Raw genomic sequence first — 127,798 nt, 5'->3', positions numbered from 1 at the left:
GTTTTTGTTAACGAACGAAAACTAAACGAGAATGTGAGGCAGGGACGTTTACCCAACTTCCGGTTTTCACGGAGCTCCGCCTGTGTGGCGTCTAGCGTGGCGTCCGACGTGAGGAGTGGACTACTACAAGAGATTTAACTCGAGACCAGTCACCTGACCTCACCAGAGCACTGCAGCACAACAGCCAGACGTGCCAGTCCCGACTCATCACACAGCACTGGAACCCGGCCACCACCACATCCAGAGCAGAGCACCCACTGTGAGTTAACATCCAGGCCAGCTATTACTGCCTCCCTGAGTCCCTTCAGACCACTCACCAGTCACCACTGGCATCCGATTCCGCCATCCATCCAGGACTGTGTGCATGCATATAGGTCGCTGAGGCCCGCCCGGCCCATCCTGTTCAACAACTTCAGTTCAGAGTCAGACCAGAGTACCACCTTTAAACCGGAGACCCCCATCCAGCAATCTGAGCAGCACTGTGTGCACTCACTGCACTGACTGCAGGCAGCAGCATTACAGGCCTCCTCTCTGACCTGACCATGACCATTTACATGACTAAAATGAGTTTTAAGCCCCGTACACACGTACCCATTGTCGGCCGTAAATATTCGGCCAACGACCGATCGGCCGATTGTAGGCTTGTTAGTATGATGCTTCCGACAGCGCATTTTCGGCCGAACAGAATCTGTCGTGCAGACATTAAAATTTTTGTTGGCCAACACCAGAACGGCCGATTGTTCGCCAGTCAGTACAGATTTTGGCCGACAGACAGCAGATTTGCAAGACTAGGCATGCTCAGAAAAGAAAAAAGACAAGGAAAGTTAACCATCACATGACATCACTTCTGCAGTCGGCTGTTGTTGGCCGACAAAATTCGTGTGCAGCCTTTTGCAGTTTTCAACAGACACGACAGCCATGGACAAAAGACGGCCAATCGTTCGGCCGACGATCGGTACGTGTGTATGGGGCTTTAGTCGACTAAAATGTAGGACGTTTTAGTCGACTAAAATGTAGGACGTTTTAGTCGACTAAAATGTAAGATGTTTTAGTTTGCTAAAATGTACTGGAGTTTTAGTCGACTAAATACGACTAAAACTAAAACACTTGCAGAAGACTAAAATGGGACTAAAACTAAAATGCCATTTTAGTCCTAAGACTTACGCCCCGTACACACGTACCGATTGTCGGCCGTAAATATTCGGCCGACGACCGATCGGCCAATTGTAGGCTTGTTAGTATGATGCTTCCGACAGCGCATTTTCGGCCGAACAGAATCTGTCGTGCAGGCATTAAAATTTTTGTTGGCCAACACCAGAACGGCCGATTGTTCGCCAGTCAGTACAGATTTTGGCCGACAGACAGCAGATTTGCAAGACTAGGCATGCTCAGAAAAGAAAAAAGACAAGGAAAGTTAACCATCACATGACATCACTTCTGCAGTCGGCTGTTGTTGGCCGACAAAATTCGTGTGCAGCCTTTTGCAGTTTTCAACAGACACGACAGCCATGGACAAAAGACGGCCAATCGTTCGGCCGACGATCGGTACGTGTGTATGGGGCTTTAGTCGACTAAAATGTAGGACGTTTTAGTCGACTAAAATGTAGGACGTTTTAGTCGACTAAAATGTAAGATGTTTTAGTTTGCTAAAATGTACTGGAGTTTTAGTCGACTAAATACGACTAAAACTAAAACACTTGCAGAAGACTAAAATGGGACTAAAACTAAAATGCCATTTTAGTCCTAAGACTTACGCCCCGTACACACGTACCGATTGTCGGCCGTAAATATTCGGCCGACGACCGATCGGCCAATTGTAGGCTTGTTAGTATGATGCTTCCGACAGCGCACTTTCGGCCGAAAAGAATCAGTCGTGTAGGCATTAAAATTTTTGTTGGCCAACACCAGAACGGCCGATTGTTTGCCAGTCAGTACAGAATTCGGCCGACAATCAGCAGATTTGCAAGACTGGGCATGCTCAGAAAATAAAAAACACAAGGAAAGTTAACCATCACATGACATCACTTCTGCAGTCGGCTGTTGTTGGCCGACAAAATTCGTGTGCAGTCTTTTGCAGTTTTCAACAGACAGAACAGCCCTGGACAAAAGACGGCCGATCGTTCGGCCGACGATCGGTACGTGTGTACGGGCTTAAGACTAATACTAAATTGAAATTTGCTGCCAAAATTAACACTGCTAGCAAGTCTGTTGTAGGAATGTTTAACCCCATGATTCAGCTATCAGTGAATATTCCCCTCTATGCAAATTTCTCTACTGTGAGCCTTGAAAGAAGTAATTGTTTTTATGTAAATGTATTTCCTATTGAGTTCTTATTTGAGTTACCTCTTTTGTGTCTCAAAGACTCATCTGGAAAGGTTTCCAGATGAGGACAAGTGTGTTTTCCTTTTAGGCATACTCTTTTGTCTCGGACTTCCCTTTTGACGAAGTTACACTGGGTATTCTAGGCATAAAGAGATCTTTTGTTTCCAATAGTTTTTATTGGTAAATTTCAAGTAATGCATATCAAACAAACACAAATGTTTAATAGAGAGAATGATTATCCATCTAGGATCAGGGTTTCTCAACCAGGGTTCCATGAAACTCTAAGTTACCTCCAGAGGTTGCTAGGGATTCCTCAAACAATGAACAATTTCTGCCTCTCAGATAAGTTCCCACTGACACCTTTGATCTTTTTAGATATCTCTAAGGGGTTAATACATCACAATGACCACAAGTGTTACGCTGGCCATACATTATACAATTTTCTGTACAATTTTCTTGAAATTTACCTTCAACTATGTAGTACAAAGGCCTGCCTAATTGCATACAAGTGAATGTGTTGTTTAGCTTTGACCAGTGCTGTATCTTGGCCTAGGCCAACAAGGCCCAGGCCTAGGGCAGCACTTTGCAGGGGGGCAGCAAAAAAGCTGATGGGGCTGCACTGATATGCTGCCCTGATGGGCACTGATATGTTGCACTGATGGGCACTAATAGACTGCACTGTTGGCCACTGATGAGGCAGGACTGATAAGCTGCACTGATATTGCTGCACTGATAAGGCAGCACTGATGGGCACTGATGAAGCTGAACTTATGGGAACTCATGAGGCTGCACTGATGGGCACTGATAGGCTGTGGTTGTGGTCTGTGGTTTGCAGATGACAGGGCGGGTCATAAACAGGAAAGGGTGTGGCCTTTACAGGAAGGAGTGGGTCATAATTAAATTAGGGGTGCCCAAGTTTAGTCAGGCCTAGGGCAGCACAAAACCTAAATACACCACTGGCTTTGACCTCATATTATGTGGTTTGTGGTAAATCTAACAGAAAATTGTATAAGAAAATTGAACATGAATGGCCGGAACATTCTTTCTACTGACCATCACACTTATGTATCATGAGTTGTAGATATAGTAATTTTTAGCCGGGGTTCCCTGAGACTAGAACTTTATTTCAAAAGGTTCCTCTGTGTTAAAAAGGTTGAGAAACACTGATCTAGATCAACCAATGATAAAATACAAAGCATGTAGTGATCTTTAAAGAGATACGTTTATCATTACTAATTGCATCTAGGGTCTATCACTTGCATGTGATCGCTGCATCAAAGATTACTTGCGAGTGCCCATAATTAGCTGCGGGAGCCGGCAGGCGCTCCTTGGTTTAAAAGGGGCTTCTTTCCGCAGTTAATCATGGGAGCCCTATGCTGGAGTTCTTGCATCTAATCAAAGTGCGGGGTGTGAATGCACCAATAATGTTGCCTTCGTGTAGGTTAAATGTAGATCTGAAACCTTTTTAGGGTTTTTGCATACTGCAGCTTAAAAAAGCTTGGTACAACATTTACAGGGTGCCTGTACACAGGCCAGTAAACAGGTGCTGCATAATTTTGAGGTAAAAAATCTGCTTTCCTGGACAATATTTTGCACTGAAATGTGCATACGAGCATAAATATTTATGGATTATGTCTAGGAATGTTTTGTACGAGCAAATGTGCATACACGCAAATGCGTGCATAAATATGCCCAACATAAACACCTTACATAGTTTGTGAGGTTGAAAAAAGACATCAGTCCATCCAGTTCAACCTATGATGTGTGTGTGTTTGATGTTAACCGTACATTGTATACCCCTGTATGTTGTGGTCTTTAAGGTGCCCATCTAATAGTTTTTTTAAACTATCGATGCTCTCTGCTGATACGACTGCTTGTGGAAGAGAATTCCACATCCTTACTGCTCTGACAGTAAAGAACCCCTTACGTATTTTAAGGTTAAACCATTTTTCCTCTAGTTTTAGTGAGTGGCCACGTGTGTTATTGTATTCCCTTTCTCTGAAAAGTTTGTTCCTTATGCTAGGGTCGCCAGTACAGTATTTGTACATTGATATCATATCCCCCTCAATCGTTTCTTCTCCAGAGAGAATAAGTTCAGTGCTTGTAGTCTTTCCTCATAGGCGATGCCCTCCATTCCCCTAATTATTTTTCTCTGGACTCTCTCCAGTTCCAGCACATCCTTCCTGAGGACCGGTGCCCAGAACTGGGCAGCATACTCCAGATGTGGCCGGACCAGAGTCTTGTAGAGTGGGAGAATAACCTCATTATTTCTGGAGTGAATCCCCTTTTTTATACAGTGGAGATCGAAAGTTTTTGGCACCCCAGGTAAAAATTTGTATTAATGTGCATAAAGAAGCCAAGGAAAGATGGAAAAATCTCCAAAAGGCATCACATTACAGATTAGACATTCTTATAATGTCAACAAAAGTTAGATTTTATTTCCATCATTGACACTTTCAAAATTACAGAAAACAAAAAAATGGCGTCTGCAAATGTTTGGGCACCCTGCAGAATTTATAGCATGCACTGCCCCCTTTGCAAGGCTGAGACCTGCCAGTGTTATGGATTGTTCTCAATCATCATCTGGAAAGACCAGGTGATGTCAATCAGAGGTTTTAAATGCCCAGACTCATCTGACCTTGCCCCAACAATCAGCACCATGGGATCTTCTAAGCAGTTGTCTAGAAAACTGAAACTGAAAATAGTTGACGCTCACAAAGCTGGAGAAGGCTAAAAGAAGATAGCAAAGCGTTTTCAGATGTCAATATCCTTTGTTCGGAATGGAATTAAGAAATGGCAGTCATCAGGAACAGTGGAAGTTAAAGCAAGATCTGGAAGACCAAGAAAAATATCAGACAGAACAGCTCGCAGGATTGTGAAAAAAACAATTCAAAACCCACATTTGACTGCACGATCCCTCCAGAAAGATCTGGCAGACACAGGAGTTGTGGTACACTATTCCACTATAAAGAGATACTTGTACAAATATGGATACTTGCACAAATATGGTATCATCAGAAGAAAACCTCTTCTACGTCCTCACCACAAAAAATCAGCGTTTGAACTCTGCAAATGAACATATAGACAAGCCTGATGCATTTTGGAAACAAGTTCTGTGGACCGATGAGGTTAAAATTGAACTTTTTGGCCAGAATGAGCAAAGGTACGTTTGGAGAAGGGGCACAGAATTTAATGAAAAGAACCTCTGTCCAACTGTTAAGCATGGGGGTGGATCAATCATGCTTTGGGGTTGTATTGCAGCCATTGGCACAGGGAACATCTCACGAGTAGAAGGAAAAATGTATTCAATAAAATGTCAGCAAATTTTGGATGGTAACTTGATGCCATCTGTGAAAAAGCTGAAGTTAAAGAGAGAATGGCTTCTACAAATGGATAATGATCATAAACACACCTCGAAATCCACGGGGGATTACATCAAGAGGCGTAAACTGAAGGTTTTGCCATGGCCTTAACAATCTCCTGACCTCAACATAATTGAAAATCTATGGATAGACCTTAAAAGAGCAGTGCGTGACAGACAGCCTAGAAATCTCAAAGAACTGGAAGACTTTTGTAAGGAAGAATGGGCAAAGATACCTCAAACAAGAATTGAAAGACTCTTGGCAGGCTACAAAAAGCGTTTACAAGCTGTGATACTTACCAAAGGGGACAGTACAAGAGATTAACTCTGCAGGGTGCCCAAACTTTTGCAGACGCCATTTTTTTGTTTTCGGTTATTTTGAAAGTGTAAATGATGGAAATAAAATCTAACTTTTGTTGACATATTATAAGAATGTCTAATCTGTAATTTGATGCCTTTTGGAGATTTTTAAATCTTTCCTTGGCTTCTTTATGCACATTAATACAAATTTTTACCTGGGGTGCCCAAACTTTCGATCCCCACTGTACATGCCAGTATTCTGTTGGCTTTGTTTGCAGTGGCTTGGCATTGCATGCCACTGCCAAGCCTGATGTCTACCAGTACCCCCAGGTCCTTTTCCATCCTAGACTCACCCAGAGGTTTCCCCCCCATTGAGTACCTTGCCTTCGTGTTTCTGACACCCAAGTGCATTACATTTTCAACATTAAACCTCATCTGCCATGTAGTTGCCCACCCCATTATTTTGTTCAGATCCGCTTGTAAGGTTTCTGCATCCTGCATAGAAGATATTGGCATGCTTAGTTTAGTATCATCCGCAAATACTGAGATTGTACTCAATATCCCCTCCTCTAGATCATTTATGAATAAATTAAACAGGATTGGCCCCAGGACAGAACCTTGGGGAACCCCACTCTCCACACCCGCCCAATCCGAGTACTCCCCATTAATCACCACCCTCTGGACTCTCCCCTGGAGCAAGTTCTCTATCCAGGTACTCACCCTATGGTCCATACCTACCTTCCTTAGTTTGTACAGAAAGCGTTTGTGGGGAACTGTGTCAAAGGCCTTTGCAAAGTCCAGATACACCACATCCACAGGCTTACCTTTATCTAGGTGGCAGCTCACTTCATCGTAGAAGGTTAATAGATTGGTTTGGCAAGAACGATTTTTCATGAATCCTTGCTGATTACTAATACCATTTTCATTACTAAAGTCTTGTATGTGGTCCCTTAACATCCCCTCCAAAATCTTGCAGACTACTGATGTTAGGCTGACCGGCCTATAGTTACCCGGGATATATCCCTTTTTTAAATATTGGTACCACGTTGGCTTTTTTCCAATCAGCTGGCACCATACCTGTCTGTAGACTATCCCTAAAGATCAAGAATAATGGTCTGGCAATCACCTGGCTGAGCTCTTTAAGAACCCTCTGGTGCAAGCCATCCGGTCCCGGTGATTTATTAATGTTAAGTTTCTCTAGTTTAGTTCTAAGTCTATCTTCTGTTAGCCATGGGGGTACTTCCTGAGTTTTATTATTTAGATTAGCCTTACAAGCTGGGTTAGTATAGCCCCCCCCCCCCATTCTTTTGTGAAGACTGAAGAGAAGAAATTATTTAACACTTCCGCCTTTTCTCTGTCCTCTGTGGCCATATTTCCTTTGTCGTCTTTTATGGGGCCAATGTGCTCTGGCCTCGCTTTCTTACTGTTTATATACTTAAAGAATTTCTTGGGGTTCTTTTTACTCTCTTCCGCTATATGTCTCTCGTGTTCTATTTTAGCCGCCTTGATTTCGTCTTTACATTTCTTATTACACTCTTTGTAATGCTTGAATGCTGCCAATGACCTCTCAGTCTTGTATTTTTTGAAGGCCTTTTTTTAGTATTAATATGCATTTTTATGTTGGAGTTTAGCCACTCAGGGTTTAGTTTTGCTCTTTTAAATTTATTTCCCTTTGGAATGCACTGGCCAATCCCTTTGTTTAGTATGCTCTTGAAGCACTCCCATTTTTCCTCCGTGTTCTTTGTTCCCAGGGTTCTATCCCATTTGATATTTTCTAGCAGAGAGCGCAGTTTTGGGAAATTGGCTCTTCTGAAATTCAGTGTTCTTTTATTACCCTTGTGTTTCCCATTACTATGATTTAATACTGAAACTAATTGACCTATGGTCACTGTTTCCTAAGTTGCCCCATATGTCTATATCCGTGAGAAGGTCTGTATTGTTGGTAATCAGTAGGTCAAGTACCGCATTGTTTGTCGGTGCGTTCACCATCTGACTCATTGTCCTGCAAAACATTTAGGAACTGCCGAGCCTTGGCTGAATGCGCGGTTCCTTCTGCCCAGTCTATATCTGGATAATTTAAGTCCCCCATTATAATGACATTTCCCATCCTTGCTGCCAATCCTATCTGTAAAAGGAGGTCCGCCTCCCCCTCCTCCCTCTGGTTGGGGGGGCCTATAGCATACGCCCAATATTACCTTCCCTATAGTGCCTTCCCTTTTAAAGTTCTACCCATAGGGATTCTGCCCCGTCCATAGCTCCATTATTAATATCATCCCTCATATTTACCTGTACACTGTTCTTAATATACAGACATACTCCTCCCCCTTTTTTACCTTCTCTATCCCTGCAATAAAGGGAATACCCCTGAATGGTCGCCATCCAATCATGAGAGCTGTCAAACCAAGTCTCTGTTATCCCCACAAAATCTAAGTCCTGCTCAAACATCAGCAGCTCCAGCTCTCCCATCTTGTTGGCCAGGCTTCTGACATTGGAATACAAACCTCGTAATTTTGACCGGTTGCATATATCCTCGTTTGATGATGTTTTTAGACTGCTCATGTCATTTTTTTCCCCAATACCCACCTTGGGTTTAGGAGCTCTGAACACCCTACCGCTAATGTCCCCATTTGTGCCCTCTGAATCTTGCTCCCCACTGGTTAATTCTACATCTGTACCCTCCCCCCCCATCACCTAGTTTAAAAGCCCCTCTAACTGTTTGGCCATCCTCTCACCCAGTACGGCTGCACCCTCCCCATTTTAGGTGCAATCAGTCCCTACCAAAGAGCTGGTGGCCGACTGAGAAGTTGGCCCAGTTCTCCAGGAACCCGAAACCCTCCTTACTACACCAGCTCCTCAGCCACTTGTTAACTTCCCTAATCTCCCACTGCCTCTCTGGTGTGGCTCGAGGTACAGGTAGTATTTCTGAAAATACTACCTTGGACGTCCTACTCCTCAACTTAGTGCCTAAGTCCCTAAAATCCTTTAGGACTCTCCATCTTCCTTTGCCTATGTCATTGGTACCCACGTGTACCATGACAGCTGGGTCTTCCCCAGCCCCACCCAATAATCTGTCCACCCGATCCGTGATGTGCCGAACCCGAACGCCCGGTAAACAGACTGTTCGGCGCTCACGGTCTTTGTGACAGATTGCACTGTCTGTCCTAATGATTGAGTCCCCTACCACCAGCATCTGTCTTTCCTTTCCCTTTCTCCCAACCTCACTGGAGGAGTTCTTCCCCTGGCAGCTAGGGGCTTCGCTCTGCTCCAGCAATGCTGGTCCCTGACTGGTTTCCCCAACATCACGCAACAGGGCGTATTGGTTGGGGTGCTCCAGCCCAGGATCGGCCTCCTTGCCTTTTTCCCCTTCTACCCTTCCTGTCACCCATCTACTCTGCTCCGATGCCTGCACCTCCGTTTCTCCGCCCACCTCTGTGCAGGTCCCTGCCTGCACCTGACGGGTACGATCCTAACTCTCCTTCGGTATGGACATTCATCTCAGTGTTGCCAGCTGCTTCCCTAGATTCAAGACCTGAGCTTCCAGGGAAGCAACGTGCTTACATTTTGTGCATTTGTATTTGCCCTCGATCTCATGATCGAGGAACGTATACATACCACAAGATGTACACCGAATACTAATCTAACGGGGATTCAGTAATTTAAGTTTATCCTGTGTGGCTGTTTTCTAGCTTCCTAACTCTGCTTTCTCACCCTCTGGTACTCCGCTACTCTCACAGGTACTCCCAGTCAGTCGCAGAGCACAGTCAGTCGCCTACAGTCCCTAGCCATTTCCCCTCCACCAGCTGCCGAACAGCTGATCGGTCACCTCCACATGTCCCTGCTGCTGTTCCAGGTCACCAGCTCGTTTCCAGTTCTTCAGCCCTCCTGACCGTCCACCGCCGCTACCGCCATTCGGTAACTTTACACTGGTGGTCACAGGCTTCCCCCGGAGGTCTCCCGCACCCGGCTTCCCCCGCAGCTCCTTCTCCTTACTCACAGCACACGCTGCACGCACACACACAGCTTCCGGTTTCTCGGCTTCTCACAGCGCCTCCGCCTCCTCCTCTCACAGCTCCTCCTTAAGTGCCGGTTCAAATTTCTGCGATGTGGGAACACTGCGAATATACAGCGCGTTCCCACATCGCATCCGCACCCCTGGCAGTTCACACTGCCATATGCATACAAACTGTATGGCTGAATTTGCACTGCACAGACATCGCATCCCATTTTAGGAGCGGTGCGCTCCGAATTACATGCGATCTTTGTGATCCCACAAATGTGAACCGGCACTAAAATTACATCCAGAAATGCTGATGCTAAAACATCAGTACCATGTGCAAGAGGTCTTATAATAAGGAATAAATAAAATCAACAATTTTAAAGGGGTCAGTAAGATTTTATTGGCAGTAAAAAAAAATAAATGAAAAGAACAAAAAAAATATATCATCACACATACATAGATTCACAGAAAATTTTCCTGAGCTCAGCATCAGCTGGATATTTGTGCACAGCTTGATGTATATACACCTGGGTACATACACAGCCTGACATCCCTGAGGTAGATTTCTTACATTTTGTATAGTCCTAGAAATATCCCCACCCATCCAATCCAGACTAACACTGTTACCTGAGACAATCTGGAGTAATATATTTATATTTATTTGTATAAATACATGTGCATGGGATATATATAAGATAACTTTCTGCTCCATAGTACTACATGCTGATAGTTGATGCTCATATGCTTTAAAGGCCAAAAAAAACAAAGCAGGGGCCTAAGAACTGTCTGATAGGATGCCATGGGCCATACAAACCCTTACAGTCCCTGCTTTTATTGTATAGTTTTTAAACTTTGGCCTATTATGCTGTTGTTTATAACCTTTAATATACCAACAGAGAGCATCAGTTCAAGCAAGACAAGCACAGACAGCAGGCAGTTTTCACAAAGATCGCAATTCATTCTGATTATGTTCTTTGTTTCACCATGAGACATGGGAAGATATGTACAATTTACCCCTGTATCTTCATTCCGAATATCAGTGCCCTCCATCACTGATACTAAAAAAAATATATATATATAAATATGTATTGTATTATGTACTTATAAAATACCCATATAGTTCTGACTAAAACTATATATTTGTACAACGTAATATACATATATAAAACAAATAAATATGTTTTCTGATATAAGGATCATATACCCAGCAAGTTCTAACCATGCTGTAGTAATGGTTGTGAATACCAGGTATGGAGGGCAACGTAGGTTAAAACAGGCTGATAAATAGATTTAAAAAACAAAAAGTTATGTACAGATTTATTGTGTATATAATACACTGTGTATTTACATATATTTATATAATGCTTTACATTTCTGATTATTTGCACTATATAAATATATATATCTGCTTGTGATAGGAGCTGGAGACTCAGGATGCAAAGCACGAACATGCACTGTACCCCTTCCTCCTCTTTGAGCATCTGAATAAAGCGGACCATACACCAGTAGAATTTCATTTGAATGTTCAAATGGAAATTTTGAAAACCTTTTTGGTCAGGGCATTCCATATTGCCATTACTGAGCCAACCAACCAATTTTGTTGGAGAGCCTTTAAAATTTTGTCTAGAACGACTTCTTGATTGTAATCTCAGACGTATTAAAAAAAAAAAAAAAAAAAAAGAAGGTTTATTTTGTTCCAACACACAATATATTACAATGTGCATGTGTTGGCGCAAAATAACTGCCCCCCCCCCAAACAAAAACCACACAAATGAATCAAATTGAAGAAAATTCTACTGATGTATGGCTAGCTTTAGATTGTTCTTATTGGTTGAACTGTAGCCTACCAAGAACAGCCCCTTTGCTGCCATACTGACACAGTGTCACCTCAAAGTGAGAGAGGCTTAAAGGGGGAAGTGCAACATTGTAGACATCAGACACATATTACCCAGGCAGCAACCCATGGTTGGTTGATCTGTGCCACAATTTGAAATTGCATAACAAATGGCTACCTAAAAAAAGAAGAGATTCTTATCCTTGGTTCACATCTGTGCAGTGCATTTTAGATGCCTTTTACATGCATTGAAGGTGTATTATCAATGGACTTTAAAGGGGTTGATTTAATAAAGGTAAAAATAGTCTGTGCACTGCAAATGCACCCGCAAGTACAGTTGCTCTAGATCTGAGGGGAAACATGCAAGGAAAATAAAAAATACTGCATTTTTGCTTGCAGATTGGATGCTAGAAATCAGTAGAGCTTCCCCTCAGATCTAGAGAAACTGTACTTGTAAGGCACAGACCATTTAACTTTAGCATGAAAAATGCAGCAGGCAGGACTTTAACGTACTGCACTTAAAATGCACAGGTGTGAACAGGGCCTAATACAGTGTCTTATGCTCTATAGCAGGGATATGCAAACTTTGGCCCTCCAGCTGTTGCAGAACTACAAGTCCCATGAGGCATAGCAAGACTGACAGCTACAAGCATGACACCCAGAGAGGCAGAGGCATGATGGGACTTGTAGTTTTGCAACAGCTCTAGGGCCACAGTTTGCATATCCCTCCTCAATAGCAATCTGTAATTAATGTGCAAGCAATACTTGGGGTCATTTCTAACCCACAATAAACAGTGGGGTCATTAGAAAAAATGTTTTTAAGCCTTATATACCAAGTCATACTGGGCCATTTCCAAAAATCAAATAAAAACACTAAGCGATGTTAACTTCCATTCAAAATATTTTTTGCAAGGCCCCTTTCATAAGAGAGATCTGATCGGGTCCGGTTTACCCGAAGATCCGATCAGACCCCCCCCATTCTCCTCTATGGAGTGCCGGATGTAATCAAATTGTGTGGGTTTACACCCGGCTACACCAGAGTCTGGTAAAAAAAATCCAGACCTGAGGGCAGTCATGTGTATCTGAGGGCAGTCAAGTGTAAACAGACAGCCGGTCCATTTACATTCGATTGCCTATAGAGCAGAGTGGGCTGTGTGTGTGTCTGTTCTGCATAATCCGTGGACGAATCCCCTTCTAAGGAAAACCTGATCTGGCCTTTGTGAAAGGGCCATAGGTAGAGATTTCAGTGGGAGTAGGGGTATAATTGTATTTGGTAATGTTGTGCCCAACCTAGTACATCATCTGTTGGCAACACACTGTTAACGCACCCATATATAACGGCTTATTGGTTTATTAAGAATGGCCAAACCTTAAAACTTGCCTACACCAGGGCAGTTCCTGTTGGCACAGGATTATGAGCTTCCATACTTGTCTTAATAGCAAGTATGTGGATTGCTCTCCAGCACTGTATGAGATTAGGGATCCTCAGCTTCCTTATGGACCTATGGAAAGACTGAATTAAATCACCAGGCCAGCCAGAGTCTAAGGTAAAGTAATTTTATGTTTTCTCTCATAATTTGTTTTCCATATAGGATTCATTCAAATATTTTGTTTGGTTGAGGGGGAATGCTCTACCTTGATGAGAAATGTCATAATACCTATAATTTGCCTACTAATATTTAAATGAACAATCTACTTTTAGCTGATTGAACTTTTGGATTTTGTTCTGCAGTTTTATATTTATATTAACAAATAAAAAATGTAACCTGGTTAAGAAAAAAAAAAAAAAAAAAAACACACAACACTCAACCTAAATTAAAATGCAAGCAATATTAGAAATCTCATGGCCAGTAAGGTACTCCTAAGGCTTTCAATAATGAAATGTTCATATTGCCATTTTACACATTAATTAAAGAATAATAAGACTAAACATTCAAAGCAGCCATAAAGTGAAAAAGAGAAAAAAATAAAATTCATTTGGAATAAAATATAAAACATAGAAGGGATCAAAAGACAAAAAATACTGGGTACAAATAAGGTCAGACTTTAGAGGGATCAAAGAATAAAATGTATAAAAAGAGATAGCGAGAAAAGGGCAAACCCATTACATAAAGACCAATCATAGTTGGTAACTGAGATGATTGCTGTTAGCTGCACATGTAAAAATGCCCATTACGAGGGTCACTTAAAGAAATCAACATCATTCCTATTGAATTGCCACAGGACTTAAAAAAAAAGTATTAGTAAAATATAAAGCTTCATTGGTTTTTGCTGTGTTCCTTCAAGCACATCAGTTTATGTTTGGTGTGGAATTGTGCTGACCATACACAATTGGATTTTTCTCCTGAAAACATTTGGAAGTTTGTTGCTTGACATTATAAAAGAATGATTGTATAATAGCAAATCCAGTAACAACACACAGCAGTACTGAAAAGTCCAAAGCAAATCAGATTTTTCCTTACCATTGTGGTCAGTGCATGTTCAATCTTGTAGTTGGTATGAAGGATTACGTGTGGACTTTTCCTGTATGTGTATAGTCCTAAACTAAAAGGCAAGCCGTTTTTTCCCCCCCATTTTGGAAAGAGTAAGGAGGATTATAAGGTAATAAGATATTATCCCCCAGGACAATATCCCCCCGGAAAACATCCCCCTGGACATAGGGTTAGGGTTAGAGGGGGGATATAGTCCTAGAATCGGATTATAATCCCTGTCAGTTTACTTTTTGTCATCTGTGTCCCATTGGGAAGATTTCCCTTCACTTTCTTGTCCCATTGTCAAAAAAGGCAGGACAGGAAATCCCTTGTTGTCACTAGGACCAGTGTCCCCAATGGAAGATTTTCCCTCTTACCGTTTTGAGGACTATGCAAAATTTAGGATTTTCTTTCACTTTCAGTGATAATGGTAAGCATGGCAAAAAAATAAAATAAAAGCCTGACCGCTGTTCAAGCCCTCTCCACTCTATTCGAAACTAAAGAAAAAAAGTCTTGCCCTTAGTTATACTGTAAAAAGAAGGATCTGTGTAAATCTGCCTATTCGTGGTCAGCATAAGTCAGTCTAACATTACATTCATTGTTTTCAGGCTTGAACTGCATTGTAACATTTGCCTTGGGGCCAGCTCTGTATTCACACTGAGATTCAACTGGTCAATTTTGGTAGCCTATCACCATGAATAAAATAAGTCACAAGAGAGGATTTACTAAAACTGCAGAGTGCAAAATCTGTTGCAGGGCTGCTTAGAAACCAATTCGCTTCCAAGTTGTTTTTTTGTCAAAGCTTAATTGAATAAGCTGAAGTTAGCAGCCGATTGGCTACTATGCAGAGCTCCACCAGATTTTTCACTCTCCAGGTTTAGCAAATTATCCCCACACAATTTGCTGATCCAAACCAGAATCGGATCGCTTGGTTGTTCACACCTATGCGATCAGATTCATATCTGAACTGACAGTTCGCACTGCGATATGTGAACTCATCTGGGGGTGTCGTTAACTTTGTATTGACACCCCCAGCGATTCGCATATGGCACTGTAAACTGCCTGCGAATTGAATGCGATGCGGGAACCCGCAGTGGATTCACAGGGTTCCTGCATCGCATATATGTGAACCGGCACTTAACCTTTAACAAACCAGGGGGAAAAAAAAATAAAATCACACAGTGTGAATCTAGCGCCAGGCGTCAGCTACTCTGCAGCTGTAGGGCTCAACTCCTCAGTGGCGGGTTTTCCTGGTGAGATGACCAACTGTGCAGTCTTCTCTGGGCACTGTGCCACCATGTGGCTAGTACTTTGGCAGAAATGGCATTTCTTGGGCTGTGGTGGCAAGTTACATTCCTTGGCATGGTGATCAAGTCCTCCACAGTTATAACATCTGCAAGAACAAAATGAAACCATGTTTGTACACTTTTTCAAACTGAATTTAACTAAATTGCAGTGGATGCAGAAGCGTATACACCAAGAGAATGATATCACTTTCAATAGGAACCCAAACATTACAAGACACAAACAAGAGATGCCCACTACCCTGTTAAAAAAAAGGGATCAAAAAACACTTTGTATATATAAAAATGTGTCCCATTAACATTGGCTCACATTAAATTGAAATAGAATCATAAATCACCAGATGTAGGTTGGGGGTTGGGAGCACTCAAGTGAAATGTAGCAGTTAGTGAGGGTCTGGGGTAGTAGCATGCCAATGTTCTGCAATGTAGTGAGGCGTAATATCTTGGTTGGTCTAAAAGGACCCTTGCAGATAAATTAAACTACCGGTAGTTACTTACTATCTGTTTACCTTTTTCCCCCCACACCCTCCAGTCTATAGGTGTAATAAAACTGAATAAAAATTAGTGAGCATAAAAAAAAAATAAAAAAAAAGATACTTACCTGGAACATCAGCTTCCAACCAATTTCCTTTAGGTACAGGTGACAACACTCAACCTCCTCACGCTTCTTGGGAAAGCCAAAGATCCTAAATCTCATTCGAATTTGCTGCTGCACAGTGCAGAAACAATTCTCATAAGATTTAGCATCCGCAGGTTATATTTGGGATTGTGTGTGGAGATTTGTACCTTCACCCCTCCTATTGCCTCTCCCCTTTTTGGCGGCTATTGTCGTATCAGTTGCCCCACCCCCACTCCTGATGCCACTTGATTATTCTCCGAGTACTGCCTGTATGAGTGGACATGCAATTCCTTCACCATGGTCTGGGGCTGACATGAAGAAGCAGGGTTCACTCCCCTACCAAGATGACTGCCATTACACCAAGACACAGTGTGCCATTCTTGGCCATGGCTTCCAAAGTCTAGGTCTGCTTTAAAATAATGATCACCATGGAAAATATCAGTTGTCATTAGTAAACTAAACCTATGTCCGCCACAGAAAAGTTAATCTTGTTGGTTATAGATCAATGCACAGATATTTACATTAAGGACATTCATACATTGGCAGATATTTTCAAGCAATATCTTAAAAAAATAGAAAAAAAGGAAGGAAGGAAGGAAGGAAGGAAGGAAGGAAGGAAGGAAGGAAGGAAGGAAGGAAGGAAGGAAGGAAGGAAGGAAGGAAGGAAGGAAGGAAGGAAGAAGATCATAGCCGAGGGTTAGGTATCAAACTTTGTGTACCAATAAGCCAAATAATTGAAATCCAGCTCTCACTTTAGGACCATCTGCTTCTATAACAGACATTTATTTCTTTAGATAGTATGCTACAGAGAATTTCCATTATGTTGAAAATCGCTGTGACTGAGGGGTAAATTTAGTTCTCTACACAAAAGGAAGCAAACCTCAGCACATATATAATGCAGCATCATCTCCGCCAAGTTGGGTAGAAAATTTTGAGGCGTGGGTACTGTTGGTATGACAATCTTAATTTGACATCAATCTCCATAGATGGCAAACATAAGCCTCTTGTCCCAGCTAAGGAAAGATGGAGATTGACCACTATAATAAATCTAAATTAACTTGTATGCCAAGATGTATATTTCAGGTCCAATTTGGATTTGGTTTATTGTTGTCTGCATCCTTACCTATCTCCTTTAGGCTTCCTTTTCTGTTGCCCCTTTACTTTAGGCCGTCTTTCACTTCCAATGCATGGGGCACCCCCTGGCCCCGTTACTCGGGTGGACTCCAAGCCCTTTGAGGATTTCTTGAAAGTGAATTCCACAGACTCCCCCTCCTTAAGGCTGCGAAAACCTTCCATGTACAGTTTGCTCTGTGAATAGGAAAAATGGGATAATTATTAAAATGGTGGTAAGGGGAAAGAATTTGGCCACTTTATGAAAGCATCAATCAGTACCCAATTCTTTTTTTTTTACAATAATTACTGGTAAAACCAGGCCACTACTGCCAACAGTGTAAATTCATAGCCCCAAATTAATCTAATAGTATATGACCAATCTAATGTGTAATATATAGTCATGTCCTGTGATTATGAGAATGAGGTGTCTGTATGACAGTTGTGGCAAACTCATTTCTGGGATCCATGGTTGGACTCCCATCAGGATGATCATGCAGTGTGCAGACTAAGGACTGATGTCAGTAATGGGAAGTCAATATGCTATCTCTGTGCACATAGATAACTAAAATAGTGTGTGCAACAAAGAAAAAAAAAAAAAAGTTATTTTGAAAACATCCACCGAGTCTGACATTTTAAAACACGTGGCAAAAACAAAAATATGCATTTATGCACCACAAGCATATCCTCTTAAAGTGCAAATGCTCCTTTAAAAAAAAAAAAATAAATAAAAAAAGACTACGAGATGTGTAACAGCTCTGTCAACAATCTATATAGCGTACAAAAAAAAAAAAAAAAAAATCATCATCATGTGTGACCAAATTGAGATATATATATATATATAATCCATATCAAACCAAATCACAAAAATTATTCAAATATAATAATCAAAAATGTCCAGTGTTACATGAACATATAGTCTTTCCCAACACTCAAGGATAAACCACATATTTGCAGTTTTGTCACAGAGCAGCCTTGATCCTCCTCTTCTGGGGTCACCCTGGCTCCTCCCCCTGCTGAGTGCCCCCATAAAATGAATTAAATGTTAAAAAAAATATAGAATAATAAAAATTATTAAGGCTTTAGAACCACTTTAGGCAATGCCATATCCAGCCACACACTCCGATTGTGAGCAAGCACCGCTGTGCGGGATGACGTCACGTCTAATAGACCCCATGTAGGGTGCTCACTGACAGCCAGTGTGCAACAGGAGTCAGCACAGCTTAAATTTATATGTGGTTAATCCTTTAGTGCCGGGAAAGGCGTTTTTGTTAATGTGAGTGCGTTGCATTGTTTTTAAATTCCCAAGAAAACTGTTTTACACTATGGAGGTTTTTTTATTCTTTGTTTTTCACTGTCCTCTGATATTTAATTGAAATTGGGGGTATGCTTCTTGGAATAAGAGCTGGAGTGTTGTATTTGAGTGAGATAATACTTTGTATTTTTCATTACAGCAAATTATTTTATGAATGAAGATTTCTTGCACTTATGATTAGAATTCACTGAGCACTTTGGATATATTGCAACACTGGCCTTTTTATATTATATATTTGTAGATTAAATTTTTTTTTTTTTTTTTTTCTATGCGATTGGTTCTACACCAATTTGATCACACATGAATTTCGTGCACATGATATAGTTTGGGGATAGTGCGGTTACACACCTACTAATATTTTAAAAGGACATGCACAACAAATCAAGGTTGATTGCACAATACCCAAAAAGCAATTCATGATCAAAAGAAGCTTTAAATGGTCAACTAATTTGTAAATGGCTGAGCAAGCTGCTCACATATAGCCAAGTCTCTTATACTGGGGTATAATTACCTCATTGTAGGACAGAGTGCTTCCCCCCCCCCCCCCTTTATTCATGGGGATTCCCTGTAATGCCTACATGTTCATAAATGTGCAAAAGCCATCTCCCGCTCTCAAGGTGGGGGCTGCAGGGTTTCCCAGCTTATGACAGAGCGGATATTCTGCCTAACTGAATGGAAGAACAAAGGGATCTCAGACATGCTATACATTCCATGCATTCCTAATAGAACGGGGGAGGGGAGGAGGTATAGGCAGAGGGGGGAAGGGGCTTGTTATGCAGGTAGCCATGTGCTCTATGCATTGTTCAGCTGCTGTGATTAAAGCCACTTCCATGTATTGGGTAAATGTCTTACAGACCCATATTAACTTTAGGTGACAAATATCTATGCTCTTGTACCATTTGGCTATTCAAATCTCTTAGGCCCCCCACAGGGCGGATCCGCTCGGTGGACTCAGCTAGCTCAGTGTGGATCGGTCCGTTGATCCCCGTTGAGCAGGCGGATGACAGGGCCGTCTCTGCTCACTGGGCAGAGATGAATCTGTCAGAGTCCCGCTCTCCTCTATGGGTATGAAAATGGATATGCTGTTTTCATCCATTCGATCCAACCCACTGGACGGATGGCGAACATATCGCCATCTGTCCTTTTTAAGCAGAACTTGTCGGATGACAAACGCCTCTCCGTAGAGAAGAAAGGGTGGCCCGATCAGGTCTGCAGTAGTACATTTATTTATTCAACCAGCAGGTTGAACAAGAGGACCTAACTCCCCCATTCACACATTCGAGGTGGTCATTAATTTCAAAAAACAAAATTGATGCAATTCATGATGATATCCAGCGCACAGCTTTCTCCCCAAACCAACACACCAGGTCCAACATCGTACTCAATACTTTCCTCCTTCAATTTTTAAAAAGGTGAAAGATGTTGCGCTCAACATGTGATAAAGTGCTTGTGCAAATAAATTAACATAGGTTAAAATTCATGACATAAAAAGTGGAGATTTTCAATCAAAACTCAATAAAAAACAGTGTAAAGTCCATATGCAGCAACAGAACCCCAAAGTCCATGTAGCATTGGTAACACTATGTAAAAGAGAAAGACTTGATAGTGGTGTAAAAAAGCCTTCACCTCCACAATTCCACCCAGTGCTCAAGCAAGGTACTCCTTACCGGAGATATATGACCCCTTGATTATAGGGGGGTCACATAGACAATATTATCCGCTCAGTACACAATCCTCAACTCCTCAGCTCCAAGGTGTATATTCCTAAGGTAAGCTCTCAGCATCAACCCGGATCTCGTAACGGACATAGATAGAGCAAAGGAAACTCTCATGGTGCAGTAAGTTTAAACATGACAATTTATTCTTACAGAGTTGCTCTTACTAGAATTTCCATGAATCAATCGCTCGACACAGATGATAACAAACAGCGGTGCGATGAGCACTGCCGAACGCCAGCACTCCTCCAACCCGGAAGTCGCTGCGGTCTCACGTTCCCGACGTACGTTTCGTCAGTACGAGCTGACGTCATCAGGGGATCATGAATAAATTGTCATGTTTAAACTTACTGCACCCCCTTCCTGACTGATACCACAAAACAACCTTTTCACTGGTTAGTTATTTTCTGCCTGGACTACTGCAACGCTCTCCTCACTGGCCTTCCTATACACAGGCTATTCCCCCTTCAGTTCTTTATGAATGCTACTGCTAGACTAATACATTTTGCCAACTGATCTGTGACTGCTGCTCCTCTCTACCAATCCCTTAACTAGCTTCCCCTACCCCACTGTTGAAAAAATTCAAAATACTAACCACAACATACAAGGCTATCTTCACTGTAGCTTCCTTGTTACGCCCTCTCATGCTTGCCTCCAGGACTTCTCCAGAGCCTCTCCCATCTTCTGGAACTCCATTCGCCAGTATGTCCGGTCAGTCCCTACCCTGTACGCCTTTAGGTGATCCCTGAAAAACTCACTTATTCAGGGAAGTCTACCCTACCTCCTAAGAACTGTACCTGAGTCACTTCCATCAGATTATCCCCCACAGCTATTACCTTTTGTACCATCTCTTTTCCCTTTAGATTGGAAGCTCCATGAGCAGGAGCTTCCTCCTATATTGTAATTGTACTGTCCCCCCCCCCTCTACATTGTAAAGTGCTGCATAAACTGTTGTACCTATATAAAACCTGTATTATATTAATAATACGGTTGATTTACTAAAGGGAGATAGACTGTGCAAAGTACAGTTTCTGCAGAGCTTAGAAAAGGAGGTAAAGCTTTATTTGCAAAGATAACCCAATCACGTGCAAGGAAAACAAAAAGCAGTGCACAGTCCATTTGCCTTTAGTAATTTAACCCCCCCGTGCCCATTCACATCTACACGTGTGTTATGTGCACACTGCATGCATATGAGCATTGTAAATCTTGTTTAGTGTACCAGTGGTCACAACCAAAAAAAAACTGAATTTTCAGCCTAACAAAGTACAGGAAACAAATGGATATGGCATTATACCCAAAAGTCTATGACTGGTTTAAAGCCTGGTGGTTTCCAGTTTGATTGAACTTTGATTTTTGTACATTTGCTAAAATAAGAGTTATAGTAGCAAAATAAGGTTTATTTACAAAAAGCAAATATGCATTCACTTTGCCTAATGCTCATCATCCAGATATGTGCAAGCAAAATTGATTTGGATACTCTTTGCAAATCCACCACATTGACTAAGCAAAGTAAAAAATAGCCTTGCAAAGTGAACAGGCCTTCCTGCATTGTGCAGGTTTGAATAGACAAAATACATTGAGCTAACCATTAGACATGTGATTAAACTGTACCCAGGGCATAAAACAGTGAAAGGGAGTGCATACATTTACATGTACATTATCACCCAAGTGTGAATGTTTGTATAATGCACAGCCATCCCAGTGCTGACCTAATGTCAGGGAGTTAAAGACTTCGCTGTGGACATGTGAAGACATCCATAGAAAATTTGAATACATTTCCCTTTTCTACTGGTTCAGACCACAAAGAATACCTTACTTTTGAACCCGTGTAGCAGAGGAATATCAATTGCAGCTAATACAGCATAGTTATTGTAATAGATTACCTTCATTGTCATTTACAATACATCCCTTTAGCTTTTATAAATAGGCAAAAAAAAAGGGTTGAGAAAAATAAATACTAATCCCTGCACTAATAAATGCCATATATCCCAAGTCAATTGTACTCCCCCACCCCCATGGAAGTTCATGCCAGCAGAGCTTGATGTGAATATAAAAGTTATGTGAAATAAAGATGTAAGAATGGTATAGGGCAGTGATGGCGAACCTTGGCACCCCAGATGTTTTGGAACTACATTTCACATGATGCTCCACTACACTGCAGAGTGCGTGAGGATCATGGGAAATCCAAGACATCTGGGGTGCCAAGGTTTGCTGTCACTGGTATAGGGTAATGAATAGGGGTTGTAAACATTTTGCATTCAGCTTTATGAGTACTTGACTTTGCATTTGCCATGCATTACAGCAACTTACTGTTAAAGGCACCACCTCCCCCTATATCTAGCACTATAGTGAGGTCTTTAGAAATACTTCTCCACTACTGCATCTTCTACTTTTGGAGGATGTGTTTACTTTAGTGAAACCTCTGAAGCCCTAGTCACACCTTCTAAGTACAAGCAGGAGAATGGTGATTTATATCACAGACCACAAGTGTCATTTTCAGTGGTCCCTAGGTGCCATGTCAAAGGGAATACTGCTCAGATTTGATTCCGTCTCTCTTGAATGGGGGGGGGTATGGCAGCCATCTGTGTGATCACAGCAAACAAGGACATGTGCAGTTGAGATTTAAGACGATAAGAAGGAACTATGGTACTAATATATAGTTCTCAATGTGTGTATTCTGCAAAAATCCAGTGTAAATTGTGAACAGTGCAAGGATCCCAAGTGGTACATGTATGATGTAAAGGCCATGTTGGTGGTAAAAGATTGGCAAACATAAACAAAAAAAAAAATCTGAAATCAAAACTGTTCTTGTTCGCTGCAGTAACCCAATTACTCGATTTTATTCTCCGATTGCAGCATGTGGGATTAAAGAAACAATGACGCAGCAAGTATAGAAATAAGGTCTCTATACAGTTCTTAATGTCATTCATGATCATAATTGAAGTGTTGCTGGTTTAAAATTTGTTATTTATATTCCCATTTCCGTGACAATACCTGTTCTAGGTGCTATGGAAACATTTGGGGAGATTTACTAAGACAGGAGAATGCCAAATCTGGTACAGCTCTGCATACCAATCGGCTTCCAGGTATTAGCCCTCGTTCACATTGGAGGTGGGTTTGAAATCGTGGATTCAGGTACAGATCTATTGACTATCAAATATGAAGACAATCCATAAATTAAAATGGGGATTTGGTCCCACCATATGGCCATATCATGCTCAAGCCCACCACTACGTCAACGTACCCCATTGTCAGTGTGTCGGACCCACTGACAATGGGGTACTTTGACGTAGTGGTGGGCTTGAGCACGATATGGCCATATGGTGGGACCAAATCCCCATTTTTATTTATGGATTGTCTTCATATTTGATAGTCATTTCTTTTGCATGTGTGCGCTATTCTTTTTTAATATGCATGTCGCTTGGTTAATAGCTGCACCAGCTTTAGAAATACATGTTCAGGGTTTGCTCCCCCAACTTTTTGCTTGTTTAACAGATATCTATTGAAATCGCCCCTTAAGTCACCAAAAAGTAGTGCAGAACTACTTTTAGAAAAATCTGTGCGCAAGTGCAAAGTCAGCGTCGCACCGTTTCAGACGGTGATGTTGCTGGCAATAGGCTGTAATTTGACATGTCAAATCGCCCTGATATGAACAGGGGGCTTATGGTCACAGCTTAATTGAACGAGCTAAAGTTAGAATCTGATTGGCTATAATGCACAGCTGTACCAGATTCGGAGCGCTCTAGTTTTAGTAAAAACTTCCCCCATTTGGGTACATGTACTCAATAGTTTAGATAAGGCTATGTTTGTAGGCTAAAACATTCATCACAGTCCACATTGTATCCTATTTGAGGATCTGTTGAAGACAATGTAATTTGCCCTTATCTTCCTGTTTCTGCAGGATGTGTTATCTCACTTTGTGTCCTGTGTACACAGGAGATATTGGGATAGGAAATATGCTGCCCTATGGAGGGAGGTGATGGTGGCTCTGGTCTGTAGAAGACTAAGACCTTTTGATGCTGAGAATGTTGGAGGCTGCAATAAGGAAATTAGACATTTGAGACAATAAAGTGAGATAGTACTCTTATCCCACCCACACACTTCCAAAATCTCCTGAGAATGCACAGGTCAAGCAAAGGTTACTGGGAATCCATTGCATGTGATTCATCCCTGAATATTCATTCCAGTGCTTGCAGGTGGTCTCATCTCAAGAGAGATATATAAATACACAGAATTGATAAATGTAGATAAGAAAGACAGTTGTTTTAAATCAGTTTTGTTTTATACTAATTGCATGGATAAACATTTGGAATGCCATTGGGTATATCAGAAATACACAGGAACCTTTTCCCAGTGTGGATTCATTTCGGTGTGGAATTTTATACACTTGCAGCCTTACTAAAAAGGAGTGTTCATTCTTTAGGTGCAATCAATTAGAAGTCACTCTGCTGAAAGCAGTGCAATATATAGTGGATTCTAAATGGTTGTTATAGGTTATTGCTCCCAAGAAGTTGCACTCTAATAAATTAAGGCCAGTGTTTTGGGGGCACACTTAAGTCTACAGTCAGTTAAATACAGATAAGATCTGTTTTCTGGAATGCTTGGAATTTATCTTTTCAGTAAAAGGAGTTTAGATCTTGAATCGATCCCCTGTCAAACACTTCCCTTTGGCGTCGTCTCTATGTTTGTGTATAGCAATACTCTTTTCCATTTACAAAAGGGTAATGAATATGAAGAATGATAAAAAATGATTAAAATAAAATTCAAGAAAAAAACAAAAAAAACACACAGACATACACACACTTTTCACCCTTTTGATCTGATAATATTAATAAAGTTTATGTACTTTCTAAAGCCCTAGTGCTCAGCTTATGGCCCTTCGTCCACCAGACAGTACCTTGCCTAGGTACTTGCTAAGGCCAGTGATGTAAAGATATTCTTTATTCTGGGTTCCAGTTCCTTAATGGCTTACTTTAGGTCTTTCCTTCCTTTTTTTTAGACTACTCAGCCCTTTTCACTTATGTTTTATTTCTGATATTTTAGGGCTCATTCACATGGGCTCAAAAAGGTCCACAGCATGCAAGAACCTTTTTTTTGTGCCCGGAGCACCATAGAATTGCATGCAGGCAGCACTGTGGCTGTACCGACTCACCCACAAAAGTGAGTTTGACACACGTGCAGGGGCTCAGAACTGAACTCAGATAGTGTGTGTCCAGGGCTGTGCACCCACCTCTACCTGCCTGTCAACTTAGATCTATAGGCGAGCCTGGACAGCTACTTAAACTTCCTGCAAGCAGCTCCGCACCGTTCCAGATGCATACCAAAAAAAAAGAAATGGATGAGCGAGTTTGGGGTGGAGAAACTTGACTGGCCTGCACAGATCCCAGACCTCAACCCAATAGAACACCTTTGGGATGAATTAGTGTGGAGACTGCGAGCCAGGCCTTCAACATCAGTGCCTGACCTCACAAATTTGCTTCTGAAAGAATGGTCAAACATTCCCATAGACACTCCTAAACCTTGTGGACAGTCTTCTCAGAGGAGTTGAAGCGGTTATAGCTGCAAAGGGTGGATCAACTCAATACTGAATCCTGTGAACTAAGGCTGGGAAGCCATTAAAAAGTTAAAATGTTAAGGGAGGGGTCCCAGTATTTTTTGAAATTTAGTGTATTCAAGTTGATTTTTTTGTACCAATAGCCAAAAGGCTATTAAATTTGCAAGGAAAGTTGCACTTTGTAAGATATTTGCCACTGAGCTTAGTGAATGAGGTAAAGCACTGTTGACTTCCATCATCCAAATTAGCTTTTTTTTTTTTTTTTTTTTTTGCATTATGTTCTTTGCTTGTGATTGGATATTCTTTGCAAAGTAGATCTTCACCACATTCACTAAGCACAGGAGCAAACTCCCTCGTAAAGTGAAAAGCCTATTTGCCTTCTTTCAATGAACCCCACTGTGTCTCCAGTCTATGACTCCAAAAACTCCTATACAGCCGGTCCCCGGGTTACAAACATCTAACTTACAAACGACTCCTACTTACAAACCGAGGGGGACAACAGGAAGTGAGAAGAAATCTACCCCTAGGAATGGATGAGTTCTCATGGGAAAAAGGTGTCTCTACTGAAGCTTTATCGCCAATCCGTGTTTCCTTAACAATCCCAAATTTTCCAAATCCAATTGTCATAGGGACAGAAAGCGAGGTTAAATCTTCTGAACAGGGACACAGACAGCAACACAAACATTACAAACATTAACCCCTTCCCTATGCTATCCAAAAAAACGTAAAAATTATTTTTTTGGCTGGAGCTACACTTAACAAATCTACCTGTGCTGACTTACAAACAAATTCAACTTCAGAACAAACCTTATCTTGTTTGTAACCTGGGGACCGCCTGTAGCATATTTAGCGTTTTTGACCTTCACTTGCAGCATGCCATCTCTTATTGCATATCTGCGATACATGCTTTCTGTTGCATTACATTTGCTTCTTATGTGTAAAGGGATATGTCAGGGGCCACACTTGAGGCCCTCTGTCAAGATTGACCACCACTGCTCTGTAGCATCAAAATAATATACACTGTAAAAAAAAAACCCTCTAGTATAGATCCAGAGCTTCATTGAAAAAAAAAAAAACAAAAAAAAAAAAAAAAAAAAAAAAAAACACTTTTTTAGGAATCAGATCGTTTTCTTACCTGATGCACAAAGACATCCACAGGTGTCTCCAGCTCAGCTCCTTCTTTCTTGGTCATTGTGAGGAAGCCAAAGCCCATTCTAACATTGAACCATTTGCAGATCCCAGATCCTTGAAAGGTTTCTAACTCCCCACTTTTAGAAGACTCTGAGGAGTCTTCTACAGGCTTCAAGAATCCTCCTGTAAACAAATAATAAAAAACAGTTAATTTTGGAAAGAATTTAACTAAAATGTGAATGGAGCATAAAAAAAAAAAAAAAAAAATCCCCCACACACAAAACACACCCGACTACTTTTCACAAGACCAAATTATACCAACAGTTTTGTAATAGTAAAAATTTAAAAAGGCAAAATACAAATTAGAAGAAGAATAAATCACTTTAGGATAACCATTGGATTACATGAGCAAATCCATCAAGGAAGCAAATTCAATTCAGTGTAAATGTTATGAGAAAACCTGACAAGAACCAGCTCCTTTATAGGTAGGTTCATGGGAAAAAAGTGTAATGTTATTAGATCAACAACTTATATTATAGGGGCCATTTCTTTTTTTTTTTTAATAAAAAGGGAATTTGAAAGTTTCTATTTCCGTGAAACGTTGGCAAAAATTGAAAACATTTTAGAGAAATGTTCACCATTTAGGTAAAATGCATGAGAGGGAATCTAAAAAGGTGTTTTGTATAGCTAAAATGGACTTAAAAGCACACACACACACACACACACACACACACAACAGAAAAAATGCAAAGACCACAAACAATATTACTAAACTACTCCTAAATATACACTGCCTATCCTGATTTGCTAGTACAATGGCAATGTTCTAAGTTCAGTAAACCATAGCACCAATCAAATTTGAAGTTGAAATTAAAGCCCTTAAAAGGTTATTGCTAGTTGGTCATTAAGCTTTATAAAATTTGCAAATAGCGGCAATAAATCCAAAACCTAAAATGTAATTTATTGCAGCTTACCAGTTCTTAGATGTGGTGGCGAAATTATATTTTTTTCCCTCTGTTTTCACCTGGTGATCTGGCAAGTAACACACCCCCTGTATTAGAGTTCCCTCGACTGTGAATAAGGCCGGGTTCACAATAGCCACGGCTTGTAGCAGGGGTCCGATGCGTCCCTGCCCTATGAATTTTATGCCTGAATTTGGACCTGAAACTGAGCCAAAGACGCACAGGACCCTTTTCCAGCGCGAACCATGGCCGCCCTGGGGCTGTGTGAACCAGATCCATTGAGAGCTGGTCACAGTCTTCTGTCATGCAAATTGGATGCGGGGGGGAAATGCATCCAATTCGCATAAGTGTGATCCTAGTGTAAATGAGCACATTTGGACAGCATCATTGTCATTCTAGGGGGGGGAGGGAATGTTAGATGTACTATCAGATTTAAATACATTAACACATTTAAGCCAAATTCCAGCTCACACTGCAGTTACAGAAACAGTTTTTTCCCCTTTTTAGGAGGAGAGCTTGTTCTATTGAAAAATTAGAACACTAATGTTCCCAAAACCTTACATCAATTATTCCCCCTGATCTCCTTGTTAATGTTGGAGATGCTCCACATTTTGTCCTGTGAGAGTGTTAAAGATTTCTGGTCACAAATTTAAACACTGGATTCGGAGGTTTACTGATATCCAGATGATGCAGCTGCTTTCCTGTTGCATTTGACCCCCTTGTCCTTGAAATGTTACAAGTGCTCCTTCTTACCTAATTTACTGAACACTGCAGGAGGAATGTAACCCACTATTCTGGAAACAAAACCACACCCTCTTCCATTAATGGGCCATACACACTATACAAATTGTCTTTAGATTTTTTCCTTTAGATTTACCAAAATCCTATAATATAGGGTCAAATCTAAACACTTTCAATTTGTATGCAATCAGGCAGGCACTTGCACTACATAGAAAAGGTAAATCTAAAAGGAAATCTACCAACAAAAGTTGTATAGTGTGTATGCAGCTTAAGGCTTAAGCTAGATACACACTATCCAACTTTTGTGGTTAGATTTCCTTCAGATTTACCTTTTCTATGTAGTGCAAGGGCCTGCCTGATTGCATACAAATTGAAAGTGTTTAGGTTTGACCTCATATTATATGGTTTTGGTAAGTGTAAAGGAAAAAGTCTTCAGAAAATCTTATAGTGTGTATGGCCCATTAGTTTGCCAAAATCCCCTAATGAAAGATCTCATGGCTGCAGCACACCATAGAAAGGAACGAGTTCATAAAACATGGTTTTACTGGTCAGAATTTACTTTTACATCTGAATATTTAGATATTCTGGGCTCTCAACTGTGACACCCTTGATAGTTCCTTTAGTGGTGATGCCTTTGACCCCAACAGACTTCCTTGAGCCAGCTCTACTTGGGAAGCACACTCAACTTTCTTTTCTTTAACCCCCCCCCCACCCCACCCCGAGCCTCTTTTTCTCTTCTCTGGTTCATTCCTCCCTTTCCCTTTTTTAGTATTTTTTTTTTCATTTGTGTAAAAAAAGTTATACAGGATATAAACTTGTCATCAGGGGTCCTTGGGCGAAAGGAGCCACATGGCTATTGTTTTGATAGACTTTATATCTGCTGGTGATTCTACTGTTGGCTTTATTTCTGTATGAGTACCATGCTCCTTGTTTGTGGGAGCCTGTATGCTCCGATAATCCCTGTATGATGTAAAAACTGATAAAGAATCAAAAATAAAATAATGCCCAATCACATCTAAGAATTTTTAAACTGTACTATAATAAATGCTTTTGGTTTTTATACCACTTTAACTGAAACTTTAAACTACTTCAGCTTTCTAGACATAGTAGGGTTGATTTACTAATGGCTGGAATACACAATAAGAAAATCGGCCAAAAATTTCCGTTCAGTGAACAATCGGCCGATATTCTACCCGTTAATGCCCAGCTATCAATGACCGATATCGATATTGTGAACGAAAAATACAGTTTGAAAGAAAATTCTGTCATCTCATTTGCAAATGAACGATATTCTATACATTGGTGTTAAGGTCGTTCATTTGAAATCTGTAGATCATCATCACGCTGAACACTGTCTCGATGGTCGGTGGACAACGGTCGGCGATATTTGGCCCGTGTACGTTGGCAACGTTTTCTACCAACAAACACTTTTTCATTAGTCGGTGGTCGAATGATCGGGCGATATTCTAATCGCGTATTCCCGCCATAACACTGGAGAGTGCAAAATCTGGTGCAGCTTTGCATATAAAATAATCAGCTTCCAAGTTTTTTTGTCAAAGCTTAAATTGAACAACAACACTCTCCAGCTTTAGTAAATTAATTCCAGTGTGTCACACTCTCCTAAAACAGTCACTGGAACTAGTCGCACTCTCCTAGTCATTCCAGATCGGAATTGGAACTAAAAGTGACCCAAAGTGTGGATGGATTATTGGTTCTTACAGTGGGAACAAAACACATTGAAGTTTGCCATTCAATCTTGTAGTAAATTCTAAATCACAGTACAACATAGGAGATCTTAGATTAACAATGGCGACTTTGGTACCACAAATGAAATTGTAGTGTATAAGTATAAACTAAATGTGCGTAGAAGTTATTTTCAATGATTAGAGCACATTTATTCTGTCACAGATGAGGAGAATTCTGCTTACAAAAAAAAAAAAAAAAAATCTACATTTGGTTCAGGCCTCACGCGCACAAGACATAAAAAAAAAAAAAAAAAAAAAATTAAATAAAAAATAAAATATTGGGAGGTACCTACACGTGTGTTAGCACTTTAATGTTCAACCCAATGGCCAGAATAAAATATTCTTGTGGCCAATGGAATGAATGAGAACTGAATCGCTTGACACGCCTAAACGTATGTGCAAAATGTGGCTTTTGCTGTGTTTTTTTAACTGCTTTTTCCTGCCAAGAGCAAAGGCATTCAGAATAGCTGAGCAAACACCAAGTGTGCATGAGGCCTCAAAATTAAGTATCCTGTTACTTTCCCAAGCATGGGTGAAAGGGCATTTGGTATACGATACAGGAATTCTTATACCATGGCCCATCATCTTCAAGGCTCTGGAAGCTCCAAGCCTGGTGAGTTTTGATATGCTAATCTCAAATTTTTGCAGAGACTCACATGGGCTGGCCTGCCATCTCTTGCCTCATGCAATTTAATATTGGATATTGAAGCAATGTCTAATGGGCTAGAACACCAGAATATAAATATTCCAATGGAGACATTTGTTCTGATGAAAACTGTAAGAGAAGCTCCCTGACTTTTTTGTACAAGATAAGACATTCCCAATAAAACAAAAGGAGAAAAATAAAAAAAACCTGACAGGAGTTTTAACCATTTCAACTTTTTAGGGGTGCAACAGGCCCCCGTCCCTAGTCCTCACAAATCCGCTCCCTGCCTCTGCCCCCTGCACTTTACATTGCCCAGCCAGCAGCCATCCTGTTACCCAGTGCCTGCACATAAACCCTATCACACCACCACCTGCTGTGGCTTGCATGTGCAGTTATTACATGCAGTCTGCAGATTTCCCCTTTCAGTGCCACAGAGAGCTCTTCTTCCCACACCGGAAGACAAAAAGACTTTCCCCATGGCAGTGCTCCTGATGTGGCGTGGGTGAAAGTGGCTGGAGCCTGTTGCTATGGCACCCTGATGCTAAGCATTGGCTGCCTGGTTTTATGTCAGAATGGGGACCAGGGGGTGAAAGACCTTTCTATGGGAGGCAATTGCCGCCTGTACCTACAGGAACCCCATGACTGTGGTTGGGCATCAAGACTCTCCCCCATCTGCATACAGTGACTCAGAAGCCTCCTAATTGCACTCCGTTCACCACTTTTCCCACCCTTCTGTGGATTGCCTTGTGTGCCTGATGTTGCGGTCAAATCACTCTGTACTTCAATCTTTTCCCACAAGGATTTGCTGTTTTTGAAGCCTGCATTTTTTTCCACCAAGAAAACCCTATCAGCTTCTTGAATTGGACAGACATTTGCTGAGTCCTTGCATTATAATCCTTAGCTGTGCCATATTGCTTCTTGTGACCCTAAACTTACCCTTGGCTGTGTTATATTGCTGCCTGTGACCCTGCTGTTTATTCTTTCTGATTTATTGCTGCCCCTGTTAGTCCGGACTAACCTAGCTGTACCTGGATTACTGCTCTACGACTCAGGACTTATCCTTGCGGTTCCATAGTGCCGCTTTGAGTCCCAGGGCTCACTATTTGCTTTACTGTGATGCCGCTCTAGACTTATCTTCTGCTGTGCCATATTCCTATCCTGCCAGTCTCTCCTTGTGCCTTTCAATGTTACTTCTGGAATCACTCCTTGTTGCTGCACTCTATTTAGCTCCTTCTCACCTACGTATGATTTTGTTCCATTTCCCTAACTATACCACACTTATCTCGCACCCTGTTCTGTGCACTGAAATTCCCCAGTGGGCACTGTATAAAAACCTGTGCCCAACTGTGATGCACTAGGATAGCAGAGAGGGAGAACACACAAACATTAACGTTTTCACTGGGGTTGATTTATTAAAACTGGAGAGTGCAAAATCTGGTGTAGCTGTGCACCAGAATAAGCTGAAGTTAGAAGCTGATAGGCTACCACGCACACCTGCACCAGATTTTGCACTCTCCAGTTTTAGTAAATGAATCCCACTGTGTTTTAACAAAATTAGCAGTATTTGGAGATGATCATTTCTTTGGCCACCCAGAGACCTGCAAAAAATGCTCTGACGTCCATACATGATCACACTACCCTCAGGCATGGGGGGGGGGGGGGGAAAATCAGCTGGCAGGTCCATGAATAGGAACATTCTCCTGAATGGAGAGGAGAGCGGAGGGGGATGAGCAGCATTAGTAGACACCACTAGCACGGCTTAGATCAAGTTAGAGCAATAGCGGTGGATATCCTAACCTCTTTGATTCCCACGACAGCAGCTGGCCAATGTGGTTAGGGTCTGTCTACAGACATGAGATAATCACCTGATCCATTCGCCATCTCATGTCTATGGGCACTTTATGGGAACATATTGAAATAAAATTAAATTTTCTTGATGTGCTGCCAATGATTACAAGCAAGGAGGAAGCAGTTTACTAAAAGGCTTAAAGTCTGTTCCTTTGATGTGGGAGCCCATTGGCTGGCCATACATTATATAATTGTCTTATTCAATTTCCTTTAGATTTACCTTGAACTATGAAGTGCAAGGGCCTACCTAAATTGCATGCAAATTGAAAGTAGTTAAGGTTTGATCTTATATTGTATGGTTTTGGTAAATCTAAAGAAAAAAAATTGTACAATGTATGGCCAGCTGCAGTCTGAATCCAGTCTAAAGGGCCAATTTCAGTTAATATTTGTTATTAGCAAACACTGGAAACTGAGGGCCCCTCCTGCTATCTGTGGCTTTAACAGTTGCTCTTTAAAATATGGGAGGAGGGAGGGTCAGGGTACACACTAAAGGTAGTCCTAGTGCTGGCTTTTCTAATTTATTAATTGCTTTTTCAAAACAAGACTGTCAGTAGGCAGATTTGATAGAGTCTCAAAAAACTGGTTGAAAATGGCCACGTCGGGAGACTATCATCCTGAAGCTGGCCATGAACTATGCAGGTGGCTCCATTAGCATCCTTTGACTGGAAAATTAAAAAAAACAAAAAACAAATCTAAGAGTGTATGGACAGCTTAGGTCTACTTAACTCCTATGACCTGTCTGACCATAGCTAGAAATAACAGGCAAGAAGTTAAAACACAAATTGCTTAAATAAGATGTAGAATCGCTGCAACATTGGGTACATAAATTCTCAGCATGCTGGGAAATTTCTAAGACCAATAAAAAAAAAAAAAAAAGGAGGATTCTTAATGTTAAACTGCACTTACAGTGATCTTTAAATTTAGACCGCTCTAAATCAGTATCATTTCTTGATGTTGGGTGGCATCAGCCTGTTTAATAGAAACCGGCCAACATTTGGTCCGTGTGTATGTGGGCCAATAGCGCTGACCAGGTGGGGTGTGGGGGGCATCCCTCTTGTCAGGACACAATAGAAAAGCAGAGGAGATTGCTGTATTAACTATACAATGTTAATACAGCAGCTCCGACCTGAGCGATCAGGTTTTTTTTGTTCAGCCCGCTGGGTTAAACTAAAAATGAATAAATAGTGTGTGCCAGGCTTTAAAAGCTTGTGTACATTGAGGTCTCTCAGGGTCTCTGAAATGTTCATGATGGATATATTCAAAAAAGAAAAGGTTAGATTATCAATGCATTTGCCCCTCTGTAGAATTTTTGTATCATTAATAGGGACAATGAAATCCAAAGCACAACAAGCAGATAAAAAATAGTTATGTACATAGTCATGATATTCTTTGCAATCCACATTTGAGCACATGCTGTTTCTACAGATCAATAGTCTGCACCATTTACACAAACTGATGACCTGTACTGACATGTATATGAAAGCTGAACTCCAGGGATGATATATTTGGTACACATACATTGGCATATTGCAAGTATACATATGCAATACCCAATTAGGCTCTGTGGAAGCTGTAAAATCACTGCAGCTACTTCATTGATAGCAAAAGTCTTCTGGGGACCATGCTGAGTGACTGCCCTTCTGCATAGTAACCATGGGGGGGGGGGGGGGGGGAGCTTGTCCAGCACAACCACCATTCAGAGAATGCCTTGTATTTTTCTCAATGAATGCAAAGTGTTCTCCAACCAATCAGACGAAGTCAAGCGGAGGGGCACTGATGCCACCTCCAGTGGTGCTCAAAGAATATGGATATTATATTTAATCAAAAAATAATCTACAGAAGACAATTAGTGCATGGACCACTGCAACATCAATGTTTGCTAAAAAAAAGTGTGCATTTTCTTTTGAGCTATTCAGATCAGCTCCAACAGCCAGCGAGTACTTAGTGGGCATAAGTAACATGTACCAGGTAACCATTTTGACTTTAGTAGAACTAGATTTAGTAAAAGGAGGAGTCTATAGCTGGCCAAAAATATTAGCAGTTTATGAAAAACAAACGGTCGCACAAAATGTCTTACAGTATATTCGATGACAAATGCTGTTCAAAAAGCACTTTAAAATTTGTATTTGCTTGTATTTGATTTTTTAATAAATGCAATTTCCCAAACAAAAACCACATTCACTGTTTGAGATTTGTTAAAAAAAAAAAAAAAAAAAAAAAAAAAAAAAAAAAAATTCCAGCCTGCTCCTTTAAATTTTTTTTGTCTAGAACGAGCATCAAAATTTGACCCCACTAACAATTAGATAAAAAAATAGAACTGAAATGAAAAGTTTTTTTTAAACAAAATTCTCTAGTGTACAGCCAGATTATGGATCTTAAACTTAACCTGTACTAAAAGGAATATGGAGACTGCTCTTAAAATGCTAATTGCCAGACGCTCATACTCTGATGCAGTGTATTCAATACGTTCTGATGCATTGACCTGGAACAAGCATGCAGATTGGGAGTTCTGGCTTTGCCCAGATTTCTGTTGCTGCATACATATTTTAAGACATTCAGCAAAAACAACATACATCCATTCTTTAGTAGAACTTTGATTGAAATTTTCATTTTAGGAACGTTTGACTTTGTTAGTGGAATCAAATCAAATTTCATTTTTAGACTAAAGTAACAAGAAAATTTGAGGAAGCAGAATGGAAAATCTTTTCTCAAAATGAATGAATTTCTAAAAAAGTGTAATGTGCGTCTCATTCAGGAATGTCCAATTATTCTAAAACAGAAGGTTAAATGCAAATTAAAAATTACTTATTTTATAAGTACTTTTTGAACGATATTCGTCAAACTTTTTATTGTATGTTAAAGGCCAGTTTTATTCTAGCAAGCTGACTATACATGTTTTATTCGATTGTATAAGCCTTTATGTTTAGAGGGAAATGTACTGAAATCTAAATGTGTGTAGGCTTACATAAGATCCAGTGTACCCAGGTTGTAGATGAAGATTATGTTGTTGCAGGTTGTAAATGCTGGCCAAATGCAACACTGTTTAATTTTGCAATTAGTCATACATTTTTATTATAAGATATGTTTAGTAACATTCAATCCAAAGTTAGTAGAGCTAGTTTAAGACAAAAATATATATAAAATAATAATTTAAAGACATTCTCTTGGAAAAGCCATGACAGGTTAGCCAATTTATATCTTCCAGCAACATGGGATTTCAATATTGTGTTTAATTAACAATTCTTTACTCATCATCAGCATTAACCATTGAGTAAATGTCAGTTCCATGCTTCCAAACTCAGTATTTAGGCATTGAAAAATTCAAAAGGATTACTTGCAATAATGTGGAACAATGTAGTCGTAGTAGTGTATCATAACTGGTATAACTAAGCAGATTCTGAAAACTGCAGCAATGCATCCACATAACCATAATAAAGTGATCCAAACACTAAGGAACACAGCAAACTTGTTTTACAACAAAACCAAAGTTTACAACAAGCATTGCAAAAGGTAAAAAACCTTAGCTCATGTTTTTTCCTAAAAAGGTTAAAAAAAAAAAAAAAAAAAAACCCACCACACATTTTAACCCTAAAACTCTCTCCACTTTCACTCAATAGCCACTGTTACAAGATCAGAGCAATTCACTAGCTTGCAGCAGAAACAAGGGCAGGTCTTACACTCTCCCAAAATCTGGATACAAGAATGTCCCCAAAGAAAATCAAAGCTTAGTGGCACCCAGCCAACTCCATCCCAGGCTAGACACCCATCTCCTCCAATCTGTCGGTGCATCCAAGACCTTTCCCACAGTCACTATTCATCACCTGGAATCTCAGCGTTGGTAACAGAACCCATTTAGGAGTTCCTCTTGAGTTAATGAAGTATCCCAGGAACTCCCTTGAAGTCTTGTATCAGCCAAAAGCCTGTAGTCTTAAGTCTAACTAGATCCTTCACCTTCTCAAATCACCCTTCCTCCCCCAAACTAGTTAAAAGAAAAAAAAAGGAAAATGCACAAAAGAGACAACAAGGTTTGCTACATCTTCTTGGGACAATAGAGATGGGAGGGCAATTGCCTTTGAAAAGATCCAAAATTTTGCAAGACAATGGTAGGTCAACTGGGAAAGCTGCCCTCCCCCTCTCTTCCCAAAGAAAACCATTTCAAAAATTTTGGCAAAATCACCTTTTCAGATTAATTCCATGGCCCGCCCCAACCCCCTCAATCCGATCACCTTGTGCCATGCTGAGTTTAAGGTTAAGTGGTGGTCCTGTATCAGAGGTCAAGCAGAGCTCCCACGTAGGTCTTCATGACGAAATGTTGTCATGTTGTCACACTCATGCTCCTCGTCTAGAAAGATTCAAAAAGGGCTCGCTCTCAAAATAAGAGCACCCTGTGGTTCTGGGTACCCAAACTATCCAATCAGCAGTAGAGACCACCTGCCAGGACAGAAATGAATGACTACCACACTTGGGCACACTATTAAGACCTCCCATATGAAGCCCACCTCCCTGGACAAATGTAGCTGAAAGATGACCAGTCAGGGGTTGAGCTGACCTGGAATGATTTCCCAATTCCATCTCCTCTTAAATCAGTCCCCTCCCCCAGGGCACAGGAGAGCAGAGGGGAGGGGGTGTTGAGGAACACTTGAAGTTGAATGGGCAGTCTTTCATAGAGATATTTAAAGATGATGCAGATGCTTATGATAGGGTTTTGAATGATCTAAGTAAATAGAGGTGCACCTTTAATTTCAGATATTACTAAGAAAGAGGAGTCGGGGGGACATGCCTAGGACTAATGATTGAGGTATCTTACCTGTTTTAAATATCCCAGTGCAGATAAAGGTACTGTTTTTCTTGCATCTTGCACAAATGTATGGGTGTACATTGTGAATGTGTATAACAAACCAATCACATTGATGTCTGCTTCCACCTATCAGCTGGAGCTGCTAAAGTGTTTGGCTGTCTTTTGTTACTAGGTGTTGTTGCCATTAGGAATGCATTGATCAGGAGACAGAAGGGTCAGACTCCCTGTGTGCTGCTGGCTCCAAGAGTCTTCTGTTTTTAAAAGGTGATAACTCCATTCAACCCCCATTGAGAGTCACACCCATGCATGGGACAAAGGCCCTGCAACCAGTCTGCAGTTTCCGGTGGTCAGTTTAAACTGGTCCTGGCCACTGGTTTTAATTGAAACTTTTAACTCTTCAATGCCTGCAGTGACACCATGGTGGGAAGGTGGGCTGCCTGGAATGTCTCTTAATGCCCAAAGATCATATCATCAAATAGGATGCACAGGTTTGCATCCTTAACCAACACAAAAAGCTTCAATAGGGCTCAGTACAACCTAAAAGGAATGCTGTACACTACAAAATAGAACACACATAAATATATTTAAATATTGCTTGAGGGAATTCTGTACACTACAGAATAGAACACACATAAAATATATTTATATGTCTTTTGAGCAGAGGAAGTTCACACTGACCATATTTGCCCCATATATGTTCCTTGTGTGTAGAATGTGTATAATTGTTTGCATCTCTATGTGGGCTATGGAGAAGACAAATGTAGGAAATCTGTTGGCCATAGAGCACATTTTTTAATAGAATCCAGGGCTTTTTTTTCAGGGGGAACGTGGGGGAACGCAGTTCCGGCACCTCCAACACTGAATGTATTTAAGTGCAAGGGGTGCTGGGGTGTGCTGGAAGGTCTATTGATGATGGCCGCTGGGGGATTCATTGTCACAAGTGGGGATCTATTTTTGCATGGGGGTCTATTGTTTATGGAGGAGGATCTATTGTTGCTGGGAGGGATATTATATTTCTGGGTAGTTTGTTGTTGCTAGGAGGAATCCACTGTTGAGAGAGAGGTCTATTGTTGCTGGCTTCTGGAGAATATAGTGTTGCTGCTGTAAGTCTATTGCTGCTGGGGTGGTATTTTATTGTGGGGGGACATTGTTGTGTGGGTGATCTCTGGTTTTTGGGGGGTCCATTGTTGCTGGCTACAGGGGATCTATTTTGCTGCTTTCCTTGTTATAATTAACAAGTTCAATACAAATTACTTAGCACCAAAGAATGATACTTGGTTCTGTGTTCTCTAAAAGGGGGGGGGGGGTACCGGGAGGTGGGTAGGGGTGAGATTAAGGGATGTGCTTGGGGGTCTGTATGGGGCAGAGGCAAGGGGCGACACAGAAGAGGGAGTTCCTGCACCTACTCTCTGAGAAAGAAAGCCCTGATAGAATCTTTATTTAAACATTATAATTGCATACAAAACAAAGGTGATTATAGACATATGGAGGTCCATATCATGGAAAACCATACAGCACACGCAGTTCGTCTTGGGTCACCAAAAAGCATACAGAGAAAACACAAATAACAATAAAAACAGATCACATGGGATCTGGGGGTCCTGTGTGGACCCCCGTGCTGAGGTGATACCTGTTGTTAGACCTGGCGATCTAAGGGGCACCATATCAAGCTAAGAAAACACATAATGTATAATGGGCAGCGCAGAGATCACCATTAACTGGTGACATCACAACAAAACCTTTAGTAGGTAAGCGCAAAGGTTTAAAATCGCCAGAAACCCCCATCCTCCATCCCAGAAATAAAACAAACAAAAATGACGGGGGGGACGGGGTGAAGTATAACAATGTAAGTATACAGTATAGGATATAGTTGGTGTTTGTTGTGTATACTGCTGCGGAACAATGCGATACTTTGGACGCATACTTAGAAGTAAATGATACAAGCTTTTCATACAGCAGAGACATCTTCAGATATAGAGTGCTTTCAGTGACCTTTGTTAGTGGCACCTCAAATGCACCAAGTAAAGCCCTGTACACACGTACAGATTGTTGGCCGACCGATCGGCCGTCTTTTGTCCAGTGTTGTTTGTTGGTTGAAATGTACTCTAGACTTGCACTGGACTTTTGTTGGCCAACAAAAAACAACTTCATGGGAATTTTATAGGGTAATTGGCGCTGCCAATATTTGTAAAAATTCGCGCGGAATTCTCTCTATATCAAAAACCAACTTCAGAAGTGATGTCATGTGCTGGTTTACTTTCCGTGTGCTTTTTCTTCTCTGAGCATGCCCAGTCTTGCTCATCTGATTTTTGTCTGCCGAAATCTGTACTGACTGAGAAACAATTGGCCGTTCTGTTGTTGGCCAACAAAAATTTTATAGCCTGCACACCAGATTTTTTTCGGCCGAAAAGTCTCAGTTGGTTGTCGGAAGCATCATACTAACAAGCCTACAATCGGCCGATCGGACGTTGGCCGACAATTTACAGCCAACAATCTGTGCGTGTGTACAGGGCTTAAGATGTGAATTTTTGTGCATACAAAAAAATGTAAAACGGTACATAGGTGACACAGTGGTGAAGTGGTTGGCACTTTAACCTAGCAGCAAGAGGGTCACTGGTTCGAATCCCAACCACGACACTACCTGCCTGGAGTTTGCATGTTCTCCCTGTGCTTGCATGGGTTTCCTCCGGGTACTCCGGTTTCCTCCCACACTCCAAAGACATGCTGGTAGGTTAATTGGATCCTGTATAAAAAAAAAATTGGCCCTACTAGTTATGTATGAATGTGAGTTAGGGACCTTAGATTGTACGCTCCTTGAGGGCAGGGACTGATGTGAATGTGTAATGTATATGTAAAGCGCTGCGTAAATTGACAGCGCTATATAAGTACCTGAAATAATAATAATAATGAGCTCTGTTGCCATATTTATCATGTGTTGGGCAGCTCATTGAAACGATGGGCTGCCCTATTTGCGAGGAGCAGCAACGCACAAAAAAAAAACATACATAAACGCAAAGTCCAAAGTATTGCTACACTAGTGTAAATGGGACTTAAATGCTGCACAGGCGACGTGAGTGTAAATCAGTTGCTGAAAGGTAATGACACTGGGATTGAGACACAGTATACAGTTGATGAATACAAGATGGCTCATGGCAGTGATGTCTCTTTAATGGCATGTAGGGTCATCACTGGGTTTATAGGGTCCAGCATGGCCAACAGTGGGTGGGAAGCTGGTCACAATCACCTCTTCTGGCTGGAACATGAGGGTGGGGGAGGGATGGAGAGAGCTTCCGATTGCTTTCACCTTTTTAGGCAACGGAAACAAGAGTAGTGGGGGCAGAAAGGAAGATAAATATACCCAACATAGCTGGGATTCCTGGCAATTTACAGGGAGGGGAAGCAAGCAGCCGGCCAAAATTTCCCATGGTTCATTCATTGAGCAACTGATGGGTGGTCCGTAACCAGGCATTTAAGAGGAGATTATAGCAATTGGTTTTCTTCAGCCTAATAGGCAATGTAATGTCCCTTTCCAGTGGGGGAAGATGAGGTTTAATGTCCCTGCTTACAATTCACCTTTGGACTACTGCTAGATAACCCACTAGGAAGACACTCAATTGTATCTGCTCATTCTAACCCAGATCACTGAAGCATTGGGAATACACAGCTTCACCTGAAGGCTCAATCAATCCTAATGTAGGGTTTATGGCTGCCAATGGGGCATTAGTGTGCTTTGTAACTAAAAAGTGCAACCCTAGATTTAATTAAAGCAGCTCAACAACCCTTTACCCATTATTATATCAATTCATTTTGATGTCAAGTCAAACAAGAATATAACAACATAAATTAGTTTATTATGGGTTTAGTCATGTAGGCTTTTTCTATCATTTACAATGTTTGTAATACATATTAGTATGTGGCACCATCTCCATTTTTATTTTTATTTTTGGATGGCGAAAGGAAGCCTTAGAACCTTTGTCAGGTGTTTACTACCGTTTGTTTCCTGTCCCATAGATTCACCCTCTATATTTGGCTTATTGATGGAGATGATGGAATATCCAACATTTTTTCAGTTGTCATCAGATCAGTAATAGAGGGGAACTCTTTTGATGGGGATGCCTGTTCTGGTGAGAACTGTCTTCTGCCTCGTACACACGCAACGATTATAGGCCGACCGATCGGCCGTCTTTTGTCCAGTGTTGTTGTGTTGGTTGAAATGTGCTCTAGACTGCACACGAATTTTCTCGGCCAACAAAAACCAACTTCAGAAGTGATGTCATGTGCTGGTTTACTTTCTGTGTGTTTTTTCTTCTCTGAGCATGCCCAGGCTTGCTCATCAGATTTTTGTCTGCCGAAATCTGTACTGACTGACGGAAAATCGGCCGTTCTGTTGACGGCCAACAAAAATTTTATAGCCTGCACACCAGATTTTATTTGGCCGAAAAGTCGGAGTCGGTTGTCGAAAGCATCATACTAACAAGCCGAAAATCGGCCGATCGGACATTGGCCGAAAATTCACGGCCAACTATCGATGCGTGTGTACGAGGCATTAAGGCCCGTACACACGATAAGAAATTCAGAAGGGAAAATTCGTCCAACGACCGATCTGCCGATTTTCGGATTGTTAGTATGGTGCTTTCGACAGCCGACTCCGACTTTTCGGCTGACAAAATCCTGATGTGCAAGCTATATAATTTTTGTCATCCGTAATACAACGTCCGATTTTCATCTCATTAGTACAGATTTCGACGGAAAAAAATCCTAAGAGCAAGACTAGGCATGCTCAGAGACGAAAGAACACATACAAAGCAATCCAACACATGACATCACTTCTGAAGTAGAATTCTGTCGTACGGGAAAATTCATATGAAAATAACCTCTTCACTTTTCACATCAGACTAGCATGCCACAAAAAACGGACGACAGATCGTCCGATAATCTGATCGTGTGTACGGGGCTTTAAGCTAGCCATACACCATCAGATTTCTTCCGTTCAGGCCCGTAGGCTGAACAAGAGAAGTCACTTGATTCCCACATCCATATTACACTATGGATAGTCAAATCTGCAGTGCTGGCTATTTTTATTCAGACCACCAGCAGCTGTTAGAATACCTGAATAGTTACTGCATTTGGTTGGATGCAGATTCTGCTTGACTGAGAATTTTCCACCCAACAAAAGTTACACACAGAACAAATTTCAACGGATTCGGTAGGAATTGCATAAAATTCGATCCACGTATGGCCAGCTTAATAGTGGCATAGAACATTTTCCTTTTAAATCACAATCTGTCTCCAAAATAGAGTAGAGGAAAATCTTCCCAACAATTCATGGATTAAAGCAGAGCTAAACAGACCAAGTCCCTTGCTGATGCCATCATCTTCTTTTGGGTGCTGGTCTTCATCCGTCTTCATTGGCCAGCTTGGGATGACGTCAGTCAAGCACATGTGCAGGAGTTCAGTCATTGGAGCACACAAAGCCCTGTACACACACACCAATTGTTGGCCATAAATTTTCGGCCAACGTCCGATCGGCCGATTGTCGGCTTGTTAGTATGATGCTTCCGACAACCGACTGCGACTTTTCGGCCGAACAAAATCTGGTGTGCAGGCTATAAAATTTTTGTTGGCCGTCAGCCAGTACAGATTCCTCAGTCAGTACAGATTTCGGCCGACAAAAATGTGATGATCAAGACTGGGCATTAGGCACACTTAGGCTTCTTTCACACGGTCCGCCTCCACAGGCGGATCCGTGTTGCTCAGCGGGGATCGATCCGCGATCCCCGCTGAGCCGGGCGGATGACAGCTCCGTCTCCGCTTGCAGAGCGGAGAGGGAGGTGTCTCAGCACCCGCTGCCCTCTATGGGGGATCGGAGGAGAGCGGACCGCTTGTCCGCTCTCATCAGATCCGCTCCGCTCCGATTACTGAACGGATGGAAAAATAGGGTTTCCATCCGTCCAGATTTCAGCACAGGATCGGATGCGGATGGCAGCGGGTGTCAGCGGAGGTGACCTCCGCTGACACCCGCTGCCCCATAGAGCTGCATGGAGGATCCGATCAGATCCGCCTAAAAAACTGACAGGCGGATCTGATCGGACCGCCCGTGTGAAAGAGCCTTAACTGTTTTTTTTCTGCTCTTCATCTCCTCTCCTGAACGTGCTTTTGATGTTTTTTTTGGCTTTTGATGGGTTTTTTTTTTCCAGCCTGTCAACACCTATTTGTACATGGACACATAGGCTATCATAAAGGCGTTTTTACAGGCTGAAAAAACCCATCAAACACCTGTTAAATGGACATTTTTAAGCCCAGTGTGCATATGGTCTAAGGCCCCTTTCACAGATCTGTCGGTTTTTCAGGCAGATCTGAACGGATGCCCCATGCATCTCTATGGGGCATTGGATGTCAGCGGAGACATATCCGCTGACATCCTATGGGATCCTGTCCGTCTAATCCGGACGGATGGAAACCCTATTTTCCATCCGTCTAGCGGATCGGATCAGATGAGAACGGACAGGCGGTCCGTTCTCATCCGATTCCCCCATGGAGGACAGCGGGGATCTGACACCCCCATCTCCACACACAGAGCGGAGACAGAGCTGTCATCTGCCTGCTCAGCGGGGGATTGGCGGATCGATCCCCGCTGAGCAGCACGGCTCTGTCGACGGAACGGAGCAATGTGAAAAGGGCCTAAGGGTTAAAGCTTTTGGATTGAGTGGAGGATTAGAACCCCTATTTAGTTTTTACTGCTATCTCGGGTTCTGCTGGAGAGATTTTCCATCAGTTCCTGTTTCAGTGACAACAGTTTCATCAGACAGGCAATGGGAGAAAATCTGCACAGATAGAAAACCTTACAGGGATTCTAGTCTTTCCCAACTCTACTAAAAATATTTTTATTCCTGCCATTGGAGAATTTTCCTCATTTATTGTCTGGGAAATGTACACAGGACAGGAAACAAGGGGAAATCTCTCTAAGGTTGGCCATACATGGTTCGAATCTCGGACACAGACCAGTGGGGGATCTCGGCGGGTTCATTTATTGTCTGGGAAATGTACACAGGACAGGAAACAAGGGAAAATCTTTCTAATGCCTCGTACACACGCAACGATTGTTGGCCGTGAATTTTCGGCCAACGTCCGCTCGGCCGATTGTCGGCTTGTTAGTATGATTCTGACAACCGACTGCGACTTTTCGGCCGAACAAAATCTGGTGTGCATGCTATAAAATTTTTGTTGGCCGTCACCACAACGGCCGATTTTTCATCAGTCGGTACAGATTTCGGCAGACAAACATCAGATGAGCAAGACTGGGCATGCTCAGAGAAGAAAAAACACACGGAAAGTTAACCAGCACATGAGATCACTTCTGAAGTTGGTTGTTATTGGCCGAGAAAATTAGTGTGCAGTCTAGAGCACATTTCAACCAATACAACGACACTGGACAAAAGACGGCCGATCGGTCGGCCAACAATCGTTTGCGTGTGTACGTGGCTTAAGGTTGGCCATACATGGTTCGAATCTCGGACACAGACCAGTGGGGGATCTCGGCCGGTTCAGCAGGAACCGGCCAAGATTTGAACAGTTAATGGGCAGGCTGAATGTACCAAGTTGATCGATCAATCAACTTGGGTACAACCAGCCTGCCGGATTCTCTTGCAATTATTTCTAGAAGCTGCTAGCAATAATCACTGTCTTCTCCTGGCAGGGATGGACATCAACACTGTCTGTAAATTTATTTTCTGCAACCCTTCCTCCCTTCCCTTCCAACCCTTCCCTCGCTCCTTGTATGACCAGCTTAAAGCTGGATACACACTATACAATTTCCGTTAGATTTTTTTCTTTAGGTTCACCAAAACCATATAATATGAGGTCAAACCTAAAATTTGTATGCAATGAGGCAGGCCCCTGCACTACATAGTTGAAGGTAATAGTAAAGGAAATCTATTAACAAAAGTTTTATTGTGTGTATCCAGCTTTAGTAGACACCTTTCACACAGGGCCGGCTCCGTCAGGGGTCCGCATGCGCAGAGGGGGATCTGTCCGCTGATTCCTGACTGATGACTGGTCTGTGTCCGGTCAGCTTATTCAAAGTGGACACAGACACAGCCTGTTCTCCTCTATGATGGTTGTATGTAAAGCCCCGTACACACGTACCGATCGTCGGCCGACGGAACGTCCTACAAATGTTCGCGGCTGGTGTGTTTGTTGTTTGTCTGTTGAAAAGTGCTCAAAACTTGCCCAGGACATTTGTCTTCCGACAGAAAATGACGTCACTACGTTCCACGCACGTTCGCCGCTACAAAAGAGGAAGTGAGTGTTTGGCCGTGACCCTTCTGGGCATCTCGCGCTGATTTCGGTAGCATTTGTTTGGTTTACGACATTTCGCTATTTTCCGAGACATCGTTCGAGAATTTATTATGGCGACCGTGAATTCGTCCGTTGCTGTCGTTAGTGTTGGAGTTTTGGCTCTGAGACGACGTACGAGCAATAGGAAGAAGAAGCGGACCTCCTGGACGAAAAATTGGTTGCTTAACCGTGATCAATTTTCTCATATGTCCTTGCTGAGGGAGCTCCAGGAAAATAATCCTGATGACTTCAGGAATTATTTGAGGATGACGGATCCCATCTTTTACCGTCTTCTTGCCCTGGTGTCCCCCTATATTCTGAAGCAGGATACTTGTATGCGGCTTGCAATTACTCCTGAGCAAAGGTTAATTGCGACGTTGAGGTATCTTGCAACAGGGAGAAGCCTGCAGGATCTGAAGTTCACCACAGGCATCTCCCCCCAAGCTCTTGGAGTCATTATCCCTGAGACCTGCTCTGCCATCATCAAGGTCTTGCAGAAGGACTATATCAAGGTATGTTTGATTTTTTACATTACATTACATGTATTACTAGTTTCACCTGAATTATGATGTTTTTGGATGTACAGCAATTGACACAGGCCATTATTTGTAAACTACCCTCTGTCCGCATGCACATAGTAGTAAAGATGTAGATTATCTTTAACCATTTGTAAAATTACCCACTAACCACCCCACCATTCTCTCCTATGTGTCCCTAAACGCATTGCCTGTTAACAGTATGTCGAATTTATCTAATTTTATTGCTTTCCCTCAAACAATTATTCCTTGGCCAATGTTTTAGTACCTAGTTAATGATTTATCTAAAATACATCAGTCCATCCATTCCCACCTATGATTCTGTATGTTTATGTAATGATGTTAAAACCTTCACTGACCACAAGCCCTTATTGATGTATAAATGCCCAGTTTTACTTACCCATCCCCCACCCACATGCTAAATCTCAAAGTCAGCATATACCAAAGCTCAAGTTCAGAGGTCTTCAAACTATGGCCCACCAGTTGTTCACGAACTTCAATTTCCATCATGCCTAGTCATGTCTGTGAATGTCAGAGAATTACAAGGCCTCATGGGATGTGTAGTTCTGCAACAGCTGGATGGCCGTAGTTTGTAAATCTCAGCTCTAGCTGGTGAGTATAATGGGCCATACACACTAGAAGATTGTCAGAACAATTTATCCTTCCGATTTACCAAAACCAAATAATATAAGGTCCAACAAACACTTTCAAATCCTATGCAATCTGGTAGGCCCTTGCACTACATAGAAAAGGTAAATCTGCACGAAAAAGTCTTCAGAGAATCTTCTAGTGTGTATGGCCCTTTACAATATAAGAACAATAGGAGGTTGAAAATAAATGTATGTAGATGTTACATCCCCATATCCAAACCTTTGCCTTCCTGTTGTATATTTTTTTAGCAAGTTGCATAAGCATTTAACAGACAACTGTGTGTGTAATTAATAATGTGATGTGCTCAAGCACTAATTTTTTTTTTTTTATTTTTTCCCCACAGTTTCCTTCAAACGCAGAGCAATGGCTGGAGATTTCTGATCAATTTCTGGAGAAGTGGAATTTTCCCAATTGTGGGGGTGCTATTGATGGGAAGCACGTCCGCATTGTCCCCCCTCCGAATTCCGGCACATTTTTTTATAATTATAAAGGTTTTTTTAGTATAGTCATGCTAGCCATAGTTAATGCAAACTATGAGTTTATTTTTTTGGATATTGGCAAAAATGGCCGCAATTCGGATGGGGGAGTTATTGATCAGACGGAGTTCGCTCGTCGTCTAAAGAACGGCACTCTGAACCTGCCATCCAGGGAGCAAACTGTTGAGGGTATGAGCTTTGTGTTTATCGCAGATGAGGCTTTTGCGCTTGGGGAGCATCTCATGAAGCCCTACCCTCAGAGGAACCTCACCCCAGACCAAAGGATTTACAACTACCGGTTGTCCAGAGCTCGCAGAGTTGTGGAGAATGCCTTCGGGATAATGGCCAACCGGTTCCGGATATTCCTGACGTCCATAAACCTGGCACTGTACAAAGTGGATAATGTGGTCTTGTGTTGCTGCATTTTGCACAACTTCCTACGCAGGAATGCACAAAATTATGTATTGCAGCAACTGGATACTGACCCTGCTATGCCAGGTACAAGTGGAGAGGCCCAACCTTCTAACCAAGTGGAGTCCATGCCGTCAATGGAAGTTGGACGGTCAGCATTGGCATCACACAGGGCCCGTCAGATCCGCCAGGAATATCTGGACTATTTCGTGGGGAGAGGAGCTGTGTCCTGGCAGCAATCACTGTCACACACCCATTAATCTTGTTAAAGATTGGACACACAAGATAAATGTCAGAGATATATTATTTTTCAACACATTAAACAAAAATTGCAATGATTCTGTATTGTGGATTATAATCATTTGGGCACATATGCCAAACACAATTATTTGGGTTAATCATGTGTTATATATGTGTGACTTTGGAAGGGTTAATACATTCATCAGTGTGTTTCTTGACTGTAGTCTCTCACCAGCTGATCCAAAGTGATGATGGCCATGTGTTATTTTTTAGCCAGTGGTGTAAATACAAGGGCCTTCTGCACCCCACAAAATGTACACAAACCCTGTCACAGTGAGAACTAGGTCACACCCAAGGTTCATCTAATGTCACCTTACATTGGTGTTCATTGTCCAGAATTTGCCCATACTATATATTTCATATAATACATTAGGGTATTAACAAAGTACCTACACCTGTTATGTTGTGTTCATTTATGACATCCTTCTCACTGCCCACCAATGTTAGGATATGTCAGTGTTATGTGAAACTTGATCATTGTTCATCTCAAAGAGTTATATATATAGGTAATGGAAAGTGAACTAGAGCAACGAACAAGCAATACACTATAGATTACACTGATCTCCCTACACTGATTGCTACTGGCAATATCAATGCCATATTGAATCCTAGGACTGCTAGTACCTTGAGTGTTGAGTCACACTTATGCGATGCGGGAAGTCTGCGACTTTGCAGCCTTCCAGCATTGCATAAGGGTGACCCGCCACTTACTTTTTGCACAGGATTGTATTCCACAAGTGTTAAGCACTGTGCGATCCAATCCAGATACATCAGAAATAAAGGGTCATGTGCGACTTGTATGCGTGTTCAGTGCGAATGTAGCCATACAAAGTGTATGTCTCAATTCACACTGCACATCTGATGGCATGTAATATCGTAGCGCACTGCTCCTTTATTACATGCGATCAGATGTTCATGCGAAAATCAGCTATACAGTTTGTATGGCTCAATTCGCACTGCACTCGCACAAAAGTCGCACATGATGCATTTATTCAGCCGCATCAGGATAGGATCGCACAATCGTTCAAACTTGTGTGATCCGATCCTGTGTGAAATGTCAGATCGCACTGTGATATGCGTTAAAACTGGGGGTATCTTTAACATTTCATTGACACCTCCAGCAACTCGCATATGGCAGTGTCCAAAATGCTTTCATTAACATGTAAATATGGGAATAGGACAGCCATCATACATTTAGTGCTTCTTTACACAGCTTTAGACCTCGACCCCCCAACGAAAGTCTAATAAAGAATTGAACACACATTGTTGAATGTAAAAACGTTTTAGTATCAAATATTCACAGGGTTAGGGTTAGGGTTAGGGTTAGGGTTAGGGTTAGGGTGTTGTAAAGTGCTTTTCCCAAACTTGGGTACACTCTTTAACATCTGAGTGTAATTAAAATGCCCTAAAACATTATAAAAAATTTGTAACATCAGGAACATCCCAATACAAACATTAAAAACCTAGTAAAATTGTGGCTTAAAATTTGCCAATCATGTCCACAAAATTGCGCATTTTGATTTGTAATGCCGTTGCAGTCTCCTTTATTTGTTCCAGGTCTGCGCAGCATTGGAGAGCCTCACGGGTCAATTTGGCTAATGTGCAACTATGTAAAACATGGTCTGTAAAAAATAAAAAAAAATGAGTCAATGTGAATCACCTACATGAGGTCATAATAATAGAGAAACATTTGGTGTCCAGGTAATCTTAAATTCCTCTCGAGTTAATACCTACCCTGTTCTTATGCTCTTTTGCCCTAGGCTCTTCTTCTTCCTCCTGTCCTCCTCCGATGCTGTTGCTGATGATTCTGCCGGTCTCCTGAGCTTACTATATATTCATTAGGGGTGTGAACGCATGATGACGTCATTGTGAGGGCATGGTTGTAATGTATATATATTAAGATGCAGAGACCAGAGACGGGCAGAATGCACGGCAACAGCATTGGAGGAGGACAGGAGGAAGAAGAAGAGCCTAGGGCAAAAGAGCAGACAACATAAGAGCAGAAGATTGGACAGCAGAAGACTGGAGAGGAGAAGATCCAAAGAGCAGAGTGGAGAAGACCGGATGAAGATCTTTAAGAACATTTCATAAACGTCTCCTGTCGTTATTCACATACACTTCCATTTATGTGGTTAATGTGTAGGGGTACTATGTACCCCATACCCATTCACATAGTGATTGGGGTCTGGGATCTGGGGGCCACCCTTTGTTAAAGGTTGCTTCCAAAGTCCTAGGAACCCCCTGGCCGCATGACCCCCCAAAACCACCAGACAGGGTTGTGGGGATGAGGCTCTTGTCCTCCTCTACATGGGAGTAAGGTGCTTTTGGGTGTGCGGTGCAGAGGCCCCCTGGCCCAAAGCAACAAAACCCCCCCATGTTGAGGGCATGTGTCCTGCTGTGGTCCAGGGGGTGTTTGGTCCGCTTGCTCGTTCTCTTTCCTGGCCTGACAAGCTGCATGCTTGTATAAGGGTCTGGTAGGGGTTTTGGGGGTAACCCACGCTGTCTTTTTGTTGTGGGCATACCCTCAAACTCAATACCACACACAAAAGGCCTGGTTGTGAACTTGGGGGGACACCCACGGTGGGTTGTTCAATTTTTTGGTGTAGTTCCCCCTCAAAAATCTTCACAACGCAAGTGGCCCCGCAAGTCAGAGCATCCTGATCCGACTTACGGTGCGACTTCCATTCAAATAAAGAGGCTCCCATAGGGAACTAGTGTTGTAAATTGGAGGCTAAAAATAACACTGATAAAAATCATTCTGAAAAAACCTACGTGGGCACACAATTGGCTCTTGGACACTTGGTCCTGGTTCCTCCACAGTTTCGGAAGTGGCTTCCACGCTGCTTGCCAAGTTGCCAGGAGATCGGGGTTCTGACATGGCTGGGGATGCCACATCCTGGCATGATGCAACATCTGCAATGTAAATTTGTAAGGGAATACAAGAATATAAGGTTAAACAATCATTGCAAATACACATATTTCTATGATCCCACTACACAAAAATCTGTGACTACCAACCTTCTTGTTGCTCTGGTGTCTCATCACTTGTTGGCTCCACCAGGATTATTTCCGGAATAATGTCTTCATCTACATAATACAAAACATTGGCCATATCATAAAAGTCACAAGAGGTACATTTGTTAGGACATGGTGCCCTGCTTGATAGCTCTTTTAGTAACAAATATGAAGACATGTACATGGTTATCTACGAAAAATATGGTACATTAATGTTTGACAGTGCATAGGAACCAATTACCTTTAGTGGAATCTGTGCCACCTTCTGTGCCCATGTCCTCATCTTGTTCGGCAACTGCCGATGGAGCTGCCAGACCTCTCCTCCTCCTTTCCCATAGTTTGGCACGGAGTTTACGTTTTTCTCCTATTTAAAGGTTTGAATAATAATCTGTGATTAATAGGAATGTTTGCTGAGAAGATTCGTGCAGGAAAGAACGTTCGTTGCAACACAATACATATATTTTTAACTATGGCTTCCTGACTTTTAATGTCATATACTAAAACATCAACAATAGATCGATCAAATCACGACATGACAACTAAAATGAGTAATCTAACTTTTTACATAGACATTATAATCTAGACATGTTAATACAACATACACAAAATTATAAAAAACATATTGCATGATTAAAAAAATAAAGAAAAAATAAAACTTACTTTTTTTCAAAATCCGATGGATTTGGGAAAGCTGATCCTGCTCACGGTGTTTGAGGTCAGACCACCGTTTCCGAATCTGATCTTTCGATCGCTCGACACCGAATTTTTTGACCAAACAGGCCACCACCTTGTCCATGATGCCATCTTTCCTGGCATTGGGCCGATCGTAATTTGCCAACTTTCCATCGTAATCCATTTTTTCTAAAATGGAGACCATCTCCACCATTTCTGGCTTTGACATGGGTGTAGCCCTTGATTTTCGGGTGGCCCAATCACTTCGGCCCCCACTAATTGAGCTCCCAGATTGTTGAGACATGGTTCGTAATTAAACAATGATTATTCCACTGCCTCAGGTGTGAGTGTCGCATGTAGGCCTGATCTTCGGCACGTACACACCCCTGCACAAGCCCGCCACTGGAGGAGGAGTTGACGCCTGCGCTGTATTTAAAGGACGCCAGATCGTTCGGCCGACGATTCGCTAGCGGACATATCGAGAGTTGGAGCACGATCGAGCGGCGAATCACGACTTTTCCCCACAAACAAAGGTACGACTCTTTTAATAGAAAGTGTGTGTTTTGGGCCCTATACAGCTTTTATTAGGAATATCTTTATTATGTGCCAAAATACATGCTCTTTTAATATGTTTTGTGTTGTTTTGTGTCTTGCAGGCATATACTGTCCTGCAATATGGTGGACAATTTCACCACCCACAACTTTCTCATCAGTTTCATTGATGAATTCAGGCAACTGCCGTGTTTGTGGCAAGTCAAGTCCGCAGATTATAAAAATAGAAAACTCAGAAAACAGGCCATGGAACATTTGGTGGCCTTCTACAAGCCCGTCTGTCCTGGGGCAAATTTTACTTATATCCGCAAAAAAATAAACAGTATTCGCACTGCCTACAGGCGGGAGTTAAAAAAAATAGAGGAGTCCACCCAGTCTGGAGCAGGGGCACGGAATGTATATGTACCACGGCTGTGGTACTTTGATAACATGCGGTTCCTGGCAGACACCATGGAATCCAGGCCGTCAATTTCAACACTGCCTTCTACTTCGGCAGAGGGCTCAGTGTCGGTAGATCCAAGCCAGGATGAGGATTTCCTGGAGGAGAGTTTTACTCAGGTATGGCATTTCACAATATATTGTCTGCTAAAATGTAATCATGTAACAAAATTATAAGCTAAACCATAATTGACCCTTTAGGTAAACGAGCATAGCAAGGGGTTGGCATGACAGGCAACCGCCAGGGGCGCAGGCCAAGGGGGGTGGGTCACAAAAACATTGGCATTGTTTTATTGTTTATTTTAACAATCCACTCAGCCTGCACACCCCAGAACCCCCAGTTTGCAGGCGGATTCATGCAGGTGTAAAACATTGAGAGCTGCTTCATGCAGGTGTAAAACATTGAGAGCTGCTTCATGCAGGTGTAAAACATTGAGAGCAGCTGAGCCAAAAGACCAGGAGACTGAGACTGCCTCTCACTGCATCCCCAGCACACCTCTGGTCTTACAAACACTGCTGCATCCCCAGCACACCTCTGGTCCTAACAAACACTGCTGTAGCCTCAGCATTCCTCTGGCTCAACCTTTTTTAATACAAAACTAACAGCTCCTGCAAATGATCCATCCATCCTTGCTTCCATGTCTCTGGTCTCTCACTCTGGGTCAGCAAGGCAGGTGGCTTCCTTATTCATGTTTCCCTGCACTGCTTCACCCTCAATGCCCTACATCAAGTCCTCTGCAAGTTCAGGCCCCTCTCTCTCTGCAACCCCCTCCTCTCTCTCTCACACCCCCTCTTTCTCTCCCTCTCTCTATCTCTCAACCCTCTCTTTCTTTTTCACACCTGAGACAATGATTGCCCACTAGAGAGCTCTACACTGGGCAAACAAGGGGCAAATTAGAAACTTTTAATGCCCTTTAATTTTTTTTTGGGGGGGTGGGTTACAGTTTTACATTGATCTTGGGGGGGGGGGGTTGTTGCCAAATACAGCTCCTCAACAAGGGCACTGGAGACCCTAGATATGCCACTGTATGTAAAGTCTGCTATTTGTTCACAATAATATAACAAACATGACTTTTTATATACACTATAACATTCTAATCAATTGTTCATTTCATCAACAGGGAAGTGTCACTGAGGAGGAGCCAGGTTGCAGCCAGGAGCCTGGGGAGCCTGCGGAGCCTGAGGAGCCTGAGGAGCCTGCGGAACTCTTTCCACCACCACCTCCTCCTGCCAAACGGAGGCAAAAGAGGAAACACATCGACGACATCACAGATGAATTCATACAGGAGGCCACCATAGCCCTCCGTAGGAAACCGGAGGCAAATGAGTCCTTCGGGAATATGACTGCCAAAATTTTGGATAAGGTGGACCTCAGGCAGTGTCAGTATGCCAGAAAAATTATTCTTGATGTGCTGCAAAAGGCTGAAAACGGCATACTTACTGAGCACAGCCATGCATGCCAGGAGCACCCGTGCCCTCCACCTCCACCTCCACCTCCACCTCCACAACACCCACCACCTCGCCAAATGCCACATGGCCAGTGGCAATATGGCCAGCAGGATCCAAACCTGCCCTCATGGCAACCTGATTTCAGTTACCAGCAACTTTAATTTTTGTAACCCCCTATTATTTATTTTACCCCTGTTTGCCAGTTTCTAGTTTAATTTTGTCCAAATGGACCTTTTTTATGTTTAGTTATACGGAAAGTATTGATGTTTGCTTTGTTTTTTTTTTGCTGAGATCCAAAAAATAAAGAAAATTGAAAATAAAAAATGGCCTATCTGAATTTGTTAACATGTTTAATATTGTGCATAACCTGAAAAATATGTTTTAGACATTAATTCATACAAGAATAAAGGGTCATATCAATAGTTAGATCTTTGGTGTGAAAATACAAAAATAATGGTGAAGAGTTCAAATTATTTAATTCTAAAATTTGATAGAACAGATAGAATAGACAAACATTATCTTCATCATAACAGAACACATGCCTTTTTATTAGAAAAGTATGGCATTATGAGCAGCATCTTCCTTCTTCTCACATTTATCAAGATGAGCATGTGCTCCGCATTTCACCTATTTCTTGGACTTCCGCGAGCCGAAAGTTCTTTCTGAATAAAATGTTGAGTTTACTAGAGAAAATTCTTCCGGGAACTCATTTGGTTTGATCATGCGTGTTGGGATTTGTAGCTGTGTGTCGGCAGAATTGTGTACTGACAGGCGAACAATCGTCCGTTCTGGTGTCGGCATACAAATATTTTCATGTTTGCAAGAAAGACTTTTGTCCGCGGATTGTGCGCAGACATCTGTCGGAGGCACCATACTAACACGCGTACAATCGGCAGATCCTTCGTCCACCGACGTTTGTATGCCGACGATCGGTACGTGTGTACGGGCCTTAAATGGACCGCGTGTCCATTTACGCCCCACTGCCATCCAATCTGATCTACTACATTGAAAGGGAATAAATCCCCATACGTCGAGGGTCTGATTGGGTATGCCTAAAAAATGGACAGGTGGTCCTGATCGGGCCTCTATTGTGAAAGGGACTAAAAGCCTCTCCATATAGAAGTTCCTCACTTTATCCAGATCTAAGGTCTCTTTCACACGGGCTTTCCGATCAGGTCCTCCTGTCAGTTTTTCAGGCGGACCTGATCGGATGCTCCATGCAGCCCTTTGGAGCAGCGGATATCCGCGGTGACATGGTCGCTGACACCCGCTGCTATCCGATCTGATCCTGTCCGTGCAATCCGGACAAATGGAAACCCTATTTTCCATCCGTCTGGAGGATAGGATCAGATGAGAACGGACAGGCGGTCCGTTTTCATCCGATCTCCCATAGTAGGAGAGCGGGGCTCTGACAGCTCCGTCTCTGCAAAGTAAGCGGAGACAAAGCTGTCATCCGCCTGCTCAGCGGATCTATCCCTGCTGATAAAAATCGAGTCCGCCGAGCCCACCGCTCGTGTGAAAGGACCCTAAAGCTGGCAATACAGTGATCAAATCCATCCAGTTTGGCAGGAACAGGCTATTTCTGCTCGATCAGCAAGCTGTGCCTTGTCGATCAGTGGCTGCAGCCGCCATACAGTGTATTGTGACTTCAGCAGGAGCAGCTGTGAGAATACAGTGTCTTGGCATAGGGGATTCCTCCATCCACTTTGTTTTTGTGAATGGAGGAATCTGTTGGGCTTTTCTTTTACACGGGCGTACTACAGAATACACCTGTGTGAGGGCCATGTTGGGCGGCACGGGGATGCACCGATGTTCAGTGCATCCCTCTGCAGGCAGTCCCATTTATGTCAATGGACACAGCCATTGTTCCTAATTTGGCAGGCATGCGAGTGCACAGCCACGAACACACGTTGTAATGTGCCTGTGTGTATGAGGCCTTATGTTGCATTCACACCTGAGCGTTTTGTAGCCTAAAGACGCTCAACAAGCAAAATTCCATTCATTTCAATGCCCCCCCCCCCCCCCTGTTCATGCTCAGATGCGTCTTCGAGCTATAAAACGCTCAGGTGTGAATGCCTTATTTATCTATTGTGTTTGAGAATTACTGTGTCTTCTCTTAAAAAGAAATAAGAACGATAAAGATTTCAAGGAGAAACTAGCTTTATTTAAAGCGGTTGTAAACCCTTGGAAAAAAAAAAAAACCTGCAAGACAAAGGCATAATGGGCTAGTATGCATCGCATACTAGCCCATTATGTGTAACTTACCTTAGAACGAAGCCCCGACACGGACCCCCGGACATCGCTGCGGGCGCTGCCATGATCCCTCGCCATCTCTTCCGGGTTCGGCGGCTCCGGGGCGGTGATTGGCCGGAAGAGACGGCTCCGGCACGATGATTGGCCGGAGCCGCGATGACGTCACTCCCGCGCATGCGCGCGGGAGTGATTTTCCGGCAAGCTCCCGGCAAGTTAATTGAAGGTCCCCCCGGACCTTCAGAGCGCATGCGCCGCTCGCTCACTGTAAATATCCCCTAAACCATGCCGGTTTAGGAGATATTATTTGTACCTACAGGTAAGCCTTATTATAGGCTTACCTGTAGGTAAAAGTGTCAAAAAGCGGGATACTACCGCTTTAAAGTGTATCTAAACCCAAAACCAAAAAATATAATCTACTGTGGTTTACTAAATATGGTGGCTGCATTAGTTTTCTTTTTGTAAGCTGTTTGTCTTTACTTTCACCTGGTGATCCGGCAAGTAACACACTTCCTGTTTTAGGCTGGCCATACATGTTCAATTTTCTTGTACAATTTTCTGTTAGGTTTACCACAAACCCCATAATATGAGGTCAAATCTAAACAACACTTTCACTTGTATCCAATTAAGCAGGCCTGTGTGCTACATAGTTGAAGGTAAATTTCAAGAAAATTGTATAATGTATGGCCAGCCTTAAGCCCCGTACACACGCACAGATTGTTGGCCTTAAATTGTCGGCCAACGTCCGATCGGCCGATTGTAGGCTTGTTAGTATGATGCTTCCGACAACCAACTGCGACTTTTCGGCCGAAAAAATCTGGTGTGCATGCTATAAAATTTTTGTTGGCCAACAACAGAACGGCCGATTGTTCGTCAGTCAATACAGATTTCGGCAGACAAAAATCAGATGAGCAAGACTGGGCATGCTCAGAGAAGAAAAAACACACGGAAAGTCAACCAGCACATGACATCACTTCTGAAGTTGGTTTTTGTTGGCCAACAAAAGTCCAGTGCAAGTCTAGAGCACATTTCAACCAACAAACAACACTGGACAAAAGACGGCCGATCGGTCGGCCAACAATCTGTGCGTGTGTACGAGGCTTTATGGTGGCTCCATTCATTTCTCCACTGTGCCTTGAGATGGCCATACACTGTACAATCACAATTAGATTCACCAAAACTATGTAATATGAAACCTAAACAATCAGTTTAATTAGCATTAAATCAGACAGACCCTTGAGCTACTAATGGCGCTTTTCCACTGCATGGAACCGTACCGATTCGGCACCCTTTTGTGCTTTTTCACTGCTGGTACCGCATGGTATAGGGTCGGAACGGTTCGGTACGGTACGGTATAGGTTTGCTTTTCCACTGCATGGAACCGAACGGTACGGTACGGCTCTGAACAGTACCTACTCGATTGTGGTTCCAACAGGTACCAAACTGGTACCATATCCCACAATCCTTTGCATGCAGTCACTACTAGCCACTGATTGGTCAGAGAATCCCACCCACCCCGTTGTTATCCCACCCACTTAACTTTAGTACTACTTTTTTGGAAAAGCAAACCTATACCGTACCGTACCGTACCGAACCGTTCCGACCCTATACCATGCGGTACCAGCAGTGGAAAAGCAAACCGGGCCAAGCAGGGCCGAGTAGAGCCGAACCGGTACTAGCCGGTACTTGCAGTGGAAAAGTGCCAATAGTTGATGGTGGGTTTAAAGAAGATTGTACCCAAAATGGATTGTATAACAGTTTATTGAGACAGATCAAGATTTCTTTCAGTGGTATTTAATACCCACTGGGGTTTTTTTTATTTTTTTACTATATAATTAAAAATGACTAAACAGTTTGATTTAAAAAAAAAATGTATCTCTTGCTTTCTGTTTTAAAACATATAAAATAAAAATTCCAGGACATTGGAAACAGCCCCAGATTGACCCCTTTTTGGAAAGTGGACTCCCCAAGGGATCTTTTTTGCTACAACTTTTGTGGAAAGGAAGAAACATGCTGGTTTTAAGATCGTTTTAGTGCACTTAGCCTTGGTTGACTAATGAAGCCAAGTGCAAGTTTTTCGTAGTGAAATAAAGTTATCTGGGGGATGAATGGCATTGTGTGCAATGGCTAGATGGATAAACCCACAACATTGTAATGCTCCTCTCTCCAAAATATTTCCACAATCAATAGTGGTCAGTAGCATTTTAAAACCAACCACCTCTACCCCTCCCCCATCATTAGACATTGCTGGCCCTTTAACCCCCCCCCCCCCCAACCTGGAATCACAGCCTTGCTGGTAGCCTTTCTCTCTGTGAGCAATCCTCCTTCCTCTGTTGTAAGAGAAAGGGTCAGGTTCTGATATGTAAATAGCAGTACATATGTGCTCTCTGTGATTGATGGGTCACATTTATTTTTTTGCATATTTTTGCATGGTATCCTTCATGACTAAGCATGGAGCAATTAGGAAATGCATTAAAAATAGAGGTGAAATAAATATATAAAGAGAAAATATATTAGGCTGCATTCACACATGGGCATTTTGAATCATGGGCAGAATAGCTGCGATTCTGCCCGCAATTTCAAAATGCCCGGGTGGGAATGACAAATTGCACAACGCACATTTCAGATTTAAATGGTACCCAAAAACGCGGTGTGGTTCTGCTTCTGCCGCAATTGTGCGATAAATTCTGCTGCAATCGCAGCTAACTGCATTGTGTGCAGTTTGTTTGATAATATTTTGATACCAAAATTTTAATTTTTGGAGTTTTAGCATCTTTTCCTACCACCAATTTTACACTTTTGCAGAATTTAAATATCACAATTAAAGATGGAGTAACAACTCCTAGGCCCCTTTCCCCCTTGTACGACTTGTCCTGCGATTTGGGACTGCAAAGTCGCATGACGAGTCGTACTCCATGATTTCCAATGGGTACCGTTCGTGTCTGTGCGACTTCAAGTTGCAACAGCTTCAAAGTAGCCTCTGCACCTTAGTCCGACTTTGATGCGTTTTGAGGTCCATAGACATAGGCATTGCTTCAAGTCTAGTTAAAATCGCGACAAGAAAATGAGGTAAAATTGCGCACAATTGTGAAAAAGTGTAAAAGGGGACTAATTCATGATTTTATTGCATTTAATCAGCAATTGGCAGATCACGATACTCCCTCTTTAAGCGTATTTTGAGTAAGTTGTAAACATTACATTTACACACTTGTGCGACTTTTCCTGCGACTGGGGACTGCAAAGTTGCATGACAAGTCGTACTCCATGATTTCCAATGAGTAGCGTTTATATCTGAGGGACTTCAAGTTGCAATGACTTCAAAGTAGTCCCTGCACTACCTTAGTCCGACTTTGATACATTTTGAGGTCCATAGATATAGGCAATGCTTCAAGTCCAGTCAAAATCGCGTGGCTTTTAGGTCGCACAAGTGTGAAAGGGGCCTAAGAGTGGAGCAATACAGCATTAAAAATACAGGTTGAAATATATAAATAATAAAGAGGAAAACCATGAAAGATTTTGCAAAGGATGTACAATTTTGTATAAAATACCTGGAATAAATAAATACAAAAATAACATAAATTTGATATTGAGTTAGAAAAAATGATATGTCGATTATTTTAATTAAGAGTGGAGTAATGTGTCCTTCATTTTAGTTTTATTAATTTCATTATATCCTTAACAGTGCATTGTAATGAATGTTACTCTGCCAGTGACCTCAAATTATTTTGGTATACGTTTATTAAAATCTCATGTAATCTTTAACACATTTTTTGTCATTTTAAAAGCCATTTTTATTATTTTAGATCCCCAGCTTTCTATAAAAAGTGTGATCCTGCCATGAAAGTTCTTGTTCAGGCACTTCCTGTTTATGGTGATAATGCTCTCTCCCTGTTTACCAATTGTACTCCTGCATTGTCACCTTGTCATAAGCGCTCCCAATGTGCCTGTTCCAACACAAAATATACAGCTATGGTCCAATGTTGTCACCATCACGAAACTTGCCCTTCAGCTAGAGGTTGCAGCAGATTAACAGCACCAAGGTGCAACAAAGAATGAAAAGAAGGGGGTTACAAAAACATTTACAAAAAAAAAGAAAATTGTTTACTATACACAAACAAAATGTCACATAGAATTTACATCTTTGGTTTTGCATCATTGCAGGTAAAAGGAATCTTTATGGGAATGAAGGCTCCATCATCCAAATGTACACATTCTAAGATGCCAATCCAGAGCCCTAAGGAGCTGGGAAAGAGAAGGAGGGGGAGTTAACTCTGATTTGTGTCGGGGGGGGGGGGGGGAGAAAAAAAAACAGACATTTAGTGCAACTAAAAAAATCTGATATAATGGATAATATAAAACAATATTTAAAAAATGATTCTGTTTTAGGGCTTGTTCACACTAGCAGTTGAGGGGCAGAAAAACCCCTTGGTTCAGCCATGTTTTTACAGCCTCAGAACTGCTCCCCCATTTGCTGCAGAGGCAGCAGCTAGGAGTATACACAGGGGGTTATATCCCCTGTTGCTTTCAAGGGAATGGGAACGCTTTGCAAGCCCCCGCAGCCTTGTGCAAAACACATGTGTAGCATGGGTCTGCCCAGGGGCGTAACTACAGGGGTTGCAGGGGTTGCAATCGCTACCGGGCCCCATGCTCCAGGGGGCCCGGTAGCAAACCAGTGGGTGAACTTCTAGGATCTCAAAGGTCACACTTGCGACCGGGCCCTGGCATTTCACCACTGTGGGGAGGCCCCAAGATTGCAGGAAGGGGGCCCACTGCAGAACTTGTGAAAGGATCCTGATGCGGGACCATAATAAAAGGCCATGCAATGAGATTAAAGAGCCCCAGGATTAGTGGGAAGAGCCCCGGGCTTGAAGGGAAGGGCCCCGGCCAGGGGTCTGGGGGGGCCCTTCATGGTTTCTTGCATCGGGGCCCTGAAGGTTCTAGTTACGCCTCTGGGTCTGCCATCAGTACCGGTAACACTTCCAACACATTTAAGTTGTGAACCCAGGTGTGAGAACTGAGACAATGACCATTCCGGCATCTCTGCTTTGTTTTGTTTATTGTATTTTTGGGATGGGAGAAGGAAATTAGTGGGATACTCCTCTGGCTCTTCTAGGCTTAACTGGGACTTTGTACAAAAATGCCCACTAGCTCTGTCTTGGCGCCAGCTGAATGCTGACCAGAGATGTATAGTAACAAAGTAGAACTACTTAAGTACTGTACTTAAGTACCGAAATGCGGTATCTGTACTTTCCTAGAGTAGAATTTTTTTCTCCTACTTCTACTTTTACTTCACTACATTTTTTTCGATGATTTCGATACTTCTACTCAAGTATTTTTTTTTTGTGCTGCATAGTTACTCGTTACTTTTAAAAAAATTACCACTGCCAGAACAGTAAATGGCAGGTTACATAAAGCTCAAAAAAATGTGTATAATGTCATTTGTAAATCAGGGCATACGAAAATAAAGGCAGTGTATAATAAAAGCTGCTATTCCAAATCTTTCCAATAAAAAGAAAATATGAAACAAACAAATAAATTGTGCTACAGTGCTTAAAGTGCATCAGGAAACTACTAACAAACACAACTTGGCTGTGCAAATAAAGTGCCTGTGCAATCGATATAATATCATTGTTGCCCCTAGTGCCCTGCCCACACTCCACACAGTATCAAAAATAAAGTGACATGAATGTGCTAAAGCCTAAATGCAGTGAAAATAATTATTCCCATAATGTAACAGTAAATTCAATTCATATAAAATATGACAATAAATCACAATAAAATAAGTTATGAAATAAGTTAGGTCAGGTGCGTGCAACAAGTTGAAGTGTGTAAACCTATCTATAACGAAAAGTCCATAAATGAATTCCAGTGTGCAAATCTAAAGTGTCACTTCACTTGTCAGATGCTTCCACCTCCTTCAGTGCTCGAGTGACCGACCAACACACTTAATGGTGGTGGCACTGGTGGATAGCGTCTGGGTGGCACTGTGGCACTGGCACTGACTGCACTGGTTCAAAAAGCCATATATATTTAATTATTTCAATTCTCAATCTGATTGGTCCTCTCCTCATAAGATATTAATAACTTAAGATTAGGTGATGAACTTCTTGGCGGCCCTGGCAGGATGACGGGGACACCCGCCACTTCTGGAGCCGAGCCGCTGTGATTCCCCAACATGTGACAAAGTGACAGCCAGGAGATCTAGTGGCTAGTAGTGCTCAACAATACCGCTTTTATATATAAAAATGAAATAAAATATACTGACTCACAATTTAGTAGTAGGTAGCGTGTAGCAGTAGGCAGCACAACTCAATTCAATCAATCCCACAGCCTCGCTCGCGCCGCGGCCCGCAGAATCACTGTCATGATCATCAAGTTAAGACCGCACTGGAGGAGCCGTGCTGCCGTCTTCCCGCTCGAGGTCTCCGCCTCTAAACGTGTTGTGTGTCACTCAGACTCCACCCCTTAGGGCCCTTACTGAGAGGAGTTGTGACACGGGCGGCGGGACTCGGAGCATTTTCTTCGTTATCTCATCTTCTTCTCTATGAGGTGAGTGAGGTGGACCGTAGAGAGGGCCTAATCCTTGCCATGGCAAATGTGCCATTTGAGAATCAAATAATCAATATAAAATATTAATATATTATATACACACGGGTCATGGGTGGCTTTTTTGAACCAAGAAGAGTGAGACTGACGGCTATGATGATTATCCGACCATCCATGGTCCATGGACCATAAGTGTTGTGTTGTGGTGGTGCCTGTGCTTCCTGCGGCCTGCCTCTGCCTGTGCTTCCTGCGGCCTGCCTCTGCCTGTGCGGCTGTGCCTGCACTGCAGTGGCCACTGGCAGTGGCACTTGACTTGAGCAAAGCAAATGAGCCCTACTAGTGTGAAGGACAGGTGGTGGAAGCATGTTCTGACAAGTTCTTATAATGAAAATAATATAGACAGCTTTTTGAACCAGTGCAGTGCCAGTGCTACTAAGGTGAGAGGCAGAGAGAGAGGCTATCCAGTCCACCACTTTACTTGAGCAGATCACAGAAGAAAGGTGGAAGCATCTGACAGCAAGTGACAGCACTTCTAAAGCCCCGTACACACGTACCGATCGTCGGCATACAAATGTTCGTCTTTTCTCCCCGGGATGTCGGTGTCTGTTGAAAAGTGCAAAGACAGCACAAGGACAGCACAAGAATTTTGTCTGCAGACTTCAGCTGACTGCAGAAGTGATGTCATGTAATGGTTAACTTTCCCTGTGTTTTTAATTTTCTGAGCATGCCCAGTCTTGCAAATCTGCGGTCTGTCGGCCGAATTCTGTACTGACAGGCGAACAATCGTCCGTTCTGGTGTCCGCAGACAAAAATTTTCATGTTTGCACGAAAGACTTTTGTCCGCGGATTGTGCGCAGACATCTGTCGGAGGCACCATACTAACACGCGTACAATCGGCAGATCTTTCGTCCGCCGACGTTTGTATGCCGACGATCGGTACGTGTGTACGGGGCTTTAGATTGCACACTGGAATTCAGTTATGGACTTTTCCTTATAAAGTTTAGTTTACACACTTAAACTTGCACCTAACTTATTCACAATCACAACTTATTTTATTGTGGTATTGTCATATATATTTTATATGAATTACATTTACATTGTGGGAATAATTTGCACTGCATTTAGCACAGACATGTCACTTTATTTTTGATACTGTGGGCGATGATTTTGAATACAAGAAGAATATATATAATTGCAGGCACTTTATTAGCATTTTTAGCACAGCCACTTTGTTAGTAGTTTTTGATGCATTTTTCACTTTAAGCGTTGTAGGTTTGATGAAGCTGGCCTGGCACATCATCATCAATTGAGCAAATCAAATCAAACCGCGATTAAGAAGACTGCGCATGCTCCTGTTCTGCCTCAGCTGAAAAGATGGACAAACCAAAAACACCACCTTCCACCCCTGGCCCTTCAACTTCAAGTGATCTGCCTGGCCGTGAGAGTGACGAAGCTCAGGAAGGAGACCACCCCTGGCTTTAAAAGGTGGATGCTTTAAAAGGGGAAGGGAGGGACTTTATCTGTTTTTTGTTTACAAAAAGTTACAGCCTAAGGAATTGTGATTGTCCTTTAGGTTAATCATTTGAATAAATCATTTGAAATAATAAAAAACAATATGATGTTCAAACTTTTGACTTCTTTCTTTAATAACTACATAACACAGTACTTCTACTTCTACTTTCAGTACTTGAGTAGAATTTTTTTTTTCAAAACTACTGGTACTTTTTACTTTTAGTACTTAAGTAGCAAATTTTTTGAAAAAACTACTTGCAATACTTAAGTAAAAAAAATGTTGAATACTTTAGTACTTCTACTTAAGTAACTTTTTCTGCGAGCACTTCCACTTCTACTCAAGTCACTTTTTGATCGAGCACTTGTACTTTTACTCAAGTAGAAATTTTTAATACTTTATACAAGTCTGATGCTGACCAGCGCTTCCTGACACTTGCAAATACTGCTTGGCTGAATTAGTGCTGGAACCTCGACTTTAACTTGCTTGTTAACTCAGAAGATCCAGGACTGTAGAACTCTTGACTCCTGACACTCGATTTAGCTCAAAAGTCACTGAACAGCTCCCTCCAACCCTTCACTGGCTGAGGTAGCTCTGTGTAGATACTTGTGCTGCTGCAACTCTTAACCTTGTACACTTCCCACTGTACACTGTCTCTTCAGGGCCCAAACTACAGGCGACCCCTTTACACTTCAGGGTCCTCTGACTATGCACCCCCTTTACACTAGCTGACTCCTGGATCCCAAGAACCTTCTCCGGAGTGGTCCCCTCTGACACTAGGCAGACCCCCTGGGGCAGTCCACAGTACTGACAACCTTTGTAGGCTTTCCTGGAACTGGACCCCTCTCTCTCTCAGCTGGTTCTCGGCACACCGGATCCCCTCTGCAGCTCAACTCGGCACTCTCTGGATTCCCAGGCCACCACCCGGGACACCCGCTTCCTCTGACAGGAGGAGAGACAGCCGTACTCTCCCTCCTGGGACTCTGCTTCCCGCCAAAGACACTGCGTCATGGGTTCCTTCAAAACTTATACCCACTCTCAGAATCCTCTGCGGCAGAATCTGCCTTCTGGGGTAGATACAGGCCTGAGTGTGTCTCTGATTGGGTTTCCTCCACTGCCCAACGAGAACCCTCTCATGGAGCCAGTGGGGAGACTCCCCTCTCAGCAAACACACCTGGTAGACATGACAGCCAGCTGAAATCATGGCCCTGCTGTTAGGCAGCCAAGGCCCACTATACTTTTACCTAGCACCTACCTGTAGGGTGCTACACATGCAGTTCACTAGTGTGGGGTTCAAGAGGATAAAGTAGGTGGTGAAGAGGCGATACAAGGCTTTCTCTCTACTAAGATGGGTTCGGGTGTGTTCGGAATCCCACCTGCCCGATTCCACCAGGAAGCCGACACTGCACACGGCTAATCACAGGCAGTGAGACATTTCCCGCTCTGTAGCTGCACAGATTGTAACATTTCTCACTGCCTGTGACTATCGTTGTTCCTGGCAGGGTTGGGCAGGTGAGATCCTGAACATGCTTGAGCCCATCTCTACTCCCCACCTGTCAAATGCTGTATAAAGAGTTATCCAAATGTGCAGGGCCGTCTTTATCGCTGGGCAAAAGGGGCAGCTGCCCGGGGCCCAATCATTGTTGGGGGGTCCAAAGCAACTGCCTCTGGAGCCTGTGCTGCCCACAAATATTTTTCCAGTGTAAGGGGTGCAGCCGATTTCCCTGCTTGCTCTCCCGACTGTTTGATACAAGCGGCCCCACTGTGAGTGTATTTTTTCTGGCGCAGCACCTGTTTGTTTTGAAAAACTCACTTAGTGCTTTATGTGCATTATATCAGCCTCAGAACCTGTGCAATTAATATGTGTCCTGGTTTAAAGGGATGAGGTGGCAACCCTACCCGGAGCCCACTCGTCCAGCTTCTCCCTCTGTCAGCACCAGAGCGGCTGTTACAGGAAGTGAGACAGAGCGGCTCAGTGTCCCCGCGCTTACCCTGCCCCTTCTCCGGTTAGCAGCGCTAAGATGAAAGACCCAGAGCGGGCTGTGTGGATTATTCTCCTTCACCCATTTCCTGTCAGCAGTGGAGGAGGGATGGATTAATAAAGCAGCTGCTGGACCAGAGCAGCTTACAGGGGGTGACACTGTGAGTTGCAGGAATCAGAGAACAGTAAATTGCAGTAATCTCTAGCAACCAATGGGTGAGTGATAATGTGTGCAGTAATCTCTAGCAATCCAATGAAAGAGCAGTAATGGTGTGCAGTAACCTCTGGCAACCCAATCAGTAAGCAGTAATGCAGTAATGTGCAGTAATCTCTAGCAACCCAATCAATGAGCGGTAATGGTGTGCAATAACCTCTAGCCCCCCCAATTAGTAAGCAGTGATGGTGTGCAGTAACCGCTGGCAACTAAATCAGTGAGTGGTAATGGTGTGCAGTAATCTCTAACAACCCAATCAGTGAGCGGTAATGGTGTGCAGTAATGGTGTGCAGTAATCTCTAGCAACCGAATCAGTGAGCGGTAATGGTGTGCAGTAACCTCTGACAACCCAATCAGTTAGCATTAATGGTCTGCAGCAATCTCTAGCAACCCGATCAGTGAGCGGTAATGGTGTGCAATAACCTCTAGCCCCCCAATCAGTAGGCGGTAATGGTGAGCAGTAACCTTTGGCAACCCAATCAGTGAGCAGTAAAGGTGTGCAGTAACCTCCAACAACCAATCTGTAAGCTGTGATGTGTGCAGTTACCTCTAGTAAACCAATCAGTGAGCAGTAATAGTGTGCAGTAATCTTTAGCAACCCAATCAGTGAGCGGTAATGGTGTGCAGTAACCTCTAGCAACCAATGGGTGAGTGGTAATGTGTGCAGTAATCTCTAGCAACTCAATTAGTAGGTGGTAATGGTGTGCCGTAATCTCTAGCAACCCAATCAGTGAGCGGTAATGGTGTGCAGTAATGGTGTGCAGTAGCCTCTAGCAACCAATCAGTGAGCGGTAATGATGTGCAGTAACCTCTAGCAACCAATCAGTAAATGATAATGATGTCCAGTAACCTCTAGCAACCAATCAGTGAACGGTAATGATGATGTGCAGTAACTTCTAGCAACCCAATCAGTGAGTGTTAATGGTGTGCAGTAACCTCTAGCAACCAATTCATGAGCTGTGATGGTGTGCAGCTACCTCTAGCAACCAATCAGTGTGCTGTGATGGTGTGCAGTTACCTCTAGCAACCAATCAGTGAGCTGTGATGGTGTGCAGTTACCTCTAGCAACTAATCAATGAGCTTGGACCAATCAATGAGTGTGGACCAGTTCCTTATGTATACATTATTAAAGTGATTCTGAAAGACTTTTTTAAAAAAATAAATAAATAAACATGCTATACTTATCTGCTCTGTGTAATGGTTTTGCACAGAGCAGCCCTGATTCTCCTCTTCTTGGATTCCCCGCTGGCGCTCCTAGCCCCTCTCTCCAGCCCAGTGCGCCCATTTATGCATGTCCATTCACACACAGAGCTACAGCTTAGCCCCGCCCCTCTCTCTCCTCATTGGCTTGTGCACATCGCTGGCTCGAGATGCTGCGCAGGTGAGTATTTGGAGGCTGCTGCACCGAGGAAGTTTTTTTACCTTCATGCATAAAAAGAAGCCTTGAGCCTTTAGAACCACTTTAAAGTTTTTTGAGATAAGCCAATATGTGTGTTCGCTTGTTTTTTTGGGATTTCCCGGTGGAGAGCAAAATTGCATGGCGAAAGAGGGGAGGAGGGGGGGGGGGGGCTAAAAGACAGCCCTGCAATTGCGGATCACTTTTATAATATGAATATGAATGAATATAGAATATAAAAATATATAAACTCTCCCATTGAGCTTATTTCCAATTGCAAGTGTTGGGAATAATGCAGTCTAGTTGACTGTAAATTGATACCTTTGTAAAATGTGATCTAACACTTTTAGCAGCACAGATGTTTTGTTAGCATCATGAGAAGTTGAATAAAGTGACTCTGTTACTTGAATTACCAAAGTTACCAGCAAAAGAAGACTTGATGCTTACCTGTCTGGTAGGTGGGGAGTCCTCGCTTTGCTTCAAGAGCTGCAAACTCCATCAGTATCTTCTGCTTCCAACACACTTCCAGGAATGTCCAATGCCACCATCTCAGTTGTGCTCTGTGGTTCTATCCACTGGCACCCTATGTCACTGCAAGACACAGAAGTCAGATTTGGCACCGATATTTCAATGTTTTGTTGTGCTAATATCCATTTACCTCTGCAGTATCCTTTTTTTTTCTTTCTTTCAATTACATAAAAGATAATTTTGATAGTGTAGCACTGCTACGACAATATAGCATATTCTAAGTGCTTGAGTCAGTCAGAAAACAGTCCAGGGGTTTTGGTTTTTGTTGATTTATTGGAGAACTGGGATAGGAGAAGGGATGAGTGGGATACTCCAACTGAATAACTATGCACAATTTTCTGAGACTTCTGATTAACACTGGATGCAGCAAGGCCGCTGCTTCACCTTGCCGCTTTAGTGAATTAACTGAACTGTACTGTGTATCACTCTTCAGGGTCCTACTCGGCACCCCCTTTGTCCCTACTCTTCAGGGTTCTATACGGCACCCCCTTTACTCTGACACTCTGTGTGAGCTAGCTCCTTGATCCTCTGACTTCACTGGAGTGGTCCCCCTTCCTGGGAAGGCCCTTTGGCAAGTCCCCTGATACTCACCGACACTGTTGTTCCCGGAAGACTCTGCCAGCAGCTCCACTGTCTGGTCCACTGGATCCCCTGCAGCTCAGCTCCACACCTGGTTCACTAGGCCTACTGCCTAAGACCACTTTCCTCATGCTACAGGAGGAGAGACAAGCAGTCAGCCTCCTCCTGAGACTCTGCTTCCCACCAAAGACGCCCTATGTCCCCCCGGCTTTTATGAGCAATCCCATAAAAAGAGTGCCCTCCCACTGGGACTCTCGCAAAAGCCAATGTGTCACTGGCTAGGATTCCTCCACTGTCCAACAGGCTCCCCTATTGGAAGCAGTGGGGTCACTACCATAGACCCAGTGAATCACACCTGGGAACATGCAACAGGCAACCTAATAGATCAGGCTCCCCTGATAAGCAGAAGGAGCGTAAGATGCTTTTAGCTAGCACCTACCTAGGAGGGTGCTACAATAGCTTTTGTGTGCTGGTACATCTTACAGTCTACCTCTTTGATGTCAGATAGGGGGTACAAGTTATACTAAGGCTGGCAACAGATGGATCTTTTTTTCTTCATGCAGCCTACTGGCTAAATGAAAAAAAAAGAATGGATTCCTCCATTCACACAATCAAAGTGGATAGAGGAATCCTCGCTGGTGAGACAACTGCATGCAGAATACACTGATCTGCGACTGCAGCTGCTGATCAAGAACAATTTTCAACAAGCCCTTTTGACAGAAGCCAATAATTAGATTGACTTTGGTGGTGCAGGAGTAGTCATACATGGATGGAAATTCTGCCAATCCCTACTGAACCAGCCAAAGTTTGATCCATCTATGGCCAGCTTTAGAATGGCTTGTATAAGATCCTGTTTTAGGAGACCTTCATGCAAAAATCCAAAAAAGTGTTTTAGGCAAGTTTGAAAAAAAATGCTGTAAATTAGGAATGCCATCAGAAATAGAGTTGTTAATAGTTTAATGTTTTTATCAATTAACAAAATGGAAAGTAAATGAACAGAAGATAAATCCAAGTCAAATTAAAATATGGTGTGACCACCCTTTGGCTTCAAACCAGCATCAATACAAAGTGGGGCACACACTAAAATCAGGGCTCTGTAGGGGCCTTATTATCACTTCCAGGACTCCTTGTTCTTCTTTAGCCTGGGTTCACACTATTGCGAACACAGACGTCGCATTTGATTCGCACCGCATTGCTGTGCAGATCACATGCGATGTCTGTGCGATGCAAATTCAGCCATACAGTTTGTATGGCTGAACTCGCATTGCATTCACAAGAAAATGCTGCAGGAACCTTTTTTTTCTCGCACTGGAAACGGATCGCATGGGTGTTCATACCCATGCGATCTGATTCCTGTCTAAGTTCACAATTGGCACTGTGATCTACGAACCGATCTGAGGGTATCATTAACTTTGTATCAGTGGCATCTTAAGAGCATTATAGGCCCCGGGGCAATGCAGTGCACTGGGGTCCTGCCTACACAATCGCCCACGAGAATAAAAATGCTAATTATCGATAAGGCAATATTTATTGGTACAGCAGTGCCAGGCTAATAACAGCTTCCAAGTTCGGCGGCTGGGTACAGTGAACACACACACGGACGGGAGTCAAACTCGACTGTCCTGTGTGTGCCTGTTCCTGTGGAGGCAGACAGGCATTCCTGCAGTTGTGGGCTCCCCCTCCACGGCCCAAGGGGCCTGACAGCAGCGCAGTGCAGACAGGCGCTTACCACCTGCTAAGTTCGGTAGCGGGATGCACACGTGAATCAGGACTAATGCTTGGCTGGGGCTGGGCCTCTGGGCAGGTGGGGCCCCCCAGGCAAGCGGGGCCCCCGGGCAAGTGGCCGGCGTGCCCATTCGGTAAGAGGGCAATGTGAACTGCCTGCAAAGCAGATGTGATGCAGGAACCTGCACCGGAATTGCGCTGGTTCCCGCATCACAATAGCGTGAATGGGGGCTTACTCTGAAGATACACTATATTACCAAAAGCGTTGGGAGGACTACTTTTACATGCTCGTGAACTTTAATGACATCCCAGTTGTAAGCCTTGTACACACAATGAGAAAACCGGACCAAAAAATTCCTCTTTTCGACACAATCGTAAGATAATCCATTCGTTAGTACACAGCTGTCGTCTGTAATTTTCCAAAGAGACAAACACGAAGATTTTTCTCGTACGATACCAGATCGTACAATTTTCGTTTAACCACTTCAGCCCCGGAAGTTTCAACCCCCTTCCTGATCAGGCCCTATTTTGCAATTCGGCACTGCATTACTTTAACGGACAATTGCGCGGTCGTGCGACACTGTACCTAAAGAAAATTGATGTCCTTTTTTTCCCACAAATAGAGCTTTCTTTTGGTGGTATTTGATCACCTATGCGATTTTTATTTTTTGCGCTATAAACAAAAAGGGAGCGACAATTCTGGAAAAAAAAAAAACAATATTTTCACATTCTGCTATATGACATTCTCAAAAAAAAATAATCTAAAAATCTTTTTAACATTTTAGGCCAATTTGTTTTCTGCTACATATTTTTGGTAAGAAAAATCACAATAAGCGTATTTTGATTGGTTTGCGCAAAAGTTATCGCGTTTACTAACTACGGGAAAGATTTATGTCATTTTTTTTTTACCAGTAATGGCAGCAAACTGCGATTTTTCGCAGAACTGCGACATTGCAGCGGACAGATCGTACCCCTGACTGACATTTTTGACACTTTTGGGGGGACCGGTGACATTACTACAGTAATCAGTGCTAAAAATATGCACTGTTACAGAAATAATGACACTGGCAGGGAAGGGGTTAACATTATGGGTTATCAAGGAGTTAAAATGTGAGCTTTGGGGAGTGATTCTAACTGTGGGGGCGGGCGTGGCTTCTGAAATGACCATATATACTATATGATATTCTATACTATATAGAAGGATCACATGGGCTCTATGATCATTGCAGGGAGAAGAACGGTCAGCTGTGTTTACAACAGCTGACCGTTCTTCTCTCTCAGCAGGGAACGATTGCGGGTGTCAGGCAGCAATCGGAGCTGCCTGCCCGATGCATTGGCTTCCCACTGACGAGCGGGGGCAGGAGTGCCATGCCGGCAGCGAGCGCTCGCTCCCTAGCCTTCCGAGATCGAGCGCCGTACATGTACGGCGATTTGCCTGGGAGCAGCTGCCTGCTGCAGTACATCTCATCGTAAACTGGTTAATCAGTACAGTTTTCAGCTGAAAATACAACTCAAATACATTACATCACTTCCAAATTTTTTTCTGTTGTATGATAATTTTCATATTTTAGTAACCTATTTGTATTTAATAAGGGGACTAGCATGCAAGAAAAAAAAAAAAAACGGACGATCATTCATCCGATAATCTCATTGTGTGTACGAGGCTTTAGTCCGTAGGGTTCAATATTGAGTTGGCTCACCCTTTGCTGCTATAACAGTTTCAAATCTTCTGGGAAGGCTGTCCACAAGGTTTAGGAGTGTCTATATGAATGTTTGACCATTCAGAAGCGCATTTGTAAGGTCAGGCACTGATGTTGGATGAGAAGGCCTGGCTTGCAGTCTGCGCTCTAATTCATCCCAAAGGTGTTACATTGGGTTGAGGTCAGGACTCTGTGCAGGTCAGTCAAGTTCCTCCATTCCAAATACATTCATCCATGTCTTTATGGACCTTGCTTTGTGCACTGGTTTGCAGTCATGTTGGAACAGATAGAGGCCATCCCCAAACTGTTCCCACAAAGTTGGGAGCATGAAATTGTCCAAAATGTCTTGGTATAGAACTAAGGAGCCAAGCCCAACCCCTGAAAAACAACCCCACAGCATACTCCTTTCCACTAAATGATTTGGACCAGTGCACAAAGCAAGAGTCCTGACCTCAACCCAATATAACACCTTTGGGAGGAATTAGAGCACAGACTGCAAGCCAGGCCTTCTCTCCAACATCAGTGCCTGACCTCACAAATGAGCTTCTGGAAGAATGGTCAAACATTCCCATAGACACACTCCTAAACCTTGTGGACAGCCTTCCCAGAAGAGTTGAAGCTGTTATAGCTGCAAAGGGTGGGCCAGCTCAATATTGAACCCTATGGACTAAGACTGAAATGCCGTTAAAGTTCATGTGTGTAAAGACCCAATACTTTTGGTAATATAGTGTAGTTCCTAAAGTCTGTATGTTTGGGGTTGTTGTCCTGCTGCAGAATAAATTTGGGGCCAATCACACGCTTCCCTGATGGTTTGGCATGAGGTATAAGTAATTGCCTGTATTTCTCAGCATTGAGGACATTATTGATCCTGACCAAATTTCCAACTTTATAGCAGAAAAGCAGCCCCAAACTTGCAAGGACTCTCCAACATGCTTCACTGTTGCCTGCAGACACTCATTATTGTACCGCTCTCCAGCCTTTTGGTGAACAAATGCCTCCTGGTACAGCCAAATATTTCAAACTTTGACTCATTATTCTAGAGCACTTCCTGCTGCCATTTTCTGCACGCCAGTTCCTATGTTTTCGTGCATAGTTGAGTCTTTTCGCCTTGTTTCCACATTGGAGGTATGGCTTTTTTGCTTCAATTTTTCCATGAAGACCATTTCTGGCCAGCCGTCTCTGGACAATTGATGGGTGTACATGGGTCCTACTGGTTTCTGCCAGTTCTGTGCTGATGGCACTGCCTGGCATCTTCCAATGTCGAAAGGATGTAAGCATGATGTGTCTTTCATCTGCTGTGTTAAGATTCTTTAGCCGGGCACTGCGTCTATGCTACTCAACGTTGCCCAATATATTGTGTCCCCAATGCTGAGAAATACAGGCAGATATCTATCCATCGTGCCATACCATCAGCAAGGTGGATTGGCTCCAAATTTACTCTGCAGTGGGACAACGACCCTGAACATATTAAAGCGGTTGTAAACCCTAGAAAAAAAAAAACCTGCAAGACAAAGGCATAATGGGCTAGTATGCATCGCATACTAGCCCATTATGTGTAACTTACCTTAGAACGAAGCCCGACACGGACCCCCGGACATCGCTGCAGGCGCTGCCATGATCCCTCGCCGTCTCTTCCGGGTTCGGCGGCTCCGGCGCGGTGATTGGCCGGAAGAGACGGCTCCGGCGCGATGATTGGCCAGGGCCGCGATGACGTCACTTCCGCGCATGCGCGCGGGAGTGATTTTCCGGCAAGCTCCCGGCAAATTAATTGAAGATCCCCCCGGACCCTTAGAGCGCATGCGCCGCTCGCGAGAGCGGCTGCATGCACTGTAAATATCTCCTAAACCATGCCGGTTTAGGAGATATTATTTGTACCTACAGGTAAGCCTTATTATAGGCTTACCTGTAGGTAAAAGTGTCAAAAAGCGGGATACTACCGCTTTAAGAAAAAGTGTGTCGCGCCAAAAGTATATGAACAGCAATGAAATGTAAATATTATGTTATAAATGTACAACACATTGAAATAAAGTCCGAAAAAGTGCTATGATTCATTTTATTTTGGCTTTTAACATACAAATCCAATAAATAGTACACTATGGAGACTTCATCTGGCTCCTGGTGAGTTTTATTTACGACAGCTACATCTGGATGGTGCGAGTTCCTGAACAGTCTTCCTCACAACAGATGGTGGATCTACACTGAGTGCGTGTTTGCTGCTGTAACGGCAGCCAGATTTTCCGGTGAGTGTCCATTTCACACGGTTGTGGTGGATGATTCTGGAGCACTGTACTGGATCAATTCTTCACTTTTTAACTCAACACCAATTTTTGTACACATCTTTGCACTGAACTTTGTGCTTTCAATAATAAGTTTATATTGCTGCTCCTATCATGGGACTGTGCATTTAAATCTACATTTTTCACTACATTGTTTTTTTTATCATTGTTTTTCATTCAAGATTGGAGCCAATCAGCGGGTCCGGCAGACTCCATGTCCGCCGGGACCCGCCGATCATTCGGGAGAGAAGCAGAACGGCAGTCTGCCTACGTAAACAAAGCTGATCGCAGTTCTGTGAGAAGGACAGGTAGTGCAAAGCAGGAACATAGATCTCTGCCTTACCATAGTATAAGCACTTCCCTCACAGTTAGTAGGCACTCCTTAGGCATATATTTAACCCTTTGATCGCCCCTGATGTTAACTTCCTCCCTGCCAGTATCATGAGTACAGTGACAGTGCATATTTTTAGCACTGATCACCGTATTAGTGTCAATGGTCCCCCAAAAAAGTGTTGCTAAGTGCTAGTTCACATTAGTGCGATCACAGAGATCGCATGTAATTCGGAGCGCACTGCTCCTAAATTACATGCAATCTCTGTGCGGTGCAAATTTCAGCCATACAGTTTGTATGGCTGAATTCACACCGCTATCGAACTAAACACGCACATGACCCTTTTTTTTATCCGGTGGTTCACATGCGATCCGATTCTGTGCGAACTTGCAGATCGCACTGCGATATGCGATCCCAACTGGGGGTGTCGTTAACTTTTAATTGACACCCCCTGCGTATCGCATATGGCAGTGTAAACTGCCAGGGGTGCGTATGCGATGCGGGAACACGCTGCATATTCGCAGCGTTCCCGCATCACAAAAGTGTGAACCGGGACTTAATGTTCGATTTGTCCACCGCAATGTTGCAGTCCCGCTATAAGTCGCTGATCGCTGCCATTACTAATAAAAAATAAATAAATAAAAATAGAAAAAAATGTGTGCAAACCAATCAATATACCCTTATTGGGATTTTTTTTTACCAACAATATGAAGCAGAATACATATTGGGCTAAATAGAAGAAATTAAATGTTAACCCCCTTCCCTGCCAGTGTCATTAGTACAGTAACAGTGCATATTTTTAGCACTGATTACTGTAGTAATGTCACTGGTCCCCCCAAAAGTCTCAAAAATGTCAGTTAGGTGTCCGATCTGTCTGCCACAATCCTGCTAAAAATCACTGATCGCTGCCAGTATTAGTAAAAAAAAAAAAGAATAAATAAAAATGACATAAATCTTTCAAACTAATCAATATACACTTATTGGGATTTTTTTTTACCAAAAATCTGTAGCACAATACAAATTGGCCTAAAATTATGAAACATGATTTATTTTTATTTTTATTGGGAATGTTTTATAGCAGAAAGTAAAAAATATTGTTTTTTTTCAGAATTGTCGCTCTTTTTTTGTTTATAGCGCAAAGTATAAAATCGCAGAGGTGATCAAATACCACCAAAAGAAAGCTCTATTTGTGGGAAAAAAAGGACGTCAATTTTATTTGGGTAGAGTGTTGCACGACTGCGCAATTGTCAGTTAAAGTAGCGCAGTGCCGTATCGCAAAAAATGTCCTGGTCATTAAGGTGGTAAAACCTTCTGGTCCTTAAAGCGGAGTTCCGGGCACAAAATCGATATTTTTTTTTTTGTGCCCGTCCGCTTGTTCCCCTTCACCTGAATAGGAATTGGATAGTTAGTTTTTTTTTTTTTATTTACTCACCTTGTAATTGAAGATCGGATATACTCACCTAGTCTTCACTTCCTCCCTCTGTGCCGCGGCTCCGCCGTCACTTCCGGGCTTGCACTGATTCCTGGGAGCTGAACGTCATCGCTCCCAGGAATCAATGCGACGGCACCGGCCCCGCTCGTCACTTCTAAACAGCTTCTGGGCATGCCCAGAAGCTGTGGAGGAATGCGGCGCCGCACCAGAAGTGACGAGAGGGGCCGGTGCAGGCTCATTCTGGGAGAAGAAGACGCGGAAGAAGACGCAGAAGAGGACCGCGCCGGCTTCAGCTGCCCACAAGAGAGATGGAAACGCTGTGGAAGAAATTTTATAAGTGAGTATTTCTTCTAAAAGGTAAGTGCGAACCGGGACAGATCAGAGGCTAGCCATTGTGGAATGTACTAGCCCTGACTGTCCTGGGGGTATGTTTGTTTAAAAATGATTTCTGTGCCCGGAACTCCGCTTTAAGTGGTTAAAGAGAAAGTCAATCAATAAATAATATTCTTGAAGTGCTGCTTGCAGCTATCATTTATCTTGTGCAATACTGTGCAAACCAAATTCTATTGACCATAAAATGTTCTTCAAAAAGTGCACTTGTGTTCATCAATAAGCCACCACCACATATGAGAACTTAGCAGACAGGATTGAACCCCTGCTAGAGTAAAGGCCCGTACACACGTACCGATTGTCGGTCGTGAATATTCGGCCAACGACCGATCGGCCGATTTGTAGGCTTGTTAGTATGATGCTTCCGACAGCCGACAGCGCATTTTCGGCCAAACAGAATCTGTCGTGCAGGCATTAAAATTTTTGTTGGCCAACACCAGAACGGCCGATTGTTCACCAGTCAGTACAGATTTCGGCCGACAGACAGCAGATTAGCAAGACTGGGCATGCTCAGAAAAGAAAAAAGACAAGGAAAGTTAACCATCACATGACATCACTTCTGCAGTCGGCTGTTGTTGGCCGACAAAATTCGTGTGCAGTCTTTTGCAGTTTTCAACAGACACGACAGCCCTGGACAAAAGACGGCCAATCTTTCGGCCGACGATCAGTACGTGTGTACGGGGCTTTAGTCAGTCAGCGCTTTCCCCAAAGGCTTAATCATCCAAGATAACACTGCTCCTTCCTCTGGCCACGGTCGGGGATTTCATAAAATCAAAGGAAATAAAGGGCTCCAGTAGTTTAAAAACTTTTTTATATAGGCAACTGGCATTTATAACTATAACAAGCACAAGCCCTGTTTGATGCTCCGCTCATATGGGCCTCTCACCACATCCAAGTGTCTCCAGCGAACCAGGTTTCCTTCCTGTAACCACGTCTCCACTTACTGTATGTTTTGTCATTCTGATATCTTCTGTTCTATTCTATGTTTGTGAGTATGCTTCTGTCTTTTGGATTCAATAAATATTTATTGTGGTAATGCATTAGGCGTTTGCACCCTCTTGTGTGTTTTTTGAAGGATTTGAAGATCTGTAGTTCTCCAGGGTGTTTGGAACAACCTACCTGTACTGTATATATCTGTGTATATTGCCAGCGCTATATAGGTACCTGTAATAAATAAATAAATACAGTATATAGCCTCTCTTGAAATCATCTTTGAGTATTCATTGGACCTTCTTTTTTCCATCTGTTGCTGAGCCTAACTTGTTTTCTAGACCTTGATGGATTTGTACCTCACCTGACTGCAGCTATCAGTTTGGTGTCTTGCTGCTATCTGGGCTGTAAGGCCAGCCATACAGGGAGCAAATGGTTGCAGGAAAGATATTCGCTCAAATCCCCCATCAACACAGACAGTGTTGATACAGAAATCCCTCCTGCCAGGCCTTTGTCTTTTCCCCGCGGGGGGCAGGCAGCGAAGCTGTCCCCGCCGGGAGAAGACAGTGATTATCGCTAGAAGCCACTAGAATTAATTGTAATAGAATCCAGCTGGCTGGTTGTTCCTAAGTTGATCGATTGAGATTCAAACTGTGTATGGCTGGCCTTAAAGGGGTTGTAAAGGCAGAAGGTTTTTTTTTTTATCCTAATGCATTCTATACATTAAGATAAAAAGTATTTTGTGTGCAGCAGTCCCCCTCAACCCCCCTAATACTTACCTGAGGTCCTTCTAGCTCCAGTGATGTTGTAGGAATGTCTCGGCCATCCAAGACTCCCCTCTCCATTGGCTAAGACAGCAGCGCGCCACCATTGGCTCCTGCTGCTGTCAATCAAAGTCAGTCAGCCAATGGGTATAGAAAGGGGGCGGGGCTCTCACCATAACAAGGAGACCTGTAAAGTTCAACAACACCTGTGGTGTACCCCACTAGGGCCTCTATCATGTCGAAGGAAACACCGATAGTGATCCTTAAATTGATGTCCATATGGGGTTAGCATAGTTGCCAACATTTGAAAAAAATTTCCAGGGTCACTTTGCAGCACAGCTATCAATTACTTACCACACCCACTTCCCTGAAGCTCCGCCCACTCTGCATAATTAATCTCTGCCAAATTCTCATCAGATTATAGGGTCTACTCAATAAATATCTGGTATAATTAGGTTTTATCATACTTATTTACACCTTGCACTTTATTTATATTTACATATTCCATTTTTTGTATGGTGACACCTGAGCACCTTTGACACTTTATTCACATGTCATGTTACCAGATATTTCTGCACATAAGATTGTTGCTTTCATCCTACCTATCTTTATGTTTGTGAATGTGTCTTTACTCTCCAGGGGTCCTTCTCTGCTCTGCTCTGCTATGGCGGTCGGCGACGGCGAGGCGCTGCCAAGAATGAGTGCCTTTGATTTAAAAATTGCGCCAGGCAGCGCCATTACGTAACTGCGCATGCGCCCGCCCGGCCGAGCTTGTACGAGCCTTCCTGAGCTCGGCAGGCGTCGGAACGGGGCATGCGCAGTTACCATGTCGGCTCGCAACCATTTTCTTTTACGGGCACCAGCTGCCCGTAACGGGCATTTACGGTCAGCCCAATTAACGGGCGCTTGCCGGAACAATGTAAATTACCCAGGACAGGCTCCTATTTGCCTGGACTGTCCCGTCAAAAACGGAACAGTTGGCAAGTATGGGTTAGCAGAAGTGAGACTGAGGAATATGAGCATGTACTTCCAAAAATGCTATACAGTGGGGATCGAAAGTTTGGGCACCCCAGGTAAAAATTAATTTGCATTAATGTGCATAAAGAAGCCAAGGAAAAGATGGAAAAATCTCCAAAAGGCATCAAATTACAGATTAGACATTCTTATATTCTTAATATGTCAACAAAAGTTAGATTTTATTTCCATCATTTACACTTTCAAAATAACAGAAAACAAAAAAATATTGTCTGCAAAAGTTTGGGCACCCTGCAGAGTTAATATCTTGTACTGCCCCCTTTGTTAAGTATCACAGCTTGTAAACACTTTTTGTAGCCAGCCAAGAGTCTTTCAATTCTTGTTTGAGGTATCTTTGCCCATTCTTCCTTACAAAAGTCTTCCAGTTCTTTGAGATTTCTGGCTGTCTGTCACACACTGCTCTTTTAAGGTCTATACATAGATTTTCAATTATGTTAAGGTCAGGAGATTGTGAAGGCCATGGCAAAATCTTCAGTTAACGCCTCTTGATGTAATCCCCTGTGGATTTCGAGGTGTGTTTAGGATCATTATCCATTTGTAGAAGCCATCCTCTCTTTAACTTCAGCTTTTTCACAGATGGCATCAAGTTACCATCCAAAATTTGCTGAAATTTTATTGAATCCATTTTACCTTCTACTCCAGTCCTGAGATGTTCCCTGTGACACTGGCTGCAATACAACCCCAAAGCATGATTGATCCACACCCATGCTTAACAGTTGGACAGAGGTTCTTTTCATTAAATTCTGTGCCCCTTCTTCTCCAAACGTGCCTTTGCTCATTCTGGCCAAAAAGTTAAATTTTAACCTCATCGGTCCACAGAACTTGTTTCCAAAATGCATCAGGCTTGTCTATATGTTCATTTGCAAAGTTCATAGGCTGATTTTTGTGGTGAGGATGTAGAAGAGGTTTTCTTCTGATGACTCTTCCATGAAGACCATATTTGTACAAGTATCTCTTTATAGTGGAATAGTGTACAACAACTCCAGTGTCTGACAGATCTTTCTGGAGGGATCGTGCAGTCAAACGTGGGTTTTTAATTTTTTTTCTCACAATCCTGCGAGCTGTTCTGTCTGATATTTTTCTTGGTCTTCCAGATCTTGCTTTAATGTCCACTGTTCCTAATGACTGCCATTTCTTAATTACATTCCGAACAGAGGATATTGACATCTGGAAACGCTTTGCTATCTTCTTATAGCCTTCTCCAGCTTTGTGAGCGTCCATTATTTTCAGTTTCAGTTTTCTAGACAACTGCTTAGAAGATCCCATGGTGCTGATTGTTGGGGCAAGGTCAGATGAGTCTGGGCATTTAAAACCTTTGAGATTGACATCACCTGGTCTTCCCAGACCATGATTGAGAACAATCCATGACACTGGCAGGTCTCAGCCTTGCAAAGGGGGCAGTGCATGCTATAATTTCTGCAGGGTGCCCAAACTTTTGCAGGCACCATTTTTTTGTTTTCTGTAATTTTGAAAGTGTCAATGATGGAAATAAAATCTAACTTTTGTTGACATATCGTAAGAATGTCTAATCTGTAATTTGATGCCTTTTGGAGATTTTTCCATCTTTCCTTGGCTTCTTTATGCACATTAATGCAACTTTTTACCTGGGGTGCCCAAACTTTCAATCCCCACTGTATATATAATATGATGATTTTATAATTTAAATTACATGATTTTATCTATTGGGTTTGTGTTTCCAATTTTCAATTAAAAGCCTCGTTAGAGTGCCATGTGTTTGTGATTTATAATATCCCCCATATATACCTATGCACACATTATTTTAGACCATTATCTAGTAAATATACTTTAAAAAAAGCGCAAAACTTTGTATATCTTACAATATTTATATTAAAAAAAAAAAGGGATAATCTTTTAAATGACATTTTTGTGTTGGGTTTTGTCTTCGGAAGTTGAAACAAAAAGCAGTTAAAACATGTTTCCTTTATTTTCTCGTTGCGCTGTGGTAAAATGTATTTTTATTAATTACTGTAATTTACAGTGAATAGAAATTATACTGTAAAGCATGGTAGAATAATGTAGCACTCTGTCCAGGGTGCTGAACAGAAAACAAACCATCTTCATACAAAGAAAGTGGTCTAGGACTGAAAGCAGTGTGCCATCATCGATAACATGTGTGATTACATGAAATATTACAATAATTAGAACAGAAAAATACAGAAGATAGTATACAGCTAAGAATGTATACAGAAGCCTCTTAAATGTGAAGTTGAGCTTCATTTAAAAGCGTTATTAAACCCAAAACTAAAAATATAATATATTGCAGCTTGCCAATCATTAGATGTGGTGACTGCATTTGTTTTCTTTTAGCCTTTTCCTCTCTGTTTTCACCTGGTGATCCAGCCAGTAACACACCTCCTGAGTGTCTCCACTTTGGATAAATAAGCACAGGGGCACAGCAGGCAGCAGCTTTGTAAGTTTGGGGGAGGGGAGTGTTAGATCTACTAGCAGATTTAAATTAACTAACAAATTGAAGCCAGACTCAAGCCCACACTACAATTACATACGCAGTTACAGGAGCCTTTTTGTTTTTTTTTTTTTCCTTTTGGGATAAAGGTTTTACATGAATAAATAAAATCTGATTATTGTTAGGAGCCCCGTCAATGGTAAATGGTTTGTCTAAACAGTGTTAACTGATTCATTTACAGGAGAGCTTGTTCTTTTGAAAAAACAACAGACTTACTGGCCAGACAACCAGATGAAAAGAAAGAAAGCCAAAAAAAAATGCAGCCATCACATCTAATAATTGGTAAGCTGCAATATATTAAAAGTTTCCTTTTAGGTTTAATGCTGCTTTAACCTTTTGAATCTCAAAGTACTTCATAATAGTCAAGTGCTGACAGGCAACTTACGGCCCAGGGGGGAGAGAGGTCCAGAGGCCCATGGTGCAGCGACTCGGCCCCCCTCCCACTCTTCCTCTTCCTGGCCTCCTTCTGACTCCCATTCCAGGCTGAAGCTCCGCTCCGGGTACACCAGCTGAATCAGAGTTCCCAACCTGGCCAGCAGGGGGCAGTTGGGGGGGAGCTGGGACAGCTCGGTTGAGACTGGCGGGGGGAGAGTCTTCAGTGGGGCATGGAACCGACTTCTGCTTAGACACAGGTTACACAATGCATGCTGGGGGGGTGTGCTCTGTGCTGCACTCAGTAAGTCAGCAGTGGGGACTAATTACTTCTCTTCACCAGGAATCATTTAGGCATGTCTGTAGCAGAAGCAGTGAAGCCTTTTTACAGGGCATCAGAGTGGCCCAGGGGGCAATTGCCCCCCTGCCCCTGGCCCAGTCCTCCCCTGATAATAGTAGACACATCTACATGTGTCTCTCTCTTATTTAATTTCACTTTGTAACAGTGGCGGCTCGTGCATAGGGGGCGCCAGGGCGCCGCCCCCCTACCCCTAAGAAAAAGAAAAAAAAATGACAAAGCGAACAAATAAAGTTGTAAAAAAAAAAAAAAATTGGGTTCGCCGGCCTCTGTCATGGAACTGGTGGCTAGGGGGGAGGGGGGGTGGGGTTTACGTCCCAGAAGAGGCGCCGATTGGCTGCCTTCTGGGGGCGTACCCGGGCGCAAGTCTTTGCGATTGGACACCCCCACTTTCTGATATCCTGGCTGTGATTGGTCCAGTCTCCAGCCTGGACCAATCATCATCCAGGACATCCGATCCCTGACGTCACAATGGGGGCGGTGCCGGTGCGTGAGTCAGTCACTCACCGTCACCGCCGCTCGGAGGACGAGGGGGAAGCGGCTCACCTTCCCGCCGCCGCCGCCGCCGCGGTGGGGTACAATGCTGTGGCACTCTGCAATCATTGGGGTACAATGCTGTGGGCACTCTGCATTGATTGGGGGACAATGCTGTGGGCACTCTGCATTTATTGGGGTACAATGCTGTGGCACTCTGCATTTATTGGGGTACAATGCTGTGGGCACTCTGCATTTATTGGGGTACAATGCTGTGGCACTCTGCATTTATTGGGGTACAATGCTGTGGCACTCTGCATTTATTGGGGTACAATGCTGTGGGCACTCTGCATTTATTGGGGTACAATGCTGTGGCACTCTGCATTTATTGGGGTACAATGCTGTGGGCACTCTGCATTTATTGGGGTACAATGCTGTGGCACTCTGCATTTATTGGGGTACAATGCTGTGGGCACTCTGAATTTATTGGGGTACAATGCTGTGGCACTCTGCATTTATTGGGGTACAATGCTGTGGCACTCTGCAATCATTGGGGTACAATGCTGTGGGCACTCTGCATTTATTGGGGTACAATGCTGTGGGCACTCTGCAATCATTGGGGTACAATTCTGTGGGCACTCTGCATTTATTGGGGTACAATGCTGTGTCACTATGCAATCATTGGGGTACAATTCTGTGGCACTCTGCAATCATTGGGGTACAATGCTGTGGGCACTCTGCAATCATTGGGGTACAATGCTGTGGGCACTCTGCATTTATTGGGGTACAATGCTGTTTCACTCTGCAATCATTGGGGTACAATTCTGTGGCACTCTGCAATCATTGGGGTACAATGCTGTGGGCACTCTTCAATCATTGGGGTACAATGCTGTGGCACTCTGCAATCATTGGGGTACAATGCTGTGGGCACTCTGCAATCATTGGGGTACAATGCTGTGGGCACTCTGCAATCATTGGGGTACAATGCTGTGGCACTCTGCAATCATTGGGGTATAATTCTGTGGCACTCTGCAATCATTGGGGTACAATGCTGTGGCACTCTGCAATCATTGGGGTACAATTCTGTAGCACTCTGCAATCATTGGGGTACAATGCTGTGGGCACTCTGCAATCATTGGGGTACAATTCTGTGGCACTCTGCAATCATTGGGGGACAATGCTGTGGGCACTCTGCAATCATTGGGGGACAATGCTGTGGGCACTCTGCAATCATTGGGGACAATGCTGTGGCGCTCTGCAGTGATTGGGGACAATGCTGCGGCGCTCTGCATTGAAAGGGGCATGCACGCTGAACTCTGCATTGTGGGGGCACAGCACAGTGTTCATTGCATTGAAGGGGCACAGCACAGTGTTCATTGCATTGAAGGGGGCACAGCACAGTGTTCATTGCATTGAAGGGGGCACAGCACAGTGTTCATTGCATTGAAGGGGCCACAGCACAGTGTTCATTGCATTGAAGGGGGCACAGCACAGTGTTTATTGCATTGAAGGGGGTCACAGCACAGTGTTTATTGCATTGAAGGGGTCACAGCACAGTGTTTATTGCATTGAAGGGGGCACAGCACAGTGTTTATTGCATTGAAGGGGGCACAGCACAGTTTTCATTGCATTGAAGGGGGCACAGCACAGTGTTCATTGCATTGAAGGGGGCACAGCACAGTGTTTATTGCATTGAAGGGGGCACAGCACAGTGTTTATTGCATTGAAGGGGTCACAGCACAGTGTTCATTGCATTGAAGGGGGCACAGCACAGTGTTTATTGCATTGAAGGGGGCACAGCACATTGTTCATTGCATTGAAGGGGTCACAGCACATTGTTCATTGCATTGAAGGGGTCACAGCTAGGGGTTTATTGCATTGAAGGGGGCACAGCACAGTGTTTATTGCATTGAAGGGGGCACATCACAGTGTTTATTGCATTGAAGGGGGCATAGCACAGTGTTTATTGCATTGAAGGGGGCACAGCACAGTGTTTATTGCATTGAAGGGGGCACGCACGCTGATCTCTGCATTAAAGGGGGCACGCACGCTGGTCTCTGCATTGAAAGGGGGCATATCACAGTGTTCATTGCATTGAAGGGGGCACAGCACAGTGTATATTGCATTGAAGGGGGCACGCACGCTGGTCTCTGCATTGAAAGGGGGCACAGCACAGTGTTCATTGCATTGAAGGGGGCACAGCACAGTGTTCATTGCATTGAAGGGGGCACAGCACAGTGTTCATTGCATTGAAGGGGGCACGCACGCTGGTCTCTGCATTGAAAGGGGGCATGTACGCTGGTCTCTGCATTGAAAGGGGGCATGTACGCTGGTCTCTGCATTGAAAGGGGGCATATACCATCTCCTGTACCATGACCTGTGCCATGCCTACACCATATCTGTGCCATGCCTATACCATCTACTGTACCATCACCTATGCCATGCCTATACCATCACCTGTGCCATGCCTATACCATCACCTGTGCCATGCCTGTACCATGACTTCAAAGTCACGCAATTTTTTTACTGGGGTTTTTGGCGCGAAGCAATACCTATTACATTTTTCTTTTTGCGCCCCCCCAAAAAATTTTGAGCACCAGCCGCCACTGCTTTGTAATGGGGGCCTGATTTCTCCTTCTTCATAGCAAGTCCCGTACAATTAACTAGAATCAATCTAGTTGCTAGGAAATATTTACTTTACTTTGAAAGGACTATGCCACAGCAGCTCTGATCTCACTCTACAATCCATCAACTTCATGAGAAAAGCTTTCCGTTTAAATGACTTTATTGTCTCTATGAAGTATGTTACATTTAGAGGTGCACAATGTTACAGTGAGAGAATACACAATACCCTTGGTTCCTAAGACTCGGTTCACACTGGGGCGGCACGACTCTGTACTACTTCGGGGGCGACTTATGCATTACCATGCACCACGACTTCGGAGCGACTTGCATGGACTTCACATAATGTAAGTCTATGCAAGTTGCTCCGAGGTCGCCCCGAAGTAGTACAGGACCCTTTTTCTGAGTCGGAGCAACTTGTGTCGCTCCTATTAGAACGGTTCCTGTAGCGTAATGGACCGCGAGGGAGCGCGACTTGTCAGGCTGACAAGTCGTCTGACAAGTCGCGCTGGTGTGAATGGAGCCTAAAAGGCTCAGTTCACCTTTAGTAACTTGTTGCATGTTACACCCATATTTAACACGTTACTATACAGCACCTGCCTGCAACCCCCCCCAATCCCCCCCAAATGACAGCGGGTTGGGGTTCTTCTCCCTGCACCCACTGTAACAATTTAAAAACAGCATGGCTGTGCAGGTGATCTGTCAGATTCCTGTAAATGAATGAACCACAAGTCCTGCCTGCCACCACGGCAGACGGCTTGTAGTTCTCATCTCAATGAACAGTGAGGACATTGGTGAGCGCTCTCATAGTTCATTGCCAGCTTCTACAGCTTTTAAATAGAAAGTCCGTACAAAGGAGTGGGCAGAAAGCTGTAGGCAGTGTCTGCAGGCATCCCACAATTTTGTTTGCTCGATTTTGCCATAATGTGTCAGGCGACAATCGCTGCAAAATCATGGCACGATTGGAGGGCCATTGAAAGTAACGGGATTGCAAGCGCATCCCAAGTTTTGAGGCGATTCAGGAATCGCAGTCGAAAACGCAATGATTCCGCCCATGATCCGGAGTGCCTAAGTGTGAACAGAGCCCTAGTTCCGTTCACACCTATGCAGTTTGCTTTTGAGCGTTTCTTCAGTGCTGTTTGCTGTGTTTTTTGCGTTTTTAACCCCGGTTTTACCGCAATTTTGCTGCGTTTTTGCCGCGATTTGCATTTTGCATTTTTTTTAGGGCCAATTCACACTACAAAAATGCACTGCGGATACATTTCTGATGAGTTTTTTCTTACATTTTACACCACATGCAGTTCCAGTGTGTTTTTGATATGTTTTGCTGTGTTCCAGTACAGTTCTGTGCATAGAAAATGCAGCATGTTCTACTTTTTTGCACCCTAAACTGGCTGGAGCTGACTGCACCAGTGTGAACTAGGGCCATTGGAATGCAGTACATGGAAAACACTGTGCATGCATTTTTCATGCAGAAAAAAAAACGCACTGGTGTGAACTAGCACTTTTTTTGGGGGGGGGGGGGGGGGGTAAATTCATTGTTGAGCAAACTAAAAACGCAAAACTCAAATCTCGGCAAAAGCACGGTAAAAACGCACTACATGCTTTTCTGCAGCTTCTCCATTGAAGTCTATTGAACCAAAAAAGCAAAGCAAAAGCAGCGGTTTGTGTTTTTAAAAAGGTCCCTGACCCTTTTCAAAAATGCAGAGGCACAAAAATGCATTGATGTGAACTTGTTCCATAGGAACCCATGTTAAAATAATGTCCTGTGTTTCTGCAAAAAAAAAAAAAAACATGAAAAAACACATTGGTTTAAATGAAGCCTAATGCAAGAATTGCCTTAACCACCCATGGACATTTTATCATATATTTTTGGACTTGCCTCAGTATATGAGTATATGGCCATTTTGGCACAGTCGAAGCCTTTGCTTACTCCCTCATATTAGAATCCTACTTGATTCGTCCATATATTTGGTGGGTCTTCCTATATCCACAGTGCCAGATCACTTTTCTTCATCAGCAGGGATGAGCTTGGGCGTGTTCGAGTTCGTGCGTGCCCGATCCCGCCAGGAAGCCAACACTGCACTCGACTAATCACAGGCAGTGAGACATTTCCCGATCCGCAGCTGCACAAATCGGGAAATGTCTCACTGCCTTTGATTAGCGGAGTGCATTGTAGGCTTCCTGGCAGGATCGGGCGCGTACGAACTCGAACACGCCTGAGCTCATCTCTATTCATCAGCTTTTGGAAAAAAATAAATAAATGCATACACACAAGAAAGGTGGATGAAAGGAATCCTCCCTACTGTATTATTGTATTCCAGGGGAGTCAAGCTCAATTTCATCTTAGGCTGCATCAACATTACGGTTGCCCTCAAAGGGCAGGTTTAATTTGTAGGACTAGATGTCCAGAACACCCCACCCCCCTCATTACATCAAATGTCAAGAACCCCCAACCATCAGAAGACACCCTCCCTTACATCACAGTGGACCCCCCTTACCTTGTGCTGCTGCTAGGAAGAAGCAGAGGGCAGGGCTGGGAAGCAGAAAATGTACAGTCTTGGGGAGCACCAGAGGAGGACCTCGAATGCTGAGACCAGGTGAGGCAGAGATGAAAGGGTGTTGTGGGTGCACAGAGAGGTGCAGGATCTGTAGGAGGAGTTCTGTCCTCCTCTCTTCTACCAACTGCTGAGATTGGGGGGCTGAGATGAGCCTCTCCATGGCTGCACGGAGAAGTGCAGGATCTGGCAAAGGAGTTCTGTCCTCCTATCTTCTGCCGACTGCTGAAACACAGTATGGGGGTTGAGATGAGGGGGTGCCACAGCTGCAGGAGAGGCTCACATGAAATAACGTGGTGGGCCATTTTTGGCCCGCGGGCCTTCTGTTTGACACGTGCTGTATTCTGCGGGCAGAATACACACTGATCAGCACTACAGCCAGCCAGCACTGCAGCTGTATCTGGAAGAGGAGTTCTGTCCTCCTCTCTTCTACCAGCTGCTGAGATAAGTGGGGGGGGGGGGGGGGGCAGAGATGAGCCTCTCCACGGCTGCACGGAAAAGTGCAGGATCTGGTGGAGTTCTGTCCTCCTCTCTTTTGCCGACTCCTGAGACAAGGTGGGGGATTGGAGATAGGGTGGGTGCCACAGCTGCAGGAGAGGGTCATATGAAATGACCTGGCGGGCCCTGGGCCTTGTATTTGACACGTGTTGTATTCTGACAGTGGGGACTCCTTAGCTGGCAGATTACACTGATCAGCACTACAGCCAGTCAGTGCTGCAGCACTGATTCAAGGGAAAATTTCCAACAAGGCAGTTAGAGAGAAGTCGATCATTGGATCAACTTTTCTGGAACAGGAGCAGCCATGAATGGTTTGAAATTTGGGCACTCCCTGAGAACTGGCCGAATTTGGAGCCACCTATGGTCAACTGCCAAATGCTTATTCTCTGTACTCTCATATTCGAGAAGTTAAACTTAGGCTGGTCATTGATGGTGCAAATTTCTTTCCAGCCACGGGTTGCAGAAAATAAATTTGCACGATTCCATCCATTGTCTGGAGAAAATGCTGGCGAATCCGGCAGGCTGTCTATACCCAAGTTGATCGATCTCGGCCGCTTCTTGCTGGTTCTTTCTGAACCGGTCGAGTCTCGAACCGTGCATGGCCGACCTTATGGAGGCCCTCACAGCTAGAATGATTAATACCATGACTACTTTCAAGCGGGTGTGGGATCCATGGGTATGTTTGATGCCTCCCTGTAGAATCTGTGTTTGGGTTACTGCCCAGATGCAGTTCCCAGTTGGATCATGCTCTCTCCCATTTCTCTTTACCCCTCACTTTTTTTCCTCTGCCTTAGTTTACAACCTTTCACTCTCAAAATTAAATAAATCTTACTTTTTTCCTGCTGTTCTTAGCCTTGAACACCGATTGGCTATATTTCTCCTTCTGGCATATAGCCAGGGCTCAGACAATAAATTGCTGTTTTTTTTCATTGGTTTTGTGCCTGAATTACTCACTTGGAGAACTAATTGTGACCTCCTGTGTCATAATTTTCTCTTTTTTTTGGGTTGCCAATGAGTCATGCATTTAAAGCAAAGTGTTTGTTGATAATCGCTGCATTACTCACTGCTGTTTCTTTTTGTAACTGAACTGTCAATCACAATCTTGTTCACTGTAGACATGGTTGTTACTATGCTGGGCTTGAATAGTCGTATTTTCTACTTGGCCTTGGCTCACACATATGCAGTTTGCTTTTGATCTGTTTCTGCAGTGCTTTTTGCATTTTTGCACACGTTTTTTCCCAGTGTTTTTTATGCATTTTGCTTTTTGAATTTTTTAATGCTTTTTTTATTTTGTTTTTGGGCACATTAAAAAACGCAAAACGTGGCAAAATCTCAATTTCTGCAGCTTCTCCATTGAAGTCTATTGAACCAAAAGGCACCAAATTTTTTTAAACAAAAAGTCTCTGACCCTTTCCAAAAATGCAGTGGCTGAAAAAAAAGCATAGATGTGAGTGTGTCCCATAGGAAACCATGGTAAATGGACTATACAGTAAACCCCCCTCAATTGCGGGGGTTATGTTCCGGACCCAGCCGCGAAAAGTGTACTGCGTTTCTGCAAAAAGTAAAAAGCAATAAAAAATGCATAGGTGTGAACCAAGCCTTAAAGTGACACTAAGGTGTACGTTTATGAAACAGAGAATTTTTTTCTCAGTTCACTTCTCGGAAGTTCTCAGAGGAAAATGATCTCCTCTGGCACCCTGTTTATGAAGTGGAGAACGTCAGTTCTCACAGGGAGAACAGAGGAGAGGTTTTTCCTCTGAAAATGGCCGAGATCCATGTAAAAGCGAATTGGGCTACCTGTAATCTCGTGAGACATAGCGAGATTACAGTATGAGAAACATTCTGGTGCCTGTTTTATTAAGCAGTGGTAAATTATCACTGCTGAGTACACGGGCATTTTCAGAGGAGACCCCCACCTAATGGTATTAACCACTTAACCCCCCGGAAGATTTGGCTGCTCAAAGACCAGGCCGTATTTTGCGATTCGGCACTGCGTGACTTTAACGGACAATTGCTCGGTCGTGCGACGCTGTACCCAAACAAAATTGACTTCCTTTTTTTCCCACAAACAGAGCTTTCTTTTGGTGGTATTTGATCACCTGTGCAATTTTTATTTTTTGCGCTATAAACAAAAAAAGAGCGACAATTGTGAAAAAATAACTATATTTTTCACATTTTTTTTATATGAAAATCTCAAAAAAAAATGTAAAAATCAAATTTTTTTTAAATATTAGGCCAATTTGTTTTCTGCTACATATTTTTGGTAAAAAAAATTGCAATAAGCGTATTTTTATTGGTTTGCGCAAAAGTTATTGCGTTTACTAACTACGGGAAAGATTTATGTAATTTTTATTGTTTTTTTTTTTTTTTTTTTTACTAGTAATGGCGGAGATCTGCAACTTTTTTTGCGGGACTGCGACATTGCGGCGGACAGATCAGACCCCTGACTGACATTTTGGGAGTACCAGTGACATTTGGGATGCTGTCAATCAACTTCTGAGCCACGTCCTGATCGATGGCAGCCCATTATTGCATAATTAATGCTTGGAGTTTGTCAGAATTTGTGGGCTATTTTTTGTTCACGTGCCTCTTGAGGATGATCAAACTGTTTTGGAATGGTTGGTAGAAGTTGCTCTTGGAGGATGTTTTTGTACCATTCTTTATTCTTGGCTGTGAGTGAGCCCACTCCCTTGGCTGAGAGGCAACCCCTCGCATGAATGGTCTCAGGATGCTGTTGGCATGACACAGGACTGATGGTATAGTTCACCTATTCTTCTCTGAACAAGGTTTTTCCGAATGCCCCAAAGAATTAGAAATGGGACTCAGTCTGTCCCTGATGTTTTTCCTGGAGAGAAGTGGCTTCCTTGCTGCCCTTCTTGACACCAGGCCATCCTCCAAAAGTCTTCGCTTTACTGTGTGTGCAGATGCACTCACACCTGCCTGCTGCCATTGCTGAACAAGCTCTGCACTTGTTTTGCTCCAATCCCGCAGCTGAATCAACTGTAGGAGATGGTCTGGGCGCTTGTTGGAATTTCTTGGGTGCCCTGAAGCCTTCTTCACAACATTTGAACCTCTCTCCTTGAAGTTCTTGATGATCTGATAAATGGTTAATTTAGCTACAATCTTAGTAGCAGCAATAGCCTTGCATGTGAATCCCTTTTCGTGCAAAGCAATAATGACTGCACATGTTTCCTTGCAGGTAACCATAATTAACAGAGGAAGAACAGTTATTTTAATCACCACCCTCCATTTAAAGCTTTCAGTCTGTTATTCTAAGGGTCTTTTCACATGGGCTTTCAGCCAGTCTCGCTGAACAGGCGGATGACAGGTCCATCTCTGCTCGCAGTGCTGAGACCAACCTGTCGGAGACCCGCTCTCCTCTATGTGAGATTGGATAAAAACGGACCGTAGGTCCGCTTTTATCCAATCCCATCCAATACTCCAGACGGATGAAAAATAGGGTTACCATCCATCTGGATTTTCCAGACATGATCAGATCGGATAGAAGCGAGTGTCAGTGGACATGTCACCGCTAACATCTGCTGCCCTATAGAGGTGCAAAAACTGACAGGCGGACCTGATCAGAAAGCCCGTGTGAAGGTGGCCTAGCTCAATCAGCATTACAGAGTGATTTCCAACCTTGTTCTCGACAACACCAACACTGACACCTGTGTTAGCGAGAGAATCACTGACATGGCCAAAATGCAGTGGAAATGTTTTTTTGGAGGGGAATTAAGTTAATTTTCATGGCAAAGAGGGATATTGCAGTTAATTGCAATTCATCTGATCACTCTTTATAACATTTTGGAGTATATGCAAATTACACACTAAATTGGGCACTCCAGGTCCTCCCATTAGTGTACCATTATATGTTTCAGTAAAAAATCCTCCAAAACCGTGGGAGTATACCGGAGAGGATAATTAAGCAAAAACTGAGTTCTAAAAACCTGATTTAACTCAACCACCAGAGGAAAGATACATGTATATCGCAACTCACTGGGCTATAATAAATTATCACTTCATATTATGAAAAAAGGAAACAAAGTAATCAGGTAAAAATTCATATTTTCTCTTTCATTCATTGACGGACGCAGCTCTCCTAATTCAGAACCACAGGGTTATATTGTGCCCCTCAGGAGTAGGACACTAGGCAGAAAAAAGACTTGGCTACACCTATGGGCAATCCTAGGTGGTATACATCCCTCTCTCTGCTATAGGCCTTTAGTTTTTTTCTGCCTAGTCAGAAGCAGGGACCTAGTTTACTGGTGGGAACTCTGGTCAGGGCAATTTTTTACTTTTTTTTTTTCTCCTGTTTTTTTTCCTGTGAGATCTACAATCAACTGCCGGACTGGGTGACAGGATGCATATCTAGATCCAGTGGTCACCCCAGTCTGGCCAGGGAGTTTGCGCAGACTCCAGCTCTGCACTAGTTTGGCCGCGACATAGCCCCACTGGACAGGGGCTGGCCTGCAAGTTAAATGCCTCGCGAGGTTGGATACGACCAGCATTCCTGGTGGCTGACAGCCCCCCATTTTGATGGCGAGGAGGTTCTGTCTGGAGCAGTGCCCTTTTGGTTCCTGGTATATTGAGTAGCTATCCCCCCTCTCCCCCTGGAAGTTTTCCCAGCTTCCCAGTGGGAGGGAGGAGGGGGGGCATGCCACCTGCAGCTGGGCTTCTTAGCTGGGGAGGCACTGGCTGGTACTGGGGTCCTGTGCCTGCTTCCCCCCTCTTCTTGCTGGTTAATGCCAGGGCTCCAGGGATCCCTCCTGGGTCCCTGGGAGCCTTGTGGAGCGCGTGTGGTGGCCATTTAGCCGTAGCCTATGTGTTTCAATGGGTGGTGGCCATGTTTGTGTAGTCCAGCAGCCATTTTTTTTGTTGGCCCGACATGCTAATAGAGTGGCGGCCATGATAGGGGAGCCTCTGGGTGGTAGTTTCTGCTGTGAGAGCTCCTCCTTTTTCCATGGTGTTGACTCCTGGGTTTTACCTTTCCCTCTGCACGTGGAGCAGTGCTATTACTGGTGCAGACCTGTGCTACTCTTATGGGATGGTGAGATCGGTGGGGTCCCTCCCTCTCTCTGCTGCAGGTTGTGGGGTGCTCTGCTTGCTGGTGACCCTGTGGTGCTACCGGCATGGTGGGGGTGTCCCTTAGCATTGCTAGACATTCTTTGTGGGCATCCCCCTCTATACTTATGGAGTCTCAGGAGCATGTTTCCCCACCTGACCCCCCTCTCAGAGGCTGCAGGTCCCTCAAGTTCCCAGCCTTCTATTGATGCATTGACTGCGGTCCTGGAGTCCTTTGTTTCCTGGGTGGAGGTGGTCTTTAGGCGGCGGGCTAGCAAAAAGTATCCCCTGCCTTCTTCAGCCTCATCTGTCTCATCAGATCCTGAATCTGACTCGGCTGCCGCGGACGTGGCCCACCCTGCAGGGGTGTCAGAGAAATGGTCGTGGTGCGACTGGCAGCTCCTCCAGTACTTGTGATGGGTGCACACATGCGCACTGGCAGAAGATTGGCGAATGAGCGTATGCCGGTTCGCCATGGCTTGCATGCGCATACGCGATGGCGCACGCATTACGCCATAGAAATGTCAATTTTCTGGCCTATATAAGACCTCTGCTCAGCCCATCGAGTTGCTGGATTGTCTTCCGCTTTCCCTGTGTCCTGAGCATTCTCTACCTTCCTTGGATCTCCAGTTGTGACCCGGCTTGTTCCTGACCTGTCTGCTTTCCTCTCCTGGCTTGACCCTTGGCTTTGTCTGACATACCCTGCTTCAGTTTTGGCTCTTCAATATTTGAACCCGGCTTGGCCCACTGACTTGCTATCTATCTTCCTGCCCACCAATATATAATCTTGGCTTGCTTAACGTATTTTGCTTCTACCTTCATCCTGCCCTTCTGTTGTGACCTTGGCTAAGTTCCTGTTGCCGCTATCTGCCTGAGCTCTTGGACTAAGTTAAAGTGTTTTTACCCTCTGCTAGTCTCTTCACCTGCTGCCTGGTTGCTCCAGTTATCAAGTCCATATGAAGACTCCCAGAGGACTTCTTCCCAGCATCCTTCTGGTGACCACCGGTCTACTCCACGGATCCTGTTGGCAACCAGTGCTTCTATGAGCGCTACACCTTCTATTCCAACCTCAGGGGTGTACCGCACTGAGCCGCAAGGGGAGCCCTCTCTGCATCTCGGCCTCAGATCAGGTACATGATACGGGGTCTGCAGCCACACTCCCTGATTTATCAGATAGTGAGGATGATTCCTCCACACCTGTAGCTGCGCACGAGAAGGTGCTAGTTAACGCACTGATTGCATCTGTGCGGGAAACTTTTAAAATAGAGGCTGCAGCGAAGGTGACAGTCCCCTTTGGCACCCGCAAGCTGTCTCGCGTGGCAAAAGTGTTTCCTTATTCCTCCTATTTTGACAAAAGTTGTCTCTAAATAGTGGGAGCATCTAAAACGTCCCTTTGTGGTTCCTAAACACTTTGCGTTAAGGTACCCCTTTGAGGAGTCCCTCCTCAAGAAGTGGACTATTCCACCAACGGTGGACCCTCCTGTTTCCAGGTCCAATAAGGCAACCATGATTCTGGTAGAGGAATCTCTGGCTTTTAAAGATCTGGCTGACAGGAAGGTGGAGTCTGTGGCCCACAATATGTTAACTGTTGCTGGTTAGGCGCTTAGGCCAGTTCTGACCATTGCCCTGGTGTCGTAAACTCTAACCGAGTGGGCTAAACTTTTGCTCTGTGACCTAAAGGGTGAGCATATTCCCCCTGCCTTTGCTGGATTGGCAGACCAGCTGGTCCAGGGGCTGCAGTTTGTCTGTAATGCCTCTTTGGACGCGGCTCTCCTGATTTCCAGGCTGTCTGTTTTGGCAGTGGTGCCTAGGCATGTATTGTAGCTTAAGTGTTGCTCTGCGGACCAGAACTCTGAAAAGGCTCTTACTGATTTACCCTTTCAAAGCGATCATCTGAGGCTACCCTGGATGACATTATTAGGAGTCTCACAGGGGGAAAGATTACTTTTCTTCCACAATCCGGGAAGGAAAAATAACCTAGTCGCAGGCGTGGCCTGTCTTTCTCGGATCACAAGAAGTTTTTTTGTCCCTCAGGGTCCACTGACAAGGATTCAAAACCTTTTAAGTACCCCTCAGGAGGTTCCAAGCGGCCCTGGTCTGGCAAACCAAGAGGGGGATTCTCTAGAACCGCGGACAAGGCTCCTTCAGCCTGAAGGTGCGCCCTCACCAATGCCTGGGGTGGAGGGATGACAAGTGGGTCCACAAAGTGATACTGTCCGGTTATAAGAGTTTCATTGTTGCTCTCCGGAAAGGTTCTTCTCTTCCAATGTTCGTCTGTCCCCGGACCGATTGCAAGGTCTCCTTGGGGCAGTGCAAGACCTGTTGCTTCAAGGTGTGATTGTCCTGGCTCTGGTATCAGAATGGTTTCAAGGTTTTTAGTTCGGTTGGCTTCAAAATGACCAGAAGTCTGCTCTGATTCCATCTAGGAAATTAGGCTTTTTGGGTCTGACTCTGGATTCAGCTCTAGCCAGAGTGTTCTTTCCTCTGGAAAAACTCTAGAAGTTGCATGCTGCAATTCATCTACTGCTGTCCAGCAGGTGGTCCTCCCTCTGGAATTGCATGCGGGTGCTGGGCCTGATGGTATTTGTCTTTGAGGTGGTTCCATTTGCACAGTTCCATATGAGTGTCTGAGGTCTCTGGTCAATCAGATTCGGCTGAGCCGGGAAACCAGGGGGTCCGTGGTCTGGTGGCTTTGCTCTCCAGCTCTTCATCAGGGAAAGTATTTTCTCCCCTTGTATTGACAGTGGTCACCACAGGTGCCAGTCTGTCTGGATGGGAAGGTGTCTTGGGACTGAGCTCCGCTCAGGGTTGTTGGACGCTGGAAGAGTTCAGACTACCGATCAATGTTTTGGAACTTCGGGCGATCAGGCTATGCCTGGATCACTGGACGGATCGTCTCCGTGGGCGCCCGGTACTGATCCAGCCGGACAATGCCATAGCGCTGGCCTATGTCAATCACCAGGGCGGAACAAAGAGTGTGTTGTTAGCCCTGGAAGTAGCCGGCATCCTCTGGTGGGCAGAACGCTTCGCTCCGGCCCTCTCCGCTGTACACATTCCAGGTGTAGAAAACCGGTAGGCGGACTATCTCAGTTGGCAAGCGTTGGACCAAGGGGAGTGGTCCCTTCACCCGGACGTGTTTCATCTGATATGTCTGTGGTGGGGCACCCCCGAGGTGGATCTGTTGGCGTCTCAGCTTAACATAAAGGTACAGAGGTTTGTGTCAAGGTCACAAGATCCTCTAGTGGACGCTACAAATGCCCTAGTGGCTCCGTGGGGCCAGTATCATCTGATTTATGCCTTTTCTCCTCCCAAGCTTCTGCTGCAGCTTTTGCGCAGGATCAAGGCCGAAGGGATGCTTATCATTCTAGTGGCCCCCGACTGGCCTCGCCGGTCTGGATACGCCATTCTAGGGCGATCCCGACACTGCTAAAGGCTCGAAAGTCTACCTCTAGGACAATGATGGCGAACCTTGGCACCCCAGATGTTTTGGAACTACATTTCCCATGATGCCCACCTACACTGCAGAGTGCATGAGCATCATGGGAAATGTAGTTCCAAAACATCTGGGGTGCCAAGGTTCGCCATCACTGCTCTAGGAAGATCTACCATCACACGTGGAAAGCGTACATTTCGTGGTGTGAGTCCATTGGTGTTCACCCTCGTTCTTTTTCGGCGGCTCGGATTTTGACCTTCCTTCAACAAGGTGTTGAACAGAAATTGGCCTTGAGTACCATCAAGGGCCAGGCGTTGGCATTGGCGGTCTTCTTTCAGCGACCCCTGGCCACGCACTCTCTGGTGCATACCTTTATTCAAGGGTTTCGACATCTGACTCCACTCTCCTCTACCGCCCTGGGATCTGAACTGGTGCTTTCAGTTCTCCAGAAGCCTCCCTTTGAAAATATACGGGAGATTCCCCTGCTTACGCTGTCGCCTCCAGTTGTTTTTTTGTTGAGCTCCTGTTTACCTGGTTGGCAATTGTGTTTAGGCTTGGGATTTTTTGTTGTCCCACCCCTCATGTTTGGCACTGCTTGGGGAGGGACTTCCCTGTGGCTCTGAATATTGGAGAGCTGTGTCAGTCAATGAACGAAAGAGAAAATGGGATTTTTGTACTTACTGGAAAATACATTTCTCTGAGTTCATTGGTGGACACAAGACATTAGGCAAATAGGAAAAGTAGCCTATATCTGATGAGCCACGGGGGAATAGTTACAAAAACATATTAAATTAACCTACAATAGGGGTAGCAAAAAGTATCAAATTTTATAGTATATACAATATAAGCAAATGCAACATGTAGAGAAATTATGTAAAACAAAACACCTTCCCACCATTACTTTTAAAATGACAACGTTGTCTTGAAAACAAAAGACCACACGGTACACCAGACGCCACACGCTCACATACACAGTAAATCAAATCATAAATGTTGGTAAAGCAATAATCCAATAAAAAGTGCATGGAATTCACCAATAATGACTCCTTAAATGGTGCAGCAAATATTGAACAAATACAGATCAATGAGTATGGCTGCCAATAATATAGGTAATCAGTGTTCTAAAGATGCTGTAGCATTGAACTGAGTCAGTAGATGCGCGCCAAATAATAGCATATCATGGACACTAATGCCTCGTACACACGATCAGATAATCGGAGGAAAAAATAATAGTTTAGTACGGATTGTTGAATTCGATATTAGTATCATGCAAACGATAAGTCGTCCGATTATCTGATCATGTGTACGAGGCATAAGCCTTCTGGATGCATACAGTGAAGCAGTAATTCAGGCACAGTCCAGCGAAGGGAAAGTCTAAAGCTGGATACACACTATTCAACTTTTGTTGTTAGATTTCCTTTAGATTTACCTTCAACTAGACATAAGGCTGAATTTTCCAGATTTGGCCTATCAGTGCCGTACCCTGCTGCATTTATTCCATTGCTCTGACACATATCCTCCTTTGCTGCTCTGACTGATATCTACTGCTCACTGGCCACTTATGCTATTACTACATATGATGAGTTTATGACGCTCCGTTCCATGGTTAAAACTACTGCATTGACATTCGCTGCTGATTTTCCACTGCCGCTTACCTGCTATTTCATGCTACAGCTGCCGTACTCAGCCTTATGTCTCAATAATTACCTCTCATCACATGGACACCTGTTTGTCTAGCAGCCCAGTCCATTGTTTAGGCCCCTTTAACACAGGTGGACCGTTCAGATCCACCTGTCAGTTTTTTTGGCGTATCTGAATGGTCCCCCCATGCATTCCTATGGTGCATCGGATGTCAGCGGAGGCATGTCCGCTGACATCCGATCCGATCCGTCAAATCTGGACGGATGGAAACCCTATTTTCAACCCGTCCAGCTGATCGGATCGGATGGGATCGGATGAGAACGGACCGACGGTACAACAAAATGCGAATGATATTTTGTCCGATTATCTGATCGTGTGTATGAGACATTAGTATTCATGATATGCTGTTGTTTGGCGCCCATCTACTGGCTCCGTTCAACGCCGCAGCATCTTTAGAACACTGATTACCTATATTATTGGCAGCCATACTCATTGATATGTATTTGTTCTTTACTGGCCGCATTATTTAAGGAGTCATTATTGGTGAATTCCATGCATTTTTTTTATTGGATTACTGCTTTCCCAACATTTATGATTTGATTTACTGTGTATGTGAGCGTGTGGCGTCTGGTGCACCGTGTGGTCTTTTGTTTTCAAGACAATGTTGTCTTTTTAATGGTGATGGTGGGGAGTTGTTTTGTTTTACATAATTTCTTTACATGTTGCATTTGCTTATATTGTATTTACAATAAAATGTTATACTTTTTGCTACACTTATTGTAGGTTGATTTAATACGTTTTTGTAACCATTCCCCAGTGGCTCATCAGATATGGTGCTTCAGGCTCGGTTCACACCTATGCGATGCGGGAAGGCTGCGAATTTGCAGCCTGTTCCCGCATCGCAAACGCACCCTTGGCAGTTCACACTGCCATATGCGATACGCTGGGGGTGTCAATGTAATCTTAACGACACCCCCAGTTTGATCGCATATCGCAGTGCGACCTTTCAGTTCGCACAGGATCGGATCGCACAAGTGTGAACCACTGTGCAATCCGATTCTGATGCGGTTTAAAAAAGGGTCATGTGCGACTTTACTGCGAGTGCAGTGCGAATTTAGCCATACAAAGTGTATGGCTGAATTCGTACCGCACACCCGATCGCATATAATGAAGGAGCAGTGCACTCCGATATTATATGTGATCGCCGCAGCCGCACAGATGTGAACCGGCACTTAAGCTACTCTTTCTATTTGCCTAATTTTTTCTGCAGTGTGTGCAGGAGCCTGGCATTGCACTGATGATCCACCGATCACTGGTGCAATGCTCTGCATGCTCCTGTGAAAAAAATAATAAATGCGTTTTTTTTTTCCTGCAAAAATATGTACATTTATTACTTTTTTCACAAAGGTGAATTTAGCCTTTAGGTTATAATTTTGCAGCTTATGCCTTCTTTGCGGGTGAGTATTTGGCTGCCACCTTGTGGTTTGTTAACAGTACTACTGTTTTAAAGTGTATCTCTAGGCAAAACCCTTCCCTTTTTTTTTTTAGTTTTGGATAGTAAGGGAGGGGTATGCAAAGTTTATATAGTTGTATGTGTCCTCATTGAGGAGGTTAACCCCTTTAATTGTACTGGAGACCACTGCCACTGGGAAAGAAGGGGGAAATTCAATCTTAGTGTTGTCCTTAGGACAAGAGGTAAGAAGAAATCTTCTAATGGGGACACTCATTCCATGGACAACTGTCTAAGAGGGGAATTTACATCGCTTCAGGAGACTTCCTGTAAGTTCCTGTTGTGTCTTTTGGGACAGAAAGTGAAGGGATATTTTCCAATAGTACATAGAAAACAAAAAAATTGCCTAGAATGGCAGAAAGGGTGGGTATTGTCGGGCATTCTAATTCCTTCTGACAAGGGCGGGTATTGTGGGGCATTATAATTCATTCTGATAAGATTACAGCAATGGTCACAGTGTGTGGCGAGGAGGATTTCAGCTAACAGAAGGGACATTAGCACAAGAGACACATCCTATTTGACTATAAGTTGTCCTTGTTCTGATTTTTATCTTTTTTTTTTTTTTTACTTCATGTGGGCTTTAAAATAACACTAGATTAATTCTGGTGATAACTGTGAGTTTTAAAGCGGAAGTAAGGTTGACAAAAAAAATAGTTTTCTGCTTGCAAGGAAAAAAGTATGCAATGCACATTGTGATAAACCTACCTTGAGACGAAGCCCTCAAGCAGAGCGCTATCACCACTGACAGGGCTTCCATCTTCACCAGGTCTTCCTTCCAGGCTCCTGTCCTTTGAGTTGCTGAGCTGCCATGACATCACTCACGTGCATGCACAAGGGAGTCTCTGTTTACTGCAGAGGGCTCTGAAGGAACAACTCCTTCAGAGTGCGTGCCCCGGTGACGTCACCAGCTGCAGAGACACTGAATATCTCCTAAACGGTGCACATTTAGGAGATATTCATTGTACCTACAGATATTGTTTATTATAAGCCTACCTGTAGGTAGAAGTGTCCAGGGGGACTTTACTACCACTTTAATAAGTAACTAGTGAGGAAATCTGGAAAATGAGCCCTTTTAAGGACAATCTATGACAAAATAAGCCTTTTAACACTGCAATGCTAAATATGCATGTATCACTGCCCCCTAGGGAGCTGCTGAGAATTACACTTCTTGGGTTCCCCTGGGTTACCATTAGCAACTGAAAGCAGACACGCAGCATTAAAATTTCTTGGCTAAGACAATGAACAATCCAGGGGATTTGTTTTTTGTGTTTTATTTTAGAACTTGGATGGGAGAAGGGAATAATTGGGATACTCCAACTTGAACTATGCACAAATCCTGAGGACAATTGTCTGCAGAATGCAGCAAGGCCGCTGCTTCACCTTGTCACTGAAGTGAAGATAAAGAATATGGATTCTCACTTTGCTCATTCTTCAGGGTCTAACTTGGCACCCCCTTTCTCACTGACTGTGTGTGCTGACCTTCTGTCCACTGACACCCTCCTGGAGTGGTCCCTGTTCTGGGCATACCCCTGGCAAGCTCCCTGGTACTCATGGACACTGTTTTTCCTCAGGTCGCTCTGCCACTTGCTCCATTGTCAGTATCCACAGGACGTCTTGGCTCAGCACCACACTTCTGGTCCACTAGGCCGACCGCCTGTGACCACCTTCCTCAGCAGCAGGAGGAGAGACAGCCGTCACCCTCCTCCTGGGACCTGGCTTCCCGCCAAAAGGCCCCTGTCACATGTGCCCGTGGCTTTTATAACATATCCCAGGATGCACCACTGTTGTGCCAACCCACTGGGATAGTCATAAAAGCCTGTCACTGGCTGGGTTTCCTCCACTGCCCAACATGCTCACCTATTGGACACAGTGGGGACACTACCTCAGACCAAGTGAATCACACATGGACACATGCAACAGGCCTAACTACTGATCAGGCTCCCCTGTGAAGCAGGCAGAGCAAACTATACTTTAACTTGGAGGGTGCTGCATGCATTATACAGTACACCTAAGTGATATTTATGTTTGTGAATTGTTTGTATTTTGGTAAAAATTATCATGAGATAAAATGCCTCCTCCATTTTAGTAAAATGAATCTAAAGCCCAGGTGTTTGGGAAAAAGAAACACAGGGTCTCTTGATCGTTAGACTGAAACGTAGGTTAAAAAAGCTAGTAGTAGTAAACCTTAGGTCTGTACTCCATTACTTGCTTTAATGCAGGGTTTGCCTAGCATCACATCAGTAACACTGCTTATAAATCCAGTTTATAGTTCCTCCCTTCTTACAAGAAGAATCCAGAGTGATATATAGGTATTTACAGTCTTGTAAAAAAACATTTAACAACCTTTCCTCTGTAAACAAATTTTCAGAAGAAAGGGTTTAATAAAGGGTGTTAACTATATAAATAGGGTGCTAATTCCCTGGGGATTATCTATTCCCTATGAATAGAAATACTTGTAAATTATAAAAGCATGAGACTCTATTCAAGCACCATATCACGAGTGTTGAAATAAAAAAGAGCAGAAACAAAGGCAAAATGAATATTGACATAAAGGTAGTTAGTACTAACTACTGTGAGATCTAATAAATACCCCAGGGTAATGTCAGCAACTCTAGAAAGTGCTAGACTTCTTTCCATTTGTGCAATAGTGGATGTTTTAAGTAGTGGGTCATTTAAAGCATTCAAAAGATTTTGATTCATCTCAGACATTGTATCTGAATAGTAATAAACCGATATGTTGTATAAATGTTGTCACTAATGCCTGACAAACACAGTTAGTTGATAAAACTGGCCATAGATGGATCGAAATTCAGCCAGTTCAGCAGGGACCGTCCAAGTTTTGATCTATCTGTGACCATTCCTGCTCAACAAAAGTCCATCTAAAAAATACATTTCTGTTAAATGGGAATGTTAAAATTTTTTACTCAATCAGCCAACAGCAGCAGCGCTGATCAATCTATTTTGACACTGTCCCACTGTCAGAATACTATAGCACAGTGGTCCTCAACTCTGGTCCTCAGGGCCCACTAACAGGCCAGATTTTAAGTATTACCTTGGAGAGATGCAGACTAGAGTACTGCAATCACTGAGCAGCAAATGATATCACCTGTGATGTATATCAGTTATCTTGCAAACCTGGCCTGTTAGTGGGCCCTGAGTGCCAGGGTTGAGGACCACTGCTATAGCATACCAGGGAGGATTCCTCCATCCACTTGCTTGTGTGTGTAGCGCTACCCCAGCAATAGCCACTTGGTAGATTGGGTTCTCTGTTTTTCTGCCTTGACTCTGAGAAGGACCTCAGCCACACTGACACAATGGATACTGCACTGTTATTGGGAGCACAAACATAGATACCCTGTGCACAACTAGGATACAGTATCAAAAAGCAGGTTGCAGTAAATAGCAGTATGCACATAAATGAGTAATAGTCAATCATAGTTCACTAGTTAATCAGCTCGCTGTCAAACGGAGGATCGGGGGTGGGGGTTAACATGCTCCAGCGCATGTCCTTCTCACCTCCCCAACCTTGTGACAGTGGGCAGGGGATCCTCTCCTCTCACTTGCTGTCACATTTTGAAAACGTTTAAATTGGGAGAACTACAAGTCCCATCATCCACCACTGCAGATGGCTTGTAGCTCTCAATGAACTGCAGAAGCACTGATGAGTGCGCTTGTAGTTCATTTAAAGCGGAGTTCCGGGCTGAAAATATTTTTTACGCTAAAAATACCCCCAGGACAGTCAGGGCTAGTGCATTTAAGCAATGATAGCCTCCGAACTGTCCCCTGTTTCACTTTCCTGTAAGAAGAAATACTTACCTTGAAAATGTCTTGTCCAGCACTGCCATCTCAGGTGTGTGCAGCCCAGAATCTGTTCAGCAGGGAATGACGCGCCTGCACTGGAAGTGACGAGTGACTCCGGTGCAGGCGCATTGACTCCTGGGATCGATGACGCTCATCTCCCAGGAGTCAATGCAAGGAGGAAGTGACGTCGTGGGCCGCTGCCGCAGAGGGAGGAAGAGAAAGGAAGGTAAGTATATTTTCATTAAAAACAAGGTAAGTGAAACAAAAACATTTTTTAATTAGCCAATTCTTTTTCAGGTTCATCTAAGCTAGCAGACATGCAAAAATAGTTTTTAGGGTGGAACTCTGCTTTAACAAGCTCTGCAGCTTTCAAACTGACAGGCTGTGCAGGGGCGCTGGCTGAAAGCTATAGGGCTTGTCTGCAGGAGGCTGATATTGCTCCTGTGATCCACTAAGCATGAGTGTAATGCTTTGCAGGCCCCTGCAGGAAAAAAAAAAAATCAATGCACATGTTTTTTCTGCAAAAATATGTGCATTCATTATTTTTCCCAAAATAGGAACTTTAAACTAGTTTTAAATAAATACTTACCTCCATTCATTTAAAACTAGATACATGAGCAGTAAGCCAGTGCTCCAAAATAGCCCATAAACATAATGGTGTATGCATTAGTACTTTTGCAGGCTTTCCTGAATATCTACAGTACCTTTCTACACTCCTTTTTTGAGGGTGAAAAATCTTTTAGGATGTAAAAATAGGTGGGGTGTTCCCCATTATTATGTATGATATACTGTATGATAATTTTATGAATTTTTTTTATAGATTTGGGTGTTTTATATACTATATACTTCTTGCATAGCTTTTTGACAGTTCATATGTCAGCTTACTACTGAATTACTGAATGAGATGAGAATAAGGCTGGCCATACACTATACAATTTTCTTATTCAATTTCCTTTAGATTTACCTTAAACTATGTAGTGCAAGGGCCTGTCTGATTACATACAAATTGAAAGTGTTTAGGTTTGACCCTATATTACATGGTTTTGGTAAATCTAAAGCAAAGTTGAACAAGAAAATTGTATAGTGTATGGCCAGCCTAAGATGCAATGGGGTTGATTTACTAAAGGCAAATAGACTGTGCACTTTGGAAAGTGCAGTTGCACTCTGCAAGTGCGCCAGAGCTTAGTAAATGAGGTAAAGCTTCCCTTTGCAAAGAATACCCAATAACTTGCAAGGAAAATGAAAAAAAAAAACCCAGCATTTTAGCTAGCACATGATTGGATAATGCTCTGGATAATGTTCTGGAGCAACTGCTCTTGCAAAGTGCATTGTCTATTTGCCTTTAGTAATCACTGTAAGTACAACATGTCACATATACATTTTGCAGTTTAGGTTGTATTGAATTTTTTTGTAGCAGTGATTTTTTTTCCAAGGGAATAAACCCTTTTTTTGCACTTGTACCTACAGGCAGGGAAGCCATCAGAAATTTGGGCCTTTGGGCCTGGGCCCCCGGGCCTGACCATCAAGTTACATCCTCCTCCTCTGCCTGGGCTTGTGAATGCATTTGATTGAATGCAAGGACACCAGGCGATCCTAGCAACCAATCATTTTGACAGCGGCGGCCAGGGGGACTAGTTGCCAGTGTAGGGGAGGAAAGGAAAAAAGGGGGGGTGTCAACTTGAAGCCTGGGTATCCCTCGGGACTGGGCCCCTCGGGATGCCTGGGCCCCCTACATCTGTATGGGCTGTACCCCCCTGATGGCAGCCCTGCCTACAGGTGAGCCTATATTAAGGCTTACCTGTATGTACAGTGAATATCTTCTAAACCTGCACACATAAGGAGATATTTACACAGCCTGTAGCCGGTGATGTCACCGGCGTATGCACTTAGCAGGGGTGGTATACCATGCCATCCCTTCAGAGCTCTGTGCCGCGGTCCATGACTTTCGCGTGCATGGACAGGAGTGCTGTCATTGCGGTGCGGCCAATCAGAAGGCCGCAGGACGCTAAGGCTGAATGAAAGACCTGGTGAAGATAGAAGTGCCTGTCAGCGGTGACAGGGTGGAGCAGGATGGCTTCGTTCTAAGGTAAGTATTTCATTATGTGCTAGTATGCAAATCCATACCTTGCAGGGTTTGATGGGGTTTACTACCGCTTTAAAAGTAGCATCATCAATCTTCTTTAAAGTTTCAGAACAAGTCTGGACCTGATTGTTTACTGTGAGGAATTTCTTTATACTGACACTTGTATGCAGCAGGCTTTCTAAATGTGAAAGAGACAGCAAGCATCCTACAGTAGGTGTTTAACAGAATTAGTAATTGCCCAAATGATTAGACAGGGAGTAAGGCTAGGTTCCCATCTATGTGTTCCCTGTGTGCCGCGTTTGTGTGGGCACAGCAACCTTTTATTTTTTTTAATGTTCTGCTGTATCTGTGGAAAATGCCAGGAAAAGGTCCCTGCACCTTTTCAAAATGATAGCTGCAAGGAATGAGCATGGTGGTTTAGATGTGTTGGAGACAATAAGAATAAAGGGCACCCCCAAATCTACACTGTGCTTAAAAAAAAATGCTTATGTTTTATTGTACAAATTTGTTAACACTCCTCAGCACTCATTTTCACAGATACAATTAATCTTAAGTTTATGTCATTGAATGTAAAGGGTCTCAACAGTCCATACAAATGAAGAGCTTTATGGACTATTCTGAAACTTGGTAGCGACGTTATCTGCATCCAGGAATCCCATTTTGCATTAGATAAAGCTCCTAAATTTAACCACCATAAATTCCCACATATATTTGTATCCAACAACAGAAAGAAAACAAAAGGGGTAATCATAGCCATCAAAGACACTTTTTCGTTCCAACTAATAAATACTAAAACAGACGCCCAAGGAAGATATATAATTCTGGTAGCGTCCATTGATAACTCAATATACACTATTGTCAGCATCTACGCCCCCAACAAAAACCCTGATTAGTATATCCAGAAAGTCATCAAGAAAGCACAAAATCTTCAGAAGAGACACCTCATTATCTGTGGAGACTTTAACGCTTTGATGGATCCAGTTCACGGACACCTCCAAAAAGGGTCATACATCTAGAACCGGCCTAAGCAACATACTCTAGAATAGATTATTTCATCACGGGCAAATTTCTCCTATTAAAGATCACAGATGCTCGCATCCATAATATTACATGGTTTGACCATGCACCAATCACCCTTGAAATTTACCCAGGTCAACCTTGTTCTAACAACACTCTTTGGAGGAACAACACCTTTATTCTCTCTCAGGAGAAATATTTGTCCATGATGAAAAATGACCTCAAATAATATTTGTTATAAATGATAAAGATATGGTGAATGGTTCAACCCTATGGTGCACGCACAAAGCCTTTGCTATGGGTCTCCTTATCCAATCGGCCGCTAGAGGAAAAAAAAAAAAAGAAAAAGAAATAATACAAACAAGATATTGCCAATATAGTAGAATTACATAAAAAATCCCTCTGAACCCAATTTAGATCTCCAGTTTATTAACCTAAGATTTGAATTACGACCTGTTCTTATAGCAGACCATGAAAAATATCTAAAAAAATTGAACCTAAACTACTACTCCCAAGGTAACAAAGCCGGTAACTATTGGCTTTACAACAATGCTAACAGCAAAATAAAAATAGAAATCCATAAATTAACTCATCACACTTCTGGAAAGGTAGTAATTAACCCTCAAGGAATTGTGAACACCTTCTTAGAATATTACGAGTCACTATACAATTTAAAGGAAGATAATAGTACTCCTCAACCGACCATGAACACTATAATAGCATTTAAGGTAACCTTACCAAAAATCGACCCAATGACCCTAGATCAATTTAACAAACCAATAACAAAAGAGGAAACTCTAAAGGTGATTAAAGAATTACCCAAAAAAAAAGTTACATTATTAGCATGGAAACATATCCTCTTTGGAACTAAGGGTCTGGCACCTAGGACAAAAATATCAATCCCTACAGGCTCAATAAATTATTGTAAAATTCGATTTTCGGTGAATGAATGGATTAAACAGGGCTACCATCTATATAAAAATCTACCTCCATTGTATATGAATACTAAAATGAATAAGATTGGCAAGTACATCTGTTTAAAAGACTTCAATCCTAATAAACATATTGAAATCCCCCCAATTTGGCAATTCTTTACTAGCAATAACGACCAAAAAAGGAAGGGAATTTGCTTTTTCCACGATCTTTTAACCTCCCAATCAAAAGATAATAAAAACTCTCATATGATTAAATGGGAAAAAGATTTGGCTCAAACATTCTCTTGGGATCAATGGCAGAAATCCTTTGTTATCTAGTAAATGTTCTTAGTGTGTTGAACACTGGGATAACTTGCAAAAAATATTAAATAGATGGTACTTGACTCCATATAGGTTGTCAAAAATATACCCGTTCACATCCCTCATATGTTGGAGATGAAATGAAAAAACTGGCAACCTTCTACATATTCTTTGGAGCTGCAAGAACTTACAAAGTTTTGGGAACTCAATATCCTCCTTTATAGCAAATCTTACAGGGAACTTAGTCAAGCTTACCCCTGCCACAGCATTATTGGGAATGAATGTTGATATGTATCCCACATCCCATAGAACCATCGTGTCTCATATTTTGATAGCATTAAGAATCACCATAGCCAGTCTATAGAAATCATCTGACGCACCTAACCTATCAACTATCATTTCCAGGCTAAATACTCAAGCACAATTTGAATTGATGCTAGCTTATAAGCATTACTTCACCTTCACTTTAAGAAAATGGATTACCTGGTTATCTCACCCTAAAGCTTCTGCTTATTTAAAGGAGTGTAACCTTTAGCTATATCCCCAAGTTTGGAACATACTTGATTTTTTTATGTCTTTTCCTCCGCTCTGATATAGTCTACAGATATGCTCAAAAATGTTCCTTTTTCCTTGTTTTTGTTTTGTTGTGGTATCCCATGTAATTGCTTTTCTCTGGTTAACTTGAAGTCCACTCCATGCCTACAAATTGATCCCATCTGGGGTAGGATGGTCAGGGATATCAAGATTTTTATAAAAACTTCCCTTCCTTCCTTGTGTTGAAGTTTACACCAATGTTATCAACTTATTAATTTGTGTATTGTTATTCCTTACAAATTAATAAAAATTGATTGTTATAAAAAAAAAAAAAAAGAAAAGGCACCCCCACATGTCTGCTAAAGAGCAGCACATTTCGCCAGTGGGTGCTTGCAGGTGCGAGAAAGTGTTCTATTTTACATGTATTTCTGCACCTGCATAAGTGTGAACCTAGCCTAACCTTAAGACCGCATTCACTCTGCAGCGGCACGACTTCTGCACGACTTCGGGGGCGACCTGTGAAGTCCCGTGCACCGCGACTTCGACGCGACTTGCACAGACTTCATATAATGAATGTCTATGCAAGTCGCTCCGAGGTCGTCCCGAAGAAGTACAGGACCCTTTTTCTAAGTCAGAGCGACTTGTGTCGCTCCTATTAGAACGGGTCCTGTAGCACTGCATGGGTCGCGACTTGTCAGGCTGACCAGTCACCTGACAAGTTTCGGTAGTGTGAATGGAGCCTAAAGGAGTTTTAAAGTCAGGAAGGTTTTTTTTTTATCTTAATGCATTCTATGTATTAATATAAAAAGCCTTCTGTGTTTACCAGCCTCCCCAGCAACCCCTAATACTTACCTGTGCCCCCTCTCTGTCTAACAATGTCCACAAAAAAGAGGAGACATTTTTTTTATCTTAATGCATTCTATGTATTAAGATAAAAAGCCTTCTGTGTGTACCAGCCTCCCCAACAACCCCTAATACTTACCTGTGCCCCCTCTCTGTCTAACGATGTCCACAAAAAAGAGGAGACATTTTTTTATCTTAATGCATTCTATGGATTAAGATAAAAAGCCTTCTGTGTGTAGCAGCCTCCCCAGCAACCCCTAATACTTACCTGAGCCCCCTCTCTGTCTAGCGATGTCCACAAAAAGAGGAGACATTTGGGCTGACAATCGAGAGCCTCTCACCTAGGTTCAGATCATTTGCTCACCTACCTTTGCTTCGTCAGATGTGGCTACTGAGGTTGGGAAGCAGAGAAACTCATCTACTCTGGTCATGTTCATTAGCCAAGGAAATTGAGGAAAATGAAGTTAAAGGAGCCTGCCTTTGCAGCTGTATATGGTGAGTAAATGGGTACTACACTACAGGTGTATTTATGAATTTTCATCTAAATTAATAACTGATAATCAGAAGGGGTTCTAGATCACCACATTACCATAATAAGGGATGGGGATGACTGGTGATGTACAGCTATGCATGGATGAAAAACTGAAACTATGAATGGCTAGGTTCGAGTACTTAAGCAGTTTGAAGCCCATCTTGGGGAAAGAAAACCTACCCCAACCTGTACTCCCCTCCCCACTTCAGTAATTGTGTTCTATAAAATGCAATTCCAGAGTCCTATTTACTTACTGGAATCGGATGTTGAAGACGAATTCCAGACTGGACCAAAAGTAAGCCAAGAAATGTTCACATCAACAGACAGTAAAATGGACACCCAAAGAAGAATGTCACCACTTTGTAAAATTGCTTTTGTTACTTCCTTGATAAGCCGGCGTCAGAGGTCTCTGCCATGGCCATCAACCAAAAAATTGGCCTAAACCTTAATTGTTGCCCATGTCACCGGTCCATGTGTGAGTTGGATGCAACATTCAACATACTAGTAACCAGGGCCTTTTTTCAGCGGGAACGAGGGGGAACGCAGTTCCAGCACCTCCAGCACTTGGTGCTCGGATGTGCTGGAGAGTCTATTAATACTGGCTGCTGTGGGCTCAATTGTCATTGAGGGGGTCTATTTTTGCAGGGAAGGTCTATTGATGCTGGCTGCTGTGGGCTCAATTGTCATTGGGGGGGGGGTCTATTTTTGCAGGGAAGGTCTATTTATGCTGGCTGCTGTGGGCTCAATTGTCATTGGGGGGGGGGGGGGGGGTCTATTTTTGCAGGGAAGTTCTATTTATGCTGACTGCTGTGGGCTCAATTGTTGTTGGGGGGGATCTATTTTTGCTTAGGATGTCTATTTATGCTGGCTGCTGGGTGCTCAGTTGTCCTTGGTTGGATCTATTTTTGCAGGGGAGGTCTATTCATGCTGGCTGCTGTGGGCTCAATTGTCGTTGGGGGATCTATTTTTGCAGGGGAGGTCTATTGTTTGTTTTCTAAAGCTCAATTGTTGATGGGAGAGAGCTACTGCTGAGGGTGGGTCTATTGTTGCTGGCTGCTGGAGAGTCTTTTGATGCTGGATACTGGGAGATCTATTGTTGCTGGGAATAGTTTGCTGTGGGGGGAATCTATTGTTGCTGGGGAAATCTATTGTTGCTGAGTGGATATATTGTTGCTGTGGGACTCTATAGTTGCTGGAAGGGATCTATTGTTGCTGGGGAGATCTACTGTTGCAAATGGATTTTTGGTTGCTGCGGGGATCTGTAGTTGCTGGGAGGGAAATATATTTGCTGGGAGGCATATATTGTTGCTGGGCAGATCTATTATTGCTGAAGATCTATTGTTGCAGTAAGGGATCTCTCTACACAGCGGATTTGCTTGTTGTAAAATGATCTTGCATAAGTGTGATCATGTGAAAGATGAAGATCAAGCCTCTTTAAGCATTCAATTGGTCAAAGATAGATTGTGTGACCTATGGAACAGGATAGGCCTGTTTAACTGGTAAAGGTGGATTGCTTCTTGAACTATTATGTTATGCACCAGTTAGGGTAAAACTCCCATCTCACAGCACTTGAAAAGTAGTGTTTACATGAGCTTTAGTTTGCTTTGTTAAGCACTCAGTTACTAATAACAGAGTCAATTTACTGTGGCATGTTTTCTTTTTATCTGTAAAGGACAAGTTATATATGGCTGTTGCTTTGCTGATTTTTCTTATATGCACAAATATTTCCTATCCTGTCAACTCTAGCCTTGTATGAATTGAGCAAATTGCTTAAAAAATTGAAATCTTAAAAGTGGAATAAGATGTAGCAGAAGATATATTGATGCAGTCGCCAAATGATTTTAATGCACCGGTCTCAATCAAGCTAGGGACATGGGATCTGTTTGGTTGAATAATTTAAAGCTATCAAATATTGGTCCCCATTTTCTGTGCTTACAGTTTGTAGTTTGGAACAATATGTCCAACATAGCAGCAATGAGATATTCAAACATGCGACTGATGTGCATGTTTGCGAAATGTTTCCCTAAAGCCGACCATAGATGGTTCGAATCTCAGCCTGTTCAGCAGGGTCCGGCCGGGATTCGAACCATGTATGGGCAGGCTGATTGTACCCAAGTTGGTCAACCTGGATGCAACCAGCCTGTCAGATTGTTCATTTGATTGCTGTCAGTGGCCATAGCCGTTAGCAATAATAACTGTGTGTTCTCCCATCTGGGACGTCACCCCTGGTCCCCTCTGCCAAGAACACCATAGCTCCATTGGAGGGACACTGACACTGACTGTGTTGATGGAGGGATTGAGCGATTTTGTTTCTTGCAACCCATCTGTGGATGGTTTTATCCTAGATTTCTCCATTTTATTAAAGCATCTAGTTACCATTAGCTACTGTTATGTGTATGTTTAAGTAAACTACCCCCTAACATCTGTCTGTTTATTGCCAGTTTTAATGCATACATTTTTTCAAAATGTTTTCCTTTCACAATAGCTAAAAATATTTTCTAATATATACAACATATTTTATTGATACAGTTATTTCTGGTGGCGGTAGTCTGGGCCCGGGACAAGGGGGGCAGTTGACTCGGGCTCAGTTTTTTCATATGGGGGCACCATGTGTTCAGCTTTGCCCTCCTCATCACATGCATGTTTTTTTTACCAGCAGCACCAGCAGAAGCTGAACCTGGAACCCATGCACCTCATCCCGCTCTTCACACAGCTTAAAGCCAGCCAAAACACAAATCTCCCCTGTTTTAATTGGTGCTGTTGCCCCCATCCAACAGCATGGTGTCTGTTATGTGCAATAAAATCTCTCTCTACACCGTGTTGCTGAAGTGTAGGTGGAGCAGTTCAATGTGCCTGGTGATCAGGGCTGGCCCAAGACATTGTGCTGCCTGGATCCAAGAATAAAATGCTGCCCCCCCACTCCCTCAAAAAAAAAAAAAAAAAAAAAATCACGCCCACCAAAAGGCCCTCACATCCATTATTTTATATAAATATAAAATTTTGAAAATATTATATATACTATTATCTTCTTCAATAACTCACCACTGAACCGGTCCACCAAACACCCACTGTCTGTCTTCAGTCCTCCTGTCACTCCTGTGTCTGCCGTGCCCACTGCCCTAGAAGATCCAGCCTGCCCTGCTTGAGATGGAGTGCGCAGATGTTTGACGTCATTGCGCGCACCATAATCACGTGAAGGATCTTCCCCAGAGGAGACACTTTGCCTCTTTATACTCATCAGTTTTCACTACGAGTGGCAGTATGGGATGGGGCAATGCCACCCATAACGCGACACACAAAACTGCTGGAAAAAAAAATCTGCCATCAATTTGCCGCCCCTCTCAAAGCGCCGCCTGGGTCCAATGGACCCAGCGGCACCTATGGTAGGGCAGGCCCTGCTGGTGATGTTTTGTTGCTGGAGCCTAGAACTATCAAACTCCCAAATGGAGGAGGGCTGACAGCGCTGCAATCGTGTAAGAACACCTCAATTCAAGAGGCTGCTTGAAATTATAAACTAAACAACTGCAACTATCTAGAATTTTTATCACAATTTCCAGCAGGTTGTGTAACAGACTCCTTGTGTCAGGTAAGTGGAATATGCCTGTAGTTCCTGTATTTGAAAAACATTTCTCTGGTGGAAGCTACTGTCAATATTGGCGAGACCCCCTGGTCACAACACTTCCCACTATCTCTATTACAGTGCCCCTAATAACAGTGCCTCACTAAAATCCACCCCCTCCCCCCAGTCACAGTGACACCCTGACAACTGAAATGTCCCTTATACCACCTCACCAGTCACAGCACATCCTTACCTTGTCACCGTACCTCCTAGGTCACAGTAACTCTGAACTCAAGCCCCCCTCCTTCTCATACCTATATATCGACCCGCCCCCACGCACAGTCCCTTTCACTCCCTTTCTCCCCCCTACTTCTTTACACTGCCCCCCCCCCCCAAGTCACAGCATCTACATTCCACCTCAAACAATTCATTCCCACCATACCACCTCTTCTCTGATATGTATACCCCCTGGGGGGGGGGGGGCTGGGGTGCAGTTTGGCATTTTCACCATTGGCGCTGAAAACCTTGTCCCTTGAGGTAGGTAAAACAACACCTAACCATTTACCTGTTACTTAAGTGGCTGTGGACCTTCGACATGAAATATGATCAAAGCATATGCTTCTATAGTGTGTACTGTCTCAATCCAGAGCACTAAGTGTAATTTCTGGCTGCTGCTTCATTCCTCTGCTATCTGCGTAAGTGACTTCTGACAAGTTTTCCTGACACCAAGAAAAAAAGGTGACGGGAGGGAGCTCCAGCACACAGCATGTGATTGACAGCCTCAGCTCCTTTCCTGTGTGCAGCATGAAGGGGGTGTGTCCCTTCCATCCAATCAGCTTCCAAAGCTCTCCTCACTGAGCTCAGCAGTATGTCTTTATAGCTCTTCACCACCGTTTTCAGACAGCTCAGGCAAGCTTTAAAATATTCTAGACTTTGAACAGCTGCAGAGAAGAGAAGACTGCAGATAAACAGGTCCAACTTATGTAGAAGGATTTGTTTTAATCTCTGTAAACCACCTGAGGCCAGTACCCAGCAGGAGAGAGGGGCCAGGAGCACAAAAGAGGAACCCGAGAAGAGGAGGATCCGGGCTGCTCTGTGCAAAACCACTAAACAGAGCAGGTAAGTATAACATGTTTGTTATTTTTATATATATTAAAAAAAAAAAAAAAAAAAGACTTTAGTATCACTTTAAAATAAATTAAATAACATTTTCATTGAAGCACGGCATATGGTACTCTGGTGTAACCATTTCTGGACCGGAAGGATTTACCCCTTTAATGACCAGGCCATTTTTTGCGATACAGCACTGTGTTACTTTAACTGACAATTGCGACGCTGTACCAAAATAAAATGTAAGTCCTTTTTTCCCACAAATAGAGCTTTCTTTTGGTGTTATTTGATCATCTCTGCGATTTTTATTTTTTGTGCTATAAACAAAAAAAGAGCGATAATTCTAAAAAAAAAAACAATATTTTTTACTTTCTGCTATATAACATTCCCAATAAAAAAAAATAAAAAATCTAATTTTTTTCATCATTTTAGGCCAATTTGTATTCTGCTACATATTTTTGGTGAAAAAAAAAATGCCAATAAGTGTATATTGATTGGTTTACGCAAAAGTTATCGCATCTACAAGCTAGGGTAAAGATTTATGTCAACTTGTTTTATTTATTATTTTTTTTTTTACTAGTAATGGTGGCGATCAGTGATTTTTAGCGGGACTGCAACATTGTGGCAGACAGATCGGACACCTAACTGACATTTTTGACACTTTTGGGGGGACCAGTGACCAACAATACTATAGTAATCAGTGCTAAAAATATGCACTGTTACTGTACTAATGACACTAGCAGGGAAGGGGTTAACACCAGGGGCGATCAAAGGGTTAAATGTGTCCCTAGGGGGTGTTTTCTAACTGTGAGGGGGAATGGCTTGCTGCATGAACAAATAGGAGGAACACAGAATCCCTGTGTTCATAACTGACAGAACAGCGGTCTGCCGTGTTTTCTCCACAGGGAGCGATCGTGGGTGCCCGGCAGCAATCGCGGCTGCTGGACCCGCTGATTGGCTCCTCCTGTGGCCAATGCATGTGCGCGCGTGCCCCCGCTAGCAGTTCCACGAAGCGACGTACAGGTACGTAGTTTTCAGGGAACAGAGCCGACCTGCCGATAAAAAACTACGGCGGCTAGTCAGCAATCACTTGTTGACCGCCCTACAGCAGTTTTACTACTACAGGGAAGCAGCTGTGCGCCAGATCATGTATATCCACTTGCCGTCTGAGTACCGTAGTACTACTGCGACAAAGTGGTTCGTTATCGTCTGACGACGTAGACCTACGTCATCAGACACTCCCCTTTCTCGGCGGCACGCGCCGCCGGAGGCTCGCTCCCGCTGTATTCAGTCACAGCGGGAGTCGGGCCAGGGGAGGAGCAGCGGCGATCGCCGCCGCTCTTCCCCGATCGTCGGGGATCTAGTGTGGAGATCCGCCTGCTTGTGTAAACACAAGCGGGCGGATCTCCCAAGTGACACGCAGGGTCAGATTGCAGGGTTCAGCATAGCTGAACCCTGGATCTGTCCTTGTGTCACTCAGTCACCTCCCCCCACACACGTTAGTAAGCACCAGGCATACATTAACCCCTCCCTCTCCAATAAAATTAACCCCTTCCCTGCCAGTGTCATTTTTACAGTAACAGTGCATATATATAGCACTGATTACTGCAGTAATGTCACTGGTACCCCCAAGAGTGTCAAAAATGTCAGTCAAGGGTCCGATCTGTCCACCGCAATGTCGCAGTCCCGCAAAAAAATCGCAGATTGCCGCCATTACGCGTTAAAAAAAAACACCAAAAATGACAGAAATCTTTCCCTTTGTTAGTAAACGCAATAACTTTTGCGCAAACCAATAAAAATACGCTTATTGTGAATTTTTTTACCAAACATAGGTAGCAGAAAACAAATTGGCCAAAAATTTTTAAAAATTTTGATTTTTACATTTTTTTGGGGGAAATTTCATATAAAAAATGTGAAAAATATTGTTGTTTTTTCAAAATAAACGCTATTTTTTTGTTTATAGCGCAAAAAGTAAAAATCGCACAGGTGATCAAATACCACCAAAAGAAAGCTCTGTTTGTGGGAAAAAAAGGACGTAAATTTAGTTTGGGTATGGCGTCGCACGACCGCGCAATTGTCAGTTAAAATCGCACAGCGCCGAATCGCAAAAAGTGGCCCAGACGTAAGACAGCAAAATGCTCTTGTGGTAAAGTGGATATACATTACAACTCTTCCTATATAAAGTCTCTATATTTAGTCTCTGTATATGCTCCACTTCTTCCTCCAGCTCTCACTTGCTTGCAGAACCCACCTGGATCACTCTATTAATATCTGACAGTCAGATTAAAAGCACTGGCCCATTACAGGCAGGAACCTGAGGCCCTGTGGTTGTGTAGCAGAATTTCAATGTCCAGCTTGCATCACTCCTGTGACTACTGATCCCATCACCACCTCTTCAGGCAGTGCTAACCCACCTGGCTGCATAGCCCCTTTCCGAGCCCTTCAGGCTAACCTCTCTAGCACAGTCCTCCAGATTGACACTCATTAGCCCACCTGGCTGACTCTCAGGAGATCTCCCAGCAATGCTGACCTGCTCCCAATGTCCTCTCTCCTTGCTTGTGTGTATCCTGGAAGGTCTTCTTTTGTGTGTTTTAGTAGGATCCTTCCAGCACCCGAGCCCCACCCCAAGGTCACCCTCCCCAGACTAAGGGGTACCCCGGAGGGTCACCGACAGCCTTCTCCATCTTCCACCTGACTGCCCCTGCTGGCATGGCCCATGTCTATTTATGATGTAAGCTCTGTCCCCTGCCGGCCCAATGCTGGGGATCGGCCTAGGCCTCAAAAATTTGCATGGCTCTTTACTCCCACTCTCCAGCTCTGGAAGTTTCTACAAACTTCCAGACCAGGGGGAAGTGCCAGAGAGAGCTGCCAGATGAGTCATCCAGCCCTGTGTCACTGAATCCTGACCCAGATTCATAGCTCAGGCTTAGCCCTTTTTTATCTACATTAACAACAAACCTATCTACATCCAGCACACATACTAGAGGGTGCTACATCGTTTATATTTTTGTTTTTATGTACCTCTGGTATCTTTAAATTTAAATGCGCATGTGTTTTTGGTTTTCTGATGTACCTATTGTTATCTTACCTGCTATAGATGGACAATCTCGATAGAATGGAACATGGTAAAAAATTCTTGTAGAACTCTTACTGTAATATTGAACAGCTTTCTACTTGAGATATACTGTATGTACCTGTGAACATTTTCAATACAAACTAAAGGAACATAAATAGTATTTTCATTTTGTGCTGCTCAGATACAGTTTAGTTTCGCTTTACCTGTTCCATTTTCTATCCATTTTTTGTTAATTGGCCTTAAGATTTTCCTTAAAACTCACAATATAATTACATTTTGTTTCACTTGCATGAATTAGGGTGACCAAATGTTTGAATAAAAATAGTGGAAAGTGAGGTAGATTTTCTTAGGTTATTTGTAAAGTGGTATTAAACCCAATATCAAACATTTATTATATTGCCGCTTACCATTTCTTAGATGTGATGGCTGCATTAGTTTTTTTTTTAATTTACTTTCTTTCTTTTATTTACTGGTGATCCATCCAGTAAGCCTGTTGCTTGTCTACAGTAAAGAGGAAGCTCTCCAGCAGAATGTATCAGTTATAGGGATAAGACAAGTCATTTAACACTGACGGAGGTGCTTAGTAAGCTTTGTTTTACGTACAGTACGTAAAACGTTTATCCCAAAAGGAACAAAACGGTGTGCTTTAACTACTTGTGGACCGCCCACCATCTTTTTACTGCGGCAGGGTGGCCCCACTGCGCCGGCTCACGTACATGTATGTGATCTGGCATTTCCAGATAGGGGGCAGGTGCGTGTGCCCATTACCCGGTCTGTGCTTTCATTTGCTACAGCACAAGTCGGTTAAAAGGTCCCAGCCATTGATTTATTGCTGGGACCTGCTGATAGACAAAGGGAATAAGCGCCGGTTCACATTACCGCGACGCTACTTGCAGGGGCGACCTCCGAGATCGCGGTGCGAGCAGCGCGCCGCGACCTCGGAGCGGCCGCCACGGACTTCATAACATTGAAGTCTATGGCGGTCGCCTCCTGGTCGCCCCAAAGAAGCTCCGGACCCTTTTTCTAAGTCGGAGCGACTTGTGTCGCTCCTATTAGAACGGGTCCCCAGTGTGAACTAACAACACAAGGCTCTGTACACGGATCAGAGATTTTACTAAGATCAGCACAAATTACATATTACATTTGACAATTTCATGCCCCCAACTTTGTGGGAACAGTTTGGGGTTGGTCCTTGGCATGGAGAAACTTGACTGGCCTGTCCAGAGTCCTGACCTCTTAGAGCAGAGACTGCGTGCCAGGCCATCTCATTCATATCTGTTCCTGAAGTCACAAATGCGCTTCTGGAAGAATGGTCAAACACTTCCATAGACACACTCCTAAACCTTGTGGACAGCCTTCCCAGAAGAGTTGAAGCTGTTCTAGCTGAAAAGGGTCGGCCAACTGAATATTGAACCCTTTGGACTAAGACGGGGATGCCATTAAGGTTCATGTCGGTGTAAAGGCAGGTGTCCCAATACTTTTGGCAGTATAGTGTATGTACAGTATATTCCATTGTACCATTTACATCTATCAGAAAACACCCACTACTAAGCTGCCCAAAAGGACTTTACTTAACCACTTGCCGACCACTCACATGGAGCGTACTGCGGCAAAGTGGCTCGATATCGTCCAGCGACGTAGACCTACGTTGCTGGACTCCTCCCCTTGTGGGCGGCGCGCGCGTGCCGTCGAAGCCTCGCTCCCGCTGTATTCAGACACAGGGGGAGACGTATAGCAGGAAAATCCTCCGGTCCTAAAGTGGTTAAAATATTATTTACTGAAAGTTTTCACAGAAACAAAGAAATGCTGCACTCTAGACAGATATGTAATGATAATATATTTAAATTAAAGCGGGTGCAAATACCTCAATGCCTTTTTATATCAGCTTTTTGCGATTAACTACAGCAGTGTTTAGATAAAGAAAAAGAGTGACAGCAGAGGCTGTATTCGTGCGCTAGTGTTGTCAGTTTAAAGCCAGACATATAGATCAACATTCAACTGGTTCAGCAGGGACCAGCCCAATTTCAATCCATGTATGGGCACCCTGATTGTACAAAAGTTGTTCTAGCGAATTGACTAGTGTACAACCAGCCTGTTGGGTTTTTCTGATCTTGGTATTCTGACATTGGGGAAAGCTCGCCACAGTCAAAACACAATGGCACAGCAGAAGGATATCCGATGTGGATGGGGAAATTTCCCTAATTTTTTTTTTTGTTCAATGCCGTGGTTGAACAAAAATTAAAAAATGAATGTATGGGCTGCCTAATACTGTAAATATGCTTAGAGGAGAGCACAGGGATCGCTGCATTCTGTGTGTTGCTGCTCCTTTATTGCCCAAGGCAGACAGGTGGCACCGAATTCTTTAATTGTGAAAGTGAAGTCATCTCAGATATTTTTACTGTTTAAAACATTCACATAAATGTCCTCATGACCTCAGACTAGTAATAGGAAATAGGAAAGTTTTGAGTAAAAAAAAACTGAGTACAAAAGAGAGACGCCTCTAAGTGTAGCAATATGGTTAAATTTAACCACTTGCCGACCGCCGCAAGTACATTAACTGCGGCAGTCAGCCCCGTACAGGCAAAGTGACGTAATACTACGACTCTCGCCTGTGAGCCTCTAGGGGCGAGCGCGTGCCGCTGGAGGCGCGCTCCCGCTCCCAATCCCCGCTCCCTTCCCCGCTCCCGCTCCCGCCCCCCGCTTCCGTCCCCGCTCGTTCCCTGACATGTCCGCGCGTGTGACCGGCAGACCAGTCACTCGCGATCTCCCGGTGGAAAGGGAGAAAGGCAGGCGGCTGATGTAAACAAAGTCGCCTGTCATTCTCCCTGATCTAACTGCAGAGATCATACGATCCTGTTATGTAGGATCGTATGTCTCTGTGGTTACATCACTAGCCACACCCCTTTACAGTAAGACGCACGCCCCTAGGGACACACTTAACCCCTGCATCACCAATAAAGTTAACCCCTTCCCTGCCAGTGTCATTTTTACAGTAACAGTGCATATGTATAGCACTGATTACTGTAGTAATGTCACTGGTACCCCCAAAAGTGTCAAAAATGTCAGTCAAGGGTCCGTTCTGTCCGCAGCAATGTCGCAGTCCCACAAAAAAAAAATCTCAGATCGCCGCCATTACTCGTTAAAAAAAACAATAAAAATGACAGAAATCTTTCCCTTAGTTAGTAAACGCAATAACTTTTGCATAAACCAATCAAAATATGCTTATTGCGATTTTTTTTTACCAAACATAGGTAGCAGAAAACAAATTGGCCAAAAATGTTAAAAAATTTGGATGTTTACATTTTTTTTTGGGGAATTTCATATAAAAAATGTGAAAAATATTATTTTTTCAAAATTGTCGCTCTTTTTTTTGTTTATAGCGCAAAAAGTAAAAATCGCACAGGTGATCAAATACCACCAAAGGAAAAAAAGGACGTCAATTTAGTTTGGGTACAGCATCGCACGACCGCGCAATTGTCCGTTAAAGTCATGCAGTGCCGAATCGCGAAATAGGGCCTGGTCAGGAAGGGGGTAAAATCTTCCGGGGCTGAAGTGGTTAATGAAGGTATAACTTTTAGCAACTCACATGGTTGATGATTAAAACAGAAACATCTAAGAATGCAGGCATCCGGGGTAAAGCTGTCCACATAGACCATAGACCCTCCTCCGCACCGATGTTATCCCTTTCTACGCTGCGCTCCACGAGCACTTCAAGCCTCGCTTTCAGATCGCTCTACTGCAGGGTAGTCTTCCCAGTCCTGATTGCAGACTGGCGGCGGTGAGAGGCAGCAGTGCGGAGGATGGTCTATGTGGACAGCTTCATCCCAGATACCTGCATACTTAGATGTGCCTCTTTTAACCTGTTCCCGACCGCCCGCCGCCTTTTACTGCGGCAGTGCGACTCAACTGCACAAACCGACGTAGACCTACGTCGGTCGTGCACCTGCAGCTAGGGGGCGAGCGCACACACTTGCCGTCTGACACCCGCGATTTCTCCCCGATAAGAGAGAAGGATGGTCAGCTGTTGTAAGCACAGCTGACTGTTCTTCTCTTTGGAATGATCACAGAGCCCCTGTGATCCTGCTATATAGGATCACAGGTCTCTGTGGTCATTTCACAAGCCACGCCCCCCCCCCCCCCCCCCACAGTTAGAATCACTCCCCTAGGCTCGCATTTAACACCTTGATCACCCACAGTGTTAGCCCCTTCCCTGCCAGTGTCATTATTGCAGTAACAGTGCATATTTTTAGCACTGATTACTGTAGTAATGTCACTGGTCCCCTCAAAAATGTCAGTTAGGGGTCCAATCTGTCCGCCGCAATGTCGAAGTCCTGCAAAAAATTGCAGATCGCCGCCATTACTAGTAAAAAGAAAAAAAATACTAAAAATTACCTAAATCTTTCCTGTAGTTAGTAGACGCGATAACTTTTGAGCAAACCAATCAAAATACGCTTATTGCGATTTTATTTACCAAAAATATGTAGCAGTAAACAAATTGGCCTAGAATGTTAAAAAATTTTGATTTTTAAATTTTTGTTTTTTGGGAATGTTATAGATAGATAGATAGATAGATAGATACAACTTTATTGTCATTGCATAGTACAGGTACACAGCAACGAAATGCCGTTTAGCATCTACCAGAAATGCAAAATGTAGCAGTCGTGCAAGAGTGCAGATAACCATCTAACATATTTACAAATTAAAAAATATATATACATCATATACATACATACATATATATATATATATATATATATATATATATATATATATATACACATACATTATATACACAGATGAGTGTGAAATGTTGGGCAGAATGTACCGTAATGATAAAGATACATACAAATATAAATAGTGCAGATGTACTGAAGAGTGAAAAGAGATATACTATGTAGTATGTACACGTATAGTACAGAGGTTATATACAGTCTTTTGTTTGTGTTTGTTTTGTAGGGATCAACGGTGTAATGTTGAGTTCAGTAGTATGATGGTGGATGGAAAAAAGCTGTCCCTGAACCTGCTGGTTCTGGTGCGCAAGTTTCTGTATCTCCTTCGTGATGGAAGGAGGTTAAACAGTTTATGACTGGGATGCAAAAATATAGCAGAAAGTGAAATTTATTTATTTATTTATTTATTTTCAGAAACGTCGCTCTTTGTTTGTTTATAGCGCAAAAAATTAAAATCACAGAGGTGATCAAATACCACCAAACGAAAGGACATCAATTTTATTTGGGTACAGCGTCGCATGACCACGCAATTGTCTGTTAAAGTATCGCAGTGCCGAATCGCAAAATATGGCCTGGTCATTAAGGGAGAAAATCTTCCAGAAGTGGTTAATCATCAACCATGTGAGTTGCTAAATTTTGTACCTTCATAAATGTAACCATATATTTCTACACTTAGAGGCACCGCTCTTCTCTTTTATACACCGTAGCTCTTGCTGGATTTTGCTTCTAATCCTCTTGTGGAGGTTGCCATTTGTGGATGGACATTTTATGGTTACACAACCTATCACATTGCTATAATCGTTTTATATGGACTATAGACTGAAAGGAGTTGCAAAGTCAGAAGATTTTTTATCTTAATGCATTCTATGCATTAAGATAAAAAACTTTCTGTGTGCAGCAGCCTCCCCAGCACCCCGTAATACTTACCTGAGCCCATCTCTATCCAGCTATGCCATCCGGGACTTCCCCTACTTATTGGCTGAGATACAGCCACACCATTGGCTCCCACAGCCGTCAATCAAAGTCAGTTAGCCAATCAGGAGAGAGAGGGGGTGGGGCCGAGCGGCAGCTCTGTGTCTGAATGGACACACAAAGCTGTGACTCTGCTCAGGTGCCTCCATAGCAAACTGCTTGCTGTGGGGACACTCGACAGGAGGGAGGGACCAGAAGCAGCAACGAGGGACCCGAGGATCCAGGCTGCCCTGTGCAAAACCAACTGCACAGAGGAGGTGTGTATAACAAGTTCTTTTTTTTTTTTTTAAACGAGACTTTGCAATCAATTGAAGGCCTTATAACTAAATGGTTGTGGAACAAATCATCTGAGTTTCCATTATTTTTTATTGGGAAATTCGCTTTGATATACAGTAAGAGTGCTTTGGATTACAAGAATGTTTCTGGAACAAATTATGCTCGCAATCCAAGGTTTTACTGTAGTAGTAAATGCTTGACACAGACTTCCAGCAATGGTAGGGAGTGGCTCGGTTCGCACTGAGGCGACTTGTCAGACGACTTAGTCACCTGACAAGTCGCGCTTCTTTCAATGCAATGGAGCTGTTCTAAAGTAGCTCTGACTTAGAAAAAGATTCCTGCACTACTTGGGGGCCACTTCGGAACGGCTTGCATTGACTTCTATTAAAGAAGTCGTTTTCAAGCTGTGCTTAAGTCACGCTGTGCAATTCGGTTTCAAAGTCGGGCGACTTTGAAGCCGCCTTAGTGTGAACAGCGCCTAAGTAGACAAAACAATTTTGTTTAATTTGGATAGAGTGGAGATGGGTTTGAACAACTGTCAGGTTTTTTATTGCTGTCTTGTGTGCCCATTAGGGGGAGTCACCCTCTCTATTTGTTCTCAGTGGAGTGAAAGTGAAAGAAAAATTTTAAGTGCTGGATTGTCACCAGAACAGGAGTAGGGGAAATCTGGTCATTTCTTGGGATTCTGTCTTGGCTATAGGATAGGAAGAAAAAATGAAGAAAAACATTTTGAATTTAGTTCCACTTTGAAGCGTTAGTTCGCCTTTACAGAAAAAATAAATAAAAGTGAACTAACACTGTTCACCCTCCCCACACCCTGGTCCCTGCTTTACTTTCCTTTGGAGATGCTAAGCTGTCAATGCCCACAAAGTCGATCCAGCAGTCCATAGATTCAAAATCCCCACTCTTCTCTTTTCTGTGCAGTGCTTCCAGGACAAATCACATGATTCACTATTATGGCAATGACCAATCTGAAACACTCTAGTGTGTTCCAGAAGCGCTGCATAGAGAGGAGGGAGAAGAGCTGGGATTTCAAATTCCTGAACATTTGAAGTGGCTCCATGGGCATAGCTCGGCATCCCTGGAGGTAGGTATAGCGGGAATCCGGGGGGTGCGTGGGGATAGTGTAAGGTTTAACCTTTACCATTTTATTTTCTGGTGAACCAACACTTTAAAGTGATTCTAAAGGAATGATTTTTTAAAAATTTTAAATAAACATGTTATAGGTTTTCACAGAGCAGCCCTGATCCTCTTCGTTTTGGGTCCCTCGCCAGCAGTCCCGGATCCTCCCCCCTGCCGAGTCCCCCAATAGCAAGCCCCTTAACCATCACTGACTGTGGAATCTTCACACTGGACCTCATGCAACTTTGATTTTGAGTCTCTCCACTCTTCCTCCAGACTCTGGGACCTTGATTTCCAAATGAAAATCAAAATTTTCCACAGTCCATGATAATTTGGGGAGCCATGTCACCTGCTGGTGTTGGTCCAATGTGTTTTATCAAGTCCAAAATCAGCACAGGAAGTTCTAGAGCACTTCATGCTTCAATCTTCTGATCAGCTTCATGGAGGTGCTGATTTCATTTTCCAGCAGAACCTGGCACCTGCCCACACTGCCAAAAGTACCAATACCTGGTTTAATGATCATGGTATCACTATGCTTGATTGGCCAGCAAACTCGCCTGACCTAAACCCCGAAGAGAATCTGTGGGGTATTGTCAAGAGGAAGATGAGAGACACCAGACCCAACAATGCAGACGAGCTGAAGGCCGCTATCAAAGCAACCTGGACTTCCATAACACCTCAGTGATGCCACAGACTGATTGCCTCCATGCCACGCCATATTGATGCAGTAATTCATGCAAAAAGGATCCCCAACCAAGTATTGAGTGCATACTATACTGTACATGGACACAGGGCCAGACTGGGAATAAAAACCAGCCCTGGAAATAATTTCATACCAGCCCCAGTAGCGTAGCGTGAGTTGTCAGCACCCAAGGCAAGGCAAGTAAATTTGCGCCCCTAACCAGCGGACATTTAGTGCTTTCTGGGTCCCTACCACTCATACAGAATTAAAACCCCTTATGGTACACTTTAGGATTTACTACCCCTTCTCTTTGTTCTCGTTTCTTTCCCTTTTATCTCTCTCTATCCTAATTTCTTGTTACCCCCCCCCCCCCCCATCTCTCTCTATCCAGCTTTCTTGTTCTCTTATTCTTTCTCTCCCTTTTTCTTTGTTCATCCCCCTCTTTTCCTCTCTCTTTTGTGAGAGTGGCACAGGCTCCAGGGACAGCCCAGCTGGGAGGCCACAGGCTCAAGGAACAATCCAGCTGGCCCCCCTCCCCGCTATCTAATACACTGCTGACTCCCCTCCCCGCTATCTAATGCACTGCTGACCCCCTCCCCGCTATAGAATACACTGCTGACTCCCCTCCCCGCTATCTAATACACTGGTGACCCCCCCCCCTTCATGCTATCTAATAGACTGCTGACCACCACTCCCCACTATCTAATACGCTGCTGGCCCCCCTCCCCACTATCTAATATGCTGCTGACCCCCCCTCCCTGCTATCTAATACGCTAATGACCCCCCTCCCCGCTATATAATACACTGCTGGCCCCCCTCCCTGCTATCCAATACGCTGCTGGCCCCCCTCCCCATTATCTAATACGCTGCTGACCCCCCCTCCCCGCTATATAATACACTGCTGACCCCCCCCGCCCTGCTATCTAATACGCTGCTGGCCCCCCTCCCCGCTATCTAATACGCTGGTGACCCCCTCCTTCATGCTATCTAATACACTGCTGACCCCCCCGCCCTGCT

The 127,798-nt window shown here is 43.4% G+C and overlaps 1 protein-coding gene across 1 annotated transcript; it reads right to left on the bottom strand.

Moving 5' to 3' along the window:
* Positions 1–15,491: 15,491 nt before the first annotated feature.
* LIN28A (lin-28 homolog A) lies at positions 15,492–124,666 on the bottom strand (the record flags this gene model as incomplete). Its single annotated transcript, XM_082248059.1, has 4 exons — positions 15,492–15,678; positions 17,332–17,516; positions 27,038–27,216; positions 124,657–124,666. The coding sequence occupies 4 exons, from the start codon at positions 124,664–124,666 to the stop codon at positions 15,492–15,494; spliced, it is 561 nt and encodes a 186-aa protein (XP_082104185.1).
* Positions 124,667–127,798: the final 3,132 nt, after the last annotated feature.

The sequence above is a fragment of the Pelophylax lessonae genome (assembly GCF_965119305.1).
Source record: "Pelophylax lessonae genome assembly, chromosome: 2".
Classification (NCBI taxonomy): Eukaryota; Metazoa; Chordata; class Amphibia; order Anura; family Ranidae; genus Pelophylax; species Pelophylax lessonae.
The sequence above is the reverse complement of the archived record's forward strand: the minus strand, read 5'-3'. Positions and strand labels throughout refer to the sequence as shown.